Genomic DNA, 144,179 nt, shown 5'->3' with positions numbered 1-144,179 from the left:
TCTGTCTGAGCCTAGGGGCTGAGCCCAAGATGCTGCTCTATCAGTGTCTATAATGCTGGCCCACAGATGTTCCATAGTTCCTGCCCGTGTCATCTAAATGTGGGCTGAATTTATGATCTTGAAGTAGAAAAATGAAGCATTATGGTTTCTCCTTAGCTTTCCTGAAGACCTCTCATTGGGTCTGATCTTAGATCCTGGTGGGAGTCATTGTAGGGGGAGCTGGGCTGGAGAGTTTCCTCCTATTCTGCCAGCTCTGATGATCTTCTGAGCCCTCCCAACTGAGTACATACTTGACATGGGAATGGCAGTAAGGTCACTTAATAGTGGAATAGAGACAGACCAGCCTTCTCTACATCTCACCAGGATAACATAATGCCACTGCCAAAAGCTACCAGCAAGAGACCACCAAGTAAATTCTGCAGGGAGAAGGAAAGGAAGAAAAGAGAATAAACATTTATATAAGATATATTATATGCTAAGCACTGTTAAGTGCCTTTTAATAAATAACACCTTCTTTGGTCCTCACAACAGTTCTAAGAGGCAGATATTATTGTTCCCATTTTCCAGCTGAAAAAACTGAGCAAACAGAAGTTAAGTGATTTGCCCAAAATCACACAACTAATAAATGTGTAAATCCATATTTGACCACAGGTCTTATCGATTCTGCACTCTGCACTCTATCCACTGCACTACCAGAGGGGTCTTGGGATTGATCAAGGGTTCATTCAAGATCTATCACATCATACTAAAACACCATGGCCTTTTGCAATGGGTCATCACATAACTGAGAGCAGTCCAAAATTTCCATCCACATGGTCAACTAGAAGCAGTCATAAAATATCTGTGCATATCCTGTACAGCCCATCAGGAAGTATAAACCCAAGTATTCCTCAGGCTCTTGGCATAGGTTCACATAACAACACCTCAAAATTTCCTTGTTTATTTTCTAAATTGTAAAAATTAAAATTAATGTCATATTCTTTGGTAAAGCAGGCTAAGGCACCAGAGCTAAAAGCTTTTCTCTCCATCTAAGAGGAATATGGACATAAGGCACTGGAAATTATTAAAGAGAAAAGTTAGAACTGTTCTTAATGAAAAAGTCCAGCTATACAGAGGAGCTTCAGCAATTAATTTGATTCCTTGGAAAAGGAAGTAAGAGTATCTTACATTTGGGGTTTAACATTTTTTTAATAAGGAGAAAACAGGCAGATGATTCCATAAGATTTATCTCAATCTCAATCAATAAATCAATTAAATCAATAAACATTTATTAAGCACCAGACACCACTGTGCTAAGTGCTGGGGGTTTTTAAAGAAAAGATAGTTTAGACCCTCAAAGAGCTTACAATCTAATGGTGGAAGACAACACACACACACTGAAAAAATGGGAAGTGGGGAGAGTTGGTGGCTGAAGATGCTACCTGGAGTGTAAGCATGGTAGAAAAGTCAGAGACAGCCAAAGGTGGTACAGTCAGGAGTCTAATAATGAGGAGTAAGGATTATTTATGTAACAGTGATGACCCTGGCATCCACTGCCTGAAGGTCAGGCGTTACATTTCACCCTTACCCCAGAGCTCTCTTATACCCTTGCAGAGACCTTTGTGTCTAGTCTCTCTGCCATTGGATGGGGCCTCCACAGATTTTATGGACAAATTTATGGGTCCATTATAATCCAATTTCACTTAACCACTTAACAGATTAACTTTTATGAAGGAACATTTACTTCAAAGGTATAGTGAGAAGAAAAATACAGTTGTTCTCCCAACACCTGAGGGGCATAATCTTCCCCTTCCACCATTTCATTGTCCATGGAAGGGGAGGGGATTAGGTTCACAGTTTAACTCAATTCCTGTATAATAGCATGGTCTCACCGATTTCCAAGTCCAATTGGATTGGAATCCTGGTGTTCTGGCTTCTTAGGCTTTTCTTGCTGGACTGAAAGCAACACCTAGCCAGGAATCCAGTTTCTAAGATTGCCAAGTCTTGAGCTCCTGGGTCTGAGGTCTTCATTGCCTGCACCTATAAATGAAAAGAACAAACAAAGCAGACAAAAATATGAAATCTATTTCTCAAGGCCACAGGGATTAAGGGGTGGGTGTGGGTAAGGAGCACATTCCCCAAGCAGTTTAGTTCATGATTCTCCTGGTATGTGTGAAAAGGACCATCACCCTTTGGAAAATTCTGGAAGAGATCAATACTGCCCCACTCTGGTAGTTTGGTAGTTTTAAAGATGTAGCCTGCTCTGACTACACAGCAAATATTTATATATATATATATATATATATATATATATATATATATATATATATATATATATATATATATGTATGTATAGTATATTATTATCCTAAAAGTCTATGGTCTAAGATAATTTTAAAGCAATTTTAGGAAAAGATACCACAAATACCCTAGACCAGGAAGGCAGAACTCCTGGAGAAGATGTTGTAAGGACCATCATAATTCCAAATGGACTGCAAAGATGACATCAATAGAGGATATTTCGAGAAATCAAATACTACATTCACACTCTGTGTGAACCTTTGGATATAATGAACTGAACTGAGCAGGGTTGAGCCCTCCATCTACTTTTTTTTTTTTTAAACCCCTACCTTCTGTCTTGGAGTCAATACTGTGTATTGGTTCCAAGGCAGAAGAGCAGTAAGGGCTAGGCAATGGGGGTCAACTGATTTTCCCAGGGTCACACAGCTGGGAAGTATCTGAGTCCAGATTTGAACCTAGCACCTCCCATCTCTAGGCCTTGGCTTCCAATCCTCTGAGCAGCCAGCTTCCCCCCCTCCATCTACTTTTGTTCTTCCCATGCATTGTTATTTTATCTTGATTGTAAAATTCTTGTTCTAAAACAGGGAATATCCCCTCATGGCTCCTTGTCAATGTAACTATCAGTCATTTTTTTAATTACCCAAACTGTAGTTACTCTCCATGAAATGTGCAACATCTTTTCTGACCTTTATGCATCTAGTAAGACAATCCTAAATTGTATAGACACCATATATGGAATGATTCACTGGGGAGACTGGCATGTTAGTCTCCTGGAATCAAAAAGGGGAAACTTAACATGCTGACCTCCCAGAGAATCATAGGGGGGGATTGTGTGACAGTAACATAAAAATAGAACCCTTTACAGGCACATGTGCATTAAGCTAGGATGCCATTGATTGCCAGCATGGCAGAAATCTAGTACCAAACACCCAGAAGAGGCTGGTGGAAGCCCCTATGTGACTGGTGATATGGCAGGAGCACAGAACTCATGTCCCAGACTGTCCTATCAGAGAAGCTCAGTAAAAGTGACATCATTAGCCTTATAAGAGATGAGGGCTAGGAGGGAGCATCTCTCTTTTGATTCTGACCTCATCCTGAATGAGGACTTTCCCTGCTCTGCCCAGCAGTCTCTGATCTTATCTCTCTCGTGCTGGTACTTGTAAAATGGGCCAGTCAGCTGGGAATCTGGGAACTAAAGAATGTGGCTCAATCAGGAAACTTTGGTAATTAAGGTTGACCTGATGATAATTTTCTTTTTTTCTCTCTCAATTTTACTAATAAATAATTCAATATACAGCCCCAAGATTAATTTTAATTATAGCAATATGCACATGTACTCTTTTGTATCTTATATAAAATAAGATACATTTAAAACATTTAAAAATATTCTTCTGGGAAGGGTCCATAAGCTTCCCTAGATTGCCAAAGAGGGCAGTGATACAAAAAATAAAGGTTAAGAACTTCTTATTTTAGAACTCAGCACATGAGCATGAGGTAGCAGTATGGTATAAGAGAGAGCTGAATTTGTGTGTTTTCAGTAAGTCATCTAATCTCTCATTCCCCTCTACCATACCATGCTTTCCACCTTGAAGTCATGCCCAAGTTCCAGATCTGTTCATCCCTGGTTGTACAAATTATGATTAAAAATGTAATGGTATATTAGGATCAATAGAATTCAAAGGAAAGAGTGTTAAATTTGGAGTCACAATCATTTTCAACTACTGCGTTTTGGCCATTAGCTATATGTTCTGTTACATTGGCTTTATTTATACCATCCTATGCTTGGACTGGAGAAAATGCCATTTTAGAAGTCCATAAACTAGTTGGACAAAAGCTGTATTAGTAACCTTTGGGGAAGTTGATGGACTTGGGATTTTGGGAATTTTTGGTACTTCTTTGAATGTGCTTTGGCAGTACTACTGTTTTTAAAAGCCACCAATTGATGAAAATCATGTGCACTCACACTGTGGATCATGGCCAAGTTAAAAAGGAAATGTATTTCATTTTTGAATGAGAAACCTTTATATTGTACTTCTCCTTGACTAACAGTGTGTCACTGATTGTGAATTATATATATATGTATATATATATTTTAACTTTTATTGTTTTTCCTTGTTTGTGCAATAGATCATTTGAGTTTTCTTTTTTCCTCTCATTTTTGTACTTGCAGCACATGTTACCAATATTGATTTTTTTTTAATTTTGCACTAGGATAAGTTTAAAATGTCCATTAGCCCTAATGTAAATGCATTCCCCAAAGCTGTAGACTATGGAAACCTGCCATTGACTGTTAAATATTATGGGACTTTGATTCCAGGAGAAGGGATCACAAAAGAACCACTGCACAGTGCCAAGAAGAACAAAGTTAATCCTCACAGTGCCAAGGAGCACTAGGTCGAGGAGACCAAACAATCCTGGTGGGATTGATGAGATTCTGCACCAAGATAGGGGACTTGAACTTATTTTGGGGTTTGATGAAGTGGCTATTTGCAAAGTCAGCCTCAGTTTCATCAACTGGAAAATGAGATGGAAAAGAAATAATAAACTACACCAGTATCTTTGCCAAGAAAATCCCAAATGGAGTCACAGCCAGACATAACTGAAACAACTAGACAACAACATTTTCTCTGCAACATGCAATCTTACAGAGTTGCCTCTAAGTTGACATCAAAGTATAATAGCTCAAGAACTGATCTCAGAGTCCCATAACACTTGAGTTCAAGTCCTGTCTCTTATATATACCTTATGATTCAGGAAAGTCCCTTAATGTTCCAGTCCCTCAAGCAACTCTTAAATTGTACATAGATTATTTAGAGGATAAGAACTTCTAATTGTATCCATTGTATGTAAATCACTGTGATAAGTGTTTACCTGGAGGAGAGGTTACAAATAATAACTCACATTTATTTAGTACCTTATGGTTGCAAAATATTTCCCATTTGTCATCTCATATGAGTCTCACAACAATCTTGAGATATTTGTACTAGTAATATTAATATTCCTATTTTATAAACAAGAAAACTAAGACTTAGAAATACTAAGTAATTTATTAAAGATCATACAGTTAGTGACTGGTAGAACCAAGCCAGAAACTCATGAATTCAGTGTTCTTATGATAATACTAGACTTTATCTCAAAGGAAAGAGAAGATAGTTTTTCCCTGATCTTGGGAGATTAAAATATAAAAGAATAATTTACCATACTGTCTGTTAGTAGTAGTCTCTCAGAAGCCGAGAATGACGATTGTCTTTGTGCATTATCATCTATTCATGTATCCTCATGTGGCTTTGAAGTCCAAAGACTGAGGCACAGAGTTTGTGGCACATGGGGCATAGGACGCCAGTTGTTACGGGAGGTGCAGTTGTGGCCTGGTGTCGGCGTTCACGCGCATCGGCAAGATGTCGACATCGCTCATCTTCAAAGGTGGTGGTGGCATGACTGATGTAGATATGGCAGCTGCTTCTGTCAGAGGCAGCAGGTTCTAGTTGCTTTGGTGCCTTGTTTCCTGAGTCCAGATGACAGTTCACCATAGAATACCTGTCTTGGTATTCGCTGTGGGTCCATGCGGATGACGTGTCCAGACCATCGTAGCTGGGTTTTGAGGACCATTACTTCGATGCTGGTGGAGTTGGCTCTGTCGAGGACTTCCTGGTTGGTGATTCGGTCCTGCCATCGGATCCTCATGATTGACCGGAGAGAGTATTGGTGGAATTGCTCCAGCTGTTTCATGTGGTTTCGGTACAGTGTCCATGTCTCACAACTGTACAGGAGCGAGCTGAGGACCACTGCCCTTTGGTCGACTGAGGAGGGTAGGTTGAAGAGCTGGTTGAAGTGTTCTTTCCACCTGTTGCTAATGCCTTTTTTATCTTTTATGAGAGTGTCACCTTCAGAGGATAGTAAGGGGGCATTGGCGGATTTTAATGGCCCATAGACAGTCTTGAGAGCACTGAAAAATTGTTTATAGTTTTTCGAATCAGCAAAGCGCTGGATTTCTTCTGCCTTTTTTTCCCACCATCGGTTTTGCATTTTCCTGATCTCACACTGCACCGTGGCTTGGAGGGACTTGAATCTGTCCTTTTTAGGATCATAATTTGGGTTATTTTGCCACTCCATAAAGGCTTTGTTCTTTTTGTTCAACATGTCTTCAATAGCAGTGTTGTTCTCCTCAAACCAGACCTGGTGGTTGCATTGTTTGGAGCCTAGGACTGCCTTTGATGTTTCCATTACCACATCTCTGAACTGGTTGCATTTCTCGGTTGGGTTTGAAAGGATGTCTCGCCATTGTCATTTTCCTCAATGAAATTATTAATTGTTTCTATGATTTCTTCTCTAACTAACCGATTTTGGAGTATCATATTGTTTAGTTTCCAATTAGTTTTTGATTTGATTTTCCATGTACCATTACTGATTGTTATTTTTATTGCCTTGTGGTCTGAAAAGGCTGCATTTATTATTTCTGCTTTTCTGCATTTGTGTGCCATGTTTCTGTGACCTAATGTATGGTCAATCTTTGTGAATGTGCCTTGTGGTGCTGAGAAGAAGGTGTATTCCATTTTATCCCCATTTATTTTTCTCCATATGTCTATCAATTCTAATTTTTCTAAGATTTCATTCACTTCTTTTACCTCTTTCTTATTTATTTTTTGATTTGATTTATCTAAATTCGATAATGGTTGGTTCAAGTCTCCCACTGATATGGTTTTACTGTCTATTTCTTCCTTCAATTCTCCTAGTTTCTCCATTAGAAATTTGGGTGCTATATTATTTGGTGCATATATGTTGATTAGTGATATTTCCTCATTATCTAAAGTCCCTTTTAACAAAATATAATTACCTTCCCTATCCCTTTTGATCAGGTCTATTTTTGCTTTGGCTTTATCAGATATCATGATTGCCACTCCTGCCTTCTTTCTGTCAGTTGAGGCCCAGAAGGTCTTACTCCATCCTTTAATTCTGACCTTGTAGGTGTCTACCCACCTCATTTGTGTTTCTTGGAGACAACATATGGTAGGGTTTTGGATTCTAATCCATTCTGCTATTCGTCCACGTTTTATGGATGAGTTAATCCCATTCACGTTCAAAGTTATGACTGTCACTTGTGGATTCCCTGGCATTTTGATATCCTTCCCTAATTCTAACCTTTCTTCTTCAGCTCTACCTTTTAGTCCAGTGATTTACTTTAAATCAATCCCCCTTGTATTTCCCTTTCTACCCCCCTCCCTTCTTATTCCCTCCCTTATTTTCCCCTGTAGTCTTTTAAAAATTTCCCCCCACCCTCTCCCTCCCTTGTACTGCTTCCCTCCCCACAAGTCTGTTTTTTACCCTTCTACTCCCCTATAGGGCGCAAATCTATTCTCTTCCACAATGGATTGGATTGTTCTTCCCTCTTTGGGTCAGTTTCAAAGTACATAAGACTTGAGTATTTCCTATCTCCAACCTCTTTACCCTTCCAGTGTATCAATGTTCTCCCCACTCCCGCCATGAGCTTCTTTGTGACATATAAATTTACCCCCATTTATTTCTTTTCCCATTTCTTTTAGTCATAACCTCTTTTCTTTTTTAGCTTTAGTCATGTATATATATATATATACATACACATGTATATGTATTTATGCATGCATATATCTATATACCTATTTATGTCTTGTCCTTTCATCCTATACAGTTTGTCACTGTTCCCTCTGAGTGTAGTTCTTCTAGCTGCTTAGGTGAAAGCAACAGTTTTTAAGAGTTGCCAATGACCTCTTTTCTTATAGGGATACATATTATTTTAACTTATTGAGTCTCTTAAAAAAACTTTTTTGTTGTTGTTGTTGTTGTTTTCCCTCTTTTTTAATTACCTTTTGATGATTCTCTTGAGTTCTGTGGTTGGATTTCAAATTTTCCGTTCAGGTCTGGTCTTTTATTTATGAATGCTTGGAACTCCAGCCATAGTACTGCTGGGTCTGTACCCCAAAGAGATAAGGGACAAAAAGACTTGTACAAAAATATTCATAGCTGCGCTCTTTGTGGTGGCCAAAAATTGGAAAATGAGGGGATGCCCATCAATTGGGGAATGGCTGAACAAATTGTGGTATATGTTGATGATGGAATATTATTGTGCAAAAAGGAATAATAAAGTGGAGGAATTCCATGGAGACTGGAACGACCTCCAGGAAGTGATGCAGAGCGAGAGGAGCAGAACCAGGAGAACATTGTACACAGAGACAAACACACTGTGGTATAATCGAACGTAATGGACTTCTCCATTAGTGTCAATGCAATGTCCCTGAACAATCTGCAGGGATCTAGGAGAAAAAACACTATCCATAAGCAGAGGACAAACTGTGGGAGTAGAAACTCCGAGGAAAAGCAACTGCCTGACTACAACAGTTGAGGGGACATGACAGAGGAGAGACTCTAAATGGACACTCTAATGCAAATATTAACAACATGGCAATGGGTTCGAATCAAGAACAAGAATCAAGAACACATGTGATACTCAGTGGAATCACGCGTCGGCTACGGGGGTTGGGGGGGAGGAAAAGAAAATGATCTTTGTCTTTAATAAATAATGCATGGAAATGATCAAATAAAATACTATAAAAAAAATGGAAGTTCAAAAGGCAGAGCCAAAAACCTTTTCAATCAGCTTAAATCCTTCCTTGATCTCAGCCCAGGTGAGATTACAAAGCATTCTGGGGAAGTGGAGCAAAGGCTTGTGGGGATTGAAGTCCTGGATTCCAGTCCATTTTTATATTCCCCCCGTTTGATCCTCTGGGAAGAAGTCCTTCCCCAAAGGATCATAAAAACATAATCAATTTAAAGATTACAATAATTTGAGGATAAGAAAAAAAAAGAACAAAACCAATAATTATGGGATGCATTGACGGAAATCCAGTTAGGGGGCAGTCCCCTTTGGCATAAAAGTATACATACAAATGAATGTTCAATCAACCACACCCAAAGTTCAATTTTGTGCAACTTGTGGTCTGGAGGCATCTTCATTACCTAAAATTCTTCTCAAAAGGAATTTAAACTTTGTAATTTAAATAATGATATTTTTTACATTCCCCCCGTTAAGAGGGTGATTGGCAAATACAGAATCACTTAGGGATGCATGGCTGAGGTATGAGGTATATGAATCAATTGGTAAGAGATATTAAAAAGAAATCAGAAAAATCCAAAGGAAAAAAAAGAAAAAAAACTGGATGAAAATATAGACCATCAAAGTCTTATGTGTAAAAATTCCAAGTAAAAGAAAAATAAATCTATAACAGGTCCTTGAATCAGGGCCCAATTAAAATGATCTAAGCAATGATGCATTTACCCAGTCAGTAGCCAGGACTACAGAAAGTTACCACACTATGAGAGGCAGAAAAGGGGACCAGATTATAGGAACCAAGGTTTCCGGGATACTCATCTGTGAGTATTTTCAGAGTGAGTGTGGACACAAGGAAAGCCTATGTCTAACAATGTTAAACATAGTAACCTCGAGTCTTCACACTAGGTTCAAGACCTTTGTATTGGCCTAGAAGTGCATCAATCCATCCTGGATTGGCTTTTCTTTGGCTCTGTGCAATGGCTCTGTTGTGTATATCTTGTCCTGGAATCAGACAGAATCATTAAGCAAAGTCCCATAATTTATTTAAATAATTAGTGGCATCGTTTTTATAGTCACAAGCTTTTTGGGCATGCTCTGACAAATGTATTTCAAACTTATAGTACTGAAAAGTCAGAAAGTTAAAGAAAATCTTAATGTTGGTGACATGTGCTTCAAATATAAAAAGGAGAGAAAAAATAAAAAAATAGAATATTGCACATGCAAGAAAAATATAATAATAAAAGAGCTTTAAAAAAATTTTAAAATATAGCTTATAATCATTGACACTCTGTGTCAGCTAAGAAAATAAAGATTACAAGGCTTTATCACCAAAAAACGAGATCCATTTCCTCTTAATATCTGGCCATGATCACTGTGAGTATGAGGCAAATGAATTGAACAAGGTAACAATTTTTCATTTTTAAAAATACAGTAGTACAAATATGTAGGTATAGAAATCCCCAAAATTCTCAATAGCCCAATTAATTACAATAGCAAACAAACACATTATCGTGTTTCACATAAGTTGCTGTATGGCATTTTTTTAAAACCTATGAATTGGTGGATATTTGTCACAATTTTTACAATCATAGCAAATCTTTCAACCTTGGTATTTAAACATATTTTTAAACAAAGTAAAACTCATCTTGGGTTAAGAACATAATCAAGAAATCTATATATCATTCTGTTGGAAGTAAAGTAGTGAGCTGAAGAGTATAAATAAAAGATGCTCCTTTTTTTTGGAGGCTTATAGGGGTACAAATGCCCTGAGATTAACTACCCAACTTTCATTCACATATTTAGAAATGCCGGAAGGTTGGGGGTTATAAAATGTATTTCACTTCAGCTACTAGAATGGACCTTACCTCGTGGTAGGGGCAGGCAAAATAACCAGAGATTGTTAAAAAAAAATTCCAAAAATCATATTTAAAAAACCCTTAAAATCAGTTGAGATATTTAGCACATTAAAATTTCCAAAGTTGTTAATACAATTATAACCAGTTCTGAAGTCCATCTATCCTCGGCAAAATAGAAAAAGCTGTTTTTTCATATATGGGCTTATTCAATAATATTTTTTTTGCACAGTTATAGGGGAAAAAACAACAGAATTTTAAAACTCAGTACATTAAAAATAAATTCAATCAACATTCAGTGTAACAGAATAATATTCAATCCAGTAATATATGAATTTAACATCACAAAGTTAAACCTTAAACAAAAAAATGCAATAGAATACAGAGATTTTTATAAACCATTGGAGTTTGAAATGCCTCAAAATTTATCCTTTAGTCTCTTTGAAGTTCTTTAGGTGTGTGTTTTTTTTAATTAATTATCCATTTAAATGTCTATTGTCTGAAGGCAGAGTGGTAAGAGCTAGGCAATGGGGTCTGAGCGATCTGCTCCAGGCCACACGGCCATGAAGTGTCTCAGGCCAGATTTCAACTAGAGACCTCCCGTCTCTGGGCCTGGCTCCCAGTTCGCTGGGCCACCCATTTGCCCCTTCAAAGTTAAAGTTGAATCTTTGGGCTGAGTATGCTCCCTGACAGGAAAGTGAAGTCAATGAAATTACCAGAAGAGTCAAAAGGTATCCTTTTAAACAGCCCATTGCTATTAAGTTTCTGTTTGAAAAATCTGTTTCGTCTCCTTTGCTATGAACCCCCTGTGGTCAATACCCCCATCCACGTGGAGGCTTAGCCTAAGGGAAAATTACCCGTTCTCCTTTCCCTCTTGTCTCTCCCCTCCGCCCACATGGCCAATACTGTTACCAGCTGGTCTCAATGAGTCCTGAGCGATCTGCTCCAAGGATCTGGGTGATGAGCCGGCTGGGGTCACGCTCATGGCTCATGGGAACCCACATTCACCATGCCGCCATCACCTTTGAAGATGAGCAACGTCGACGTCTTGCCGCTGCATGTGAACGCCAACACCAGGCCACAACCGCACCTCCCGTAACAACTGGCATTCCATGCCCCATGTGCCACAAACTCTGCGCCTCAGCCTTTGGACTCCAAAGCCACATTAGGGTACATCAATAGATGATAATGTACAAAGACAATCGTCATTCTCGGTCACCGAGAGACTACCACTACTATTCTAATACAACAAACAGCATCCTTTCTAAAACTATGGTTAATATTCTATTATTATAATTGATATCTTATAAACAGTTTAGTAACTGGATCTAATTCTTTCTAAAATGATCATTGCAGTTACTTATCTAAAGATATGTAATCACTTAGTTCATGATCAATAATATAAAGGCAATAAAACAATTTTCTTTTCAGTCTCTATGACTCTTCCTGGAATTGACCTAAGGCTAGGGAATAATTTTCCTTTTACCACAGACATGTCCCTCTTTTTTCCTTTTGTAGCAGCTCTCTATAATCAAGGCAAGTGATCAGCAAAATACACAAACACTTTATTAAATCTTTATCTAAAAAACTAAGGCTGAAATGAATCTAAGCTACTATTTTTAAGATCTAAGCTATTCCATGTGAAATCATAATTCCTTAAATATTCCTAGACACAACTAAGTAAATGAGTATTTGGGCTTGCTCTCTGCCTTTTTGTTAATTATATATTTATGTATAAGGAGGTCCTTCAAATATTCCAGAATGGTATAGAAATACTTGGACAATTAGACAATGATGTGGGAATATATAAAAACAGGATATAATTGCACTATTTAATAAGGTTATATCAGAAATGTTTTCCATTCTGTGTTAAATAGATTTTTGTGTAATTATTTAGCTTTAAGAAAAATCATTTTTTTTGTCTTTTATTATCTCTAAGAGACATCTAATTCTACTTAATAATTGTGATTTGTTATAAAACAAGCATCTGTGTATAGGATATATTCTTTAATTCTAGCAAATTACACCAAGGTTTGGATAGGTTCTAAAAGCAATAGTCTTTGTAGGTGCAACATCTAGTTTACCTGAACAGGGTTAATAACTGAGTATATTTTACTACATATAACTTATATAATACAATATGGAATAATTACCTAGCCTTTTTATATATTCTACCCCAACTCTGTTACAATAAAAAGGTAAAACATCTTTTAGGTAAATTCATCTGTGTACCTAATAAACCTAGTCTTAGAATGGTACTTGTTTGCAAAAAGTGTTGTTATCTATGGCTACATATAGGACAAGTTCCTTAACAGAATATTATCCTTCTGGGGGCAGCTGGGTGGCTCAGTGGATTGAGAGCCAGGCCTAGAGACAGGAGATAATGGTTTCAAATCTGGCCTCAGACATTTCCCAGCTGAGTGACCCTGGGCAAGTCACTTGACCCCCATTGCCTAGCCCTTACCACTCTTCTGTCTTGGAACCAATATTCGTTCCAAGACAGAAAGTAAGGGCTAAAAAAGAAAAGAATCTTATCCTTCAGAGGAAGGGTTGAAAAGATAAAAATTAATAATTTAAGTAAAGAACTGGAATGAAAGACTTTTGAAAAATTAGAAAGATCAGATGATTACATGTCAAATATAATTGTTTCTAATGAGATATACAAGCAATGAGCACATTCTAATACTAAGCTGAAAAAATTAGGTATATATCAAAATTTTTAATTTAAAAAGCTAATTCCAATTGTTAAATCCTCATTGATCCTTTTGAATTTCCTTTCAATCAGTTATTGGCAGTTTCCAAAGTAAGCACTTGGTTCAGAAGAAGTAAAGAGCAACAAGAAGTTCAAGAAATACAAATTTGTAAGTACAGAGATTCATAATTGAACATCCTTCATATGAATAAGATTAGAACAATGGGGTTTGAAATAGCTTTCACTATATTGTAATGGTAATTGTAATAGAAGTGGATCTGACATTTTTCTAGGCTGCTTTAAGAAATTTTTATGGAATTTTGATGATGTCAGAGGAAGAGGAAGTTTTGAGTGTGCCTTAGGAGTGTCATTTGGAAAACAGATAACCATTTCTGCAAGAGAGACTCGGAGGTTGGTTGCTCTTGGTTTTGCTGCTGATCAGCCTTGGAACACTTGTGAAAGAGTTGAACATCCTGCTTGAAAAAATTGGATAGGTGAGGGCAGCTGGGTGCCTCAGAGGATTAAGGGCCAGGCCTAGAGACTGGAGGTCCTGGGTTCAAATCTGACCTCAGACACTTCCCAACTGTGTGACAATGGGCACATCATTTGACCCCCATTGCCTAACCCTTATCACTCTTCTGTCTTTGAACCAATTGGCTCCAAGACAGAAGGTAAGGGTTTAAAAAAAAAGTTGGAGAGGAGTCTGATCAATTAAGCAGAAGAGTTATTAAGCAGTTCTTCGGAATTCATCAGGTGGCACCAGAGGTAGCACTCTGACAGGCACAGTAAAATCTTCATCTGGGAGAAGGAAAGTTACAGATCTATGTAATTTTTGTTCATAATTTTTTAGAAATAGATTAGTAAGTTAAATTATAATTTAGTTAGTAAATGTAGTGTCTACCCTGGTAAACAAAGAAGACATCCTTTGCAGGATGGGGAGATTTGGTTGGGTTAGTTAGAGAACTTATTAGCTTTAGGGAATATTTCTTTTAACCAATTATCTTCCTTTTACTTTCCCTTTTCCTAAATTTTAATAGTTACAATAAATACTTTTTTTGATAACTGGCCTGAACAGAGATTTTTTTACAACTTTTTGGGTGGTCATATTTTTTAACAGTCAAACTTGAGAACCTGTCAATACCAGAGACAACTATTGGTAAAAATCCATATACCAATAATCAATAAGAGTTAGACCCTTTATAACAAAATGATATAGCTATTGGCAAAGAAAAATTTTAGTGACTATATTAAATTGTATTAAGATCTATTCCTATTTCAAAATTTCATTTATTTATTTAATTAATTTTGAACATTTTTCCCTGGTTACATGATTTGTATTCTTTTTCTCCCCCTTCCCATAGACAATGAGCAATTTAACTGGGTGTTACATGTATTGTTGAACAAAATCTATTCTTCAAGAAATTTTAGAGAAAATATGCACCAGTGACCTGGATCAGAAAAAACAAATCTGCCAAAGGAACTGCTCTAAAGACCAGTGTGATTCCAGAAAGCCTATAACAATGTACTCAGAAATCAGACAGCTGCATCATGAGACTCTGTGCCCTTGGATATAACAGTTGGGGTTGGATTACCCACTCCTTTCATGTCTTCCTCATGTGCCATATATTTTGTGTGTTTGTAAGGCCCATATGCCAGGAGAACTCTCTTAATGACTTTCTATCCATCTGTCTATTAATCACATTTTTAACATCATGTTAAGAAATACCCAAGCATCATAACTAAACCCTCCTTGGAATGTGTAGTACCTTCAGGAACTTATCTATCTTGGTGAATTAATCTTGAAATTTATAAATATTATATCTGGAATGATTCACTAGGGAGACTAGAAGATCTCCCAAAGAACCAGAGTAGGAATTGAGAGGATTTATTTTTGGTATATTAAATTATTTCTTTCACCGAGGCCTGAAATGAGACTTAAACTCATTCTTCAATCCTTCATTCCTTTATTTCTAGAAAATTCAGAGAATGGCACACCTTGGAAAATCTTCTATTATAGGTTAGGTAGAGACCTACTCTTTTGTCTGATATCAAGAACTGTAAACCTTAAAATTTCTTAGACTTATAAATGTTGGAAATTTCACCATTGGGAAATTTCATACTTGGAAAATTTCTTACTGATAGTCTATTGGAATGTGAACCCCATTGGCATGGGAGGTTCCTTCTCCTCCCTTCTTAAGATTACTTTAGGACAGAAACCTTTTGCTGAACAATGGAAAGGGCTTTGACCTATGCTTAAGCACAGAACAGGAATTTCTTTGAGTCATGATTGATTTTAGAATTGATACAATAGAGATACTTGGAATGACAGAATCAGGTCTTGGAAAACACAATTTCCACCCCACTCAGTCCTAACAGGATTTAGGAAGGGCTGCAGCATAGATCAAAATTTAATTATTTGAGAATATGACCTCCAACAGACATGTGCAAAGCCACAGACCTCTGGGCGGTCCTGGGTTAAGCTAGAGCCACCATTGGCACAGGGAAAATGATGGACAGTGATTGGTAGATGTGAGAATTGAGGGGAGGGAACTTGGATGGTTTCCTTAAAGATAGAGGGGTCTGAGGACTGAGGGGGGGTTGGAGAGTTTTGGCTCTGGGTGTTTGGAGAGGTGCTCTGAGAAGCTTGCCCTGAAGGAAGCTGAAGGTGGGGGCCTCTGAGACTGTTTCTCCATTTTGGTCACGTGAGTAATAGGGACTGATCTCTTTTCTTTGCCTCAGCTATCTAAGGGCTTGGGCCTTTTGGCCCAGCCTAAACAGAAGGGGTATTTAAGCCCTATCCCCTTCTCTCCCCTTTCTCTCTCCCTCTCTCTCTTTATCTCTAATTCCTTTCTTCCTCCTGTCTGTAATTAAACTCTATAAAAGGTTGACGGCTGACTTGAGTTTTCATTTAGGAATTACATAGCTGAATTCCTTGGCGACCTTAAATTAATATATATCAGTCTTTTAAAAGTGATTTCCTTGTCACAGAACCCTCTCCAAAACACTTACATAAAATGATACAGAGTGAAATAAGCAGAACCAGGAGAACATTGTACAGAATAACTAAAATATAGTGAAACAATAAAATGTAATTGACTACTACTAATAGCAATGAAATCCAAGACAAAATCCTGAGGGATTTTTGAAAAAGAATGCTGTCTACATCAAAAGAGAACACATAGGAGATCAATAGACCATATGTACCATAACAGCAATGTTGTGATGCTGATCAACTGTAAAAGACTTGGCTGCTCTGTCAATATAAAGATCCAAGACAGTTCCAAAGGACTCATGATGTAATACACTCCAGAGAGAAAACTGAGGTACTGAGTGTAAATTGAAGTGTTTTCTTTCCTTTCCTTTCCTTTCCTTTCCTTTCCTTTCCTTTCTTTTCTTTTCTTTTCTTTTCTTTTCTTTTCTTTTCTTTTCTTTCTTTCTTTCTTTCTTTCTCTTTCTCTCTTTCCTTCTTTCTTTTGTTCATTCACTCTTTCTTTTTTCATTCATTCATTCTTTCTTTCTTTCTTTCTTCTTCATTTGCCCTTCCTTTTTTATATGGAAATATATTTTGCATGATTTCACATATACAACTGATATTTTTCTTGGCATCTCAGTGGGTGCAGAAGGAATAGGAGATAAAGAATTTGGAATTCAATTACAAAAGACTGTTAAAAATAAACATATATATTTTTTTAGAAAATGCATCAAGAAACTATAATAAATTACTTCTCCTAATCCAGAACTGCACACAAAGTTAGTCAGAAGTCCACAGCCAATAGCAAAGGCACCCCTCCCACCCCTGCAGCAAAGCCAACATCAGCCCAGGATATGTTGAGCATATGTAGTCTGCAAGTCTCTGCTTCTAAAGGTAGCAAGATAGCAGTTAGTCTGAGAACACCTCAGGGAAGTCAGAAAGCTCCAGATGAGGAACTTGGAAGCCCAGGCGAGAAGGCAGCAGGGAACAGCCAGTGATCTATGTGATACTTCAGTGCTTAGAACCAGACACCTAAGTTCCATGGATTTTCAGAGCCCTACTAGTGTCCTGGGATGCTAAAGGGGAGCCTGATGATACCGTATTCTGAACCTGAAAGATCAGCTGACCGTAGGATATGAAAGTCAACATAAGAATCCAAGAGCCCCAAGAGTGAGACCAAACTAGGCTGACCACTAAAAAGCACAGCAGGGAACAGAGGCTGGCCTGGGCACAAAGTCTCAATTCAGGAACTAAAGCACTAGAGATCAGTGAATTAAAAAAAAAAACAAACAAAAAAAACCCCAACAACCAAAAAACTCCCCCAAAGAATACCCATAACAATTATTCTAAATCTACAGATCCCAGCCCCAAGAAAAAGCAAATACAGCAATTCCTTAACTACTAAAAGCATAAGCTTAAGCAAGAGGTGGGGGTGATGGATATCAATGTGAAAGAAGGTGTCTGTTAGAATTTTATAAGACGTAACTAAGTCTTTTGTCTAGTCATTTGTAAACTCATTCTTTTTCTCTTAATTTTTTTTTACCATTTTATGATGTAATAATATTTATAATCCACTATAGTCCTCCCTCCAAAAGATTTTCAAAATAAATTTGTATTCTGAATTGCCTCGCCCTAGGCTGACAAGTTTCTATGATTGGCAAGGAGATCAAATGTTTGTAGCCTAAGGTGGTTTCTTTATTGTGTTAATTGATTTACATTGATTAAAATTCCTGAGGAAATAGTGGTAATCTGTCAACCTCTGTTTTTTAATCATTTCCCATTTTATATAATCAATAGTTTTTAAAAATTTGAATGGTTGAATTACTTCATCAAATTTCCTCATTTTTAATCTTTCTTCTAATGAGATTGATTTTTATTTTGACTCAAAAGAAGTATTTGGTTGATTCTATGCAAATGGCTGATTTGAAAATAAGTCTCACATCCTTAGCTAGTCATTTCCTATCTACTAGAATATTATCAGGTTTATTATTTTCTTTTTATTTGGTTTTCATCATATGTGCTGCCTACTGATTTTTTTTAGAAAAAAATATTTTTATAGCACTTTTAGATTGATTTTTTAAATGTTTTGATACTTTCTGTTTTTATATCCCAAATCTTCTTAAAGCAGTCTTTCGTATTTATAATATGAGGGTTCTGTAAGAGCTACAAGTTTCCAGCTTTTTTCACTTTTTGCTTTTGAGCCATGTTTTCTAAAACATTCTAATAGTATGTTAATGTGAGCCAAAAAAGGGGAGGGGTATTATTTTTGTATCATCCAATAAACAAACATTTATTAAGTACCTTCTTTGTGAAAGAGATACCAAAAAAAAGAGTAAAAAAGGTACCTGCTCTTGAGGAGTTCACATTCTAAAGGGACAAAGGATCCCCCCCCCATTTTCATAGACTCTAATCTCTATATTAATCAAAAGTATGATAGGGCAACCAAATGAGGAAGGAGATACTCTTCTAGTCTTCTACCTGGATCAGAATACATTTAAACATTGCATTAAGTTCTAGGTGCCCCCCTTTAGAAAGAAAATTAGTAGTTCAGAACAGGTACAAAAAAAGAGTTCCTAAGATGGTGAGGAAAACATTGGAAATTAAGATGTATGAAAATAGATTGTGGGACCTGGGGACTGTTGGAACTTCAGAGTAAAGATGTAATGGGGAACATGATAACTATCTTAAATTAGTTGAAACTTTGTTTTATGAAAGAAGAATTATACTTATTTTATTTGGCTCTCAGAATTAGGACCAATACCAGCTGTTATGTTTGGCAGAAATTCCTAATGATTATAGCAATCTAACATGGGCTAATCAGTTCCCCATTGCAGAAGATCTTTAAGCAGAGACTGGTAGACTGGTAGTGTAAACTTTAAATTAATCCACCCTACATAAACCTTACTTTAGGAGAAGATAAAGTTGTAATCTCCTGATTGAACAATGAAGGTACTTAGTTCTCACCTTATAGTGAAGCTGGAACTTTAAGCTAAGTCTATTTTTAGATCTAATACAAAAAGGTGTTAACTATAAAGGTTAAATTAATCACAAAAAGGTCAAGTAACTCACAAAAGGTGAACTTAACAAAGAAGTGTTAAGTAACTCTAAAGATAGAATCAAATCAAAGAAGGTGAGGACTAAAAGTATGGGCAGTCCTGGAGAAAAAGTCTTTAATGTGATTGGTAGATGTGAAAATTTAGAGGAGGAGACACAAGGGTAAAAGGTCTATATATTTGGCTCCCTTGCTGTCTCTGAGAGAGTCCTTGATTGAAAACACTCTTTTTCCTTTATTGGCGGTGGAGAGTTAGCTGAGAGGAGCGTGCTGAGCCTTTCAGCCTCTTAGTGTGGCTACAAGCTATTGTCTGGTTCGGTGGTGAGTCTCTGGCTGAGTTTTCCTCCTTTACTTTCTAACTTTATCCTCTTATGTAAAAATGGAGATTTGAACCCCAGACTACAATCCCCAGAAGTCCTTGCTCTAGTTCCCAGGATGCCCTCTAATCTCACTGAGATCCTCACCTGGGTGAGATCAAAATTTCTATTTAACTGGCTGTAAAAGCCTACTGAACCCTCTTCCTACTTCCACTTCCAAGCAGGCGCATCTCTCATGATATAAGTGAAATTGAATGGCCTTTCAGCCCTCCTAGGCATGTGCTTTCTTACTTATATTTTCTTAAATTCTTAATCTTTAATAAACCTCATAAAATATGATACTTCTAGCAGAGAAACTAATTTTAACTGCTACACTTAGAAGCCTCTAATCTTCTTCAGAGACCTAGAGGCAAGGATTTTTAAATTCCCTCTGGCACAGGCCAGGAAGGAAAAATCCTATATCTATTCCCTTCTTTCCCTCTCCTTAATTCCTTCCCTCTATATTAATTAAATTACCATAAAATACCAGTCTGACTTGGGTATTTTATTTGGGATTTCCCCTGGTGACCAATTAAATCTAGATTTTAAGTCACAACTCTTAAATCATCTTAACAGTAGGAATTCATATTCACTGGATCATATATATACATATATTCAAGAGTTGGAAGGGACTTTAGAAGTCAGTTAGTCTGATTCCTTTGTTTTATAAATGAGGAAACTAAGGGCCAAGGAGGTTGAGTGAGTTGCCCTTGTTGACTGGGAAAAACCACAGAACTATTAAATAGTCAAAATTACTCTTTAATCAAGGGCAAAAGGGGTTCAGCACTAGTAGGCCTTGACACAGAGCTGCACCATACATGACAGCACAGAGTCTGAGGATTGAACTCTGGCTACTCTGGACACCCTGGCAGTGCCACCATGCTAGATGATGACTCCAGAGAATAAAAGAATTTGGAGAACCTATATACTATTTGGGGAATCCAGGGGCAGGGAAAGATGATTGATATTGCTATAGCCACAAGGAAAATGGGAGTGTTCAAACTACATTGACAGGATACTATCAAGCTTGGGAAAGGAATCATAGCTAGAGGGTAGGGTGTAAGAGAAGGGACTGCTTACAATGGATACCAAAGGATGGTTCCTGCCCAGGTGTGGATCTTCTTGGGAAAGGGTCTTCTACAAAAGGGGAGACTACTGTAAAAATGGAGATTTGAACCTAGGACTTCAATCCCCAGAAGTCCTTGCTCTGGTTCCCAGGATGCTTTATAACCTCACCTGAATTCTCACCTGGGCTGAGAAAAAATTATGATTTAAAGAGTCTCCGCCTACAGCTCTCACTCCTTCCTGTTTCCGCTTCCAAGCAAATGCGTCTCTCATGATGTAGGTGAAGTTGAATGGGCCTCTCGGCCTACCTAGGCACGTGCTTTCTTACTTGGATTTTCTTAAATTCTTAATCTTAAATAAACCTCATAAAAATATAATACTTCTAGCAAGAAACTAATTTTTACCTGCCACAGTTTGGCCTAAATTTTAATCTTAACAGTTTGGCATAACCACTTCAGGAAAACAAAATATCTCAATCTTCTGATTCTTTTCCAATTCTTTTCTGATTCTTTTCTCTACTAAGTTCAGCCTTTAATAGCTACTGCCTAGAAATTTTTTTTAAGCCACGTTTATCCAAGATGCTTTTTAGAAAACTATCTGGATCAGCTCTGGCCTTCCTGCTGGCCCGGCTTGACTTCAGCTACTGTTGCCTGTAATCTGGACTTGTTTTAATCGCTCCTGCTCTGCTGCCCCGCCCTCCCTGCTGCTGCCTGCCTGTTTCTGCGACCCAGACCCCACGGCTCTGGCTCCTGGTCTTTCTCTTGCTCACCTGGCCCAGCTGAGCCCCAGTAAACTCTAGCCTCGGAGCAGACCGCTCATCACCCCAGGCCCAGGACTCATTTCTACCAGCTTGTAAAGACGGGGAGGTAATTTTCGCTTAGCCTTCACGTGGACTGGGGGCAAGGTATCGTAGGAGGGGAGAAAGAAGAGGGAAAGAAGAAAGAGACTTTTCCAAACCAGAACTTAATAGCATGGCTATTTGACAAGGTTATCTTTTAATTGCATTGATCCTTTTATTGACTTCACCTGCATGTCAGGGGGAAAATTCAGCTCTGTACAACTCTTTAACCAACTTTGGGGAGGCAGCTGGGTGTCTCAGTGGACTGAGAGCCAGGCCTAGAGACAGGAGGTCCTCAGTTGAAATCTGGCCTCAGATACTTCCCAGCTGTGTAGCCCTGGATAGGTTGCCTAATCCCCATTGCTTAACCATTCTCCTGCCTTCCGACAATAGGCATCTAAATGGATAAAAACCCAAGGAACTTTAAAGAGACTGGAGGTTATATTTTAAGGCATTTCAGACTCTAATGAAAATCTCTGTATTCTATTGCATTTTTCTGTTTGTTTTGTTTAAGATTTAACTTTATGATTTTAAGTTCATATATTACTGCATTCAATATTATTCTGTTATACTGTTCATATTAATGTACTGAGTTTTAACTACTGTTAAGTTCTGTTGCTTTTCCCCTATAACCATACTGAACGAACAAACATTAAGCCCATATATAAAAACAGCTTTTCTATTTTTGACTTTGTACATTGTCACACAGAGGGTAGATGGACTTCATCTGTGCTAAATATCTCAATTGATTTTAAGGGTTTTCTAGACATGATTTTTAGAATTTTTTTTCTTAACAATCTCTGGTCATTTTTGCCTGCCCCTAACATGAGGTGTAAGGCCCATTCTAGTAGCTGAAGTGAAATAATTTTATAACCCCAACCTTCCTGCATTTCTAAATATGTGAATGGAAGTTGGGTAGTTAATTTCAGGGCATTTGTACCCCTAAAAAGTCTCCCAAAAAGGAGCATCTCACATTTATACTCTTCAGCTTACTACTTTACTTCCACCAGAATGATATCTAGATTTCTTGATGATGTTCTTAACCCAAAATAAGTTTTGCTTTGTTTAAATACCAAGGTTGAAAGATTTTCTACGTTTGTAAAAATTGTGACAAATATCCATCAATTCATAGGCTTTTTAAAAAATTCCATACAGCAACTTATGTGAAATATGATAGTGTGTTTGCTATTGTAATTCATTGGGCTATTGAGAATTTTGGGGATATTGATACTACATATTTGTACTACTGTTTAATTCATTTGCTTATACTCACAGTGGATCATGGCCAGATATGAAGAGGAAATGGATCCCATTTTTGGTGAGAAAGCCTTGTAATCTATATTGTCTTAGCTGACACAGACAGTCAATGATTATAAGCTATATTTTTGAATTTTTGAAAACTCTTTTATTATATTTTTCTTGCATGTGCAATATACTATTTCAGTTTTTTATTTTTTTTCTCTCCTTTTTTTAATATTTGAAGCACATGTCACCATCATTAAGATCTTCTTTAACTTTTTTGATTTTGCAGTAATATAAGTTTAAGATACATTTGCTAATGCATGCCTCTAAAGCTTGAGACTATAAAAATGATGCCACTAATTATTTTTAAAAAATTATGGGACTTTGCTTAATGATTCTGTCTGATTCCAGGACAAGATATACACAAAAGAGCCATTGCACAGGGCCAACGATAAGCCAATCCAGGATGGATTGATGCACTCCTAAGCCAATACAAAAGTCTTGAATCTAGTGTGAAGACTCCAGGTTACTATGTTTAACATTTGTTATGACATAGGCCTTCCTTGTGTCCACACTCACTCTGAAAATACTTACAGATGAGTATCCCAAACCTTGGCTCCTACCTGGCTCCTATAATCTGGTCCCTTGTCTGTCTTTCATAGAGTAGTACCTTTCTGTAGTCCTGGCTACTGACTGGGCAAATGCATCATTGCTTAGATCATTTTAATTGGGCCCTGATTCAAGGACCTGTTATAGATTTATTTTTCCTTTACTTAGAATTTCAACACATAAGACTTTGATAGTCTATATTTTCATCCAGTAATTTTTTTTTATTTGGATTTTTCTAATATCTTTTTAATTTCTCTTGCTAATTGATTCATATACCTCATACCTCAGCCATGCATCCCTAAGTGATCCTGTATTTTTTCAGTCACCCTCAAGATGAGGAAATGTAAAAAATATTATTATTTTAAATTGCAAAGTTTAAATTCTTTTTAAGAAAAAAATTTTAGGTAAAGAAAGATGCTACCTCTCTGAATCCAGAAACTGAACTGTTGGAGAAGACACCATGAAGAAGCCTCCAGACCACAAGCTGCACAAGAAGATCAAGAATGAACTTTGGGTGTGGTTGATTGAACATTTATTTGTATGTATACTTTCATGCCAAAGGGGACTGCCCCCTAACTGGCTTTTCGTCAATGCGTCAAGAAATTATTGGTTTTGTTTTTTTTTTTTAAAGCTTCCCGAGCCCGGGAGAAGCCATAAGGTAGGAAGATAGAAAAAAGGATAGAAGTTCTGGATGTCGCGAAGGGCGTGAGGGAGCCAAGTTCGGGATGTCACAAATGAGTCAGAGATCAGTTATTATCAATATCTTGGAGCCGCAGCCATGCTCCAATCAATGGACATCACTGGAAGGCTATATTCCGTCCAGAGATCCCAATTTAACACTTCACTGGTCAGAGGATGATATAGCTCAGCTGGGAGAATGAATAGAGAATGATAGGAAGAATTAGAGAATGCTAGGTATTAGCATTGGAAAAGAAAGAGACACCTGGCCGAAGGCCAAGCCTCAGGTAGAGTTAGAGAGGAGAGAGAAAGGTGGAAAGACAGTGTAGCAAATCTGTGAGATTATCCAAGAAGAAGAAGAGAAAAGAGATGACCACGGCCCCCTATTTAATCTCTTTGATACGCAAATATACTCAATACATATTGATAAGTTACACAGAGTCTCAATACATATTGATGAGTTACATAGTATATTGCCATTGGATAATTTCAAATTATGACAAGGTGAAGGTGGAGTTTTTATCCTCAGGTGAGTGAGACAAAGGGAAGCAGGGTTTTGCGCCCTAACTCCAGCCACGCTGGGGACAGAGTTCATTGCTGTGCACAGAATGGCCATGGGCCCACACACAATCCTTGCCTCTTAATTATACATATGGGCTGGACTGCTACATTTTTTCTCTTATCCTCAAATTATTGTAATCTTTAAATTGATTATGTTTTCATGATCCTTTGGGTAAGTTCTTCTTCCCAAACAATCAAACAAGGAAATGTAAAAATGGAGATTTGAACCTAGGACCTCAATCCCCAGAAGTCCTTGCTCTGGTTCCCAGGATGCTTTGTAACCTCACCTGAATTCTCACCTGGGCCGAGAAAAAATTATGATTTAAAGAGTCTCCGCCTACAGCTCTCACTCCTTCCTGTTTCCTCTTCCAAGCAAATGCGTCTCTCATGATGTAGGTGAAGTTGAATGGGCCTCTTGGCCCACCTAGGCACGTGCTTTCTTACTTGGATTTTCTTAAATTCTTAATCTTAAATAAACCTCATAAAAATATAATACTTCTAGCGAGAAACTAATTTTTACCTGCCACAGTTTGGCAAATTTTAATCTTAACACTACCTAAAACAAAGAGGGTCCTTAGCATATGCTTAGTCCCACCCAACTAGGATTGTCATTCACCCGAGGGTCCCCCACTCAGTCTGAAACTGCTAGCCTGGGATTCCCTTCAGGGTGGATTTCATGGGAACAGGGAACAAGTACAAGCTTTGGGGTCTCCAACCTATAAGCTAGTCCTGAAACTTGGGGTTCATCAGATCCCACTAGGCAACAAGTTTGGGATTCCTAGATTCCATGTTGACACCCTGGGTCACATAGGAAGTAAATTGCAGAACTGTAATGTCAGTGTAAGTCCTTTGTCTTTTAAGCAAACAGCTGATTTGAAAATGATTCTCATATCCTTATGTAAAGATAATTTTAGGGTTGTGACTTAAAATCTGAATTAATTGGTCTCCAGGGGGAAAATCCCAAATAAAATACCAATGTCAATCTGGAAAATTATCATAATTTTAATTAATATCGAGGGAAAGATTTCAAGGAGACAGAGGGAAGAGGGTATAGGATTTCTCCCACCTGGCCTGTGCCAGAGGGAGTTCAAGATCTCCGCCACTAGCTCACTGAAGAACATTAGAGACTTCTAGGAGGATAAAGTTGGAAAATAAAGAAGGAAAACTCAGCGAGAAATTCACCACTGAACCGGACAATAGCTATAGCCACGCCAAGATGCTAAAAGGCCCAGCACACTGCCACCAGCCACCTCTCCACCACCAAAAAGTACCAGAGAGAGGAAGTGACGCTAAATATATAGGCCTTTTACTCTTGTGTCCCCTCCTCTAAATTTTCATGTCTACCAATCACATCAGAGGCTTTTTTCCAGGACTGGTCATTCTTTAGTTCTCACCTTCTTTGATTAGATTACATCTTTAGAGTTACTTAACACTTCTTTGTTAAGTTCACCTTTTGTAAGTTACTTGACTTTTTTGTGATTAATTTAACCTCTATAGTTACTTAACACCTTTTTGTATTAAGATAGTAAAATAGACTTAGCTTAAAGTTCTAGCTTCACTATAAAGTAAGAGCTAAGTACCTTCATTGTTCAATCAGGAGATTACAACTTTATCTTCACCATAAAGTAAGATCTAAGTAGGTTGGATTAATTTAAAGTTCACACTTAGCTAGTCATTCACTGTCTATGGGATTATTATCAGGTTTTTTTTATCTCTGCTGTTTCTACTGAGTAAATTGATGCTTCAGGTAGGCTATGGACCTCTAGGGCAGTGGTTCTCAACCCTTCTAATGCCGTGACCCCACAATACAGTTCCTCATGTTGCAGTGACCCCAAACCAAAAAATTATTTTGTTGGCTACTTCAAAACTGTAATTTTGCTACAGTTATGATTCAGAATGTAAATACCTGATATGCATTATGTATTCTCATTGCTACAAATTGAGAGGTTGAGAACCACTTCTCTAGGGGATATTTCCCAGTCAAGAATTCTATCAATCTATAGTTCTACAGTATGGTGAGGACTTCTTATTATGGAATATAAGAAAGAAAGCACAAGACAGGCAGGCTTAAACTTCCAGCAATAACTTAGGAGAACGTCTAGTATATGCCTTCCAGGTATGCTTCTTCCTTAAAGCCTCATCATGGCATAGAAGATGAACTTGAGTTCTCTATGCCACTAGACTACAAGCTGTTTCCATTCTGGAAAGTCTTTGAAGATAGATCCAGCAATGAAATGTATGGCTGAGACCTAAAGCACCAAGATACTTCAGATTGAGAGAGGATTATTACCAGGTAGATGGAGGGGGGGGGGGATGGATTTTTTGGTCACAGAGACTCTGGAAGACCCTCTGCTTATAAAATAAAGAGGGATAATGATACACATGAGTGTATTAGGGGCTTCTGGGGTGTTCAGGGAGGTCCAGAGCCTCTGGTGTGAGGGCTTGCCAAGGGATGCTCATCCCCCTTTGGTGTTTACCTGATGCCCAACTCTCACCTGTGGCTCCAAGGAGTTAGAGCATGCCCAGCAACAAAACCCCTGTAAAACAGTCTTAGCAAATGAGCTAAATCAAGGTGAGTGGCCTCAAATATGTCACTGAGTTAGGGATTTCTACTCCCCAAGCATGTGAAGAATTCCCCTAGCAGAAGAAGGGGGTGACAACAAGATGTACCAATAGCTATGAAGGCAATTGAAGCTGGCACTGTGGATCAATTAGAGCTTGGTCATATATCAAAGATTCCATCATCTCCACTGTATCCTGGACCATTATCAGTCATTCTTTTATCCTGTCCTAGAGGTCAATGTTTCTGGAAGAAAGAGTGAGTCTGAGGACTTTGTGAAATTTTTTCTCACTTAAATCTAATTCACTCACTAGTCAAGACATCACCCTTGCGTAATTAGAGTTTTCTCCCCTGAAATCTCTTTCCCAGCTTCCCATTTTCCTTTTCATGTTATGTCTTTATGCTTTGAAGTTAAAGTTGTGAGTGTAGCTCCTCCTCTCTCTGATACAGGGAAGACTGTTGTGGAGATTGGGTGAGAGTCAGGCAGGAGAATTTTACCCACATGTTTTACCTGGGCTTTCTTTACCTTTGTCAACATGGAAACTAGGAACCCCAAACTTGTGGCCTAGTGGGATCTGGTGAACCCCAGGTTTCAGGACTAACTTGTAAGTTGGAAGCCTCAAAGTTTGTACTTATTCCCTGTTCCCATGGGAATCCACCCTGAAGGGAATCCCAGGCTAGCAGTTTCAGACTGAGTGGGGGACCCTCAGATGGATGACAATCCTAGTTGGGTGGGACTAAGCATATGGGGTCTTCCCTATTGTATCAGAGACCCTTTCACTAGAGGATCCACACCTGGGCAGGAACCATCCTTTGGTATCCATTGTAAGCAGTCCCTTCTCTTACACCCTAGCCTCTAGCTTTGATTCCTTTCCCAAGCTTGATTGTATCCTGTCAATGTAGTTTGAACACTCCCATTTTCTTTGTAGTTATAGTAATGTCAGTCATCTTTCCTTGTCCCTGCATCTCCCAAATGGTATATAGGTTCCCCAAATTCTTTTGTTCCTTGGAGTTGGTCATCTAGCTTGGTGCCACTCCCAGGGTGTCCAGAGTAGCCAGAGTTCAATCCTTGGACTCTATGCAGTCGTGTGTGGTGCGCAGCTCTGTGCCAAGGCCTACTATTGCATTGAACCCCTTGTTCCCTTGATTAAAGAGTGATTTTGACTATTTAATAGTTCTGTGTTTTTTCCCAGGCAACACTTTTATTCTTTTATTTCTTCTACTTCAAGTGATTATGAATACATTTTATAAAATATAATACTTGGAATTATTGGACATTAATTTAAATTTTAACACCCTATAATGCCATTGGTCCTCTTAAAAAAATAACAATACAGATTAGTGAAGGGATTATTCACTCTGGTGAGATTATTGGTTCACAGAGCCTTTAAAAAGACCTGTATGTGAAATAGTATCATAGGCACTGGGAGAATTTTTTTTTAATTATATAAAGGATAGTTCCATTTTCATGTAACTCATAGTCTAATGGGGAGGAGAGTATAATATATACAGAAATATCTATTCTATACAATGAGATATTTGTAAAGTGCTTTGCAAATCTTAAAGAGTTATATAGTTATGATAAATGCAATAAAATGGTAAATGAATAATCTAGGTGTAGACCAAGTGCTACAGGGGTTTAATTGGGAATGGATATGGCTGCCTGGGAGCAGGCTTTAAGGGACAGGAATTAGCATTTATACAGTACCTCAGGCACTGCGCTGTTTAAGAAAATATATTATCTCATTTGATCCTTAAAACAACTCTGGATCATTACCCCCTTTCTATAAAAGGGTAATAAGTGTCTGAGGCTGAATTTGAACTCATCTTTTAAACTCCAGTGATACTCTTGATATCCCCTGGACCACCTGCCTTATCACACTGAAAGGTCCAAAATATAAGAGTAGTTCAAAGGACTAAGCAAATTTTTACCTCAATTGACATACCTGATCCTTTTAGTTCAAAAAATGAGTAGTATTTCATTAAGAAGATTTTCAAATGGGGGAGAGCATTCTAGACATTGGTAATCATTTAAGTAAATTCTAGGAGGGCTGAAACTATGTATTTGTAAATATTGTTCCTGTGTGGCTCTCCCTACCATTTCCGTTGGAGAGAGAAAAGTCAAGGAAATAAAGCTTGGGAAGGACTTAACAGGAGAAGAATCATAGCTAGGACAACAGGAGAGAGAGAAGTAATATTTCCTGTTTAAAAAATATGTATATTTTTTAAGTGGGTGAAATTTACATATTGAACAAACATTTGTGTAAAGCAACACAGATAAAATATGAAAATAAAATAAAATACCACCCATGCCCTGAAGGAGCTTACAACCAGAGGAAAATAGTTTACCTACACAAATAATGAAACTACAAAAGACAAAAAAATATGCCATTGGATGGAGGAAGCATGGTTAGTAGACTTTTGACATTTAAACTTGCTCTTTTGTTCTTCCAGATTAACTTTGCTATATATATATTTTTTTCTAATTCAATGACACCTGACACTCAGCTCTCACTTGTGGCTCCTAGTAGCTGCTAGCATGCAGCAGCGGCCATACCCTGGGCAAAGGTTTCGACAGGCTGGCTAAACCTTGTGAGAGTAGTCATCATAGACCCCTGGTGAACCAGGGCTTTGCTCACCCAGCATGTGAAGACTGCTTCAGCTGAACAGATGGAAGAAATCAATAAGAAGGTTCAACGGCTGAGAGGGCGACGCAGCAAAGCACTGTGGAGTGCTTAGGGCGTGTTGGAGCACAAAAGACAACAAGGCCATCCAATGCAGCTGAGGAAGTCTCCAGGTGTAATGACTTTTCATGCCAATGGACCCAGGCTTCCAATGGCGAGAGAGTGGGACTGTCTCTGTGCATCGACTTTTCCACTTAAATCTCCTTCACACACAAGTGTCTTTGTGCACACTCATCTATCATAGATGAAAACGCACAGACAATCGTCATCCTCGGTTACACAGAGACTACTAACTAACTAAACTTGTAGCTGTCTGCAGCCACAAATTAATATATTCCTGGGTGGACACCTGAGAAGGAGATTGGAAACTGAGGGAAAATGGGTAAAGAAGAGAGAGAGAGACAAAGGAAGAAAAACTCAGAGACGAGGAGTTAAAAAACATGGGCTCCATGCATCGTGTGTGATCCTCTGATGGTATTGAGAGTGATCTGCACTTGTCCCCAAACTTTTATTGGGGAATTTAGGAATGTAGAGTGGGAGGTAGCTAATGAACATGTGACATGGTATAGGTTTTAACATTGGCTCAATTGACAATCATGTAATCAAAGAGGAGGAAGTTAATCAAACACATGACTTGGTAAGGAGTGTGGTCTAACAAAGAGGTAGCTAGTATCCTGTGGCAGCTAAGGACCTGCCCAGGAATTCTTTTGACCTTTGGACTGAAGATTTGGAAATACAATGATCAATAAGTAACCTGACCATGTGTCTGGTATATGAGCACTTAGGTTACAGTATCAATACATCAATAATACTTTCAACATGAGAATATATCTGGGATGTTAAAAAACTCAAGAAGAATGGGACATGTTTGGGGCATTCTTAATGGTATTTAGAACTTAGTCATAGCTAATAGTGAGTTAATTACCCTCTTGATATCATACAACAAAATAGAGAGGGTCAATTTCATGAATATTTAACTTAACATTCATTAAGGGCTACTAAGAACAAGACACCTTAAAAAAATATTTATTTCTTTATTGATAGCTTGTCCTGATGGGCAGTCATGGTTTCTCACACTTGATCACTCTGAGCACACAAAAGAAAGAATTGGAAAAAATATATACATTTGAAACAAAAAAACATATATACATATATATGCAGTATTGTGTTTATCAGTAGCTTTTTTCCAGTCACATATTAAATATTAAATAAAAAAAGATGAATTTGAAGCTTTTTTTTACCACAGAAAAAAATTTAAAAAATGAAGAAATAGTTGAACAAGTTGTAATTATTATTGATACAGGTTCTTACTCCACCTCTCTCAATACTTGCAAACCAAGAGGGATGAGAAGACACTGAGAGTCTAGTACACAAAGAATGCAGGATACCAAGGATGAGGATACCAAGTTAAAAAAACAAAACTTTTTTTTGTCTTCATGGAGTCTACATTTTGTGAAAGAAGACATGTATAAGCAAATATAAGGTATATTCAAAATAATTTTAAGAGGGATAAAGTGCTAATAACAACTGGAAGAATCAGGAAGAGACTGTATGGGATATGTCAGGGTAGCTGGTTTGTTTTTTTATTTTTTAGGGAAAGGAGGGATTTTATGAGGCAAAGATGAAGAGAGTGCATTCCAGATATGTCTCAGATAGAATGCTACTAGGATGTTTGACTAGAAGAGAAATTATGGAAAGGGTAGAAATATGAAACAAGCCTGGGAAGGTAGGTGAGACCCAAATTGTAGAAGACTTCAAATATCATATTGAAAAATTTGTATTTTATCCTAGAGGCCATAGGGAACTAAAGAAGATGGAGGGTTGTGTCTAACATTGCCAGCTATATATTTTTGAAATAACAATTTGGTAGCTGTGTGAAGAATGGATTACCGAAAGGGGAGATGAAAAAAGAAGACTGGCCAGGACACTGCAATAGTAGCAATGAGAGATAAGGCTATGAACTGAGAAAAGTTTTAGACGTATCATGAAATGATCTGAAGACTTAGATTTTGGATACGGGGAAGAGAAGTGACAAAGTAGGCAAAAGCTAAATAAAAATAAATGGCCCACACACAGGAGGTGGTGTTACATCAATACTGCTTGGAATATCCCTTTACCCTGTCATTGTATTATGATGTCATCTCAGTGTTCCCTAGAAACTTCTGTTTTGGTAACAGGAACAGCCTATTCTTCAAGACTTTCCAGCTCTAAAAAAATTTCGTCCTCCTTCCATGAAGGCTAACCTGCAAGATTCCAGCCACGTTTCCACCTCTAAATTACAATTTGACAAGAGTTTAAAATCTCTTATAGCCCTTCCCCCCCAAAAAATCCCATCCACAACTTTCTTCTATCCTTCCTGTCCCGATTTCGACTCCAAAGAAAAAAGGTCTTTTAAAACAATTGAATGAAATGAGATTTACCTCCTCGGGAGGTATTTGTGGTTTAAAGTGAAGATTCTCAGAGATCATAGGGTATGTGGGGGGTCCCTAAAAGATTAGCACCAATTCAATTCAACAAACTTTCATTGAGCACTTATTTGCAAGGCAACTGAACCAGGAACTGGAAAACTGGGGCGCCCAAGGAGAGGAATTCCACCGAAAGTCCGTACGGAGCGAGTCTCTCAAGGATTCAGATAGAGCGTGTTGTCCTTCCTCTGTAGGGTTTCCTCCCGGAGGCAGCCACCCTAATACCACAGCGCTCTCCGCTAGTCCCGCCCCTCAAGCCCCTCCCACGCTGTCCGGGGCCCCTCCCCTTTTCGTTTCCTTCCTTTCCCCTTCCCCCACCCTTCTCTCTCCCTCCCCTCCCACCCGAGGCCACCCGGGCCCAGCCTCGGCCCTAGCCCCACCCCCCTCTGCCGGCGCTGCGGGCGCGCAGACACACAGGAGCTTGCGGCCGCCAGGACTGGAATGGGGGGTGGGGGAGGGCGGGGTAAGAGGTCAGTGCGAGGAAGGGCCACGCTGTCGTCAAAGGTAGCCACGGAAGAAGAGGAGGAGGAGGAGAAGGAAGAAGAGGAAAAGGAAGAAAAGAAGGCGGAGAAGAAGGCGGGGAAGAAGGCGGAGAAGGAGGAGGGGATAAAGAAGGAGGAAGAAAAAGAAGAGAAAGGAGAAGGGTCTCTCTTCATCGAGTACCAGGAGTACCCAGCAGACCAGGAGGACCTCGAGGAGCAGCACCTAAAAGAGACATTCGACAAGAAGGAGCTGCACGCTACCCAGTTTGGGCGGCTACAGATTCGCATTTGGAGGTACCCCCACGATTGCCTGCCCCTCCAGCCCAATATGACGCCCGGGAGGGTATTACTCTGCTGCCAGAGGACCGCGGCCTGGGTGCCAGTAATCTTCATCGCTGTGGTCATCGGCTGGTCCTACTACACCTTTGTGGTAGAGCTCTGCATCTGTGAGTACCGGGGTCCGGGCCCCGGGGGTGGTGTGGGGGAACAGACCGGGAGGGGACCGGGGAAGAGAAGGAGGAGGGGGGGAGGAAAGAGAAGGAAGGCATGGTAAGGGAGACGACCCCCCCCCCCCCGAGGAAAGAAGAAACTCAGCCGGACCCCTTTTCCCCTCCCCCCCATTAGCCTGAACCTTTCAGGAATTAGAGATTGGTCTTCTCACCTAGGCTGGAATCTAGGGGCTGCTTCCGAGCCTTTTATGTCCGACTCGGGAACGCTGGGGAGGGGGGCAGGGCGGTGGGGGAAGAGATTCTCCCTTGGGCTTGTAATGGGGAATGGGTATTATTATCACAGTCTGCATCACCCTCATCACTGTGTTCCTCTTACCGAATCCGCTCCATCCCAGAGCTGGTCCGGGTTAGCTGGCTGGAGCTTTACTGCTAGGATACTGACACCGAGGATCTGTGCGGGAAGGGAGGGATGAAAGAATGAATGAATAAATGACACTAGTGGGGTCCTCCTCTAGAGCCCAAGGTTCGTATAGCGCATCTCCTCTCCGAGTTCCCCTCTCATCACCCTCCCCTTTCTGTTTTATTGCCTCCGGTTAATGTGTAAGCACCTAGAGACTGCCTTGTTTTACCACCAGTGCCTGGCACATTGCAAGGATTTAATAACTCCTCTTCCTCTTGATTTGCTTCCCCATCCCTCTACACAGTGACAGTGTATGGCATATAGTAAGTTAATAAAAAATCTCTTTCTCTCCTCCCTCTTCTCCTGCCCCTTCCCCCTCCCTCTCCCATTCCCCATTCCTCTCTCTTTGTATCCCCAGTGCTTATACAATCCCTTATACAAGTACATAAGTGGTTAATAAATTCTCTCCCTCTCCCTTCCTCCCCTTTTCCCTCTCCTTTGAAACCGCAGTGCTTAGCACAGTGCCTGGCATAGAGTTAAATGCTTGCTTGTTGGACTGACACCCTCCCCCCCCATGTGAAGAGTCATGTTATTTTCTTCCTAGGTTAGAGAACTGTTTATAGGAGATTTCTGAAGGAAAAAAAAAATCTCTACTGGCTTTTTTTTTTTTGAGATTGTGTAGGAAGTAGTTATGACTTGCAAAAAAATTGACAGATTTGTTATGCGAAGAAAAGGAACTCTTGATTTGGTGGAAATCTTGTATTAGGTAACTAAATTGGAGGTGACGCTTATACACTTTTCCTTCTGTGGAAGGCAGCTTAAGGTGTTAATAAAAGAGCTTCTAGATGTGATTTTTCTTACAAACTACATTTACTTGAAGCTTGAATTCAGTAACTATTCTGTAGAACTCTTTAGAAGTTTAAGAAATGCCAGCTAACCCTACCTCTCTTATGTTTGTTGGATGTTTATATTGTAATATAACATAATACAACATATAAAATAAAATATTTTATTTATACATTCTGATGGGTGGGAGGTAGCATGTCCTGTCCACGGTTTATATTTCCTTTTTTCAGAGAGATCTTGTGTGGCTGGATTATTTCTAAGACTTTTAAGGTAGTAGTTTTAATTTGGCTCTAATAAGCTTGGAGGGAATTTATCATTACTCAACAAATATTTATGCTGTGTGCAAGGCACTGTTAAAGAGCAGCTGACTGAAAATTATTATCTTTAAGGCCTTCAGAGATGTATAGGAGAAAATGTCATCTTCCAAACAATGAACTTACAAAAAAACTTCTGAAAGATTATCCTTCCTAAATTGGACAGTTATTTGTACTTTCAATACTAATTAACAATATTTTTTATTGTACTATTTGTTCCACAGTGTTAATGGGTTAAACATACTGAGATTTATAGGATGTTAGAGGTCATAGGATAATAGGATCATGGATTTAACGCTGGACTAGATATAGTCTGACCATATAATTTCACAGATTAAGTGATTTTCCCAAGGTCACATAGCTATTAAGTGGCAGAACTGAGATTTGAGCTCACATCCTCTAATGCCAGATCCAGGGTTCTCTTTGCTATGCCATATGCTCATTTAAAGGGACCTTAGAGATCATTTTGCCCAGTCGCCTAATTTTATAGCTGAGGCATTTGATGTCTAGAGGGGTTCTAACAATTGTGTCAAAGCTATCCTGAAAACTAGGCCTCCTAACTTCCAGATTGTTCATTTTCATTCCCCCACGCTTTTGTTGGGCTTTCTTTGGAGTACCTATAATATAAATATTTTAACCTAAATCCTAACTAGCAGAATCCGACCATCTGTGTGCAAACACCTTTGGAGAGACCAATTTAGAACATCAGGTACACATCACTTTCTCTTCACATTTCTTCTGTGCAGTGGAAGTGACAGCCTTTCCCTTCCCCCTCTTGTGCAGGACCACTACTGCTATAACAGCATCCCATTTCCAATGCTGCAGGAATAGGGGAAAAGGGAGGGAGCCAGCTGTTCCAGAAAGAGAAAACTTGAACAGTTATAAAGGATCTCTGAATAAAACAAATTTAGTTAAGAAATAGGTATCTCTAGACTAGGGATTGATTGGGACCAAAAGATCTATTTAATCCATTAAGGAACTAATTAGAAAAAGAGAAAGCCTGAATGTTTAACTTTAAACTGTATTTATGATCAGGGTACTGTCTGTAATGTGTTTTTGGACTCCTGGATTTCTCCCTTTTCCTCTGTACTTCAAAGAAACTCTTCATCAACACTGAGACCTATGACAAGGAGTAGCACTAAAAGTTATTGAAATTTTCCAGATTTTTAGAAGTAAACCACCACTTTAGAATAGCAGTTCCTCTTGGACCCCTAAGATGTAAGATTTGGGAGAGGAGTTTTACATTTTTGTTTGAGGTCCTAAAGTGAACTTATGTGACTGAGGTATTGAAGCCATTTCTGATTCTATGCTAAATACTGATATTAATTACATAGGCATGGCTTAGAAATTAGAATGCTAATCTTCCTACTTTGATTGGTAGTAGGGAAATCTTAAAGCTATGGATGTTATATAGTAAGCCAGGATTCATCATGTTTATTTTTTTTTAATTGTTTAATTTTTTTCTGCACTTAATTTGTTTATCCTCTCACATTGTTTTATAATGGTTTGAATTTAATATCTAATACTCTTTATTTTTTCATATGTTTTTATCAGAGATGCTGACTTTATTTTATTTTTTTCTTTTGGTAGTATTTTCTTTCCCAATTACACATAAAAACAATTTTTTGGCATGAATTTTCTAACATTTTGAGCCCCAAATTCTCTCCCTCTTCCTGTGACCACAAGCAATTTGATATTGGTTTTATATGTGTTGTCATTCAAAACATATTTGTCATGTTATGGAAGAAGACAAATATTTTTTTAAATCTTGAAGAAAATAAAGTGAAACATGGTATATTTTGACCTGCATTCAGGCTCTATCAGTTCATTCTCTGAAAGTGAATAGCATTTTTCATCATAAGCCCTTTAGGATTGACTTGGATCATTGTATTGCTGAGAAGCAGCTAAGTCATTACAGTTGTTCATTGTTGCTGATTCTGTATACCATGTTCTGGTTCTGCTCACTTCATATCTTTCCAGATTTCTGAAATCTTCATCATTCTTAGAGCACAATAGTATTCCTTTACCACAGTTTGTTCAGCCATTTTCCAGTTGATGGACATCCCCTTAATTTCCAGTTCTTTGCCATCACCAAAAGAGGTGCTATAAATGCTTTGGCACAAATAGCTCCTTTTTCTTTTTTCTTTTTATTTCTTTGGAATACAGACCTAGTAGTGGTAGTACTGGATTAAAGAGCATGCACAATTTTATAGCGCTTTGGGCATAATAACAAATTGCTCTCAAATGGTTGAATCACTGCACAACTCCACGAATTGTGCATTTAATATTCTTTTTGAAGCAGCTTAGTTTATATCTAGAATGTTATTTTCACAATTTGCCTTATTTCTCACCACTTAAACTAGTTTTAATCACTCTCCCAAAGTACAGTTTATAGATTCTTGCCTTTGAAGGATTTATTCATGTTTTCTCCTCACCCACCCTCATTTCCTTGTTCTTTTTCCACTTTACCTATCCTTCATAGCCTAGATAAAGTTTCATCTTTTCTATGGTGCCTTCAATGAATGAATGAAGCTTTTATTTTAAGTGCTTACTTTGTGCAAATAGAAAAATAAGAGCCCCTGCTCTCAGGGGGCTCATGATAGGACGACCTTTGAGGTCTCTTCCCATTCTAGAGTTATGATTCCATGATCTCCCCCTCTTCTGACATCATGTCCTATTTGACTGTACTGCTCCTTTGGCAGTTGTAAAATCACAGACTTTTTAGAGCTAGCTAGAAAGGAGCTGGAAATGATTTAGTACGTCTCCTTCACTTTATAGGTGAGAAAACTAAAGCCCAGCTAGACTTTATGTTCATTTGTAGACAGATTAATACAATAATAGGTAGTATCATATAGTGGATTGAGAACCAGCCTTCAAGCCAGGAAACCTGGGTTCTGGATGCTGTGTGACCCCTGAAAGGTCCCTTCTCAGTGTTGTAAGCCATCCTTTCAGACCTTAGCTAGCATTTCAATAGCGCTTAAGATTTGCAGTGTTATAATCCATATCTTATCTGTCATCTTATATGATCCTCATAGCACCTTTCTGAAATCACAGGTGCAGTAGTTAGCCTCTTGATTTAATAGTGTTGGACAGTAGTCTTTGTAGTTTGAATCCTAGTTCCACTTGTTAGTTTTATAACTTTGGGCAAGTCACTTGACTTCATTGAACCTCATTTTTAGGGTCTAAAAAATGGGTATAATTTAACATTTGCACTTCTTATTTCACATAGTTATTGGAAAAAACCATTTTGTTAACTTTAATATTTTCCCAATTAAATGCCAATATAATTTTCAATGTTTTCTGACATTTTGCAATCCATGTTCTCTCCCTCTCTTCCACTCCTTTCCAAGACAGCAGGTATTGTGATCTAAGTTGTACATGTATTATATAATACATATTTACATATTTGTTATGTTGTAAAAGAAGACAGATAATGCTTACATTAGAAAAATATTCATGGAGGAAATAAAGTGGAGAATAGTATGCTTTAATCTGCAGTCAAACTCCATCAGTTCCATCTGTGGCAGTGGATATCCTTGTCATGAATCTCTTGGAGCTATGCTAGATCTTTATATCATTCACAATTAATCATCATACATTTATTGTTACTGTACCACATTCTCATTGGGTTTGCTCACTTCACTTTGAATCACTTCATATAAGGCTTTCCAGATTTTTTTTATTACCTTGTTTGTCATTTCTTATGGCATAGTAGTCCCATTACATTCATATACCACAACTCATTCAGCCATTCCCCAACTTATGGATATTTCTTCAGTTTCCAGCTCTTTGCTACCACAAAAATAGCTGCTACAAATACTTTTGTATATATAGGTCCGTCCCCCCCCTTCCCCCTTTATTAAATCTCTTTGGGATACAGAGCTGTTAGTAGTGGTATTGCTGGGTCAAAGGATATGTGTGGTTTGATAGCCTTTGGGCATGGTTCCAAATTGCTCTCAGGAAGGTTTATATCAGTTCACAGCTCCATCAATAGCGTATTAATGGCCCAATTTTTTTACACTCCTTCCAACATTTATCATTTCCCTTTTTTGTCATATAAGCCAGTCAGATAGATGAGGTGTGTGATTAATTTACATTTCTTTGATTAATAATAATTTGGAGCATTTTTTCATGTGACTAAATATAGTTTTAATTTTTTCATCTGAGAATTGCCTATTTATATCCTTTGACCATTTGTCAGTTGGAGAATGCTTTATATCCTTATTACTTTGACTCAGCTTTTCTTTGTATTTGAGAAATTAGTCCTTTGTCAGAGACACTTGCTATAAAGATTTTTTCCCCCTAGTTTATTTGCCTTCTAATCTTGGCAGGATGATGTCTTGACTTGTGTATGAATTGGATTTAAGTGCCACAAAGTTTCACAAAGTCCTCAGCCTTGAAGTCCAGAGGCAGGACAAAAGTCATGTTGACTGGTGATGATTCAAGATGCAGTGAATGACCCTGATATCTTCAGTGTCTGACCAAGCTCAGGGTGTCGAGTGCTAGTTTTAGCTGCCTTTATAACTGTTAGAACAAAATGTTCTCATTAGCCCGTTCCTCTGGAAGAAATCTTTACCTGCTTGGGGCAGATAATTCCCTGTCATTAATGGGTTCAAGGCCTCTCAGTTACCCTCAGTGTGGTTTAGTCTTATCTGCTGAGGTGGTTTACCAGGGTATAGCTGCTGCACATGATGTAAACCAGAGGTGGATGAGCAGTCCAGAAAAGGCTTGGCAAGCCCTTACACCAGAGGGGCTGGGTCTTCTTAAGCACTGAAGCAGCCTTGATAGCATATAGATGAAGATCAAAAGAGGCTGAAACAGAAGCAATATTTTCCCTTAGAGAACACTGTAGACCACCTGGTCAGGAAGGGAGAATAGGGGAGGAGTTTAAGAAATATTGTTCTACTATTTGACAGGTATCAGCTGGAAATATCCCTCTCTACCACAATCGGATGAGCTAATAATTTCTTGACTTGCCTTAATGATAATTTCATCATTTAAATGGTAGAAGAACCTAAAAGGGGAAATGCACTTGGGAATTTGATTCTCATCAGAAAGAAAAATGTTGATGTAGATATATTAAAAATTTTAATGGAAGGTGATTACTGGAAGATAATAAATGTAACTTCTAAGAATTGTATCATTGTTAGGGCAGTTAAAAGGAGTTTACATAGAGGGACATGGACGTAAGTTGATTATATTGGAATGATCTCCAAAAAAATGAAACGGTGAGAAAAGAAGGATTCAATGGGAGAAAAAGGAAAAGATAGAATGAGGAAAATCTTATTACATAAAAGGCATGTCAAGAAGAGCTTTTATGGTGGAGAAGAGAATGGGGTAGGGTTGATGGCAGGCAATGCATGAACCTCACTCATCAAAATTGATTCAAAGAGAGAAAACTATATTTAAGACTATATATATATATATATGTACACACACACACACAGGAGAGAGACAGAGATAGAGGGAGGAAGGGAGGGGGAGAGAAGAAAAAAACAAGAGGGAAATACATAGTCATTCTAACTCTGAATGTGAATGAAATAAGCTTACACACATTAAAATAGTAGCAGATAGCAGAATGGATTAGAAACCAGAATCCAATGATATGTTTACAAGAGACACGTTTGAAACAAAAAGACACATACAGAATTAAAATTAAAGGCCTGGAGCAGATCCTAATATGCTTCAGCTGAACTTTAAAGAGAGAGAAAAAGAGAAGAGAAGAGAGAGGGAGGGAGGGAGAGAGTGAGTGAGAGAGAGAGAGAGAGAGAGAGAGAGAGAGAGAGAGAGAGAGAGACCTAAAAAAAAAAACCAGACTTAATTAAAATGGATAATCAGGGAAACTACACATTTTGTTTAAAAGTTAAATTTTTACAGCAAGTTTCTCTGATAAAGGCTTCATTTGTCAGATAAATAATAGCCATTCCTCAATTGATAAATGGTCAAAGGGTATAAATAGGCAGTTTTCTGGGGGGCGGGGGAAGAAATCAACATTATATATAATCATATGAAAAGAATCTCAAAATCACTATTAAAGGCAAATCAAAACAACTGAGGTTGTTACAACCCAACTGGGGGGGGAGGGGGTGGGGGGGTAGGGGGGGGCAGCTGGGTGGCTCAGTGGATTGAGAGCCAGGTCTAGAGATGGAGGTCCTAGGTTCAAATCTGACCTCAGACACTTCCCAGCTGTGTGACCCTGGGCAAGTCACTTGATCCCCATTGCCTAGCCCTTACCACTCTTCTGCCTTGGCTCCAAGACAGAAGGTAAGGGTTTAAAAAATAAATAAAAATTAAATTAAAAAAAAAAGAAATGGCAGTTCATCCACTCCAGAGAACAAGTTAGAACTATCCTCATAGGGCTATAAAACTGTGCATACACTTTGACCTAGCAATACTATTACCAGGTCTATATCCCAAATTTATCAAAAGAAAAGAAAAAAGACTTTTTGTGAAAGCAAAGAATTGGAAATTCTTATCAGTTGCAGAATGGAGGAACAAGTTGTGGCATATGATGATGGAGTACATTCTTACTCCCATCTCCTTCTCCCTTCTCAGCCCAACAGTGGCCTCTTTTAGAGCAGTTATACTCTAAACTCACTGCAGCAGCCCTGAGATTGACTTTAGGAACATTTTTCCACCTCTTATCCCTAGATACCTTGTGGCTGCAGCAGATACCATCCCAGAGGAAAAGCCCAATCTATCTCTTCCTTTCCTGTGAATCCCACATGGGTAGACTGTGGTCTGGATTTGGCATGTGTTTTTTATGTTATCTTTTCCCTCAAATCTACCCCTCTTCTAAACTGCCCCGAACCTGGTAGTTTTGATGGAATAAGGTTGGAAGGCAGATTGTAGAGAGTTAAATAGAGGAGATAAACTGGAGATGGTGGTTATAGGCGGCCTTCTCAGGAGGTTTGGCTGCAAAAGAGTAAAGACATATGGAATGATAGCTAGTGGGGATCGATGAATTAGTGGCAGGCTACCAAGTGGTGGATTGGAAATGGAAATCCAGGGCTATTAACTCCCAATTTAGTGTTTTTATCACTCTGTTTTTAGCCTATCATTGTAAAGAAAGATGGTTTGATTAAAGGATGTCAGCTCCAAGTCATGTTAGAATTTAGTGTTTAAGAAAATTAGTGCCAGGCAATATTCCTGTAAGCAAATAAATAACACCAAGTGAAGATTACAGAAATATGCAGCATATGCCCATGGATAGATTGACAACTATGTTTAATCAACAGAAAATAAAAGTACAAAATGAAGCACTCCATAGTAATGCAATCTGGTGGTTGCCTGAAGCTTTGTAGGAAAAGATTTCTTCAAATCAGTTATTCAGACCTCAGTAATGGTTAAATACAGTTCTCATTTAAGAAAGCATATTTTACAGCATTGTGTTATGTCTGGAATCATGGGACTGAAGTTTGAATTCTAACTCTGGTGCTTGATACCTATTTAACTTTGGCCAAGCCTCCTTGCCTTAGGGCTTTATTTTTCTCATCTATATATATAAAGTGGTTGGACCAACTCTGATATTCTGATCCTATATATCGTTCCAAATGTATAAGAGAACCAACGTTGAATTACCTAGGAGTTGAATAAAAGACTGGAGTTCCAATTATTGTCTTTAATTTCTCACTAGGATGTCCTGGACTTTTCCATCATTCCCTAAATACCTGTTCATCTTGGAAGATCATTTTTGCCCTGAAACTCATTCCTTGAAAGTGCTCTCTAGCCTAGGGTTCCTCTCTCTTATTCCTGGGTGAAGGGCTCCTTCTAGAACCTCCATTTAAGATGGGTACACAGACCAGCCATTTCTTTATTACCTACCAGGCTTCATTTCTTAGAATTTTGCTACCTTTCACATTCACCAACTCCCACTCATCTTTTTGGCTTATATTTGTGTTCACAATCCCTTTAACTCTGTGCCTGGAACATAATGTGACAAGACTAATTGTATATATATATGACTTGGATTTATTTTAGTTCCTGCTATCTTTTGCAACAATATTTCTCCGAATCACTGTCTACACCTCTAAATTATAGGGCTTGAGGTCTTATTTTGCTGTACCTTAGGATGAAAGGAAAGATTTCTATGTATTTTTGTCATCAGTGCCTAGCACATAGTAGGATCTTATTAAATTTTTATTAGCTCATTAATTAGTTCTGGGTTCTAAATAGCCAATTTTCAAATGAGCATTTGAAACAACCCATTCAAATGATAGGAATTACTTGTATTTATTTGTATGTGGAGGTAGGCAGCTCTGAGAATAGTTGGAATAAAAAGAAAAACTGCTTTGGATTCACCTGAATAGCAATGAAGTTGCCCAGAAGATGGTGATGATAATTAGATATAATTCTGGGACCATCTCGCTATTGCCAGGAGTTCCAAAGTATATGCAGACATATTATAGATTTAGGCAAAAATAATTAATTTGGTCCCCATTAATTTGCTTGTGACTTTTCCTACCCAATTATACCCACTCTTTTAAATACTTATTCTTCTTTTTGTCCCTTATTTCCTATTTAACATGGTTCTATCTTAATTAAGCTCTGTATGTAATATGTACTTTTAAACTTATAACCCAAGTTCATGATGATTGCTTTGACTTCCCCCACTGCCATATTTGTATAATCTTTTTGCCACACCCTAATTATGAAAAATAGCCAGTTTTTTTCCTCATTTCTCCTTTTTTCCCTTTACTGTCCTAAAACAAATGCCTCTCTTGTCTCCCCAACTCCATCAAAAAAAAAAAGGAGAAGCCTACCAAAACCACACCCAGGCACAGAATTTATCTTCCTTGGTTTCCTTTAAAACGCATCCTCTAATAACAGAATTAAAGGGCCAATCAGGATATAAGCACTGTCATCATTTAGCTCTTTGAAATTATTCAGAATAGAAACTTTTCTAGATTTCTGCTGTATTCTGAGTTTGTATTTCAAAAATTCTACATGTGATTTCTCTCAAGAATAATGATTAATTAAAAATTTTTTTAATGCTTACTGTTTTCCAAGTTTACTATAGTCTGAGGAATATGAATACAAAAGTGAGACAGTCTTAGTCTTCAAGAAATTTACAATCAAATGGGTAAGATACATACATTTTAGGCAATGGTAGCTTGGAAGGTTACTCTGATATGGGAAGTTAGAGAAATCAAAAGTAGAACCATAGGTTCTAGTTCAAGAAGTAGAAAACAAGGGAAGAGGGAAGAAGCAGGGTGTGAATGCAGTAGCAGTGCTGATGGCCAGGTGGATGGGATATGAAGTGGTCTAGAATGGACCCCTATAGATTCAGTGAGTTGCAAAGCTAAGTGGGTTGAGCCTCTTGATCCAGAAGGTACAATTGCAGTTCAGAAGTGTTGACTGGGAAGAAACACAGAACTATTAAATAGGCAGAAAAACCAATCTTTAATTAAGGAAAGGGGTTCAGTGCTAAATTAGACCTCCATGCCCGGTTGCATGCTGGTTGAGGAGTCTCAGACAGGAATAACAGTGAGGGGCTGATGCTTTACAATGAACACAAAAGGGAAAAGCTGGGCTAACAGCTACCTAGGTAAAGGACTTTGGCCTTGGGGGAGAAACCTTTGGGACAAAAGAGATACTTAACCCTTGATGGGATTAGCCACCCCCACTTAAACTACTTTAAGATCTATCGTTAGTCTGAGACTCCTGAAGTTGGATTTTTCCCTTGGGGAGAAACTCTTATGTGACAAGGTCAAACTTGGGGCTTTTCACCTTTAAGCTAACTAAATTGGGGTTATCAAATCTTACTAGACTACAAGTTTGGGGGCTTCTAGATTCCACGCTGACAGAAGGCACTCAAGAATGATTGAAATTTAAGTCACGTGTACTATATATAGTAAAAGGTAATTTCCCCCCTATATGATTGTACTCAATTTTATAAAATATAATTTTCTTCATTGTATCTTTTTTGCCTTTTGGGATATCATATTCCAAGTCTTCTTTCCTTTATGGTAATTGTGCATATCTTGTGTAATTCTTTTGTTCTTGATTGTTTCTTTTGTAGCTGCTTATAGTATAACTTCTTTGACCTAGAAACTAAAATTTGGCTGTAGCATTTCTGGGTGTGGAGCTTTTGAGACATTTGAATTTTCAGGCAGTGAGGGGTTCTTTGTATTTTTACTTTATTCTCTGGTTCTAATTCTGGACATTTCACTTAAGAGTTTTAGTAATATGCTATCCAGATATCAACACATCCATGTTTGGTCATGGTTTTCAGGCAGTCTTGTGTTTCTCCTTGTTCTGTTTTCCAAGGCATTGTTTTTGATAGTATAAACTGTACCTCATCTTTTTCTAATTTGTCAGTCTTTTCACATTGTTTTAATACTTCCTATTATGTCATTGAACAGTTTGATTCTGTATGCTCCATTCTGTTTTTCTTGGTATCTACCACTTAAGTTTCAAATGAGATAACAATTGTAGAGTGGCTCTGCACAGTGCCTAATACATAGTAAACACTATGTAAATGTTAACTATTATTAGCTATTCTTCTTCCATACTTGGAGTCCTTGTGGACAATCCTATCCTGTTTTCTGGCATTCCTGTTGTAATTATTTCTTCTACTAATTATTTGTAATTATTTTCCCTTGGGTTTATTCTTGAATTCATAGTTTGTGTTCAATGTAGTAGGAGTTTTCCTTTGCTTACTCATGTCTTCAGTGTTAGTTCCTGGATTTGGACTACAAAGTCAGGGCCAAGTACAGGGCCAAGCTGTGTTCGGCTAGGCCCAAGGCCTATTTATCCTCTGTGGCCTCCATAGTGGGATCCTTCCTGTTCCACTGGGAAATTTTATTAGCCTTAGCCCCATCTCCTTGTATTCTGGGAAGTCTAGCTTCAGACTTCCTTTTCAATTTCAGTTTCTTAATAGGAAGTTAATATTGGCTTTGGTCCATCTCCTGGACTTCACTAATTTGCAGTAATTCAAACTTTTTTTTTTTAATTTTTAAAGTTTAAAACAATATAAGACATACTGATGAAACTTGGAACCACATAACCTGTCAAATACTTGAGGAAAACATCATTTCCTCCCTAACTGCTTCTCATTTGATCCTCATGTGGCATGAATATAAAGCCCTTTGCTTTAAGTTTAGCTAAACCAGACAATTTGCCATACCTTGTACTTGTCTAGCTTCCTAATTGCCTTTTCTCATGTCATGTCCCATGTTTTGGGTATTGTCCTCACAGTTACCTTTATTTCTGCATAGAATATCTATTCTTCAAGAATAAGCCTGCTCTTATGCATTTATAAATTCTGCATTTTGATTATTGTCAAATTATTACATATTTGTGTTATACGTACAAAATATAGTTATGGACTATTTGTACGTATATTTTGTCTTCTGCTAGAAAATAAAGACTATGAGGTTTATATTCATTTTTTGTAGGATCATGGTGAGCATAAGCCAGGAAAATGATTTCAAATCCTACTTGAGATCTTCTTAGTTGTGTGATTCTGGGCAAGTCACTTAACAATCACTCTGCCTGTTTCCTCATTTGTAAAATAAAGGAGTTAATCTCATTGGCCTCTAAGATTTCTTCCAGCTATAAGTCTATGTTCCTGTTACTTTTATATTTAGTCCAATTTGACTTAAGAGTTTGAAGAATAAAAGCAAAGAATAGATGAAAAGTTACCAAAAAGAGATTATTTACATTCTATTAAGAGTAACACAGTAATATCTTATGAATTTTTACTAGCTGTAAGGGTTAGTTTCTTTTTGTCCTCAAGGAATTTATTGCTTAATTAAGTATAAGGAGAAGTTGATAAATCTGAGTTCATTCAGCAATAACTAAACTTGCTGCATACATTGTTCATTAGGCATTATGGATACACTTCATGGGGTTTGTGATCTGCAGATTACAATTTATCCACTCCTTCTCTTTAGTTCTTTTCTATGCCCTCTCGAGAGAATCTTATCTTCCATGGTTGGAAGTTTTATTATTACTATTTTAAAGCATTTTTGTTAGTACCAATTCTGTATTCAAGTTGTTCATATAATTCCTTTCAAAGCAAATGGCCAGCCCACCTTCTTTTCAGATAACATATTTCTTTAGTTGTATCGCTTATTCCATTTATTGAATATAGTTCATCCTAGAAAATGTATCAAGGATTTTTTGTCACAATACAATAAGAAGAAAGTTATAGTGTAGAATGCGATATAATCTTTCCAGATCATTTTTAACAAGGATGAATGTGAAGAAAAAAATGTTGCTCACCAGAATGCACTTCTTTGTTTCAGCTTTTTAAAAAATAAGAAATGAATATTTTTGGTATGGGGAAAAGGGCTTGATTTTGTGAAGTTTTAAATTATTGGCAACCTAGCTATGGAAAAAGATAGGGTAGTATCCAAATTTGAGAAGTTGGACATGGAGCATGTGTGCTTTCAGGGTGGCATCATTATCCATTAACTTTTATTGAAGATCATCTATCTTTGTGAAAGATGTGGAAACCATTTTTTCCCCACTTCCAACATTTTTATTGTGTCACAATTATTTCATCTTAAGTATAGGTGACCCTCCCCACTATAAAAACAAGGGGCCTCCCTCTTCTCAGAAATGTGGCCTCCACAGTACTTCTCAGAGGTGAAGGGAGGCCCAGGCTGGAGGTGGGGTTGGGGGACCTTGAAGACTGCTGAGAAAGACCAAAAAAGAAGAGAGGGTTGTCATCAACAGTCAGAGGTTTACACAGTTTTGCAGACAGCCCATTCACTTGGGCACATTCCTGTGGGCTGCTAAGTGATTCCCTAAGAATGGATATGTGGAAAACCCCCTACTTGAGAGCTCAGCTGGGGGTGAGGGGTGTTGGGGAACAGGAGATTGTAGGGGCCTGCAGTGGTTCAGGGAGTACTGTTGGATACTTGGAGCCCCACTCTCCCTGCACACTGCTGCAGGACACCCCAGCCCCATGGCCCCAAAGGGATAAGCTCGTAGGCTGTCACTGGCTTGAGTCCCTCCCACTGTGTGACTGAAGGTAGCCAGGAAGGTGGATGGGACGTGCCCAGTGATCTGTAACTGGAGAAACCAATGTGCTTTATTAAATTTTTGCATGGGAGGATGGATTATCATTCCTAAAGTCTCTATAGAGGCTTGTTTGCTTCTAGCCTTGCCTGAGTAGAAAGCTAGTGGTTTGGTGATGGTGGTAGACCTCACCCAGCATGTCCTTCATGCCTGATTGTAAACCCCTGCTAGGGAGAGGGGCAGAAGGAGGGAGTTGGGTAGCAGAGTGCTCAGTGTTTTATTAAATTGAGGAAAGATCCTTAGTTGAACCCAGGGAATGAGTTTCTGTTTTCTCATTTGTAAAACTGGAATAATGACACCTGTACCATATATATTACCAGGCTGTTATGGCAATTGAGAATATGTGTGAAAAGTGCACACGTGTCAGCTGTTGTTATGATCATAGCAATTCTGCTTTGACAGCAAAAGTCAGGGCCTGAAAGAATGCCAGCAAATCCTGATTCTCACAAGTTTTGTGTAGTTTAATTATGTTTTCCAGGGCTGTTGTACTCTTTAATGTTAATGAACAGACTTAGGTAGGCTTTCACTGCTTTTCAACATTTCTTTTTCAAACTGTGAATTTTGTTCTCTGGAAGTCAGTTGCTCTGTTAGATGATGTGTTGGTTGACTTTCTTTTGTTCCAGGAGAGGATTCTTTGGAGAAGGGGCTACTAGAAAGTTATTATGGTATAAATAAACCAAAAGGCACTAACAAAAAAATTTTTTTAAGTCAACTGTTTTAAGTCTTATTGTGTGATTCTTTTCCAGGTTCTCTTGTGGGTTCTCCACAAAGGAACAGCCAGTGTTCCTGATTACATTTCATTGATACCAATTAGCATAGCATTTGGTTGTTCAGTCTTTTCTGCTGTGTCCAACTTCTCATGGCCCAATTTGGGATTTTCTTGGTAAAGATACTGGAGTGTTTTGCCATTTCTTACTTCTCCAGTTCATTTTACAGATGAAGAAACTGAGGCAGACAGGGTTAAGAGATTTGCCAAGGGTCACACAGCTAGTAAGTGGCTAAGGCCAGATTTGAATGCAGGAAGATGAATCTTCTTGATTGCAAGTCCAGTATTCTATCCACTGAGCCACTTAGCTGTTCCATAGCATTTGGGCTAATATTCCTGTTTCTCACATCCTGACCATCCTACCTCCCTTTCGTAGCATGATGATACACCATGCACCATTTCTTGCTCATAGCAAACTTATTTGTGCCAATCCTCCTGTCTTTCTCCATTGCCTTCTGGATCGCTCATAATTTTGATGATTCCATGATTATAGTGTTCCCACCTTGTAACCAAAAAGCATCATTAAAAGAACATTTGTATGAAAGATAAAAGTTTTGGCACAGAGATTAGGCAGTTTCCCAAATGTACTCTAGCCTATTCTTTTTGTCTTATTTCCATTTTCATTCAATTTTTTGTTCCTGTAAAATGCTTGTCCCAAATAGATTTATGTACTAACTCATCAACTGGCCAATTACCTGTCACAACCTAGACAAAAGGTCTAGATTTCATCCATTAAGTTTTTCCTCTATGGATGACTAGATCTGCTGCTTTCAAGTAGCCATGAATTACATTAAGGGGACCCTCTAATATTTTCTGGGTTTTGATTCAGTCCACATAGCTATCATCTACAAATAGTATTGGAAAGACCACCCATTTACCTAGAACTGGGATTTTCACAGTATATCTTCCATGACAACTGTAAACACTTGGGGAGCATATCCATTTTATGTCTTTTTTGAGGTCAATAATTGGAGAGCCATTGAATAGAATTGTCTGTGGCTGCATTTATTAAGGAAACTTTTATGGTCTTAACTTAAGTCTGATGGACTATTGCAGCTTTTAAAACTTATGTTTTCTGTCCCGAGTCAAAAAATGCTTTTATAAAAAATGCTTTTAATAAAAAATGATAAAAACAATAGCATCTCATTCTCTGTATCCTTAAATCATTGTATGATTCCAAACATGTGGCATGCTTTCAGATCATTTGTAAAAATTCCATATATTCTTATTTTCATTGAGATAATGTGCAGATAATTAAATTCAAAAGATGAAAAAGACATCTAGAGAAGTAGTTATAATATTTTCTTGATTGTATTTTTTTTTAACCCTTACTTTCCGTCTTGGAGTCACACTGTGTTTTGGCTCCAAGGCAGAAGAGTGGTAAGGGCTAGGCAATGGGGGTTAAATGACTTGCCCAGGGTCACACAGCTGGGAAGTGTCTGAGGCCAAATTTGAACCCAGGACCTCCTATCTCTAGGCCTGTCTCTCAATCCACTGAGCTACCTAACTGCCCCCATTGATTGTCTTTTTATAGTAATGATATTGGGTTTTACCCCCTTTGGATTGATTCGCAAGCTTTAGAATTAAAATCTTTCTTCAGTTTTCACTTATAGTGAGAATGTCAAGATTTTAAAGTCCTTCACAACTGGAACTCAAACTAACTTCCTAGCTTTATTGTACCTTACTTCCCTTTCCTCACTATTCCTCACTAAACCAATCAAATTGATTTTCTGTCAGTCAGTGAACAAGCATTTATTTATGTGCACTGTGCAAGCTGAAAAGTAGTAGTGGCATTAGGGGAAGGTTCCTGAAGTGGGATGTATGATGGAGAAGTCTAGTGGGAAATTAACTGTTCTGGGAACCCTCTTTAAAAATACAGGTTTTAGGAGAAGCCCTGCTTTCCCTAATGGGAGGGATAGGCTCCAGGGGCAGAGGGTGCTTCTAAGGTATGTATGCCAAGGTTGAAATGATTTTCCAGGATGAAAAGATTACTGAAGTACATTTCATCTCTTGACTTTTTGCTTGGCATTAGCCATCCCCAATGGCTGGATTGGCCTTCTTTCTCACCCCCCCCCCCCTTTTTTTAAACATTATTTTATTTGGTCATTTCCAAACATTATTTATTGAAAACAAAGATCATTTCTTTTCCTCCCCACCCCCCACCTCTCCCATAGCCGATGCGCAATTCCACTGGGTATCACATGTGTTCTTGATTCAAACCTATTTCCATGTTGTTGGTATTTGCATTAGAGTGTTCATTCAGAGTCTCTTCTCAGTCATATCCCCTCCACCCCTGTAGTCAAGCAGTTGCTTCTCATCGATGTTTTTACTCCCACAGTTTATCCTCTGCTTGTGGATAGTGTTTTTTAGATCCCTGCAGTTTGTTCAGGGACATTGCATTGACACTAATGGAGAAGTCCATTACTTTCGATTGTACCACAGTGTATCAGTCTGTGTATAATGATTTCCTGGTTCTGCTCCTTTCGCTCTGCATCACTTCCTGGAGGTTGTTCCAGTCTCCATGGAATTCCTCTACTTTATTATTTCTTTTAGCACAATAGTATTCCATCACCAGCATATACCACAATTTGTTCAGCCATTCCCCAATTGAAGGGCATCCCCTCATTTTCCAATTTTTGGCCACCACAAAGAGTGCAGCTATGAATATTCTTGTACAAGTCTTTTTCCTTATTATCTCTTTGGGGTACAAACCCAGCAGTGCTATGGCTGGATCAAAGGGCAGACAGTCTTTTATCGCCCTTTGGGTATAGTTCCAAATTGCCCTCCAGAATGGTTGGATCAATTCACAACTCCACCAGCAATGCATTAATGTCCCAACTTTGCCACATCCCCTCCAGCATTCATTACTTTCCATAGCTGTCATGTTAGCCAATCTGCTAGGTGTGAGATGATACCTTAGAGTTCTTTTGATTTGCATCTCTCTGATTATAAGAGATTTAGAGCACTTTTTCATGTGCTTATTAATAGTTTTGATTTCTTTGGCTGAAAACTGCCTGTTCATGTTCCTTGCCCATTTATCAATTGGAGAATGGCTTGATTTTTTGTACAATTGATTTAGCTCTTTGTAAATTTGAGTAATTAAACCTTTGCCAGAGGTTTTTATGAAGATTGTTTCCCAATTTGTTGCTTCCCTTCTGATTTTAGTTACATTGGTTTTGTTTGTACAAAAACTTTTTAATTTGATGTAGTCAAAATTATTTATTTTACACTTTGTGACTCTTTCTAAATCTTTCCCTTCCCAAAGGTCTGACATGTATACTATTCTGTGTTCACCTAATTTACTTATAGTTTCCTTCTTTATGTTCAAGTCATTCACCCATTCTGAATTTTATCTTGGTGTAGGGTGTGAGGTGTTGATCCAAACCTAATCTCTCCCACACTGTCTTCCAATTTTCCCAGCAGTTTTTATCAAATAATGGATTTTTGTCCCATAAACTGTCTTGCTGAGATCATTTATGCCAAGTCTATTCCCCTGATCCTCCTTTCTGTCTCTTAACCAGTACCAAATTGTTTTGATGACTGCTGCTTTGTAATATAATTTGAGATCTGGGACTGCAAGTCCTCCTTCCTTTGCATTTTTTTTTCATGATTTCCCTGGATATCCTTGATCCTTTGTTCTTCCAAATGAACTTTGTTATGTTTTTTTCTAATTCAGTAAAGAAGTTTTTTGGTAATTCAATGGGTATGGCACTAAATAAGTAAATTAATTTGGGTAGGATTGTCATTTTTATTATGTTAGCTCATCCCACCCATGAGCAATCAATATTTTTCCAATTGTTTAGATCTAGTTTTAACTGTGTGGAAAGTGTTTTGTAGTTGTGTTCATATAGTTCCTGTGTTTGTCTCGGCAGATAGATTCCTAAGTATTTTGTACTGTCCAGGGTAATTTTAAATGGTATTTATCTTTCTAATTCTTGCTGCTGAAATGGGTTAGAGATATATAGAAATTTTGATGACTTATGTGTGTTTATTTTGTATCGTGCAACTTTGCTAAAGTTGTTGATTATTTTTTTTTTTAAACCCTTACCTTCCGTCTTGGAATCAATACTGTGTATTGGCTCCAAGGCAGAAGAGAGAAGAGTGGTAAGGGTTAGGCAATGGGGGTCAAGTGACTTGCCCAGGGTCACACAGCTAGGAAGTGGCTGAGGCCAGATTTGAACCTAGGACCTCCCGTCTCTAGGCCTGGTTCTCAATCCACTGAGCTACCCAGCTGCCCCCGTTGTTGATTATTTCGAGTAACTTTTTGGTTGATTCTCTAGGATTCCTTAAGTAAACCATCATGTCACCTGCAAAGAGTGATAACTTCGTTTCCTCATTGCCAATCTTAATACCTTCAATTTCTTTTTCTTCTCTAATTGCTACTGCTAGTGTTTCTAGTACAATGTTAAATAATAGAGGTGATAATGGGCATCCTTGTTTCACTCCTGATCTTATCGGGAAGGCTTCTAGTTTATCCCCATTGCAGATGATGTTTGCTGATGGTTTTAGATATATACTGTTTATTATTTTTAGGAAAGGCCCTTCTATTCCTCTACTTTCTAGTGTTTTAAATAGGAATGGGTGTTGTATTTTATCAAAGGCTTTTTTCTGCAACTATTGAGATAATCATGTGATTTTTGTCAGTTTGCTTGTTAATATGGTCAATTATGTGGATGGTTTTCCTAATATTGAACCATCTTTGCATTCCTGGTATGAATCCTGCCTGGTCATAGTGGATGACCCTTGTGATGACGTGCTGGAGTTTTTTTGCTAGTATCCTATTTAAGATTTTTGCATCTATATTCATTAGGGAGATTGGTCTATAGTTTTCTTTCTCTGTTTTTGACTTGCCTGGCTTTGGGATCAGTACCATGTTTGAGTTGTGAAATGAATTTGGTAGAACTCCTTCTTGGCTTATTCTGTCAAATAGTTTGTTTAATATTGCGATTAGTTGTTCTTTGAATGTTTGATAGGATTCATTTGTGAATCCATCTGTTCCTGGGGATTTTTTCTTGGAGTTCTTTGATGGCTTGTTCAATTTCTTTTTCTGATATGGGGTTGTTTAGGTAATTTATTTCTTCCTCTTTTAGTCTAGGCAATTTATATTTTTGTAAGTATTCATCCATATCACCTAGATTGCCATATTTGTTGCCATATAATTGGGCATAGTAATTTTTAATGATTGCCTTAATTTCCTCTTCATTAGAGGTGAGGTTTTCTTTTTCATCTTGGATAATGTCAATTTGGTTTATTTCTTTCCTTTTTTAAATTAGACTGACCAGTACTTTGTCTATTTTGTTTTTTCAAAGTACCAGCTTCTAGTCTTATTTATTAAATCAATAGTTCTTTGACTTTCAATTTTATTAATTTCTCCTTTGAGTTTTAGGATCTCTAATTTAGTCTTCATCTGAAGATTTTTAATTTGTTCGCTTTATAATTTTTTAATTTGCATGCCCAATTCATTGACCTCTGCCCTTCTTAATTTGTTAATATATGAACTCAAGGATATAAATTTCCCCCTGAGTACTGCTTTGGCTGCATCCCATAGGTTTTAAAAGGATGTCTCATCATTGTCATTTTCTTCAATGAAGTTATTAATTGTTTCTACTATTTGTTCCTTAACTGGTTTTGGAGAATCGTATTGTTTAATTTCCAATTAATTTTTTATTTACCTCTCCATGTTCCCTTACTAATTATTATTTTCATTGCATTGTGATCTGAGAAAGTTGCATTTATTATTCCTGCTCTTTTGCACTTGTTTGCAATGTTTTTATGCCCTAATACATGGTTAATTTTTGTGAATGTACCATGTGCTGCAGAAAAGAAGGTATATTCCTTTTTGACCCTATTTATTTTTCTCCACATGTCTACTAACTCTAATTTTTCTAAGATTTCATTCATTTCTCTTACCTCTTTCTTATTTATTTTTTGGTTTGATTTATCTAGTTCGGATAGAGGAAGGTCCAGGTCTCCCACTAGTATAGTTTTTCTATCTATTTTGTCCTTGAGCTCCTCTAGTTTCTCCTTTAGAAATTTGGATGCTATGCCATTTGGTGCATATGTTGCACAGTGCCTAACACATACTAGGCACCTAATAAAGCTTTTGTCTTAACTAACAACTATATGAAAGATGGCTTCAAACCCTTATAAGAGAAATGCAAACCAAAACGATTCTGAGGTTTTACCTCCTACACAACAAATTCACAAAGGTGACAATAGATGGAAATAGTTCTGGAAGGGCTATTTGTGTTTGGTTTTAATTTTTTTTACATGTTGATAGAATTTTTAATGATCATCTTGACATTTTGAAATCCATGTTGTTTCCCTTTCTGGCAGCCAATATAATATATGTGATATAGATGTTATCTTACAATACATATTTCTGTATTCATCAAAGAAGACACATCACTTACACTAGAGAAATATTCATGGAGGAAGTTTTACTAATACTGTTAATGGAGTTGTGAATTTGTCTTGCTAGACTAGGAAACATTTTGTAGTGATGCTAAAACCATGACTAAAATGATCAGTTTAAGAGATTCTACATCCCCAGACATATACCTCAATAAGGTCAAAGACAGAAAAAAAAGATCCCATAAACACTTAAATATTCCTTGTAGCCCTTTTCATAGAGGCATAGAACTGGAAATAAAGTAATTGCCAATTAGTTGAATAGACAAATTGTGGTAAATGAATAAAATGGCATTATTTCTGTTCCATAAGTCAATTAATATAGAATTCAGAGAATTACATATGAATTTTTATTAAGTGTTGAAACAGATGCAAGAAAATACAATCCATGATAACTGACATGTCAAGAAAAAAAAAAGAAATTTAAAACTCAATTTATAAGGGCCATCCTTGCCCCAAGAAAAGACTTGAAAAAACGTAACTTTCCCTTCCTCACAGAGGTGGGAAACTATTGGATTATGGAATATTACAGATGTGTTAATTAGTCAAAATCACTCTTTAATTAAAAAAAAGCAAAAGGGGTTCAACGCTAATTGGCCTCAGAGCTGGTTGGCTTCGACAACAGAGCTGCTCGCCACACATGACTCTACAGTAGAGTCCGAGGATTGAACTCTGCCTGGCTACTCTGGTCACTGACCCCTGGGAGTGCCACCACGCTAGATGATGACTCCAGGGAACAAAAGAATTTGGGGAACCTATATACCATTTGGGGAGTTCAGGGGCAGGGAAAGATGATTGACATCACTATAGCTACAAGGAAAATGGGAGTGTTCAAACTACACTGACAGGATACAATCAAGCTTGGGGAAGGAATCATAGATAGAGGCTGGGATGTAAGAGAAGGGGCTACTTACAATGGATATTGAAGGATGGTTTCTGCCCTGGTGTGGATCCTCTAGTGAAAGGGTCTCTGATACAATAGGGGAGACCACCTAAAACAAAGAAGGTCCTTAGCAAATGCTTAGTCTAACCCAACTAGGATTGTCATTTCCCTGAGGGTCTTCCACTCATTCTAAAACTGCTAGCCTGGGATTCCCTTCAGGGTGGATTCCCATGGGAACAGGGAACCAGTACAAGCTTTGGGGTCTCCAACCTATAATCTAATCTTGAAACCTGTGGTTCACCAGATCCCACTAGGCCACAAATTTGGGATTCCTAGATTCCATGTTGACAATGTATTAATTTGTATAGTTAAACTACTTCTCTGCACCCCCAGCCCCCCTTTTAAAGTCCTTGTTACAAAGGAAGGATCCCTGAATAGAAAAGGGATAAGGGAGAAATATTAAGAAAGTAAAAGGCATCATTATTTTTTAAAAGAGATCAGAGCTCGCATACCTTAGCAATTATCTAATCCATTTGTTCTCAGTGTGCACCAGAGATCTTGGGTATGGTCTTGAGAAGAAAGACAGATAGGAATGATGGAACAGTTATGCATATATAGAATCACCAAAAGCAAATTACCTTTTATGAACTGAATAGTCATACATACATACATACAAACATACATCACACCAATGTATGTATTGTTGTTTATCTGACTCTTCATGACTCCATTTTGGAGTTTTCTTAGCAAAAATACTTGAGTGGCTTGCCATGCATTTCTTTCTCTAGCTCATTTTACAAATGAGGAAACTGAGGTGAACAGGTTTAAATGCCCAGGGTCACATAGCTGCTAAGTGTCTGAGGTAGAATTTGAACTCATGTCTTCTTAAAATGTACCACCAAAGTCTTGGCCATAGACTTTTAAGATGTCAAATGACTCTTTGACTCCTGAAGCCTCTCCCAGTATATCACACCCTCCTTCCTGAATCAAAAGGGACCTTCAGCTTGGGAGACTGAGGTGCTAACCTACTGGGCCAAATCTTAAAAGTCTATTGTTAGTCTAAGCAGCAGTGAATTAGGACTTTCCCTCAGGGAGGAACTTTCATGTGACAAGGTCAAAACCTGGGGTTTCCTCATCCCATTAGGCCACAAGTTTGGGGGTTCTAGATTCCATGTTGACACTGCCAATTAATGTATTACTAGTTTTCAAATGTATATCAATGCTATTGTAAATAAAAAATAACAGTTTATTTAAAACCAAAAAGAGAGATTTAGTAAACTTGGAAACAGTTTTATGATGAGGCAGAAGCCATAGATAGCAAAGGGCTGATGAGAGCAGTGTAGACAACTTTCATACATGATTGCATATAAGAAAGATCTAAAAAAGTCCCAGCTGTAAATATTAGTATATCTCATGTTAACTGAAAAAAACAACTAATAAATAGTCAAAATCACTGTTTAATCAAGGGCAAAAGGGGTCCAGCCCTAATAGGCCTCAGCACTAATAGGCCTTGACAACAGAGCTGCTCACCACAGGGACTGCACAGAGTCTAAGGATTGAACTCTGGCTGCCCTGGTCACTGAGCTCAAGATGGACTCTGAGGAACAAAAGAATTTGGGGAACCTATATACCACTCTAGATACCTGGGGGCTGAGGAGGAGAGGGACAGTTGATTGACTTTACAATGGTAAGAAAGGAAAATGAGGAATTCCAGACTGGAATAACAGTGAGAGGCTGATGCTTTACCATGGACACAAGGGAAAGACTCAGCCCAGGGCTGGGCCACCTTGATAATGGACTTTAGCCTAGGGGGAGAAACCTTTGGGACAAAAGAGATACTTAACATCAGATGGGATTAGCTACTCTGATCCCTGGATGTCTATTGCCTGGTGAAGTAGGACCTTCCTTCAGGGGGAACTCTCCTGTGAGGAGGTCAAAACCTGGGGTTTCTACCTCCCAACTAAGTAAACTGGGGACTTCTAGATTTCCAGGTTGACAATCATATGAATAGGCCAATCTCTAATTAGGAAAAGCATGATGATTCCATCAAGCTCTTTATACTAGTAATCAAATTTAATTTCTCATTTAAAGAAAAAGATGGTAAAAATAAAAATAAAACTGCTTATTTTCTTGAATATTTAAATGTAGGTTTGTTTATGTTATTTTTTTTTATTCCAGTTACTATTGCTGCACAAGGAAAAGGAGGTAAGCAACTTTTTTTTTTTTGCTAATTGGTTATAAGTTTAAATTTGGAATGTTAAGGGCATTAATCTCCTTAATTCATGCTATAGCATACCAATGCATATATTTGTTTTAGAGGGGGAAAAGTGCATGTGTTTTCAAAGTTAAACATTAAAAAAGAAATTTGATTCTGTTGGAGTCTATTCCCATCTATTTAACATTTTTCCATTTATGTTTGTTTGGTTCTCTTATTAGAGGTTAGTAATGAAATTTTTAAAGGTCACTCTAATACAATCACCCCACATAAGTGGTATTTATATAAATTCTTAACCTATTTTTCTTTTCTTTGAATCTCTTACTATATATAGTGAGAATAGTATTCCTTTAGTTTTTAAAAAACTAAATAACAAGGTCACTATAAATCTAGCTATCATGATAGAATAATTAAGTGGTACATGGTTACATGGTTGAGAAAGAAGTTCATTGATTTTTTTGTTCATTCAATTGTTTTGTTATGAGGGCCGACCTATTTTTGGCAGGGAAACTATTGAGTGGAATATAAATATATTTGCCTTAGAATGTCTTTTAGATTGGCATAATTATAGGTGTTGATCTCTCATTTTTGGAAATACTCTGCTGTCAAACTTAGGTCTTTTCCACTTCAAAAATAAAAAGGTGATTACAGAACTAAAGAAGTTTAGATAGAAAATGGGATATTTGTTCATCATCATCAGTCCCCAATCCAGTGGTGGGATCACAGCCCTTCCTTTATGGCTCTTGCCCGTAACCTCTCATAAATCCTTTGTAGAAGGTCCTCCCAACATGGCGGAGACTTTCTATTAGTTGTCTTGAAATTGTGAATAATAATAATAATCCTTACCATTATAATTAACATTTATGTAGTATTTTGAGCATTATGGAACACTTTACAAGTAGTATCCTTACAACAACCCTGTGAGGTAGGTCCGCTTGTTATATTCATTTTACAGGAAAAAGTAGACAGATGAATGACTTGCCCAGTGTCACACGGCCCGTATCTGAGGCCAGATTTTTCAGCTTGGGTTTTCCTGCTTGCAAGTCTAGGACTCTATCCATCACGCCATCCAGCTGCCTCCAGTAGAACATGTAGACTGAACATCAGCCACAATGTGCCAACTTGTGTGCAGATACTGGGGATGAAAAGAAAGGCAGTCCCTGCTCTCAAGTAGCACCCAGTCTAACAGGGGAGACCACATGTATGTGCCTAGCACAGACAAGATGTATAAATGGCAAGTTGGTAGAGGGGAAATGCTCGTATTGAGGTTTGGGAAAGGCGGTGGGACTTTGACTGAGACTCTTCCACTTGCTCTGTGACTAACTCACTTCTTCTGATTATAACATAGCTTTCGTATTCTTTTTTTAAAAACCCTGAGCAAAACTGTATTGGTTCCAAGGTACAGGAGCCAAAAGGGCTAAGCAATGGGGGCTAAATGACTTGCCACGGTCACATAGGTAGGAAATGTTTGAGATCAGATTTGAACCCAGGACCTTCCATCTTTAGGCCTAACTCTCGATCACCGAGCCACCCAGCTGCCCCCATCTCATATTCTTAATGTCACATACTCCACATCCTGCCTTCCCATTGCTCTTTGGGTGACCCTTCAGAGACTGTCATGTTTCATGATGATTCACAGCTATATAGTGCCTCATGAAGAATGTTTTTATTTTTAAAATGAGCTTTTGAGGAAGAAATGACATCTTTAAAGCATAGTGTATTGCTCAAAGGCAGGCTGCACTATTTCTGGAGGCAGAAGGCCTAGGTCCAAATTTTGCTTCTGACCCTTCCTACCTGTATGACTGTGGATTAGTCCTTTCTGGGACTTCAGGTCCTTTCCCACTTTAAATCTATGACCCCGTGATCCTTCTCTGCTTTTGTTCAATTCCCTAATAAGGGAGCAATAATGCATAGCTTATGCCAGTGAACTACTATATTCAGCCAGGCAATCCCTTAGAAGCTTTAGAATGTGACAAATATAATTTTTGTATAAATATTATAGTACATTATTGTATACAGATATAAAAAATTTTGAATATGACATAATTCAGCAAAATCCCCCAGAAGCCTGAGTGTAAGATTGTTTATTGTTTTGGCTGGTATTTTTCTTGGTGTCATCCTGGAGTCCCATATCCCGTTATATAGTTTGGATTTAGAAAATTCCTTTTAACTCCCAGTCTTTCTCCAAACTCATTTTTGGAGACTCCACCCAACAGTATCCCCCAGGAGTTATATGTGGTCTGCGTCCACAAATTTGCTCCTCGATAAGCATGTAGATAAATCCAGATGCAAGAAATAAGGGCTCTGCAAGTTGTTTGGGGATTCACCTGAGTGCTATATTCCTGCCTTTATTTTATATATATATATATACATATACATATGTGTGTGTGTGTGTATATATATATATACAGGAACCAAAAGGGCTAAGCAAGATATAATATATATCTGCCAGGAAAAATTGCTGACTTTCAAGTGCAATCATGTGTTGGTCTCCCTAAAGAGCACTGAAAGAAATCTAGACCAGTCTGTATAATGTAGTATAGAGAAAAATCAGCAGAACCTCAACCGTACACATATTGACAATAGTTATATAAAAGAAAGGAAAGAAAACAGAGCCAAAAGTGTTTGAACTTCTACAAGCTGTAGAGGAGAGAATTTATAATGCATGCAAAGGACAGAAAGCTGAGGATGGATCATCTGTCAGTCAAATGAAAATTCCATTTGGAATGTTACCTGGAAAAGCATTTGGAGCCAAGCCAACTGTTGAACTGGGCTGAAGGGCTTTTGGCTTCTGACTGATATGGAGAAAGAAGCTAGTTGTATCTCTGGGACTTGAGTTAATCAATTTGGAGGTGGCTGATTGGCAGAAGGACAGTGGTCCTTATATCTCTTTCTGACTGACTGTATTTCATGCTTGTGACAGAATTGCCATTTTCCCTCAATATATTCCAATATAACACTCTCTATAGAGAATAGGGATATCCCACTCCTCTTACCGTATCCTCCATCCTTATCCTGTCTTCCCCAAATAAACCCCTTTTTTGACAAAGAAGATTAAGAACTATTTCATTGAAATCTCATAGCTCACTAAGTGATTTGAGATAAGAGACTGAAGAAAGGGGGGAGGAGAAGCTGAAAGGCTTCTGAAGAGGGAAGAAAACTAGGAGGAGGGTAGGCAAAACTTGATCCATTAGTTATCCAGTATCAATCAATATATACCCCCAAATTATCATCTATTACAAAAGGAGACTCAAAACAAAATGAATTTCTTTGCTTATTTAATTTTTTAAATACTGCCTTGTAAGGATTTGGGTTAAGATTTTAGCTCTCAATTTTGTCTGCTTATTTGATTATTTTTATTGATTGTTGCCAAGTTATTTTTTTTTTCTAACAGGCACATAATGGGCTAAGTTAGAAGTTCAGAAATGCATGACATTTTGGCTCAATTGCCTTCTGTCCTGGGCAGAATGCCTTACTTGAAATTTCTCTTGTAACAAACTTGGAAGAAGTAATTGACCATTACTTTCCAGGGTTTTTTGGTACTTATTTTTCAGCCCTTCGCTCTCCACTTTCTATAGGTCTGTTTTTCTTAATCCCCTTTTTTTCAGTCCTTCCCTCCAACTTCTGCTAGATCTCTCAACTCTCACCCCATTTAAAATGTAAAGATTGAGAATTCAACTGCTCTACTTGCATTTTCTGCTCTGAAAATTTGCACCCACACAGATCTAGAAATAATTGAGATCATAGATGCTCAAGTTTGATAAATGTTCCTTGAATTGAATCCCAAAGCAGTAAATATATAAATTCTATAAACCTAAAATAATGGCATTTTTGTTTTGATCAAATTTAAATTTTAAACAATTTCCTTGAAGTCTTCATGTATTCTTTCTACTAAAAGAAAATCTGACTTCAGCTAATTATTCTTGAGCAAAGAGATCTAAGATGGACTATTTGCTAGGTAGAAGTAGAAAAGACAAATGCTTCCTATATGAGAAGGGAAATTTTTAAAGTGATTTTTAGCATGCTTACTTTAATGGACTTTTGTTTTTCTTTGTCACCTTGTTTGGGTAAACTTTTCCTAATCCTTCTATGATGAAGCTTACTCAAAAACCAAATTTCTAATATTTTATGACTGAAAATTTTTCTTCCTATGTATATTTCCATTCAGGCTGAAATATTCTCCTTATGGTTCCCTAGCTATTCTCAGGAACTCTTAACTATAAGCCTTTTTTTTTTTAAAGCTTAAGGGGAAATTGAATCTTATTATCCAGGGAGTAGTTATTTATTTTTTTTAGGTAGAAGGCATTCACTCATTCATTGTAGGGGGCCTACCACCAATGCAAATCTTAAATTCTGTTTCACATTATCCACTATTTGAATTGCTCAATCCCCCAAACTGGAAATCTGCTTTCTTTCCACAGATGTGTTTGCATTTTGCATCTCTATACTATTATGTCCTAGTGTGTATCCTTATTTGTAGTTATATTTCTCACCAGGATTTAAGCTACATGAATGGCAGGGTCTATTTCTCATTTAATTTTTGTTTCTTTCCTAGCACCTAAAAAAGAAACTGTAGGTGGTATGTTGTTTTTAGAAGAGTGGAGAGACAACGTCCACTGAAATTACTATGGCAGAGTTAAGAAACATACTAAAGCTCTAGCTAGCCAGATGCTGGACTTAGGGCATCAGAATAGTAAACAACCCAATAGCAAACCAGACCAGAAAACTTCCTATAGCTGGAGGCCAGTGTGGAACCCAAAGGGAAGGATACAGTTGGTTCAGTTCAATTTAGAAATTCATTGAGCATTTAGTAGGAATATATAAATGTTGAATTGAGTTCAATTTACTTCTCTAGATTCTAGATTGGCATAAATTTCCAATTATCCCTTGGTTTTTAGGTGCTCCTAGCTGGAGAAACAATTTTCACATATGACTTGCTATGGGGTTGTTGAAAGTTTAGATACCTGAGTCAGTATCTTCGAGTTGAGATTTTTCATATTCTTATCAGTTGCACCATGATTATTTTTTTTTAATTAACACCTCACCCTCACTATTAAAAAATTGTTCTATTATCTAGAATGTCTATTTCTCCACTACTAGACTCCATATACTATAGGGGATTCTATATTTCAGGTTCTAAGTTAATTATAGGTCCAAATGATATTGCTGTCACTGTGTTCTGGGAGTGTACTCAGGCTCTCTTTCCCATTGTAAATGCCAAACTGTAAACAATAAAACTGTAAAGGATAATTTTTAGTGTTTTGACTTAAATTCTAAAAATAAGTGGTCAGCTGAGATTTATGGAGATTTTAATTAATATAAATGAAGGAATTAAGGGAAAGAAAGAGAGAGAATTAATTAATATTGCCCTGGCTCAGGCTGAGCCAAGTAGTAGAAAAAGGCCTAGGCCTGAGCCTAAGGAAGAGCAAGTCAGTATCACTCACCACAAGACCATCTCTAAGCTGGGTTTTTCCACTCCGAACTGAAATTACTCTCCCAAACTGAATTCAATTGTAACTGAATTCAATTGTCCCTGAACTGTTCCATCACCTCCTTTTAAAGAGATTTTTCTCTTATGTCACCTCCCCTAAATTTTCACGTCTACCAATCACAGTAGATGCTTTTTCCCAGGACTGCCCATTCTTAGTTTTCACCTTCTCTGCTTTGATTAAATCTTCTGAGTACTTCACATCTCTTTGTTAAGCTTGCCTTTTGTAAGTTACTTGACCTTTTTAGGTACTAATTTAACCTTTACAGGTACTTAATACCTTTTTGTATTAGATCTAAAAATAGACCTACCTTAAGGTTCTTAGCTTTACTATAAGGTATGAGTTGGGGACTTTCATTGTTCAATCAGGAGTTTATAACTTTATCTTCCCCTGAGGCATTGTCTGAGTAGGGTGGAGTAATTTTAAAAGTTCCCAATACATTCCTGATTCTTAAGTATCTCCATTGTTACAATAGGGAATAGCTAGACCAAATCTTCTAAGATATAGTCTGAGTAGTTTTAAGATTCACAACCCCCCTCCTCCCCCCCCCATCATTGGGAGACTAGTCTCCCCACTGATTATTTAACATAATCATCTTGTAGTCCTAAACACTTCTAACTACAGATATATACAATATTCAATTTTCTAAGAAGAAATTGCAATAGTTAGGGAGGAATAGAAAAGAAAGCAATACCAATGCTTTGCTAGGCACATTGCCAGAAAGCCAAATTAGGGGCAGTCCCTTTGGCATAAAAGTGTACATTTACAAATAAAGTTCTATCAAACTTCAGTTCAATCAACCACACCCAAAGTTCATTCTGGATCTTCTTGATGTAGTGTAGGTTTTCTGGCATCTTTCTGCAACAGTTCATTCTCTGAGCTTAGGAGTTAGCAAGCTTCTTCCTTGAAGATCTTTTCTCGAACAAAAAATCAAAATCTTGGATTTTTATTAAAATATACTATATGTGTTTAAACTTCAGGCATTTCTTACTCCTAGTACAACTACCTATACTCTTTATTTCTTTTTCCTTGCAGTTTTAAGGCTTTAGTCTGCCTATTCTTATCTAGGATATTCAAACTCATGTAGAAGATCTTAGTTTCCTTTTTAAGCTATTTCTCAGGATAGAGGGTCAGAACTCCTAAAAATCAAAATGAAAATTACTACCAAAAATAAAAATTCTTCACCTCTAACTTTTTTCCTTTCCAGCCACCATGAGATATTTTCCCACTTTAGTCTTTTGTTTCTCCTTTCTTATTCACTATTTAATTGCTTTAGTTTTCAGCTAGGTAGTATTTGATTTGTGTAAACTATTTCTTTTCTAACATTTTGTTGCTATAAGGAGCTTGAGTTTCCAGATGAATCTCTTTAAAAATCTAACAAAATAGAACCTTTAAAAATGATTTGACCAAAAATGTTAATGCAGTTCTAATTAAAAGTTTAAATATTGAAAGATAGGAGTCTTTATTTTGGAGAACTTAGAAGATATCATTTTATCACTGACTGATAAATTCATCAGCTAAAAAAAAGAACACAAATCTAACTCCTTTTGCTTTTTCTCCACTATAGACTATAGCAGATCTACTTTTTCTTTGCCTTAGCCTTGGGCAGGTGAATGATAAATTAGCAAATAAAGCACTCTTATTGTCTAAATCATGCTCCATCAATTACTGAGGTCTTGGGTATATATCATTGATACTTAAAATATTATAATAATAAAGCAATAGATCCTGAAGAATATTTCTTGTGTAAAGACAAAGTCAACCACTGGATATTTACTTCTGATGGAGGCTTGAGCTTCATTTTGGAGTACCAAAGTAAATATAAGTAGTTCATTGACCAACTTTTCATGGCCTATCAGATCCATACTCGGGTCCCTCCTTAGATATGCTCTTCTTCCTCTACCTCCATAGAGCATCTGTCAATAGAATGAATGTACAAGATGCAGGGGAAAACACTAACATTCCCTGGGAGCCCTTTGACTGCCTTTCCCAGAAGTATAGGGCAGAAGGACACAGCACAGCAATAGGAAGGTGCAAGTTGGATGACTTTATCTCTGCTCTTGCAGGTTTTTCAGAGCCCTGTGTATTTTGGCCTTTTGATAATGGGGCTGGGGGATAAACACGTTTTTCTTTTTTAAACCCTTACCTTCCATCTTGGAACCAATACTGTGTATTGGCTCCAAGGCAGAAGAGTGGTAAGGGCTAGGCAATGGGAGAGTCAAGTGACTTGCCCAGGGTCACACAGCTGGGAAGTGTCTGAGGTCAGATTTGAACTCAGGACCTCCTGTCTCTAGGCCTGGCTCTCAATCCACTCAGATGCCTAGGTGCTACCATGCCACCCCACCCCCCCATCTCCCCATACTCTTGATTTCCTCACTTTCCCACATTGTGGCCTTGTCTCAAGAATGGGTTGCTATAATAACCTGGATAAACCAGCAGTGAAGGCAATACAAAACTGCCTTAAATGTTAACCACTCTTTTCCTGTTAGGTTGGGTAGATGACTTGGGACTTACCTCTGATGTGGAACCACAGCCCAGCTGTATTGTTTCTAAGGCCAGTAGCTAACATGCCAGATGTACCTAAACAGCTATAATTGCCATAACCAAAATAGCAGCAAATATTGATATTTTGATCTCCTTGACATTTATAGCATGGCTTTGATTTGTTAAGAGTACATTTGGGTAATTGCAGAATGCTTTTAATGATTCCGAGTTACTCCCCAGTACAAAGACACATCTTTCAAATATTGATATTCTCTTAGTGATGCTTTATTGTTACAAGTCTGGGTACTAATAGACAGCTGTGCTGCCTGAGCAAAAGCTACAATAATGAAGACTAAGCAAATAGGAAGATGCAAGTGTTATGCTTGACCATGGGCAAAGTACTAAATTCTCTAAGCCTGAAGGCCTTATTTTCCTAACCTAGGAAATACTAATCCATCCTAAAATACCTTCACTAGGGTTGCCACTGGATTTTACTGGGGCCATGTGTAATTGGGAAATTAGGTGGACTGATACCCTCTAGTAAAAATGAGACATTTTATTGTATAGCCCAAGGAGTATATGTTGTTACACCCAAAAGGGGAAGGGGAAGTGAGGGCAATAAGCATTTACATAGTGCTTTACTACTATGTGAACAGACACTGGGCTAAGCTTTTTATAATAAATATATCTTATCTCCTTTACCCTAACTCTTTCTTTGTATTCCCAGAGCCTAGCGTGGTCCCTGGCACAGAGTATATATATTTAATAAATGCTAGTAGACTGACACTGTATTAGGTACTGATGATACAAAGAATGAAATAATTTCTGCTTGCTTAGAACTTACATTTTATTGGGAAAGACAAGTACTTATTTAAATATATGCACATATAAAGAGAATTAAATACAAAGTCATTAAATAGGAGATTATTTAGGACTGGGAGTGGTAGAATGAGAAAAGCCTTCATATGATGGTTCTTGAATTTGGAATCTTGAATTTTGAAGAGAGGTTTTATAAGAGGTAGGCAAGGGAGGACATTCCAGGCTTCAGTGAAGCACATGGTCAGAGCAAAATCACAAATGGGATTTTGTGTCAGAGTGTCCTGTGTGAGGAACTAAGAGGACAGTTTGGCTAGATTCCCTTCAATAAGAAAGAACGTACTTACCTAGAGATGTGCTGATCGGCATTGAAAAGGTTTTCTTGTTTAAAGGAGATCATTTCTTGGGGAACTGAGAGGAGCTAGAAGATATCCAATGTGGAAATTCATGACTTAAGTTGAGAAGCATCATAGTGGAGCAGTTGGAGAAGAATAAAAGGAAATAAATGAGGGAAATTTCAGTTTTGTGGCCACCCTTGCTTCAAAATACCCATCTCCTGAGAATCCAGAATCCATCCCTGTGGTGCCACATTTCCTTTCCAACTGAGGATTCCTTAGATGGTGGGGAGGCCTTTCTCCATATCTAGAACATACTTCTTCCTTATCTCTACCTAGGAAACTCCTTTTTCTTCCAGGCCTAGCTCAAGGGCCCACCTCTTCCAGGAAGCCTTTCTTGAATCCCTCAGCTATGCACATATATATATATATCACAGTCTATATAAGTACAGTATTATTTTTCATCTTTGTACCTAGTAGACATAAGGTAACTATCATTTGAATTAGATTTGTATGACCCTTTATGGTTTTCAAAGAAATTTCCTATACATTATTTCATTTGGTCATCATACCAGCCTTGTGAGCTAGGGAGTTTTGGGTATTATAACCAGTTTACAAATGAGAAAACTGAGGCTTATTTAGGTTAATTGATTTACCCCATGACCACATAACTAAGTAGGGAAGTTGGAATTTCATTCCAGGTTGTTTAACTTCTAGTCTAGTTTTCGCTCTACTTACTAAGATCTTGTCTTTTTCGGTAGATGAGACAATATGTGGCTAAATACATCTTTAAAAACTTGCTTTTCTTTGCACCATTTATATTCTTCTCACTTCATCCCTCCAGTTCCCTAGTCTTTTACTGTCTATACTTAGCTGCTATCTCTTCAAAGAGGAAAGAATGGGAAGTTTTTCTTTTCTTTTTGCTAGAGAGAGTATAGGAAGCTGGGTGGGTTTTTTGTTTGTTTGTTTTGGTTTTTAGAACTGGACTTAGGAGAGAAGACCAGTACCCCCCTGAAAAGGGAAAATGAATCCCCCTCCACTGGGCTAGGGTTTGAGGCAGGGAATTTAAAGCTTACCAGTAGCAGAAACAGCAAGCAACAGTGACAGCAGGAGTTAGCAGGAACAGCCTCTGTGAGGGAGAGATCCAGCTACCCAGCTCTCCTGGTGGGCACATATAGGCAATGAGCCTGAGAAGGCTTTGAAGGGTTTTCAGGAGGGAGAAAGTAGAAGGGAGAAAGAAGAGGGGAGAGAGAAAACCACAGCAGGAGAAGAAATCTGGTTCCTCTAGTTCTTAATCCCTAATAAGTGGCCAAAAATTTTTGTAGGAGTAAAAATAAATAAAAACTAATATTGAAAAATATATGGGAATCTTATATATATAAGGAATCTTCTTATATATAAGAGAAAAAAGGTTTAGACTCATACATGCAGCACTTAACCAAAAGCACAAGCTCAAAAAAAGAGCCCCGCAGGTGAGTTTCAGCCAACTTTATCTCCCAAGCCTCCTTATGTAAAATGAGGACATAACTTAAAAGGATGCTTGGAATGTAGCTCAGGTGTGGCAGATTTTCCACCTGCACAGTGCTGTTTCAGTTAATTCTATGCACTAATTGCTCTTAATTTCCCTCAAATCAAACTGACCCTGACCAGTTCTTTAGAGCTTCCAAAGATACTTTCCATACTCTTCCCAAACTGACAAAAGTATCCTCCCTTAATAGGGACTAGGCTTTAATTCTGAATATGTTTAAAATATTTTTTAAGAGTTTATAAACAAAACTGAGTACAGGCCCAATGTCTTAAGATTTCAGAAGCTTTAACACACACACACACACACACACACACACACACACACACACATCAATATAATTTTGAATTTAAGATTCACAAGTGAAGAGGATATTGAGTAATTGAGTCATAAAAATCACAGGATGATGTTCAGGTTGTTCAGTAAGGTTAAAAATTAATAATAGTAATAATAGTAGTAATAGTGAGTTTACTTGTTTGACTAATGTTGAAATTGGGGATAAAAACAGCTATTTTTTTTTTATCAGCCCTTCTTGCTATGTAAGGACTGAATTATTTTATGATGCTGCAACAAGACTACAATTGCTTCTTATTTATTTTTATTTTGTAATTCCATGAGTTGAATGTTTCAAAGTGCTGAATTATAAATTAAACCATTTTTACTCTTGATTTAGAATTTTGTTATTGTAACATAAGACAAATGCTTTATAAAATCAAAACCTAACTTATTTGTTACCTCTTTTAAACCAAGTTGTTATGCGGATAAATCTAAGAATACATATATGTTTGTTGTCCAGTAGAATTTCTAGCAAGTGTTAAGTGTGTATGTAGCACATATAAAAGAGTTTTATTGACATTTACAGTGACCTCCATTTAACATTTTAATCCATTTAGGGAAAATAGCCCAAGCCTTAGAAGTATATTAAACTTTTTTCACTTTTTACCTAAAGTTGTTGAAGTCTTATTTGTATTTATTTTTATTTACCAGGAAAGGCAGCTATCTACCTTGTGATTTTCCATCTGTCATTCATCTTGATTATGTGGGCCTATTTGAAGACAATTTTTACACCTCCCATTTGCCCCTCCAAAGAGGTAAATTTAATTAATGTTGGTTAAAATTATAAACTTTTCACAGTCTGAGGAATTATTGTTATTCCCTTTTGTGCAATTATTTAATGCACCTGGTTTCTGTTTAACCATATAATGAATTAACCAATATTATCAGTATAGGTTATGGGCCTCCTCTGAAACAGCCATATGATTTGGTTAAAGAAAATTTAATGTATATGGTATGTCTTTTAGCCTGTCTTATAGCAGTGTAATATTATTTAAAAGTTGATATAAAGGGCAGCTGGGTAGCTCAGTAGATTGAGAGCCAGTCCTAGAGATGGGAAGTCCTGGCTTCAAATCTGGGCTTAGATACTTCCTACCTCTGTGACCCTGTCAGTTAACCCCCATTGCCCAGCCCTTTTGCTCTTCTGCTTTGGAACCAATACACAATGTTGATTCTAAGACGGAAGGTAAGGGTTTAAAAAAAAGTTGATTTATGTGTGGACAGTATAGTATATATATTCTTAAACTTCAAATAGCCTTTGTTTATGAGATAATTTTTTTAAGAGTCAGGGATGAACATGAGGATTAGTTCTTTGCTCTCTAATCAATTAAGTTAATTTTCACTTAGAATCCCTCTGAAGTAAGTGCTATAGGTATTATTATCCCCATTTCATAGCCAAGGACACAAGGAAATTATTTGCTTATGGTTACGTAAATCAGTAAGTGTCAGAAGTAAGATTTGAGCTCAAGTTGACTAATCTGAGCCTCACCTTCCTGAGGTAAGTGCAATAATTATCTCCATTTTAAAGAGGTGGAAACTGAGGCAAAGGGGAAATGACTTAAGTCAGCCCAGGGTCACAGGCTGACCTGTGGCTAGATTTGAACTCACATCTTCTTGACTCTAAATAGACCCAGTGCTCCATCTGCTGTCTCTAGGATGATAGATTAGGTAACATTGAAAGTCCCTTTCACGTTTTAACCTATGATTATATTAAGCAGCAGAATCATAATAAATTGTGATCAAACTGTGGGGGAAAATGGGGATGCTATCATTAAATGACATCCCAGGGGATGTCTTCTCTATGGATTGATGTCGAAGATGCCCAGGGCAGGTAAACATGGACCCACCTGAGGGATAAGCCTTTCCACTGACTTTGGTCACATATCTGATAAGGACTATTTGTAGTTGAATGACTGTCCTGAGGTTCACCTCCCTCCATGCCCCCTGAAAAGATAATCCTCTTATCTGACTGTGATATTCAAATAAGAAAAGTTTTAATAACCAGTTCGGATTGGAGAGGTATCAGGGAAGAGGGATGAGGAATTTCTCTAGATAAGGTTTGAGTCTCTCTCAGCGTTGGAGCTGAGGCCAGGCATCACAGGCTGGTGGAGGGTTTCTCTTATTACTGTCTAAGCTATATCTGTGCTAGTTTTCTTAATTTCAAAATCTTAGTAGTAGACAGCAAGCCATAAGAAAAAAAAGTTCTGACTTTAAGAGCTGGTTGGGCCTGTCTCTTTGGGCTGAAGGAAATAGAGGCACTTTTTTTAAAAATTATTTTATTTGGTCATTTACAAACATTATTCATTGGAAACAATGATAATTTTCTTTTCCTTCCCCCCCCCCCCCATAGCCGATGCACAATTCCACTGGGTTTAGCATGTGTTCTTGGTTCGAACCCATTTCCATGTTGTTGGTATTTGCACTAGAGTGTTCATTTAGAGTCTCTCCTCAGTCATTTCCCCTCAGCCCCTGTAGTCAAGCAGTTGCTTTTCATTGGTGTTTTTACTCCCACAGTTTATCCTCTGCTTGTGGATAGTGTTTTTTAGATCCCTGCAAGTTGTTTTGGGACATTGCATTGACCCTAATGGAGAAGTCCATTACCTTCGATTGTACCACAGTGTATTAGTCTCTGTGTACAATGTTTTCCTGGTTCTGCTCCTTTTGCTCTGTATCACTTCCTGGAGGTTGTTCCAGTCTCCATGGAATTCCTCCACTTTATTATTCCTTTTAGCACAATAATATTCCATCACCAACATATACCACAATTTGTTCAGCCATTCCCCAATTGAAGGGCATTTCCAATTTTTGGCCACCACAAAGAGTGCAGCTATGAATATTCTTGTACCAGTCTTTTTCCTTATTATCTCTTTGGGGTACAAACCCAGCAGTGCTATGGCTGGATCAAAGGGCAGACAGTCTTTTATCGCCCTTTGGGCATAGTTCCAAATTGCCCTCCAGAATGGTTGGATCAATTCACAACTCCACCAACAATGAATTAGTGTCCCTACTTTGCCGCATCCCCTCCAGCATTCATTACTTTCCATAGCTGTCATGTTAGTCAATCTGCTAGGTGTGAGGTGATACCTCAGAGTTGTTTTGATTTGCATCACTGATTATAAGAGATTTAGAGCACTTTTTCATGTGCTTATTAATAGTTTTGATTTCTTTGGCTGAGAACTGCCTGTTCATGTCCCTTGCCCATTTAGCAGTTGGAGAATGGCTTGATTTTTTGTACAATTGATTTAGCTCTTTGTAAATTTGAGTAATTAAACCTTTGCCAGAGGTTTTTATGAAGATTGCTTCCCAATTTGTTGCTTTCCTTCTGATTTTAGTTATATTGGTTTTGTTTGTACAAAAGCTTTTTAATTTGATGTAGTCGAAATTATTTATTTTACATTTTGTGACTCTTTCTATATCTTGCTTGGTTTTAAAGTCTTTCCCTTCCCAAAGGTCTGACATGTATACTATTTTGTGTTTGCCTAATTTACTTATAGTTTCCTTCTTTATGTTCAAGTCATTCACCCATTTTGAATTTATCTTGGTGTAGGGTGTGAGGTGTTGATCCAAACCTAATCTCTCCCACACTGTCTTCCAATTTTCCCAGCAGTTTTTATTGAATAGTGGATTTTTGACCCCAAAGCTGGGATCTTTGGGTTTATCATATATTGTCTTGCTGAGGTCACTTGCCCCAAGTCTATTCCACTGATCCTCCTTTCTGTCTCTTAGCCAGTACCAAATTGTTTTGATGACTGCTGCTTTATAATATAGTTTGAGATCTGGGACTGCAAAGCCCCCTTCCTTTGTATTTTTTTTTCCATTATTTCCCTGGATATCCTTGATCCTTTGTTATTCCAAATGAACTTTGTTATGGTTATTTCTAAATCAGTAAAGAAATTTTTTGGAAGTTCCATGGGTATGGCACTAAATAGCTAGATAAGTTTGGGTAGGATGGTCATTTTTACTATATTGGCTCATCCTACCCATGAGCAGTTAATGTTTTTCCAATTGCTCAAGTCTATTTTAGTTGTGTGGAGAGTGTTTTGTAGTTGTGTTCATGTAGTTCCTGTGTTTGTCTCGGGAGATAGATTCCTAGGTATTTTATTTTGTCTAACGTGATTTTGAATGGGATTTCTCTTTCTAATTTTTGCTGATGACTTATGCGGGTTTATTTTGTATCCTGCAACTTTGCTAAAGTTGTTGATTATTTCAATTAGCTTTTTGGTTGAATCTCTAGGATTCTTTAAGTAGACCATCTGCAAAGATACAAAAAAGATGTCATCTGCAAAGAGCGATAACTTGGTCTCCTCCTTGCGTATTTTGATGCCTTCAATTTCTTTTTCTTCTCTAATTGCTACTGCTAGTGTTTCTAGTACAATGTCAAATAGTAGAGGTGATAATGGGCATCCTTGTTTCACTCCTGAACTCATTGGGAATGCATCTAGTTTATCCCCATTGCAGATGATATTAGTTGATGGTTTTAGATATATACTGTTTATCATTTTTAGGAACGACCCTTCTATTCCTATGCTTTCTGGTGTTTTTAATAGGAATGGATGTTGTATTTAATAGAGGCACTTGTATCCAGAGACTGGGAAGAAAAGCTCCATACACTTCCCACACAAGGAAAAGAACTTTATGCTAATTCTTATTTTTGAGAGAAAAGATTTCAAAGCATTCATAGAAAAGATAGGTCCCATGCCTCAGATTTCTATAGGGTAAGTCTGCCAGGTATACGTGGAAATCTCCTAGGAATGAAGATTTGACAACACAAAAGAGAAATTATGGTGAGAAAGGAAAAGAGGACATGTCTAAATGGAATCATGCATGAATGGGACTCAGACTGACCAATTTAGAATTTTTATAAAGCTTACAGAAGATGGAAACAAAGGCAAATAAATAATGGAAAACAAATAAAAATAATGTGGCAAAATCCTGTGAAAACAGTATTGAGAACATTAATGTTCAGAAAGAGTCAATAATAGTGGTGAATGCTAAGGACAAAAATAAGGTCTTTTTTTAAAAAAACTACATTGGAAGAGAAAAAATAGGAAGATAATAGTCATGAATTAAGGGCATGTAGGAATCTTAATCCAGCCCCCTTCTTTTTTAGGTAAGGAAACTGAAATCTAGAAAAATCCAGTGATTTGCCCAAAGTGAGAATCATCAGCATAGAGATGATAATTATAATTATGGAAGTTGATGAAGTCACCAAGTGACATAGTATTTAGGGAAAAGAGAAGAGGATAGGACCTAGGGGACACCCACAGTTAACAGACATGACCTGGATAAAGTTCCGGAAAAGGAGTCTGAGATGGAACAAGTAGCAAGAGAATCAGGATAGAGTATCTTAACCTAGAGAGAAGAGTGTTGGGGAAAAGAAAATGATCAGCAGTTGTCAAAGGTCAAGAAGGATGAGGATCAAGAAAAGTCCATTACAATTGGTAGTTAAGAGATCTTTGGTAATTTTGGAGAGAGCCATTTCAGTTGAATGATGAGGCTGAAGCCAGACTATGTAGAATTAAGAAAAGGATGAGAGGAAAGGAAGTGAGCACCTATTATAGACAGCCAGGAGATTAGCCAGATATGAGAGAAGAGCTATGTAAAATGATAGCTTAGCAGAGATGGATGGGTTAAAAACAATGGGTATCTCATATGGGTATTGTTAGATTTAAAATGGTTGAGGTCTTAAACTGTAGTGATTAAAATAGTGGAAGATTTAAATTGTGATAGATATAAGAGAGGGTGAGTAAATTTGACCGCAGAAATATGTTTCACTACATTTTCTTGATTTTTAAATCAAATATAAGGTGGTCGCCAGGGAAATATTCCCAATTATTCAAATACCCAAGTCAACTGGGTTTATAGAGATTTTAATTAATACAAATGTGGAATTAAAGAAAAGAGAGAAAGAGAAAAAGAGAGAAAAAGGAAATAAGTATGAAGGGCCTTAAGCCAACATGGCCTAGACCTGAGTCTTAAGAGAGAGAGATCAGTCAGTCAGTCTTTTAACACTCACCATAAGGTCTGTCTAAGCAAGGATTCTAGTGACACCAGGCCAGCTCCATCTCAGCTGACTACACCAGAGAGAGTTCCAAAGGGCCTCTCTCCAGAGCCTCCAGAGGGACAGAGTCCCCTCAGAGGAGCTCCAGCGAGACATCCTTAGAGATTGTCCTCCAAGAGCTTCCCTTCTCCAGAGCCTCTCTCAAGAGATTCTTCCCAACAGATCCTCATCAGAGATCCTCCAAAAGGATTTTTTCTCAAGAGATTCTGCTTTTTCTTATATAGGGGTTTTTCTCCTATGTCACCTCCCCTAAGTCCAAAGGACTGCCCATCTGAATTCCTGCTAAGTGGACAAATCTCCTCAGTGAGTCTGAACCAGAAAAAATGCTGCTGTGTCGACTAATCTCCTCAGTAAGTCTGAACCAGTAAAAACACAGCTGAGTCAACTAATCTCATTAAGAGAAAACTTGCCCGACCCTTTTAGGTACCTAGCATCTCATTGTATCAATTCTAAAAAACAGGCATGGCTCAAAGAACTCCTTGCCTTATTATAAGCATGGGTCCAAGTACTTTCATTGTTTAGCAAGGAGTTTTCTCCCCTAAAGTAGTCTTAAGTATGGGTGGAGTAGAGGTCCTCCCATAGCAAGGCGTTTTCTCATCAAAATGGGGAATGTTCCCAGTCCAGTGGGGAAATTTTTAACATTCACAAGTCTGAGAAATTTCAAGATTTACAGTATATAGGGGTTTGCCTTAGCAAAGAGAAAAGAACTCCCTCTTCATGGGAAACAGGGATGGAGGAGAAAATGGGAAAAGACATCTTTGTGTTTTGGGATACGTAGAAAAAGAAAAGAGGGGACTGTCAGTGAATGATTTGTTTGTTTGTTTCAGTGAAATAGGAGGTAAGGTTCTCAGCTTAAAGGGGAAAGAAGAGTCATGGGAGATTTGAAGGAAGATAAAAATATATATAATAATAAATATATATAAAAAGATAAAAAAGGTAAAAAAAAAAGGAAGAACCTTTGTAGTGAGTGGGATAGTAAGTAAATTAGGAAGATATACAAGGATTGCTCAGCAGTAGTAAGGGCCTAATTGAAAATTTACTTAACATGTTTGCAATGGATCTAATTAGCATAGTTTAGTGATTTTTCTCCAGTGTTAATGTATATAGTCTAGCAAAGGCCGCTGATAATGGGAGTAATTCAGGACAGTGGCTTGATGGGGCAAGATCCTCTCTAGGATAAAGAGAACAATGTAGAATTGCATTGGTCCACCAGTGGTTCAAGATGGGCAATTGAAAAGAAAAGTAAGCTGATGGCCTGAAAAAGAATTAAGTAGGGATATTAATTGTTCAGATCCATTCACCATTAATCAATTGGGTAATAGCCTTTATTCTTCTAAATCTGAATCTGTTCCTTTATTTATTGGGATATGAAAAACTTATCAGAAACTTTTTGTAAAAAATATTCACAGTTAACTTTCTTATTTAATTGTACTGCTTTTATTTGTTAAAAAAAATTTTAATTTTATGTAATCAAAGTTGTCCATTTTCTCTTCTATGATCCTTTCCACCTCTTGTTTGGTTATGAACTCTCCCTTTTCTAGTATTTTGGACTTAACTGGTACAGTGTCATCTGCAAATAGGAGCATTTAGACAAACTATCCAAATTCTAGACTGTAATGCCTCCCACAATTCTTAGTAAATCATTCAATAGTATTCTTCCTGTAGTCATATCTTATCTTTCTTGAGAAGAGCTTTTACAATTGAATTTTTTCCTACCAAGTCAAATATCATTTAAAAATCAACAAACAATAAACACAAGAACCTTATGTTCTCTGCTCCTTCTGTCAAAGATTTAATGCTATAGATAGTCACCAAAGGTAACCTCTCTGTGAAAATTGACCATTATCATAAAGTTATGAAACCGAAGTTGGTTGTTGCTGATGCTGGTCATCTTTTGGGTATAAAAGAATTATCTCCAATCTTTACCATTCTTTTGGATTTTCCCCTTTTTTAGATATTTTGAAAATTAGTCAAAATTGTATAGCTTTCAATACTGACTTCTGTGTGTTTCTTGTTTCTCATTGCTGGTTCTTCACATAGTAAATACATTGAGTACTGAAATGGGAGAGTCCACAAAGGTAGTATCTGTTTTTGTTCCTGAGTTGTCTCATGTTGGATCATCTGTTTCATTTTGAAACTAGTTTTTGCCTCCAAGTGCTTTTAGGACTCTCTGGTTTGGGTATATTCCATCTCAAACTCTTTGTAGGATTAATTTCTTTTTCTTTTTCTTTTTGGTACAGACCAGCACCACCCTCCATTGTCATCCCATTTCTCCATTTGTTTATAAGACTTAAGTTTGCTGCTTCTGTCCTTTTGAGAATTCCTTTGGCCTATAATTGTTTTGTATGCATTAAATTTCTCTAAGGAATGATGATAGAAGTCTTTTTATCTCCTCTTCTTTGGTAGCTTATTTAAACAGAGCAGATTGAAACTGCTTTAATTGCACACTGTCTTCTCATCTTTATCTCCCCCCACCCCCCATCCCACCTAAATTCCATAAGAGGTTTTTTGGTTCTACTTGTGTTCTAACCAGTTAATAATCTATAGATAGCTGAATCTGAAATGACCACTATTCCTGTAATTAATAATTTCCTTTCTTTTACTCAGTTTCCTTTTTTTGTAATGTGATTTGGCACTTAACATGTCTGTTGCATCCTGATTTTCTTAATGAAAGCAAAATATTCCCAGAGTTCAGGAATGGAGCTTTTGAGAAGTCCACATAAGCCTTTGGTTTATCTTGAATACAAACTACCCTGTCAACTGGGTTTTGGGGAACCTCCAAGTTTGCCCCTGTCCCTTGAAAATTTGCCGTGGGGGAAGTCCCAGACTAAGCTTGTCTCTGATGGAACAATAAACCTTAAAGTACTTTATGTTCCTAGTTTAGGTGGGATTAGTAGATAATCAAAAGTACCCTTTTTGTCTTAGAAGTCCTCTCTCTCCCAGGTAGCTCAGCCCCTGACTGGAATCTTCCATTTTTATCCTTTGTAAAGCATCAGCCTTTCCCTGATAATCCAGCTCTGGACTCCTCATTTCCTTGTGCCCATTGCAAAGTTAACCAATCATACTTCCCTGTCCTTAGTACCCCAAAAGGTATATAAGGTACCTATGTTCTGTTATTCTTTGGAAAATCATCTTTGGTGGTGGGTTTTCCCAGAGATACTATTGCCAGAGTCCTGTGTGGAATTAAGTATTTGACTCTGTGTGGCTGTTGAATACAGTGATCCCCCATCTATTGCGGGACTTACATTCCAGAGTCCCCCCATCCCCAAGTGAGAATCCATGAAGTAGCAGCATTATATTTATTTTATTATTTATACATATTTTAAGACTTTATAAACCCTTCCCACTCATCTATAAACCTTTTCCACACTCTTATTATTAACCCAGTCACTGAGCCAGTCAGCGCCCAGGATACAGAATACAGCACTATGGTTGATTGCCTTTCATTCCATCAGTCAATAGTGTGCTTTGATAAGTGTAATTCCTCGATACAGAATTAGATTTTTTTTTTAAACCCTTGATACAGTGAAGCCTGGGGTACGTGAATGGCGATATAGTGAGGGACGACTTTATTGAGTACTGTCTCTTGTCCTGATTAAAGATTTGATCTCTCTGACTACTTTAGTGGTTCTGTGTTTTTTTTCCCAAGTTGACAATCCAAGTGATGATGAGATAAATTGATTTTTTCTGTTTTCTCTAGATTTGTTTCCTTGCCTGTTGAAATGGATGATAATACATTAGAAATGGTAATGTTATAAAGAAAACACTTTGTAAGACTAGTAGCACTTTCCTGAGGCTCCCAAGTCCACACCATCCAGTATCTATATTAGGTCATGCCAGTTGGATTTCATTTGCTTCAGATCATACCAGTTAGTTTCTCAAGGGTCAAAAGTAGATTGAGTCCTTACATCAAGATGTACCAAAACCTGGCTAGACGCAGATCTCCTCAAGAATGTAGACTCTCTAATGTTGTACAGCCTACTCCCAGGGAATGGTTTAGAAGAGTATGGAGCAACTTCACTAGTTTGATTTTGACAAAAAGCATTCAATATGTTTGTATTGCCAGATCAAGCAAGAATTTGTTTTGTACCACCGTACTATACATTGAGGATACAAAAGTGACATTCCCTGCCCTCAAGTAGCTTATGCACAAATATAGATATATACAAAGCTGAATCAAGATAACCTTGGAGCGAAGAGTTATTATCCTTTGTGGGGAGATCAGGGAAGACTTTATACAGAAATCTGTCTTTTGAAGCGAATGTTGAAAACTTCAGGATTCCAAGAGGTGGAGGCGAGAAGGCAGAACATTTCAGTTATGAGGGGCAGCTGGTATAAAAGCAGATTTGTCACTAATGATATGTAGAAAAAGTGTTGTATGTGAGGAATGGCAAGAAGGCCAAAATAGAGTGTGTGTGAAGGAAATGATATTTAATAAAGTGTGGAAATTGGTAAGGAACCAGGTTAAAATCGTTAAATGCCAAACTGCATAGTTTTGCCTTTGGTCCTAAAGGCAATAGAGAGCCACTGCAGTTTATTGAGTATCATGGATGGTGTGATGTGGTAAGACCTGTGCTTATAAGGAAAATCATTTTGGCAGCTGCATAGAGAATAAAATGGAATAGGAAGAGATCTAAGGCAGAGAAACTCATTAAGAAGATTTTTTGAGAGATGACAAAGGCCCAAACCAGAGTAATGGGTAGTAAAAAGAACATGTGAAATTGTGTGAGACCGAGAATTCAACCTGATTAGAGTGGTCAATCCTTCCAAAAGTTGATTCCTCCTCCCTCCTTCCCCCAAAGTAGACATTATCTTGTCTCATCCTAATTTGAGGAGCTGATATTCTCTATCCCCATTTTTACTACTTTTGCTATAGAGAAATCTTTTTTAAGGGAAGTATCAAATATGTACAAACTATTCCTTTTAAAAGGCTATTAACAATGAATTAAAGGGTCTCTTTCCTTCAGTACAAAGGTTGGGGATTATGGGTATGAAATATTGCATATACTTTCTGACATAGTTGATGTGTTGGTTAGTTTTACTGAACTGATTTTTTTCTTATTAAATATTTGTTACTGGAGCAGGGAAAGAAAATCATCACTAAATTAAGACCATTTTAAAAGGCATATATCACTGAAAGGTAAAATAGGACGTTCTTTTATGGTGAGGGAAGGTTACTCACTCTCCTAGGCGGGATACCACAAGTCCATCTCCACCCTCTCCTCTTCGTACATCCCCATATCAGAGGTCTTTGAAAACTTCCAATAAGTTCAGGATTTTGTGTAAATCCTCCACCATGAACTAATTGTTTATGAAAGTGCTTAGGGTTTTCCATATGCTATCTGAGTTTGACTGTCCTGCCTTCAGAGATACAAAAGTGTTAGAGCATTAGCAGAGATCTGAGACACATTTCCTTCAGCTCCATGGACTTTAGAGTCCCCTGCTGGAGGTTATGTAGCATGGCAGTTGGTCTTGCCTGTCCCTGTTAGGAGTCCAAATCTGGATACAATGCAAGCAAGTGTAAACCAAAATCTGGACCAGTTTAATATCATGATGTCACCAAGGACTGAAAGCTAGAGACCAATGGAAAACCTAGCTAGGAAACGTTAGGCTTAAAACTTCATTCTAGGACAGATGGAAAGATGGATGCCTCAGTAGTTGACTATATGGATGCTGGTGGCTTTCTTCACCCTGCTTAGTGCTGACACACCAGAGAGGTTTGCCAGCCTTCCCCCTGACTCAGCTGCCTTTGTCAGGCCATAAGCTAAAAAAGGCTGGATGCCAGAGGAGCACTCTATGCTCAGCAGGCTTAGATGCAAAGTCTTTCCATTTTAGTAGAACCCGACGTAAAACCTGTGCTCTGCTAACATAGGCTTTGAGATCCAAGGTCACCTTCATGCCAGGAAACATCAGCGGAGTACCTTTCTAAATCTTTATATTATTTTATTCACAAATTTCTATATAAGTTTGGTTCCAAAGTTATGTCATTCATGTTGTCTCCCTCCCTTCTTCCTTCCTCCTTTCTGGAGTTGACAAGCAATTCAATCTGGGTTATACATGTATTCAGATGAGTACTTTTGAGATAGGGAAATACTAATAAAGATATTGAATTAATCAAACTTTCATATTGAAAGATAAATTTCCAAAACCAATTATATTTCTTCATATTAGTTATAAACAGCTTTAAAATTTTTAAATTATATTTTATACAGCTAAAAAAAATGAACATTTGGATAATAACATAATGTAGAACACTTTCCTCACCTAACGTTGTGACCTATCCATGTCTTAATGTAAAGTTTCTTCATTAAGTGCTATGGCCAGAGAATTTATCATCACCCTCCATAATAATTAGGCATTGGAATTAAACCTACATAAATGGAACTATAAAACATTAATGGCAGAAGTAATTGGTGAACAAATAAGATCTATTCCTTATTCTCAATTAAGAGTACATATGGTAAAGATGATAACACCAAGTTAATTTATTATATATAATACAAGATTGTTAGAAGTACTAATAGAATAACAAAGTAGCAGTGGCATTTATATGGAGAAAGCTGTCAAGATTCTAAAAAATAATATATTGAAAAAAAGCAGAAGAAAAGTGATTGGGGGTGGGAAAGGGTCAGAATTTCCCCTTCTATGTTTTAACACATATATTCAGAAGCAACATTTGTTAAAATTTCTTATTCTTGTATGTGCTTCTCTGTGTATTTTAGTCTGTTCCTGTGGAAACTCTATTAAGGCATTTTATTTCATCTAATATATAAATTCAGAGTCTCGGGAATTTATTTGAGACATAGAGATTAAATGACTCAAAAAATCCAGGTGTTTTTCAATTTGAGGCTGATTCTCTAGAAAAAGAGAGAAAGGAAGGAGGAAGGAAGGAAAGCAAAAAAGAGAGACAGAGAACTTTATTGTGTAGCACTGTGACACAATAGAGAATTCTAAATACCCTGATCTTGGTTTTACCATTTACTTCCTCTGTGGCCTTGAGCAAGGCACTTAGTTAGCTTCAGTTTCCTTACTTTTAAATGAGTAGGTTGTACTAGTAAATTAAGTCATCTACTATAGCAATAAATATAAGTTCTCTGAATTTCTAGAAGTTTAAAAAATGAGAATATTTTGTCAGTTTATCCTTTCCATTTTGAATTCTACATTGTTTAGTAAAGGTCTCCCTAAACATGTTTATTTGGTAATTTAGTATCTACCCTAGGAAAGAGAAAAGACAATTTAGACACAAGCCTTTTATGTCCAAATGAGAATTATTAAAGGATAATCTTTGCAACCAATTGAGACCTCAAAAGAGGAGGAGTGTTCTGGCTATTCAAGTTTGTACAGATTTTTGGGGTTGTAATGTGGCAGTTCCCTAGATGGCTTCCCTTTTGGACAGGAAGAAACCCATCTGTGATTTGTGATGTTCCTTTGCTTTTGGGGGGATCCGGAGTTGTGGTTGATGAGAAAACAAAGTGTGGTGTCTGTTCATCTCTCTTTTCAGATCCTCTCTTGGAAATTTTTTAACATTGTAATTGGTTGAGGGATCAAAGGACTGTTATAAAGGAAAGGTGGAAGAGTCCCTGACTCAATCTATAGCTAACTTTAGGCCTTTTCTTAAAGAGGTTTCTACTCCTCTGCCTATATGGTTATGAGCTCATAGAAAAAAGTGCCACAGTTTTCTCATGTATTGATTTAGGTCTTCACATCTCTTGAGCTTGCCTCTAGACAAAACAACATATAAGTTAACATTCATTTTTTTATTTTATTCAATACTTGATACATTAAAGTGTCCTATACCAGTGAGATAGACCAGTAGGCAATAACCTAGATTAAAGTAGGCCCTAGTGTGTCTAAATTATCTTTCAAGTCTCTTCCAGCTCTAAATCTGTGATCTTTGATCACATAAAGAACATATATGATAAAACTGGTGAAACTGAACAATGAGAAAGACAGTCATTTATTGAATGTTAGGAAATTATGTAACAATATAGAACATAATTCATACTATGAGAAGTTCTATTAATAAATGAATAATATACTTATTTAAAATCTGGAGAAATAAATTCTTGTAATCGAATTATTAAAAAATTATCAACATGACTGACATGTTTAGTTATCTAATTAGTTATCTAATGTATGCAACAAACATCAAAACTAAGAAAAATAAAAGCAACAGAATAGAGGAAAATTCATAATAAATACTATGGCTATAAAAGACTCCAGGATTTACATGAAATAGAAATAAATCTATATGAATATAGTATTCCTTCCTCCATGGACAGATGGTCAAAGAATATTAACAAACAGTTGAGCATGGTGTAGTAGAAAGAATATAGGCTTATAAGTCAAAGTACTCTGTTTCAAATCCTGCCACTGCCACTTTCTGTCTTTGTAACCACGACACCTATCCAGTTTGGCCCTCAGTTTCCTCATCTTTACAATGGTAGAAATTAATTTAGATGATTCTATGGGCTTTTCCACTTATAAATATATAATCCTATGAAGGAAGGAGAACATACTAAAGATTGGTAAAATGTTCAGTTGAAGCAGTGCTAATTAATTAAAACTAAGATGAATTTAAATGATAAAGTCCAGTGTTTACGGGCAACTATAGGAAAATGAGCATACTTACATTGCTGATAGCAGTACAGATTACAATCATGGTAATAGGGAGAATTTTAATGGCTATTCATATCTTTTCTTTTCATAATCCCAATATTTTGTATATTTTTCAGGATCATTTTTTTTTAAAAAAGCCCTGCTTTTACAAAGATACTTGTATTTATTTTAATCTATGAAAAAACAACATTTGGGGAATGGCTAAGCTGACTGATACACATTTTCAGATATACTGCCATAAAATGACAAATTTAACTATGCAAAATTTTTGAAATATCATGAATTCTGACTTGGTATGTTGATATTAAGTGTTGCAAATATACATTTTTTGTGAAAGAACATTTCATAATTGTCAATTAAGCATACTTGAAATAACCATGTTCAGTCTTTTTCTATATTTTTGTCATTCTTAATGCAAGTATCTTTTTTATGTTAGAAAGATTTATAGCTGATATAATTAGAGGATCAAAAATTAACAATTCTTTTCTCTCTTAGTTCTCTTTATCTCAGGCTGATGAAGAACATTTTGAAAAGGAAGAAAGACCTGACATTCAACAAGAAATTTTGAGAAGAGCAGCAAAAGATTTACCTGTCTATACTATGACATCAACAAGATGTAAGCAAAATAGGTCTTTAGCTTTCAAAGTATGTTTTCAGTTGTACTCAATAGTGAGATGTTGACATGTCTATGTTTAAATGAATGCCGAGGTATTCCCAATTAGTGTTCTATTGATCATTTATTTATAATGAATCACTGACAACTTTTCTTGCTGTTTCATTTTCTTTCTTTCCCCTCCCCCAATGCTGCTACTATTTTTTAATGTTTAAGTCAAAATATTGAAACTGTCGATTATGTAAATATACCTTTAAAAAGAAAACACTCCAATCTTAATAATAATAATAGCTATCATTCATAGAGCACTGCATATAATCTCATTTTTCCTCACAACAATCCTGGCTGGTAGGTGCTATTATGATCCCCATTTTAAAGATAAGGAAACTGAGGCACACAAAGGTTCACCCAAAGTGACTTGCCTGGGGTCATACAACTAACTAGTAAAATGTCTGAGGCCAGATTTGAGCTCAGGAAGATGAGTTTTCCTGATTCCAGATCTGGCACTTCATATACTACATCCCCTACTTGCCTCTTTCACTGTTTGGGAGGAATGCTTATTTAAGTATAGAGTAGTCTTTCTTTTGGTTCAGGACCAATGTTTACTCTTTGAGGTCAGGGACTCCTTCATTTTTCTTTCTTTTTTTTTTATCCCCATCACCACCCACCGGTAGAAGAAAGGAATGCCTCTAATGTTGTAGCTCTTCCCACTGCCAGGCTATTTAGAGTGGGTTCTGAGATGACCTAGGTTGGAGGAGAAAATAGAGTCAAAGAAAGTAGAAGACGAGGTGGTAATTTTTATTAGATCTTCCTTGAAATTGCTGTGTTCAGACATTTAATGCACCTTTGGAATGTAATGCTTTATCCTAGTATCATTCATTTATATTTTTTTAAACATATAAGTAGTTTAATCATAGGATCAAAAATTCTAACATAGTCCTGTTTGTCCATGTCCTGTTTCCTTTTATGGATTTTTAAGTGTTTCATTAACATTCTATTTTCTAATATTTTTGGTATAATTCTCTTATAACAAATGAATATGGTAAAGGAAAACAAATACATTGGCCATTCCGGAAATGTATATATCATTCTATACCTCTGAGCCTTGGAATCAACTTGTAGAGTACATTAAATACCAGAATAATAAATAGTTATTTACCAATAAATAAAGATGTTTAGTGAGCATTTGGAGATTGGTTCTCTTGACAAAATCAACCTGCATAATCCTCAGCTGTTAATAGAATTTCAGTAAATGAAACCCCTGTAGGAAGCAGATGGGCTATGTTGTGTACAGTTCAGATAAATTTTTTTTTGCCATTTCAAACATTTGTGGTCTAACAGAAAGAACACTTGCAATTCAAGAGAGCCAAAGTCTAGTCTCAGTTTTATCACCAACTGGTCATTGAACTTTCCTTATTCAGTATTCTTATTAACTGTAAAATCTACAAGTGAATTTGAGTGATCATTAAGACTCCTTCCAACTGTTAACATCCTTTTGTTCCTTTGTGTTATTTTAAAGTTTTTAGTTAAAAGTAATTCATCTTATAAATGTTATAAGTTTGGAAAGTTAAACTCAGGTTTATTTGTAGAAGTTTAATTAAGCAATATTTTTTCTAACAACAAGTTTCTTTTTTATTCTTGAATTTAGTAATCAGATATTGTAAAAAATGTCAGTTGATTAAACCTGATCGATGTCACCACTGCTCTGTGTGTAACAAGTAAGTAATTTTTACCAACAATTTTCATTCTCATTGGAGGTTTTATCAAAGGGAAATAGTTAATATAACAAATATACAGTGTTTCACATTTTAGATCCTAATTCTAAATTAAGTCACTTCTCAAGAAATAAATATTACAGATGTTTACTCTGAAGATAAAGGTTCTTACATGAGCTACATCACTCATATTGCCTAAGAGACCTGGACTTAAATCTAAGCTCAGTGCTTTAATCAGATTAGCTTGATCTTCCAAGCTGTGCCCAGAAAAGCCCTGATGAGCATGCTATAACAATCTTATCTTTGAGAAAGCTTCCTGGCCTTCTCAGTAAAAAGAGTTCGTAGTAAACAAGTTGATGCCTCATACTTAAAACATTTGAGGTTAAGATATAATAGGTAATATTCCGATTAATTTAAACATTTTCCTCAACTTACTTTATTATTATTTATGACAGTTTTACTTTGGAAATCTTTAAAAAGGAAATTTACTGCTTGCATATAGTTTGTGAGAAGCAACATAGTGTAATGTAAAGAGCCTAGACAAGGAATAAGAAGAGGGTTGTTTCCTACCACTGCCAATATATATGACCTTGGGTAAGTCACTGAACTACTCATGAGTCTTGTTATTCTCATCTGTAAAATGAAAAGATTGGACTAATTGATATACCAGGTTTATTCTGACCCTGAAATTCTATGTTCCTATGTGTATAGACACATGCATGCACGCACAGACAGAAGGGACCTGTGATTTTGTCAGTGTGGATTCTCTTCCCAGATTGTAGCTGGTCCATGCCACCTTCTCAACCTCTACCCTGTCCTCCAGTGAATGTTCCATAGCCTGCCCACCCCCCATGTGGAGGCCTATCTCTAGATCTTTTGGTGTGGCATGGATGGATTCTGGTGGTCCTCCGAAGTTGTGCCTTGATGATCTCTCTTACTGTCCCACTATCCCACCTACTTTTCTGGCCATGCACTTTTCTGATGACATCTTTTACAGCCCTTATTTACAGTTCTTTGTTGCTAATTGGTTTAACTTTTGCCACCATTCACCCCTCCATTGCCCATTAGGTAAAATGTACCTTGAACTCTTCAGAACCCTGTATTATTCCACATAAAAGGAGGAATGTTCAAGAACCAAAGGTCTGTTTTTAAGTGAATAGAAGAAAAGTTCTGCCTTGTTCTTCCATTAGTTTGTAAACAGTTCTACCTTATGCTCCTGGTGGTTTTTACTGTGTTTTTTATTGTTCATCTTAACTACCTCTAACCTGGCCTGATGTTCAGAACTTAGCCTCAAGATCAATGCTCATTAAATATTTTCTTTTAGCTTCCTTAAGAGAAATTCCAAATTTCTTAGAACAACAACCCTAAGACAGAAGGCAGGAGGTAGGCAAAGGGGTTAAGTGACTTACATGGGGTCACACAGTTAGGATGTATCTTGAGGCCAAATTTGAACCTAGATCTTCCTAACTGCAGGCCTGGCACTTTATCACCTAGCCACCTAGCTTATTTGGACTATGGCTATTTTTTAAAATGTTGAACTTATATAAATATGAAGAAGCATAGTACAACTTGATTTGTTCAAAGAAATTAAATCTCACTAAATTTATAGTCTTTAAAAAAAATTCTGCCCCACATATAGATACAACAAAATATGTCTAAAGCAAATAAATCCACTCTATTAAGCTAGGCAGATTAGTTTTCCAAACAATAAAGTAAATGTACAAAATCTATCTTGTCAGTGAAGCTTATATCATTAAAGATAAATTTATAAATTTTAAGACCTGTTGGGTTTCAAATAAGTGACTAAAAACTCATATTTTATATAGTTTTGATTCTTCATAATTTCATAGAAAAATGTTTTAAAATAAATTTTATGCCTTTATAGTGGTTTTACTCATGGCTTTTTAAAGTTAAATGCTGAAACAATACAGAATCTCTAACCTACTGATCTCCCTGTCACGGGTCTCTCCCCACTCTGTTCCATCTTCTATTAACCTTCCAAAATGATTTTTTTAAAGCATAGGCCTATTGCTCTGCCATCCCCATTCCCCATTCATTGATTCCCAGTGGCTTCCTATTGCTTCCAAGATCAAATGTAAACACTCCCACATTTGTTATTTAAAAGCTTTTCATAAGGTACCTTTATACATTTCTAGTCTCACCTTACTCCCCTTATACTTGATGATGCAGCTACACTGATCTCCTTTCAATTCCTTGAGCATGACACTCTTTCCTATCTTTATGTCTAGCAGGTTGCTAGTGCTTTCCCATCTTAGATTCATTTATATTGAATATCTGTATGTACCTAGTCATTCACATGTTGTTTCTTCCATTAGAATCTAAGTTCCTTGAAGGCTGGGATTTAATTTCATCCCTTCAGGATATGCCAGTTGATTGAATTATTGGTTTGCTTTATGTCATATATACAGTTATAACCAAACATGAAATGATAGGATCATAGATCTAGAACTAGAAGCAACTTCAAAGGCAATAATAGTCCAACATCTTCATTTTATAGATGAGGAAACCAAGGCCCAGTGAGGTGAAATGATTTGCCAAAGGTGTCGTATACATAGTAATCATCAGAAGTGCAATTTTAACCCACATCCTCTGACCCCAGAGCCAGAGCTTCTTCCTCTGTGCCATTCTGAGTTCTTCAAAGGGATAGATGATTTTGTATGCCTAGAGCCTTCATATAGTAAGTGTTTGCTGAATATTAATCACCTGAGAAAGTGATATATATCCCATTGCAATAAAATTGCTAATTATAATGCTCTTCTAAGATAAAATTCTAAAAAAAATTTCAAGTGTATGAGAATTTATAAGCAGAAATTTAAATGTGGAATTTTATTGTATTTTTCTTTCTTAGATGTGTTCTTAAGATGGATCATCATTGTCCTTGGTGAGTATGAAAAATAAAAAACATTTCTGGTGGCAAAAGAGGAAGGTTAATTTGAGTACTACATTTTGAAAGTTAATTCCTTTTCCCCAATTAAGATAAATTATCCAATAATTTCTCTAAATGATCAATAGTATATTCTGAAATGGTAATGATAACTAGATTATTTAAGAATTGAGATGTGGTACTGTTATTCTATGTAGAAAGGTTTATTTACTAGCCCAATCTAATTTTCTGTTTTTTTTTTCTCCCAACTGTGCCCATTTTAAAAATTAGTTTAATACGATTTTATTGTGTAATATTTTCTCTTTTTTCTTTAAAAAAATTTTTTGGTAAAATTTGCTCTTTATATTACAACAATTTATCTCCTTTACTTTTCCAGGGTGAATAACTGTGTGGGATTTTCTAACTACAAATACTTCCTGCTGTTTTTATTTTATTCCCTTCTGTACTGTATTCTGGTGACCACAACAGTTTTAGAATATTTTATAAAATTTTGGACGGTAAGTTTGGAGTTTTCATTAAGCTATTATATTTAAGGATTAAACATTTGATTTAGTGCAAATGCAAGACCTTATTAATCAGTTTCTACAATTTGAAATTTGTAGTCAGCCAGATGGAAGAGCCAGGGAGAATTGAAGTACTCCTTGCTCTTCCATCTATAAAACGATGAAGTTGGACTATTATTACCTTCCAGTTCTAGATCAGTGATTCTCTCATTTCATGCTCTCCATTGCCACTTCTAAGCTCTTCTCCTAACTCTCACACTTGGTCTCCTTCTTTGAGGTTCATGAAGTCATTTTCTTAACCCCCACCCACCCACCCCCAATCAAAATCTTGGTAGCTTTGTTTGTAGATCTCCAGGTCACTCCTCTTCCTCAGCAAGTTCAGTACCTGATTCACAGTTTTTCTCTCCTCCTTCACTCTTATACTCCCCCATCCTCGAAAAAGGCATTGGATCTTTCCATCCCTGCTAACATATCTGTATCTCTTCTGCCCTTTGCAACTAAACTGGAGAGGACCATTTGCAATCATGACCTTCATTTCCTCTCCATTCACTCTCTTAACTTCCTACAGTCTGGCTTCCAGCCCCATCATTATACTGAAACTTCTCTAATATTTCTAGTGCAGTTGTGAGAGAGCTCCTTTCCCAAGCCCCAAAATGGCAGAGCACCGGACTGCTTCCCCTGCCCAGACCAGACTCTTCTCCCAAGATCCTCCAGTTGGCCAGGGTTTCCCCCGAGTCTCCACTCGTCACACCCTGACTTTGGGCAGTCAGGAATCTTGCTGCCACACTGGCATATGAAGGCACGTGACTGACCCTGTTATGTGAGGCTTGTGGGATCTGATCGTCTCCTGCATAAGTTCATTCACACAGCCTGTTTCCTCTCAGTCTCCTTTTCTGAATCCTTGTCCACATGGTGCCCTCTAAGTGGGGAGTCTGTCAGGGCTCTGCTTTGGGCTTTCTCTCTTTTCCCTCTCCATCTCCTGAGCCAGTGGGATATTAGCACCCAGCCTCAGTCACTTGTTCACTGTGTGAACCTGAGCGAGCCACTTCCTTTTTGTCTGCCTCAGTGTCCTCCCCTAGAAAAGGCAGAATCCTAGCACCTGCCCCAGTGGCCTGGGAGGCTTAGGTGTGAAAAGTGCACCGGACTATGGCTGTCCCATCGGAGGTGCTACACAGGTCCTCTCTTTTTCCTTCCCCTCCATTTGCGCCTGTGGCTTTCAGTATATCTCTGTGCTGAGGGTTCTCAGCATGGCCCGGCCTGCAGCTCTCTGCTGACCTCTGCTCTCACATCTCCAATTATCTTTCAGCTTCGAACTGGACTTCCAGTAGATATCCTAAACTCAACATGTCTCTTTTTCCCTGAACCTCTCTCTGCCGCCAAGCTTTCTTGTTATTAGAGCTACTGACAAATGGGGTCACAGAGCTGCAAATGGGATTAATGGCATTTTTATGTTTTCACTATCTAGTCACTGATTCACATTATTTTCCCACTTGATAATTAGAAATTAGAAAATGGAGGGCAGCAGCAGATGAATTTGTTCCCACTTTCCCTGGGTCCTCATTTGATAGTTGTGTCCCCTCTGAGCTAATTCTGTCCCTTTCCCTTCCCTCCACCCTGGTCTTGAAGATGTGACCGGTTTACCTCGCAAGTTTCCCTCTTATTCCCAGAAGAATGGAGCAGATTAAGAGAGCAAGAATTTTCTGGAGTAACAACCAAGCCTCCAGTCCTTTTATCAATTACAAATGCTATGTTAACCTATATGTTACAGATTCAGAATACTGGAAAGAACACCAGATTTGTTATCAAAGTACTTTGATTCAGATTCTGGCTCTTCTGTTTACCTTTGGAGTGTTGCCCAAGTCATTTTCCCTCTTTGGGCCTTAAGCCTTCTCATCTTCAAAATGAAGAGATTTGATCCAAAGACCTCTAAGCTGCCCTTACAGCTCTCACTGCTATGATACTATGCGAATAATAATAACACCTACCTCCCATTGTTGTGGGGCAAAAATGAGACATTTGTAAAGCATTTTACAAACCTTAAAGCATTATATAAATGCTATTATTATTAAAATGCAGTCAGTGACAAAGCGTCCAAAATACTTTCTGTACTTATTCCTACTTATTTCACCCTCATCCTTTTGGTATAACCCACATCCTTATTGATTCTATTCTTATGCTTTCTCTTCATTTAGTTTCTAGATGCTGTATTTCCCCAGGCACAATGATCAATTGTCAAAACAATTTCTGGCTATTATAATAACCCTTTGGAATTTGAGATGAACATTATGTTTAAAATAATATTTACTTATTTTTGTTGGTTACCAGCATTTTAATGAATTCTAATTAACTACAGAAGAAATACATATATTGATATATAGAGACAGTAATTAAATGCATAATAACATTCGTTGTCCTAATTGCAATAGCATATTTTTCTCCTGGCATTGTTGTGGAATCAATAATTCTAAATCATAGTGTTTTATAGATAATTGATCCACCAGAACTTTTTTTTTTTAATTCTAAACATTTTCTCTTGATGGAAATCTTTCAGAAAGATATTCTACACTTTATTTCTCTGAGCCTCAGTTTCCTCATTTGTCAAATGAGAAATTGAGCTAGGTGTTCTTTAAGGTACTTTCTGTCTCTGAAATTCATTGATTCTAATAGCAAACCTTAATATTTGTTCTCAGAAGTTTGAGAGTGTAAGAGGTAAAAGGGACCTTTGTCTTCGGGTGTTTGACTCTTGTCCAACCAAGAACCACATCTAGTCTTTGCTTAAAGATACCTACTGTTTCTGGAGCTGGCACATTTTATTTGGATACCTCTTATTTTTTAGGAAGTTTTCCCTTTTGTGAAGCTGCATTCTGTTCTCTATTCCATATATATATATATATATATGCTGTAGTTCTACTTGAATATATATAGCTCTCCTATCCCACCTTCCTCACCCCATGAATCTCTTTTGACAATTGGTCTACTTCAGGGTAAGATGAATGTCTTCATTTGCAGCTGATTCTAGATTCATGCAAAACAGTTGGTTGAGTTTCCTTTTATTTCTGGAGTTCCTACCAATTATTTGTTATCTTTCAAATGCCTTACACCAGAATGTTATGAAGGAAGACCAATCCTTGTCATTCTCCTATAGGAAAAATAGTTATAGGTACTGGGAAAGTCTTTCAATTTTGAAATGTGGAGATCCTGTCAAGACACTCACAACTAATACATTTCTGTTGAGTACAACATTGGAAAAACTTCTGTTAGCTCTTGTCTTTTGGAAGGATTTTTTCCCAAGTTCACATGATTTCATATTCATATCCTTTCATTTCATAGATACCTAGTTAATTTTTACTAAATTGAATACATATGCATATGTATTTGAGAACACAATAGATAATTTCAGAAGTCCCCCTGAAATACCTGATAAGAAAGAAACATACACATAGTAGGACTTTCTGACCAGCCACTGAGAAGATGCCATTAGAGAAGGAAAGGAAAGATGAGGAATGAGTAAAGAATTGTGAAATTGCATAAACATAGAGAAGAGAGGGAAGGAAAGGAGTGGCTGGCTTTCTTCTTCTTCATTGCTACTAGTAGGAGGACAACCATAGTAAGACTTAGTAGGGTATGGAGTAGGGCCTGGGGGTCAATATAAGAGACAAGGAAGCTAAGAAGAATTTGGTGGGGGTAGTCATATAGCTAGCAAGACCTTAGAAATTAATTGAGTCCAATATTATGTTCTAAAACTGAAGAAACTGGAAAACAAGGCAGTGAAACGGTTTGTCCAGTGAATTCATTTCAGAGCCAGGTCTAAAGGAATTCCTCATACACCAACTGCTAGTTGACCCAGAATCAGCTAAACTGGAGTGAGATTTTCTTTAGGCCAGTCCCCAAAGCCTCTGGGTTCTAGAACCACATCACTCCTGTCCCAACTTTCCAGCGTAAGCCAAATACATGTGTAAATTGACTAGAAGTCTTTTGGGGGCACATGAAGTCTTTCTTCCTTACTCAGTGGGGCATTGCAGCTGCTACAGGTTGTACAATCCCATTCTTTGAATTTTAGCTCCAGAGCTGCCTTCATTCCTATCTTTTGCTTTAGCAAGGCTATGTGAGGCTACAGGCCAATGAAAGTAGTGGGGCAGATGGTTATATAAGGGATTCATATTCCATGTTCCATAGCCTGGAACTCTAAATTAACAGATATTTCAGCATTTTTCTCTCCAGTACCTCCATGAAGTCCTATTCTGCTGCTTCATTGGGACATGGAAAGAGCAAAATTAGGAGGATATCCCACCAAAGCTCCTTTGTCCTCCCAAGCTAAAAAGCCAAATTGTTTAATAGCCTTGATTTAAGAAAAGTATAGAATGTATCTTATAAAGATGTTCATAAAAAATATCAGTATGTAAATAATCTGTGATTTTTATTAGCATGGGAACTCTCCCTCCCAGGGCAGAGAATGTCCCCTTAGGGCATACAAGCTTCAGAAGAGTCCCGAGGCTCAGAACTGTAAAGGGAGTTGCCCATGTCACAGAGCTCTTAAGGATCACAGTTGGGATTTGAATCTAAGTCTTCCTGACTCCAAGTTCAGTGCTTTATCCACTGCTACAATGTCATCAAAAATACCTAAAATAGTATACATTTTAGTATTTAAAGGAGTATTTCTCATACCTGAGTAGTTCACTTAGATGAGACTTCAGACCCCAGTAATACCAGATAAAACATCTTTCTAGCTGATTTCCAGTAATGTGCCAGCCATATTAGAGTAGCACCCCAGATCTGCAGGGGTTACATTCCAAGACCTACTGTGGATGGCTAAAACCACAGATATAAGCAAACATCTGTCGACCTCAGTATGTGTGCTCTCTCTCCCTGCTCCTACCTGAGCTCCCTTCCCTGGCCTCCCACCTTGCTTCCACAAAATATAATGAAAGCAGAACTGACCCCTGAGAAAGACCTCTAGGGCTTTGGGCACTTTGTGGTTGACCATGAGTAACTGAAAACATAGAAAGTGAAGCAACAGATTTGGCCCTACTACATTAGATTTTTTAAAATTTTTGTTTTTATTTTTTTCTAGTTGTAAAAAGTGTTAGAGAATGTGAACCCTTTCTTCCTATCTCAGGTTTTTTGAAAACAACTAATCATGAGAATAAAAGGATAGCTCTTATTTAGAAAATTGCCTAGACTTAATATTCTGTATCTATATATTTAAGACATTATTTCTTATACATGTCTCTGTTTTTAAAAATCAAGTAGATAACCTTTAAAGAGCCCCACTAGAGCTAACAGTATACTACCACGCATTCGTCTATATTTCTTTTATTTGGAGGATGCTTGCTATATTTCTATTACAGAGAAGGTGATCTAGTAATCCTTGACAATAAACCATTCTTAAAATAATGTTTTCAGTTATTTTTGGTTGTTATTGGTATCTTAATATGTTATCTTTATTTGTACAAGCTTTGCCGTAGGAAATCTGCAGAGAATTGTCCAAAGGTAAAATCCATTGTCGATGTAATTTTTAAGTTGAAATTATTCATTTTCATGATTTCTTTTATCACAGTTACTGTGTTGTATATTATAATGTCTTAAGCAAAATAGACCTTACATATAGATAGAATCAGTCGTTTCCTAATTTGTATAATTTGAAGGTTCCCAATGAAAGGCCCCTAGGGCTCAAAGATATTTTCCTCGGATTCTTCCATTATGTTAATACTTTACTTTCCTCAAAATGTAAACATTTTCATTCACTAGCTATGGGTTATTTTGTTAGATTCTCTAGCCACCTCAAAGTAACAGGAAGTTGAGTGTGGGATTAAAAGGACCAGTTACCCCATGAAAACAAAAGGTGAGGATACTTGCCAACCAGGGAGCAGTATGATATTAAAATCACCTCTAAAGCCTGATATATATTAATTTAGGGTCGCCAAGGGATTCACTTATGAAATTCCTTAAATGAAACACTCAAGTCAGAATGGAGTTTTATGGTGGTTTAATTACAATGGGAGCAAGAAAGAAGGAGAGGGAGAGAAGGAAAGAAGGGGAAAGGGATAAAGGTTAACTCAACCCTCTGGCTCTGGAGTTTAGGCCTGGAAGGCCAAGGTAGAGAAGAGAATTAGTCCCTTGACTCACGTGACCGATCTGAAGGAAAGCTGCCTGCGGACCTCCTCCTTGCTCGAGCTCCTAGAACAAACTGGCGCCTAGCCCTGTCCACAGGAAGTGAGTGAACTCCAGAGGCTGTTCTCTACTTCACTTCCTGTGCCTCACAATTGCCAATGGTGGCTCAAGCTTGGCTTAGGACAGCCCAGGTGGGCAGTTAGTTATTTCTGATTTGCCATTGACTAGCACATGCCCATATAGTGTGGGTGTGCATAAATTTTTTTTTTTTTGGTACTAGACCAAGCAAGATGGAGATTTAAAAATCACAGCAGCTTGAGGTCAGTGGATGCCTGGTAGAGAGAGAGAGCTTGCCAAAAGGGAGGAGAGAGATACAGAGAAGGTAGCTCAAAGATAAACTTCAAGGTTTTGCTTAGGGCAGGCACTGGGTAGCAGCATAGATGGAATTTTTTTATAATTAAAAAAACTTCTTTATACCTGATGTCAACTTAAGTTGGAATTTCTGTTGAAGGCATGGATGAATTCTATACCATTTTATAGTTAATTCTATTCTGTAATTGATCCTATTCTTACTATCCCATTTTGTATGATCACTCAAACCACATCTCTTTGTCTCTTTGCCTATAAGCTAAATTCTCCTGCTAATCACTGTTCTACTCTTGCCTCAAGGAAATCTGTTATCCTTGAAGAATGCAGGTGGACACCAGGGAGTCTGGTCCTCTGTCTCTAACCTTGTGATTCAAACAGTTAACACTTCCTAGTCAAAGGAGTTCAAGTTTACTTCTTAGTTAAAAGAAAACTGGTTACCCCTCATGCTTTCAGCTTCTGGGATAATACCAAGACATCAGGTCTAATCTTTAAGTCCTGAATCTAGCTCTAAGGGTTATACATTGCCCCTGAACTATCCTTGTACCATTCAAGAAAATCTTATCTAGGGACCAGGGAGTCTGCTAACTCAGGTCCACTAACAAGGTGAGCAACCTGTAGATGGTTCCCGTGAATCAAACAAGCAGTCCAATATAACAGAGAAGGATGGTCCTGTGGGGTTGCTAGTTAACTTCTTGATTTAACCTCCATGATGCTGTCTACTCTGTAATGTCACATTGGCTTCTCAACCTGCCCAACTCTATGATCCCCAAAACTATATTAAGGCTAAGGAGCCCTACTTTGGGGTGTTTGGTCATTGAGAGAGGCCATAGACCCAGTTTATTGGTTAATGCTTGCCTAACTAATAAATTGATCATGCTTAGACAACTTCTCTCAGTTTACCATAATTTTCTAACAACACTATGTAGTATACCAAATAAATTACTGAGTTCATCCACTTGGAATGATCCTTAGTGGTATGAGATTGTGAATTCTTTCATGGGCCAGTGATTGGATTTGGACAAACTCATCTCCTTTTGTGCTTTTTTTATATTCAGTATTTGTCTTGTTCAAGTAGTCTGTTATTATTTGTATCTGGAAATTTTTTTGAAATATTTAAGTTAAGAAAACTATACCTAAGAGTAGCATAAAAGGTACAAAAATATCAGTGAGCTTTGATCTAATTTTTTTTTTCTCTCTCCTCAGACCAACCAAAAAACCACCCGTGCACAATTCCATGTCCTTTTTCTTTTTTTTGTGGCTTCTATGTTCTTCATTAGTGTCCTGTCACTTTTCTGTTACCACATGTGGCTAGTTGGAAAAAATAGAACCACAATAGGTAAGTTGTTTAAAGTAAAACGAATAATTGTCCAGGTAAATGTCTGTTATCAATTATGTGATCAAGAGAAGTCATAATAGGATCATGGAAAAATCAGTATAATTTCCAATTTGTTTTAGATAGAACCATTAACCAACTAAAGTACTAGATGAAGAGACTGGAATTATGCATAATAAGCCATAGAGGGGGTGTTGGAAATAATTTTCTCTGAAACAGGTTAAGAAAAGGAAATTCATCCTAAGACTTTTTTTTAATAAAAGGTTAAAAATGGCTTTTTCTTCATTTAGAAACTCAACTATTAGAAATAACACTCAACATTTTTACAAGTAGGACATTTTCTTATGATGTTTCTTGAATGGTATAGTCTCTAATTTGAGAAAATCGAAGAAAAGTAGAGTATTTCTAAAGGAGGTTTCCACTTTAAGACCTCTACCATTAGAAGTTATTTCCATTAAAGAAGTGGGAGATGGAAAGAAAGGATGGAAAAAAAAGAAATATTGACACTAAGAGAAAAAAATTAAAACTAGATGAAACTCTTTGGAAAATGTTCTTGCATGGTGTTAACAGGTTAACTGATGTTAGTAAGTGGTTGATATTTATTATGAATTTTTAGAATGCTCCTTATACCTCCTTCCTCACCATGATAGCTCATAGCAGCACTTTGTCAACTTTTAAATATTATTGAAATATTAATTGCTACTTACTTTAGTTCAGCCCATGAAAATTTATATGGCCCATTAGCTTAGGGCCTATAATATGTTTTACATAATGGAGAATTTTAATAAGATCTGAAAATACAAATCATAGCAGAGATATGTATGTAAAGCACTTTGTAAGCTTATACTATACTTTAATTGTTCCAGGATCTCATCATTGTGGGCACTCCCTCCAGTGTTGTAGATGACAACTCATTCATACTTCATTCTTCTTTTTGAATTCTCCTCCATGACTTTTTTTTAACCTTTAATTTCTGTTCTAGTAATAGTTCTGATAGGCAAGGGCTAGGCAAATAGGATTAAGTGATTTGCCCAGCATCAGATAGCTAGGAAGTTTCTGAGGCCAGATTTGAACCCAGGTTTTCCCAACTCCTGGCCTGGTGCTCTATCCACTGTGCCACCTAGCTTCTCCATCCATGCCTTTCATAAACTCTCCATAAAGATTATCTGTGTAAATGTGCAGGAGATGACCCATGAATATATATCTTTATAATACTGTAGAAAGATGAGCTATTCTACTGTGCCTTCTTGCATGGATAACTTGATGGAGAAGCCTAAAAAACATTTTTCATTTAAAAAACTCCTCCATATCTAATTATATTTTTAGTCTATTTCTTTCCTAAACAGATCTTTTCCCAGTGATATGCTTTGTCTAAAACATTTTTCTTCTATTGTTGTTCTATTGACAACCTCCTTAGAAGCAGTATATTGTTTAGTTTGTTGGTTTTATTTTTAACAGAGGCATTCCGTTCACCTGTATTTATAAATGGCCCTGACAAAAATGGTTTCTCTCTTGGATTGAGTAAAAATTGGAGACAAGTTTTTGGAGATGAAAAAAAATATTGGTTATTTCCTGTCTTTACAAGGTAAATTACTCATCCTGAATTCTAGTCACATAGGTGGTAGATTTGCTGAAATTCTTTGTCTTATTTGCTGAAGGATTATGATTGATGAGTATTGGAATTTAGGATGGGAGAAGGGAAGTAAATATAGTCCTTGCATTCAAAAACTTAATATACTTGGCTTTTCCATTATCTGTTGCTTTGCATCCTACATGCCACTGGTAATAATATCAAATAGTGTTGAATGTTGTATCTAGGCAATATAGCATAATATCAATAGCACTAGAAACACTGGGTTTAAGTCCTAGCTCTAATATTTACTGGCATTGTACCCTTAGACAAGTTATGTACTTTGCCTTCCTTGTTAAATGGGGACAATAATATTTGTACTACCTACTTTACAAGGTAGTTTTATAAAGTTTACAGTACTTCATAAAGGTGAATTAATTGCTACTTGATCTTAAATGTACTCATAAAAGAGAAATGTTTGTTAAATTCCTTGTTATCCAATATGTTTAATAAATGGGATGTTCTAATTAATCAAATAATCTAGTTAATAGGGAATTGCTACATATTGCACATGACTTAAATTTTTATAGATAACTAAAATACAATAAAATACATTTGCCAGAAGACAACACTTCAGATTCTTTATACTATTTTGTGGTCATCATTATAAAAATCAGTTAATTTCCCTATTATCATCATAGAGAATTCAGGTTGAGATGAGTCTGTATGACAGTTTTTTGTAATGATAGAAAACTGGACTTTAGAGTCAGGAAAATGAGTTCAAACCTTGCCTCAGACAATGTTGGTTATATGCCTCTGGGCAAGTTGTTTAATTTCTGACTACATTTTTCTCATCTGTGAAATGGAAATAATACTAGTAACCTACCTCTTGGGTTGTTGCAAGGTTAAAATGTGGGGTCATGTAAAATACTTTGTAAACTTTAAAATGCCATATAAATGCTAGCTATTAATACTGCCCTTTCATTCTTACCTGTAACCAGTGTTTCACATAAGCTTTAAAAAGTATCTTGGACAATGAAGAATTAAGGAATTGGGTAGGTAATGGTACAGATTTTGTCTATAACTTCAAATCTCTTAATTTTCAAAGTGGCTCCCTAAAGTTTTAATTATTTCAATACTTAATCTCTAAAATAGTGAATTGACTTCTCACAATTGTGATCCTTGTTAAAATTTGAAACAAGAAAAGACACAGCTCAATGTCCTTCTAATATGAGAAGGATTAACATTACACATACATATAGTTATAGTATTTTATACAAAAAAATTACTTAAAATATAGAACATATTAATATATGAATATAATCAAAATCCTCCAAACCAGTCCTGGTTAAAAAATAGAAAAATCAGTGGAACTGTCTAGATAAGCATTCAGTCATATATAGCCATTCTTTATTTAAAAATCTAGCAAATCCAAAAATCATGGGAAGAAAGACTATCAAAGCGTGTTCAGAAAATTCTGAGATAATTTGGCAAAAATTACATCTAGAGTAGCATCTTACACTATAACACAATAAACATCAAATTGATAAATGACCCTAAAATGTGATAGGTCACTTCATTGTTAGAGTAGGGAAAAGGTATCTTTAGTTAATGGGGAGAATTATTAACTAAGCAAGGAATAAAGGAGTTCATAATAGAAACTAGTATAATCTTGATTATGTAAAATATTTTTACATAATAAATTCAGGGTAGCTAGGAGAAGAGAAGCTAAAAATTGAGAGAAAACATATTATGTCTGATAAGATCAAACTATGACCCTGTTTCTACTGTATTGATTCTACCCAATGTAATTTATTTTATGCTATATTGATTTTTATAATTGAGCCTGCATCTTCCTCAAGTCACCTTATTATATATACTTTAGTTGGGCTTTGGAATTCAAATTTCTCTCTGAATGAGTTTAAAGGTATAGTTAAAATAAGAACCATTATCTGCCATACCTTATCTTTAAAGGCCTACAAGCTGACTTGATATATTTCCCCAAGACATATTATCTCCCTTTGCTTGTCTTTGTACAATTAAGGAGAGTCATATCTCCCTAACAAACCCTCCTTGGAGCTATTCCCCAACCAGTGAGCATCTACTTTGGTTCCAATTCTTTGCTATCACCAAATAAATAAATAAATAAATTCTGTGCTTTAAATTTTGATATAATAGGGACTGGCCTCCTTGAGGTATAAGCCTCCTTGTGGAATCTTTGGGTTAAAGGGTATGCACAGTATGGTGATTTTATTTGTATAATTACAAATTGCTTTCTAAAATGGTTATATGATATGTGACTCACCAACAGTTGTGCTCCACTAACAATGAACTAGTGTACATATCTTATCAGCCCAACATCTACCATTCCCATCTTTTGTCGTCTTTGTCAAATTGCAGGTGAGGTGAGGCCTAGAGTTGTTTTGATTTTTATTTCTTTCCTTATTAGTGATCTTGAGCATTCTTTCATATTTTTGTTAATAGTTTGCAATTCTTTTGAAAACTGCTCCTATTTTTTGATCACTTATCTATTGAGTAATGGCTTTTGATTATATGTTTTACTCTCTTTTTATCCTCTCTAAAGCAGATAACAAGCCTGATTGCTTTAATTTAAGGAGCCTAGGAATACTTAAAATAATGAGTAATATTTTTAATCATGCAGTTTAGGTGATGGTGTCAATTTCCCAACTCGCCTCATGATGGATACAGAACAAGTTACTGTCACAAACTACCATGAACAACATTCCCGGAGGTGAGTGAGCCTTCCATCTGCTTTGTACTGTAATGTCAGAAAAGAGATCCTGCTGTTGAATGATGAACAGCTAGCCTGAGAAGGAGGGGAGAGTGAGCAAGGAGAATTCTGGGAATAGGAACTGGGGGCTGAAAGAATTCTGGAGCAACTGACTTCACTTCCAGCCTACAAGGAAGACTGCCAGGAGTGCTTACTGAGGGTCTGAGAGAGATTCCTGAGGCCAGGACAAAGATCCTGATTTTCCACCTTGCTATATACCTATCTCCTGCTAGAAAATCCTCCATATCCCCTCACCATTAGACTCCTGCTACTCAAGACTGACCAAGAGTCAGTTGGACTCTGAGGCAGGGGCCAATCTGCCCTCTCATTTGGGTCTTTTCCCTTTTCACCATTCCCTGGTTAAATAATGAAGATATTAGCTTAAGTTAGTGTAAAGTTAGGAGATAAGAAACAGGGTGTTTGGCCAAAAGGCTTTGGGACCCCAAACCTCTGGCCAAGGACCTTGGATTTCAAACATCTGTTGAATTTAATTATTAGGGTTCTCCTGATCCCTCCATCCTGCTTCCTGATCAACACTGCCTTCATTCCCCATCCCTTTCAAAATAAATTTCAGTTACTGTCAGTTAGAAATTGGTTAGTTTCTTGAAAGATAGAGGTTGGGTCTGTGGGCACAAGATCAAAAAGTGAAACCTTTGTTTCATCTGGGACAAGCAAAGAGCCAACTTGTCACTGGGGTTATAGGGAAATGACTCACAACAAAGACCCTTACCCCTGAAAGGGGCTGTCTGGGATATCCTCCCAGCAGTTTGAGCACACATTCAAGGAAAGAGAAGTAGACAGATTCCTTCTCTTTCTCTCTGTGTGATCCTTAGCTCTGAGGTCAGCTAACCTTGGGAAAGGAGAGACACAACCATCTCTCCACTGACTTTCAGCTTTCCTCACATCCAGTTGCCTCCATATTTCCCTTCAACCCCTCCCTGGAGAAACACCTCCATCCAGTGAGTTAAACCCTGTTTACCCCTCTCCATCAGTAAGAGAAGAGAGAAACCCCTCTCCATTTTCCCTCTCAATTTGCTTCCTCTTTTACAGTACATATAAATAATGGGCTGCTTTTCATCTGTGATACATTCAGTTCCTTAAGTTATGTTGGTAAGAATATACATACATTGTTATCTTGTTGGCATAGTTGAGGAAAGAGTTCTAGTTGGCTTAAGTTTTCCTGCTATAACTGTATTGCCATCTGTGAATAGTGTATGTGTAGCCTTGCACAGATGGTCAAGAATGGCACTCAGGAACTTTTTCCGATATTCATGGTTGTACTAGTTAGTTAGCCTTTTATTATATAGAAATGTTATATTTTATTAAACTCATATCTTAAGTCTAAAACAAACTACCCACAATGCTTTCAACATTCTTCATAAAAATACACAATTTATCTAAGCATAAGTCAAGGGAGACCACCCAGCATAGTGGATAAAGGAGTCAGAAGACCTGAGCTGAGTCATGTCCCTGAGCCTCTTCGTGTCCCCGACGGTTCCCTGAGACTAAGTTGCCCTTGTAGAAGGAATTTCCTCTGTGGGAGTTCCTATACCAATGAAATCACAAGTCCAGTCCAAATAATAATACTCCAGTGGATATTCTTATCAGTATGAAGTTCCCTCCAATGATGAAAAATCACAATCTACCCATGCCCGTCTGTTTTCTGCAGCTCTTCTCCGTGTTTTCCTATAGGTTGGTTCAGTTTCCCCTAAGATGGTAGAGCCACTCCTCACTTTGTGAAGTTACTATTTTAACACTTTGGCTGTCCACCTGTCACTCCCATTTCCTTGAGCCCATAACCAGCCCATCTTCTCTTAGCACCCCTTTCCTTAAGGACTTCTTTAGTTGCTATCTTATTTAGTTAGATTTTGTAGCCTGCAAATAGATGAGTAGTTGTGGATATTTTCCATCATTATCATTTTATGGTATTAATAAGGCTCAAATTTTTTCCATGCCTTTCATACCTTCTCTTTCAGATACTTTGCCTATTCAAAACCCAATACCCCCACAGTTGTGTCTTTTCAGTAGGGATATATTCCATATACATCTAGTACAGAACATCTGTTTTTCTCATTTTAGTTTCCTTTGGAACCATTTCTTCCTCCATGTTAGCAAACCTGGCACTGTGAAGTTAGGGTCCAAGTATGATGATTCTGCCATTTTTTATGGTAAACCCAGTTTGTTAGAATAGAAGTGCCTTGAAGATGACAACTTTTTTTCTTTGTTTACTTAGCATAGTTTCTGACACATACTAAATTTTTAATAAATGTTTGACAGATAGTCATCTTTACATCTAGTTTGCATTTTTCTTCTATTTTTTTTTTGTCCTTCTATTTTCATGTTTAGATGCCCAGGGATGCCTTTGCTTAATTGGATCTCTGGGCAAATTTTCATTAAACCAGTCTTTACTTTCTCCTGCTTTTTTTTCCTGAAGATTTTACAAAATGAGTTTCTAATGTATTATTATTTTCCTCAGGAGGGACTGTGTTATTGTTGTGAACTTTGACTTGAATTTGAGCCTAATTTAGAACAAAGAGACTACCTCCCAGAATCTAGACGGCGCCGTGAAGATGCCTGCAACATGTGGTCTCTGTAGGCATCTTCATGGAGGAAAATAATAATACACTATTTTACATTACTGTGGACTTTACCTACCTTCTCTTCTTGTCAAGTAAGGCAGATGTTTGCTGACTTAAGACACCCTGTGGGTTCTTTTGGTCTTGTTCTCGTGGCAGTTCATTTGCAGCCTTTATAAGATTCTATAGAAATTATTGCACTCCATGTCAGTAAATGTTTCTTAATATTCATTTCCCATTTCTCAGTACTAATTACTTGCTTAAAAAGTTGAGGATTGAGTTGCTTCAGTTATATGCCTTAATCTTGTTTATGTTATTAATCTTCTTGCTTTTTACCAATTCTGATTTTTGACTTTTACGTTGGAATACAGAACTTGCACTGACAGCAAATTTAAGAATAACTCCCTCATCAGTAACATGTTGTTTTATGTCTTTGTAAATATCCGTTTTATTTGTGCCCAACATCTACCAATTCTTTTCTCAAAGACTTATATCCACTAAACATGTAAGCCTTCTTTGTGATCTTTATTTCGATTCACTTTTGCTGAATTCCACTTTCTCATATACTTCTTGGTTTTCAGCTTTTCTCACCTTGGCTTTGAAATCATCAGCTGTGATAGTGTTTATTGATAGAATTTGGATAATCTTATCAAGTTATTTATAGAATTGCTCTTCCTCTTCATTTTAAGTAAAAGATGTTAGTAATTAGATGTAAATTTTTTTCTGGATGGTCTTTTTTACAAATACTTAAAATTAGTACTATAATATGAGATGTCTAGATGTCCCTTACAATATCATTTCTTGTACATCCTCTGGATATATAGTATAACCAACTTTTGCTCTCCTTGCCTCTCCAAGGAGTATCTGACCCATTCTTCAATTAGCTTCAGCTTCTTTTCTATGGATGTTTTTTTGACCCTTACCTTCCGTCTTAGAATCAATACTAAGTATTGGTTCCAAGGCAGGAAAAGCAGTAAGGGCTAGGCAGTGGGGGTTAAGTGACTTGTCCAGGGTCACACAGCTAGGAGTTCTCTGAGGCCAGATTCCTCTGGATTCTTTGAGAGCAAGAAGTTCAACCTTGATTTGATTAATTTTTCCAGCAATATGTACTCATTAATCAGTCACTGGGGAAGGAGCTCACCATGACCAACCATCAAGGTAAAGTTAATTGAATATAGTCTAATAGCTCTGTCTCATCGCCCTTTTCTGCCACTTGGCCATATCACTGCAAAAACAAAGGAGGTCTCAAAGGTCTGATGACCACTTTGAAATTTTTACTGGTTTCATGTTGAAATTCTTCGTAATGCAGTGAAAATGATGGCTGGCTTTACAATCAGTCAGAAGTCCTAAGTTCAAATTCTGGCTTTGCTACTTATTCCCCATGTGATCTTAGACAAGTTGTCTAACTTTTCTGGGCCTCGGTTTCTCATCTGTGAAGTGAGGGGGTGGGGTTGCATGGCTCTCAGCACCTGCTACTTCTAAATGTATGAACCTATGGCACTGTGATTCGACATGGCTTAATAGTTCATTACCATATCACCAGCCTTCTTGTAATGAGCCTTCACTGCACTCACCTGGATGGAGTCAAGGGACCAGACTTGGCTGTGACTAAGACCATGCTCAAAGAGCTCAGTGGAAGTCAGTGGAAGGACCAAGTCTTGAACCTACGTCCTCTGAGTACTGCACTACGTCCTGCACCATCTAGTTAGGTGACTTGCCCAAGGTCACACAGCGATTGCATGGCAGAACTTGGCAACTCTCAAGTTCAGTATTCTTTCCACTCTATGTTGAACACTTTGTTCCATTGAACTATGGAATATGTCCATTTCAATTGACAGTGAGGTGAGATTTTGTTTAAATGTAATTTAGATAATGAATGATCTTATATAATTAGGGTTTTCCACTTATACCACTAGTGATTCACAAGTCACACACTATCAATAGCCCCTGTAATGCATCACCTTATCTGTATTACAAATAAGGTCGAATCACTTCCCAGGTAGTACCCAAGTATAGGAAGACTTCTTCCTCCAGAAACAGCTGAGAACAGTTTGTTGCAGTGGCCATGAAGTGACTGAAGCAGGCGCTGTGGAGCGCATGGACCTTGGTCTAGAACGGAAGATGCTGAGGTCATCCAGGATCAGCAGTCCTCCTGACTTTTGTCTTGCCCGTGGACTTGATGACCCTGGAAGAGAGTGAGGCTGACAGGTTTGGGTAACTGCTTCACTTCAATCCAGTTTGCAGACAAGTCAAGACATCACCCAGTGACGTCATTGGAGCTCTTCACAAACCTTGGGTGACCAACAACGATGGGAGAGTCGGCCTCCCTCAGAGGACTATGTTGTGGAAGCCCATGGGCCTCTTGTTCTTAGCATAACTCACAAAACCAGATTTCTGGCTTTAATGTTGCCAGGTGCATTTGGGAACATTTCACTGCACACTGCTTGACTGTTGTTAATTAGCTGCACATTAGCTGGGGAAACCCCCTTTCCCTATTTACTCAAATACAGACTTATGGGCTTTTCCAGTAATCACTCTCAAAAGATTAGAAAATGTTGGCTCTTCCTATGGATAACAGATCTCCTAAAGCCAGAGTACTATGAGCTTATCTGGTACCTCCTCTCAGCTTAGCCCAGCTCAGTGTTCAGAACCAACCACACAGCTCCAGGACACCAGAGCAGGACATCGCTTGAACCAGAGATGGCGACCAAGCAGCAGTTTCAGGAGTAGTTTCATCTTTCTCAGCTCTTGACCAGTAAAGTCAACTCTCTGTCTAGTCAAGAATCATTTGCCAGAAGCCTTTTGTCTGATTGCCTCTCATGGCTGCTCTGCTCTGTAAAGATAATTTTAGGGTCACCAACATATACCACAATTTGTTCAGCCATTCCCCAATTGAAGGGCATCCCCTCATTTTCCAATTTTTTGCCACCACAAAGAGCGCAGCTATGGATGCAAGTCTTTTTCCTTATTATCTCTTTGGGGTACAAACCCAGCAGTGCTATGGCTGGATCAAAGGGCAGACAGTCTTTTATCACCCTTTGGGCATAGTTCCAAATTGCCCTCCAGAATGGTTGGATCAATTCACAACTCCACCAATAATGCATTATGTCTCAATTTTTGCCACATCCCCTCCAGCATTCATTACTTTCCATTGCTGTCATATTGACTAGTCTGCTAGGTGTAAGATGATACCTCGGATTTGTTTTAATTTGCATTTCTCTATTTAGGAGGGATTTAGAACACTTTTTCATGTGCTTATTGATAGTTTTGATTTCTCTTTGTGAAAACTACCTATTCATGTTCCTTAACCATTTGTCAGTTGGGGAATGGCTTGATTTTTTTTTGTAAGTTTGACTTAGTTCCTTACGTATTTGGGAAATTAAACCTTTGTCAGAAGGTTTTGTTATGAAAAAAATTTTCCCAGCTTGTTGTTTTCCTTCTAAATTTGGTTGCGTTGGTTTTGTTTGTATAAAACCTTTTTAATTTGATATAATGAAAGTCATTTATTTTATATTTTGTACTCACTTTTTTTAATAGTTCTTTCTTTAAATGATGCCTCAGTCTCCAAGTGCTTATATGATTTCTCATTTCCTTATTTTACTAACTTTGTTAGTCATAAACCATGTGGTACAAATTAGCCTATCATGAGCTCTGAAGTCTCTAAACTGGAACACTGGTTTTTTATATTCACATTTCTCTAGTTTTTAATAAATAAAAAAACATTTTTCTGCCTCTTTCCAACATTGAATTGTTAATATACAAGCAGAGCATCATTCCACTTTATTAACAGAGATCTGAGTCTTCAAATTTATACTGGCGATCATTTCCTCTCCAAAATCTCCCAATCCCATCTCAAAGCTGTTTTTTCATAGAGATACTTTAGCAATTTATATTAAAATGAAAAATTGTGTCCTTCTAAGTATCAGAAATGTTCATCCATAATATTGGCAATATCATCCTTTGACAGTTAATATAAGTCACTGTTTTCACACAAGGAAATAACTTCCTTTTTATCATTACAAAAAAGGCCTTAAAGAGACTATATATATAAAGAGACATACATAAATAGACTATATACATGTGTGTATGCACATATCCTGTGTGTATGCACATATCCTATGTGTAAGGTATAAAAAATAGAAACATTATCAACATAGAAATTTCATGATATAAATTTTTATATTCTATACTATTCTTTATTTTATAGTATATATTCTGTACCTTATGTATAGAACTATATTTCCCCATTGACTTTTGGATTGGAAACATTTTTTTTTAACATGGAATTTTTGCATCCAAGCTTTGGGTCCATAAAGGTTCCCTCAGATTGGTAAATCAGGAAATCAACTCTTCCATATTTCCATCAATACAAATTATCCACTATTGTGAATTTAATTTATACCCTTATTCTTCTATATATTTGGGCATTGTGTTTGCATATAAAATTACTAATAACCAGAATGTTTTTTTCCCCAAAAAATCTTTTCAAGAAAGCATTTCACATCTAATTATGGCTATTTCAAGTGTTCTAAATTATCATTACTCTGTGCTCTCATCAATATGATTGTTCTCTAATAATGCAGACAGGACCTATCCCTGCCTGCCCAGCCTATCCATCAACCATCATTTACTAAGTTTTTACTATGTGCCAGGCACTGTGCTAAATACTCAGAATACAAAATACAAGCAAAAACAAAGGCCTTGCCCTCTAGGAGTTTACATTCTAATAGGGAAAACAACATACAAAAAGGATCTGCCAAAAGGGGATGGATGGGATACCTGGCAGGGGGGTGTGATGGAGAAATCCAGGATACAACCTAGAAAAACAGAAATGACTGGCCCAGGTGCTATGTTCTTAATGGGAGATTCTAGGAGGAGCCAACCAGGCTAAGGAAGGGGCCACAGGGATGAAGCCTATTTCCAAGGTCTGAGTGGCCTTTCTGGGACACTTGTCCAAGTTCTTCCAGAAGACAAGAATCAATGGGGGCACAGAACTTCCTTACTTTGGCTTAATATTTAGAGGATGACAGTGGAGCCTGTGGCTCACTCTATCCTTATTACCAGCCAATTTTCTTTTTTGATTTTACATTAATCTCTTCTTTTGTTTTTCCTTTCTAATTTCTTTTAAATCTTTTAGCGATATTCATTTTATTTATTCTTTGGAGAATATAGTATTCCATGACTCATATCCATACCATACTAGCATAATATTGGTATTAAAAAGATGAGCCTCTGGGGAAAGTATGGGGTCTTTAAAAAAGCTTTGCAATTTCCCAAAGGCAATCCAACCAGCTCTCCTATTTTAATCCTAGACTGTATTCATTGTCCGTTCGTACCATCTATCCGAAGCATAGACACAAATTCTACAAGTTGTCCATCTAACTGCGTATCATAATCTGGGCAGTCCAAGGACAATCCATCAGCTATAGGATTTAAATGTTTACAGAGTTAAGACAATTTTTTTGAGTAGTTATGGTGCTATGATTAAAATTAGTTTCTCTGCTAAAGGTATTATATTTTTATGAGGTTTATTAAAGATTAAGCAATAAAGAAAATACAAAATAAGATAGCACGTGCCTAGGAGGCCGAAAGGCCCATTCTATTTCACTTACTACATCTTGAGAGACTCCTGTCCCTAGAAGCGGAAGCCAAGAGACCTGAAGTAAGCGGAGTCAGTTTAAATACATTTTTGTCCTCAGCCCAGGTGAGACTGTCAGGTGAGGTTACAAAGCATTCTGGGAAGTGGCCAAGGACTTCTGGGAATTGAAGTCTGGGGTTCAAATCTCCATTTTTACAATGGCTCTTTGAAGAGACCAGAAGAAGCTAGACAAAATCATGAAACTGCCGACTAGACCCACTCCATATTTATGCTGTGTGACTTCAACTGGGTCTTTAGTGCTGCGAGGCAGTTCTTTTACACCTCCCTGACTTACTCGCTGTTCCATTCAGCATAGCAACTCTTCCAAACCTTTTCATCCCTCTTCAAAACTCCCAGGACTTCTCCTTCCAACTCAGAGCAGTTCCAAATATTTTACAAAAGAAACCAAATGTATTCACCAAGTGTTCCCTCTTTCCCTCTCCTCCTCATCAGATGCCTTCTTCCACATCTCCTTCAGCCCTGTCTCACATGATAATGTTTTCCCTCCTTGCTGTGTTACAGAATATATTCACGAATCAACACAAGAATTTATGCTAGTGGAAAAGTCTTTAAAACATTTGTAACCTGACTTAGTGACTCACTCCCATCCCCCATTTCCATCAGGGGTCTACCCATTAGATTGTTAGCTCCTTTAGGGCAGGACCGGTCTTTCTCCTTTTTGTGTTAACCCAGCACTCTTCCTAGTTCCTGGTACATAGTCAGTGCTTAATAAATGTTTATTAACTTACTACTTTATTAGCCCAGAGTTGAAAAGGACACCTCTGCTAGTGGTGTCAAGTCTTCCAATATCAACTGTTCTAGACATCATCTGACTTGCTACTGATATAAAGTACCATTGTTTTGATTAAATACATTATTGTTTTTCAGTACTGGATCAACTGAAAACTTTCCTGTTGCACCACTGAGTGAATCAAAAAATTTCTTGTTGGCCACTGATTCAGATAAAGATGTCAGATCAGGTAATACATATCTATTATAGCTTTTCTGTTATTTAAACTATAAGGTGTTAAGCTTAAAATTTTTCCAAGATTGTGGGACACCCTGTATAGATACTTCCTTTTTTAATTTTATTATCCAAGTGTAAATATATGTATATATAAATACACATATTATTTCCTTGAATTAGGTATAATTTTAATAATCAGGTGTAATAATAGATAAAATATAATTGTTCCTAAATGGGCACAAAAATTGATATTGTTGATGACCCACTATCATAATTTGAATGAAATGATTATTGAAAATCCTGAGCTAGGTGGGGCGGCACACATCTAAAGTTGGCTATGGGGAGGCTGAGACATGGTAGTTTGCTTGAGTTTAGAGGTTCTGAGCTCTAAAGGACTGAAGCTGTCCCCACCAAGTGAGGTCCTCACATGATGAGCTCCTGGGAGCCAGAGACCACCAGACTGCTTAAAGAGGGTTAAACCAGCCCCTCTTGGGGGGTGGGGGGGAATGGAGCAGGTTAAAGCTGCTGATCAGAAGGGCTTTGGCCTCACAGCGGCAGCTCTTTTTCCAGCCTGGGCAAGTAGGGAGAGAATAGGTCAGGAAAAGGAAAGAAAAGGAAAGACAGAAGCATCTGAAGCTGCTTTCCAAATGATTATTTTCCTTTCATTTGTGTATATACTAGAGGATGGGGGTTGGAGACTGAAGGCAGTCTAACCCCAGCCCCTGCACAGGAGGAATCCCCATTGAGAGAAGCCAGCGGGGTGTGCCCAGATGGGCAGGCTGTGGGGGGCTCTGAGCAGGGTGCAGGACTAGAGAAACGTCAGGAATAGGACAAGGAGGCATGAAGGCAAACCAGCCTGGCACCCTCCACAGAAGGGAGACTGACAGGAATTCACCCGTGGGAGAGTGGGACAAGCAGTGTTGGCGGACGAGGGTGTTTCCCAGGTGCTGCGCAAAGACTAGAATGAGCCAGCAGCAGAGGAAGCCTGATTGTAAGGCCAGAGAGCGTGTGGAACAGGGCTGGGAGGAGAAGGATATGCCGTGGTTCAGGTTCAGACTGTACCAACCTCGGGATGTATCTTGAATTTACTTTCTTTTTATCTTGCTGCTTTCCCATAAAATTGGAATGTTTCTTGGGCAGCCTTCTTCTGAGGTTTTTTGTCTTCAGTTAAATCTTTTTCATGGACTCTGGAACATTTTAGCAGCATTACAAAGATTCTCCTTCCTTAATAGCATTAATAATTTTAATTTTCTAGTCAGCTTCACCCTGCCCTCTACATCATTTGTTTTAAAATTCTGGGGAAATATCACTATCTTATGGATTCGATGGTCTTTGATGGCATTATCCTAAAATGTTGCATGTATTTTCATAGCCATTAGCGTAAATATGACTTCCTTCGGCCATCTCTTATCTCAGGATTCATCAGCTTCCTGATGGCAGAGGATGCTAGACCTTTGAGTGCCATGTGGTCAGGGTATTATTGTATTGATTTATTAAAAATCTGTCTTTCAGTTTCAAAATGGACTAACTTTTTTTTTGTCATTTTGATTTGTGTCAATCTGCTTTTAGGGATAAAGAACCATGTTACAGTTTCAATAGACAGTTGATGGTCTGTTATCATTTGAATGAGAGTAAGGTAAGATGAACATAAGGGTAATTTCTTTATTATAGAAATGAAATTATATGCTTACTTTGCAATCACAAATTATAGTTGATTTTTAAATAATTATGAAAACATTTGCTTCTATTAGCATTACCAATGTTGCTCTCTGTAAACATATTTTTAACTGATTAGTTAATAAAATTGATAAGAATAATTTAGTTTTGTATAGACAGAATTAAGGTTTTTAATTTGTTTTTTTAAAATTAACTATTCAAGTTAAAAATTAAATAATTTTTACCCTTGTTCAGCATACTCATGATTAGAGAAAAAAACAGGAGCCAAAGAGTTACTAAAATAATTACAAGCCTAAGCAATGTGATCAATAAAGGGTGGTTATTGTTCATGTGGAAAATACATAAGTCTCTAGGGCACCTATATAAAGGGCACTACTGACCAACTGTCTATCATGCTCCCAGAGGAAAGAATTTGAGGAAATTAGTATTAATTGCAGCCAAAAACATGTCAGACATTAGTAATTTCTTGACAATGAAATTTGTTTAGCACTCAACTAAGAGAGGCAATAGGGTCTCTTTCTTTTTCTCTTTGTATCCAATGAATGGGAGTCCCTATTTTTAAGAAGGAGGTGATTGTCTAGCAAGTGTGATTCAGGTGTGATAGAGTGGAGAGAGCACCAGAGGTAAAGTCAGAAGACCTAGCTTCAGGCCCATCTGCAGAACCTGATTAACTCATATAGTTTTAATAAAATATAAAATCAAGTTTTTAATTAAATACTAATCTTTTGTGTTTTAATAGGTTTATGCAACATATTCTCCTTGAATTCTTTTTTATTTTATTCAGAAGAACTGATCAGTGGAATGAAACAAATCAAATATTACATAAGATGTATGAAAATGAAATCTCTGTACAGATAAGTTGATGCTCATAAACATTACTGCTGAGCAGGAAATAAGACAGATGCCTTAAGAACCTTAAATGTGTGTTTATGCAACACTGGCTTATCCTGTTCCTAAAGTGACTTGATTTTTTTTTAAATAATTCCTAAAATGCAATAGTATGTTTTATCACACCAGATGCTTAGGGTATAATTTTTTAAAAGCATGAATAATATGATTGTGGTTATTTCCTAGCATATGTAAAAATTAGCATTCCAGAAAAACAAGTGAATAGAATTCTGATATAGGATGTAGGTGCAGGTATAGGCAGCTCTATATACGGCTGAAATTCTTTAGTAAGAATAGCATTCCTCTCAAGGGATTTGTACTGTATAAGGAACATGATTACAGAGAATTCTTGCTTTTTATTCTGAGCATTTGCAAGTTTTAAATAGTTTTATATTGTTATTATTTTTAATAAAGGCCTTTTTTTATTGGTGGTTGTGAAGTACCACTCAGAAGGAATTAAAATACCTGATACAATCATTAAATTTATCTAATGTTCCTAAGTCCTAGTCACATGCCATGCAGAGTAGCATGTGAGTGGGGTGTCATGAAATCTGGCAGTGAGGAGCTTAAAGGATGCTTTTGCCTCATTCTGCTTTCTGGAGATATTCAGGGGATTTTGTGCAAGCCAGAAAACTGGTGTATGTTTGCTGTGTAAAGATGTTCTTATAGCAATATGAGAAAGAGACCAAGGCACAAGTAAATTTGAGCAGGGCAGAGCAATGATTTCCTAAAATTTTTTAGAATGTAATACATTGAAAGTGTTTTAGTATTATTTAAATTCTATTTAAATTAGAAAATTATTAAGGGATGGAGTGGAAACTGGCCAACCTCAGGAAATGAAAAAACCTAAATTGTGTAGTCCATTACACTTCAGCACAATATTCCCCACTTCCTAAAAAAAAGAAATCCAGCTTTGAAGTTGGTTAGGCAAAATCTTTTTTGGGGTATGGGAGGTGTTTCTTCTAAAATCTAAGGAACACAGTTTACAGGTTCATCTTCATTAATATACAGTGTGCATTCATTCAATGGAAACATCATGGAAAGTTTCTGCTATTTTTTAGAGTTTGGCATCTGAGATACACCTCCTCTTCCTACCCAAACCTTTGTCCTTGAGTCAAAACTACTCATTGTTTCTGGTGATGATTTTTTTTTTAAGATTAAACTTATAGGGGCAGCTAGGTAGCACAGTGGATAGAGCAGCAGACCTAGAGTCAGGAGGACCTGAGTTCAAATGTGGCCCGATACACATTTGAGTTGTGTAATCCTTGGCAAGTCACTTAACCTTGTTTGCCTAACCCTTGCCAACTCTTATACGTTAGAATTGATACTAAGACAGAAGGTAAGGTTTAAAAAAAATAATAATAATTAAGCCTATTCATTTTTACCATAGGTGTTCCAATGTCATCTTGCATACCATTACCACTTCAACAAAAGGGCCTACCAATATTGCTTTGTAAATGCTTCCAAAATGACTTAACCAGCTTACATGTTATTAAATTACGTATTTTAGCTCTTAATTAAAATTGAACATTCTGACCTTAGTTAATGACTTAATTTTTTTAATCATTCAACTAAGAGCAGCTTTCAAAATATCTACTTCCTTGAGAACAAAAAGAATAGATAAGCTTTAAAAATTCAGTTTGTAAACTCTGGAGTATTCATTTGCATCCTATTTTATTCTTCAGTCTAATTAGGTTTTGCTCAAATTTGCATCATTTTTAAATAAGACGTGAAAGGAACTTCTTCATTACCATCAAATGTACCAGCCGGTTTTATCTGACAGCATTCACTTCATATAGATAAAGTATATGTTCAGATGACTTGATTGTAATCAGAAATATTCTATTGGTGCTTCTGTCCATTGTTTGGCCTTTCATATTTAGGAAGACATATCTTTGATCTGCATGTTGGTACCAAAATAATTTTTCATCATCAGACTTGTGCAGGTACTTTTATGGTGCTTGGTATCTCTTTCAAATCATATTACTTCAATTATTTATTTTTTGAAATACTAGCACATTAAGTTTTCTTCACCCCCAACACTTCCCCCATACCCTCTTGTTAGCTTGTAAAGTTTGGATTTGACTATCAGCATGTATTATGATCTGATCTTAGTGTATACTAGTCTGTTACCAACACATTAGCACCATTCTGGAGTAGTATTTGACTAAATATAGTACATGCCTGTTTCCTAATGACCCAGGACTGAAGAAATTTGGGGCAGTGAGTGCACTAGTTTGGGGAAGGCTGCTCCGTTTGTATTTGTTCTGGCATTAACTAATACTGTATTTCAAGAAGACAGATAAAAAATGAATCTCTTTACAAATCAAAAGTATGACTCTTTTTCCTTTGAACTCTTCAAAAGTTTAGGAAAATTGAAGAAAGTGAAATTGAATTCTAAGTGATATCGTTTTTATTTTCAGTTGACAAATTAGAAGAGTCTCAGTTCACCAATATAGCTTAAATTTAGCTAGACATTCAGCGCCTACAGCATCTACACCTATCAGTATCAGTACATGAAACCAAAGAGCAGCTGAACACGTTTACAAAAGTCCAGGTTTATCTTTATGTGGGTTCTGCTTGTAATGTATCTTTACAAACGTAGTGGTCATAGTAGCTTAAATGATCGTTGTCATTTTAAATCCAATATGCAATGGTTACTTGAATTTTGTTTCCACTGGGTAGCTGATTTTGACCATGTTTACAGTATCACTGATTAGACCATCAAACATTTGAGATTTCTACACACCAATTTCTAAAGCAGATGTGTAAAGTGCTTAATGTTAGGGTTTCTAAATTGCCAGGACCTGAGAATTGACAGTGTCCTGCAGATTTCTACTGTTTACATTTTTGCCTAAGTCACAGAATCAAGTTCTACAGATTAGAATCCATGTAGAGCATAAAACCTATTATTCCACTCTAAATGTAGTGTTAATTTCATGACATTTTAACCAAGACCATATCCAATACTTCATTATTATTTTTAAATAGTATTTAAAATCCTTGTGTTCCATAATACCTAGACTATGTATTTTTCAACCAGAATTCTAAATAAGCTTTTAAAAGTCCATATTTTTCTAGTGACTTCATCTTACATTATTATATTGTGTTGCATAAAGAGGAAAGAACTGTATTTAAGTCCTGTATGAATCATACAGAGCCATGAACTGTCAAGTTTATTATGTTTGTATATGATTATAGATGAGACTGTTACTACATAAGGGAAAATACGGCCACTTGTAATATTTTGACAGGATTTTTTTAAGGAAATGCTTTTATATAAACAGATTTTAGATGCATTTGCCTTGTATTTCTTCATGTTTTTACTTGTATCATAAGTCATGTATATAGTTTTTCATAAATGTAACATTGGACCATTATGCAATGTCAATATTTACATTAAGCTTCTTGAGCTGTTTAGATATTAACATGATAATAAAATATTAAATTCCTTTTTTCCCCTCAAAAAAATGATGTTCAATTCAAACTGATTAAATAAAGATGAAATCCTGAAAATTAAGTATTGTCTTTGTCAAAAAATCATACTTATCAAATGTTTCAAGGATCCATGATTTTATTAATATGGAGGATTTTCTCCATCAATGTATATCAGTATACTTCTAGAAATGAATAATTAAGTTTCTGTACTATGAAGGTTTCGGTGGCTGAAAATTCATCAACCAGAGGCCAAACTTGAGGTGACAGACATGTGGTCCATGAGAGAACCTGTACTCAAAACCTTCCCAGCACTCATTTGCCTGAGCTGGTACTCTGCTTATTTAAGATTTCCACCAAGTGATGTAAACTAAATATTATTTTAAATTCTAAATACTTGTCTTTGATCAACTTGAAAATAGAGTTGATTCATTTTAACAAACAAACATTAACTTTATTGAATGCAAGGCACTATGAAAGATTTGAGGGTGACATACTTGTGCTAAAGGAACTGTGTCCAGACCTTAGCCCCTGACATTTTTTAACAATATATAAACCAGAGAACTTTAAAAGAGTTCTGTTGATCACTATTGTAAATCCTAAGATGTAGACTCACTAACTTTAGAGGGAAGGTAATAGAAAGTTTCAACAGTAATTTTTCTTTTTCCTCCTGTGACTAATGAATAGAGAAAAATTACAAGACCTTATTCTCTGATCATCTCTTAAATTTGGCCCATGTTTTGTTTGGTGTTTTATGATTTTTTAAAGCACTAAACTTATAATTAGAAAATCTGAATCCAGGTCCTAACACTGAAACTGGTTACGTGACCGTGAAAGGTTCTGGGAGCTTCAGTCTGCAAATAGGATGATACTGTACTTGCACTATCTATGTAAGAGGAATGCCTTCCATAAACTACACATGCAAAATCAGCTGTAATTCTTTTCAGTGCTTAGATCTCATCAAACATGTGGCTATAGGCAAGTCATAACCTCCATAGACTTCAGTTTCCTCTTCTGTAAGATGAGGTTAAATAGAAAATCCAGCTATAAGGGCCCTTCCCATCTATGAAACTTGATTACAGTTGAAATTTCCTTAAATTAGGAAGTCATAAATGAATGTTCATGGCGGGGTGTTGGAATAAAACAGGATGGCAAGAAATGACTGTTGAGAGTTTTAAGGTCCTTCTCCTCCTAGACCTTCATCGTGTTCCTCCTTTCTTCTAAACTTAATTTAATTCAACAAACAAGCTCCTCATTGTGAGGCATAAAGGGATGACCTCAGAATCTGAAAGGCTTGTGTTCAAATCTACCTTTGACACTACCTTGTTTGTGAAAAAGTCATTTAACTTCCATGAACCTCGCGGGGGAGTGGACCAGATGGCCTTTGAGGCCTATTCCAACATAGATCTATGAACTTAGGACCTTAAGCAAGTCACAATCTCTGAGGACCCCAGACAACAATATAAGAATCCAAGGTACAGGGCAGTTGCTGATGTTTATTACTGATGAAATTAGGTCTAATTTAAAGGGGGGGGGGGGGAGATATATACACCAAAGGTGCTTCTAAAAAAATGAAAAACAATTCCTGCCCACAAGGAACATACATTCTACTGAAAGAAAGCAGTAAATATTAAATTTAGTATAATTTGAGGTGGGAAATAGCCCCTAAAGCTAGGTTGACCAGGAAAAGCTTCCAATAAGAGATGGGCACTGGAGAAGAGCCTTGGACAAGGAGGCTTAGGATTCTAAGGCAAAGGTAAGGCAGTACATAAGAGGCATGGGGAAAGGAAGGTAGGAAATGAATGCCAAATTCAAAGAACAGCAAGCAGGCCAGTTTGGCTTAGGACAGGGGCAATGAAGTGGATTAATGTGAAGTAAGTCTAGAAGGGCAGCATGGAGCCAAATTGCGGGGACCTGGATTAGAATGCCTTATTCAAAAGAAAGAGGTTGAATAAGCACAGGGAGAAAAACATTTTAAGAAAATATACTCAACTAAGGAATGCTTCAGCTTCCTCATCTGTAAAATGGGGAAACCACCTACCTCAGCGTTGTGAAGACTACATGAGATAATACATGTAAAGGACTTTGTAAACCTTCCAGTATTCTTAAAAATGCTAAAATCTTATCTCATACCAACATTGGTGTTTATCTCAAATCTCACAAAAACTCTGATAATGGTTTACATTTATTTACATATTTTCAAGTTTACACCAATTCTGTAACCTCAATGAAAAACAAGTATTATCCCCAATTAACAGATTAGGAAGCAGGCTCAGGGAGCTTAAGTGACTTGACATGACTGTTTCATGACTCAACTAAATGATATTGCTAGATCTTCTGATTGTAAATCAAGTGGTTTTCCCTTTAAACACATTACAGATTTAAGTGTTTTTTTTTTTATTTAACCCTTACACCCTCCGTCTTAGAATCAATACTGTGTTTTGTTTCTAAGGCAGAAGAGTATTAAGGGCTGGGCAATGGGGGTTAAATGACTTGCCCAGGGTCACACAGGAAGTGTCTGGGGTCAGATTTGAACCCAGGACCTCCCATCTCTAGGCCTCCTCCTTAATCCACTGAGTCACCCAACTATCCCCAATTTAAGTGTTTTTTCAATGGTGATGAAAGAATTTGTGTAAGAAAAAGTAAATTGGAAAGTAAAATAAGAATGAATGTATTCACTTGTACAATCCTAGTTCCTAATTTTCACCAGATGTACCTGCTTTTACTGATAACCTACTCAATCCCTAACCTTTTGATTGTCTCACTTTATAGATGTCATTTACACAAAAGACACCAATACTCAGTTTCCACATTTTTAACCTTGACCTTCCTATTGTTGGAAGGGAATTTATTTCTCTCCATTATGTCGCTATGCTTAACGTCACCCCTCAGTGACCTGGTGGTCAAAGACTACCGAGAGGTGGAAGTATAGACAGGCCCTCAGAGAAAGGAAGTTAGAGAACCCAAGAACCAATGAAACGGGAAGCTGACTCCATAGGCACTGCTCCCCTGGGTGGCCCAGGCAAATTAAGAAACTATGGTTGGTTCCTGAGATGTGATGTGTGAGATCTACTAGGTGGAGAAAATAGCATATTAAGTGGAGACCAAGAGTTCTTTGGAGTCTTCTGGCTGGAGCATGGAACCTGAAGGAATCCTTGTCAGAGATGAGCTTCAACCCATCATGGCAGCCAATAAGAGTAGAAAGCTAAGAAACTGCCTCTTTCCTACCTTTTCTTCTCTTTACTTATACTATTTTGATTTAATAAAGTTATTAAAGTTACTAATAGCCTCATAATTTATTTTTAATTATTATACTATTAGCATTTGATATTGATGACCATTCCTTTTCTTGTGGAATTCCTCCCTTTGCTCCTATATCCCATTCTCCTACTTGGTAGGATCAAGATACTTATGCAGAAATACCAAATAATACCAAAAAGGTACAGTCAGGACAAAGTAGATACATCTATTTTTGTAGGCTGAGTTAATCCTTTGAGTGCCTATTGAAAGTTATGATGGTTGAGTGATCCATAGTTCCCAGACCTGCTTTAAAGAACTGAGATGCAATAATGGTACATTCCTTTTAACTGGCATGGACCTATTTCAATTTCATTACAAAAGTTATCAATAAAACATGGCCCTAATCTTGAAGCTTCAACATATTGCTACCTTGATATACTTTTTTCTTTTTAGCATGCCCTAGAACAGTGATGGTGAACCTATGGCATGGGTACAAAAAATGGTTCACAGAGTGCTCTCTATAGGCATGCGACTACCCCCAACCCCCAGTTTGTTACTAGAAAGGTAAAAAGCAGGGCTTCTCCCCTTCTCCGCCATGCCTAAGGGCATTTTTTCACATCACCCACCCCTCTGATCAGCAGCCCAATGGGAGTTTTCTCCCTTCCTTGTGTGGGATAAGGGGGAGGAGGGCACAGCACAGTCTGTGGTAGTGGGGGGGGGGGGAAGCATGAGGTCTCTAAAAGGTTCATCATCACTGCTCTAAAAGGATGGAATAGGCTGCCTCAAAGGTAGCACTAGTCATAGCAACTGGTTTTGAATTACCACTCTTTCTGATGCACTGTTCTCCAATCATTTTTATAAATGAGGAGCCAGAGGCTTGAGACAAATAACTTTCATATATGTTGTAAAAGTAGTAGTGGCAACATTAAACCCAGGAACACCAGTTGGTGGTATAGTAAGACAATAAAAGCAGGCTGGTTGGGGAATGGCTGAACAAATTATGTTGGTGATGGAATATTATTGTGCAAAAAGGAATAATAAAGTGGAGGAATTCCATGGAGACTGGAACGACCTCCAGGAAGTGATGCAGAGCGAGAGGAGCAGAACCAGGAGAACATTATACACAGAGACAAACAAACTGTGGTATAATCGAACGTAATGGACTTCTCCATTAGTGGCGGTGTAATGTCCCTGAACAATCTGCAGGGATCTAGGAGAAAAAACACTATCCATAAGCAGAGGACAAACTGAGGGAGTAGAAACTCTGAGGAAAAGCAACTGCCTGACTACAATGGCTGAGGGGACATGACAGAGGAGACTCTAAACGAACACTCTAATGCAAATACTAACAACATGGCAATGGGTTCGAATCAAGAACACGTGATACCCAGTGGAATCACGTGTCGGCTATGGGGGGTGAGGGGGGAGGAAAAGAAAATGATCTTTGTCTTTAATGAATAATGCTTGGAAATGATCAAATAAAATACTATGAAATTAAAAAAATAAAAAAATAAAAGCAGGCTGGTACCAGGTTGTAAAGATCTTTAAATGCCAGAGATTAAATTATACATGATTCTAGAGAAACCTTATAGATCCTAAGATGTAGTCACTGGAATTTATTGAGGTAGCCTAGCCAGACCTGTGCATTTGGAAAATCACTTCATACTGAAGGCAGGAAGCCCAATTAGGAGGCTATAGCAATAGTCAAGCCAAGAGGATATACTGTGTAAGGTGTTTATTTTAATTCTATTTTTACGACAATCAAGCTGTTGCTGTTATTCAATCATGTCATGATACCATTTGGGGTTTTCCTAACAAAGATACTGGCAGCTGTTTGCTATTTTCTTTTCATTTTACAGATGAGGAAACTCAGATGAACAGACTTAAGTGATTTGCCCACAGACACAGCTATCAAGTATCTGAAGCCAGATTTAAATTAAAGAAAATGAGTTTTCCTGCCTCTAAGCCTGGCACTCCATCCACTATGTCACATGGCTACCAATTCTTGGTAATTGAGAGCCTGTCAATCCTCACTTGGGGTATTTGGGCATTAACCCAATTTACTGGTTACTGTTAGCCTAACTAAAAAATTGATCATAGGCTGAAAGAACTTTAATCTCTGAATTTCTACTGTAACAATAGAGAGGAGACAGTTGGGGAAAATGTGGAGGGTAGGAAAAACACTATACAACTGACTAGAAATACAGGTGAGGGAGAGTGAGGAATTGAGAATGACACCAAAGGAACTTTCTTGATTAAAGATGAACACTCCAAAGAAAAAGGGAAATTTGGAAGAAGGGTAGATTTGAAGGCAATGATAAACTGGGACAAACTGAATTTTGAGATGCCTAAAGGAATGTCCAGTTGGGCACCTGATGTTCAAGAAAGAGACTAGGAGAAAGTTAAGTCACCTGTCAATAGACAACCCCAATGGAATTAAAGAGGTTACTATAATAGTGTATATCACAGATGCCCCTGGGCCACTCAATTCCATCTTTTTTTTTTTTAAACCCTTACCTTCTGTCTTGGAGTCAATACTGTGTATTGGCTCCAAGGCAGAAGAGTGGTACGGGCTAGGCAATGGGGGTCAAGTGACTTGCCCAGGGTCACACAGCTAGGAAGTGGCTGAGGCCACATTTGAACCTAGGACCTCCCATCTCTAGGCCTGGCTCTCAATCCACTGAGCTACCCAGCTGCCCCCCCCCCCATCTTATTTTTTTAATATCCAAATCTAAGAAATGTAATTATCTAGTTCCATCAAAATATAACCCCAATGGAACTAAAGAAGTTACCAAAATATTCAACTACAGATGCCCCATGGTCACTCCACTCCAATTTGCCCTATTTTACATACAGATCTAAGAAACTTTTGTTAACCTAGTTCCAGCACAAAGGGAGTAAAATTAAAGTAACTCTCACAGCACTGAGACTAAATGAAAACAGGGGAAAAAATCTAAAATAAAATTTGGGGTTGACTACTGTGCTGCTGTGGTTCATTTAGCATAGGTGTGAAGTCATAGATATTTCCATAACCTGAGGTTATCCATTGTTAAATCATATAGTACAACAGACAACCCGAATGGGGAGCCCCAGCCTTTCATCCAAATAAATCAGAACATTTGATAGACTAATCATCCTCCTATCCATGTTTGTTTTTATTACATTTCAATTTTTCACCTAGATTGACCCATTTTCATAAGTCAAACTTTCAGTTAAAAACATGTCTAAAAACAATTCTACTCAAAAATTCAATTTTTTTTCTTCTTAAACTAGAGGTTCTTAAATTTGGGGGCCTTTAACTTTTTAAAATTGTGGTAACTGCATTTCAATTAGCTTCCTTGGTAAAACTAGGTGTTTATTTAAAAACTTAATTTTAAAACATTCTGAGGAATCCACAAGTTTCACCAGACTACCAAAAAGATCCATTACCAAAAAAAATGTTAAGAAACCTTGGCTTATTAAAATAATTTTTAAAATTATTCCACCATCCCTTATAAATCTTATAAAAACTAATGTTACCACTTATGACACTCTTCTCTCTCCCCCTTTCCCCCTCCTTAACTATCTACAACACAGAACGACAAAAAAAGAATATTTGGTAGCTTTATTGAATCTTCCCTCAAGAATATTTCATTTTTAGCCTCTCTGAGATGAGGGTTATCTTCCTAGCAGCCTCTTCTCCTTGGCTTATAGACTGGAGTCACCGGAATCGGAGGTCCTAAGTTTGTTCCAAGCCTCCCCTCAACTTCTACCCACCTAGTAAAAGAGGGCTGTGAGCATTACACGAGGCTTACGGAGAGGAGGCTGAGGGCTCCCAGTATCCAGGAGACAGTTCTAGGTCCTTGGAGCCTGGGGCGGGAGGCGGGGGGCGGCGGCTCAGGACCACTTCTTGGAGATGTTGAGATGGTTGAGCTGGTCCTCGAAGAGCTTGTGCGGAGGGAACTTGGCTGCCCTCGCCAGCTTTATGGCCTCAAAGTTCTCTCGCCTGCGGGCGGCGGAATGGTTGAACTCTTGCTCCCGGGTCATATACGGCATGCTCAGCCAGTACTCATTCTCTGCCTCGATCTCCAGCCTACGAATCATACCCTGCTTCATCCCCCAGGTCACTTTTCGTGGCCTTCGGTGTTTCCCGATCCATTGCTTCCCGGGAATCCGGCTGCCTCGGAGTAGAGCAGTCAGAAACATGGTACCTGTAGGGAAAGATAGAGCGGTCGAAGGGCGCAGTGTCCCCTCACAAGGGCTAATTCGCCGCGCACGCCGCCCTCCCCCTTCTTCGACCACTACCGGCAGCCAAACCACGGGGCAAAGCGCCTGAATGGGTCCAAAATTACCTAGGGTTGGAGTAATCTGATTTTTCAATCCACATATAACTCCCACAGCGATCAGACGCAGTACTTGAGCCAACTAGACGCAGTACCGGAGCCGGCCGAAATCAGCCGCCTCCGCGGCCAATCACTTTCCTGCTTCGCTCGCGCGAGAGTTTCGGTCTCGCGAGGGAAAGGAACGAGAAGAGCCTCTTAAAGCCAATACTGATAGGGGCGTGCTGGGTTTCAAACTAGCTGTAGAGCGCGTATCCTGTTGGAAGAACGGTCTGGTTGGTTATCCTTACAACTCTTTCTTCTCTATTCCTAGCTGCGTGCTGGCTGTTGGGCCTGGGACTCCCCTATTTTCCAATGGATCCCGTCGGGAAGTTCTTTGGAAAGCTGCACAACTTGGCTGTGACCTTGGAGAGAGAGACGGCTCAACTGGAGCGGGGGCTGAACGGAGAGGAGGCGGGTGAGGGATGCGGAACGCCAGGAACTAGGGCTAGATCAGGGGGACCTGACATTTGCCCTGTTGCGGCGTTCTGTGTATGAAAGTAGAACTGGAAGGGATCTCAGAAGTCCGCCAACCAGTCAACAAGCATTTATATCAGATGCCTATGTGCTAGGCATTATGCGAAGGGTTGGGTGTACAAAAAGCAAAAACCAGATTCCCTCCCCTCAAGGAGCTCACAGTCTGATGGAGGTATGGAGCTGGGAACAATAGGCAATGCTCGTACAAGGTGCAGGGTAAATGGAAGTAATTCTAGTGCCTTCTCCCTGTCGATTATTTCTAGTTTGATTGTACATAGCTAGAAAAAGATATTTGTACATTGTAAAAAGTTATTCGCTTGCCCCCCCTCATCCCCCATTAGATTGTGAGCTCTAGGATAGGGATTGTCCATTTCTTTGTATCCCCAGTTAGGTGGCACATAGTAGGTGCTTAATAAATGTTGACTGATTTGGGGGAAAAAAACAAAACACCCCAGAAGTGAGAGCCCTAGAAAGGCCCTCCCTCTCATGTAGAAGATGGGATTTGAGAGAATGAAAGGAATAGAAGATAGCCTGGGCAAAGGCATGAAGGCAGAAGATGAACTGTGCTGTGAGAGTATGAGCAAGAAAGGAACAGTCTCTTATGTGGAGAAGAGTAAAGTATAAGAAGACCAGAAAGGAGGTCAGGAGGGGACCCTTCATAAAAGACTTTTAAATCATTATATTCAACTGCCCTCCTTTTACTGATGATGAAACTGGGACCCAGAGAAGTTAGTGTTGCACAAGGTCAGACAGGTGGTGACACTAGTGGGATTTGAATTCATATCTTCTGGCTTCAGAACTAGTGATCTTTTCATATATTGGTGCAGTAGAAAGATTCCTGGATTTGAAACCAGAGGAACTGAATTAAAATTTTGACACTGTGAATCTTTGTGACTTTGGGCAAGTCAATTTTTCTCCTCTTTAAAATGAGGGAACTGGATCAAATGAACTAGGATCTGGTCCATCTCCAAATGTATAATTCTCTGTAGATTGTGATGATTAATTGGGAATAGGTAGGGAATGGGGAAGGGGCAAGTTGTGTTTTAAAGAGAAAGTAAGTGTTTAAAATATGTTTAAAAATATTTGTAAGAATACAAGGTTAGAATAATATGCTATTATGGTATCCCATCTTCCTTCTGACTCCATTGGATGTTTCTCCTTCCTCACTATTTGTATTGAAGATTTTGAAGACTCTCCAATGAGAATTTTGCATGACTTGCACTTGGAGGTGAAGACTCTAAAGGTATCACCTAGACAACATTAATTTTGTTTTGTTTCAGAGTTTTGAAACTCCACTTATTTTAATGGCATATCTCACCAAAAGTTGATTGTATTTATTTTTCCTTTTAAAAGGATGATGTTAAAATTCGTCTTGATAAAAGTCATTGGGAGAGACAAGAAAGCAACAATTTTATAAAGAACACCAAATTGCTGATGGAAAGAAATACAATGAATATCACAAAAATAAGAGACTTATTCCTGAAATATGGATACAAGCCAACTGCTGTGGGAGACCCAGGTTTGAATAGTTTTTATTTCATAATGAATTATTTTAGTATAGGGTCATAGAGTATTAAAAGTTGGAAGGAACTGAAGAAGTTACCTCATTTTACAGATGAAGAAATTTTTCAAAGAGCCTACAGTAGCATGGAAGACAGTATTGTAAAATGGGAAAAGTTCAAGAAAAACTTTCTGGCCCCACTTTGTGACTTTAGCCATATTATTTCTGATCTCTGTTACCTAAATTCATTAAAATGGGAGTCTTTAAGCTTGTCCCTATAACCTCATAGGACACTATAGGGACAAAACAAAATGATAGATATGAAGATCTAGTGCGTTCTTTTGAAAAAAGAGTATATGAAAAATCAAATAGGAAAATGTAATTTGACCTGAAGTCAACCCGTTTGGGATTTAGACCTAACTTGGTATGCTTAAACAAATTAATTAAACATGTTAATTACTAGTTTTCTGTATGCTCTAGTTTTATCATTTGTATATAATGATTTCCTTTTTATTCTTTCACAAGAATTAAAAACTTCTCCAAGTATGAGGTCCCATAGTCCAAGATATTTTAAAGTATAAACACACATTTTTGTGTATCATATTTGTTTGCATGTAGAGTTGTGATTTCATCTACATAGAAAATTTCACCTACCACTTCAGATGAGGAACTTAATCTTTAAAGTCTTAGAGACAACTGAATACATACCTAATAGATGCCCAAAAAAGAATTTGTATGCAGGTTTCCGACTCCAAGTCCAGATCCCTAAATATTATATCATATTGCATCTTATTATATAGCACACCAATAAGTAGATAAAAGTGTTCAATTAGTATCCAAGAGAATATAGCAAATAATATGTTCAATTACAGTAAGTAAGGAAAAATGACTTGAACTCTGTTTCTTTTCATTTATCTTTTCTGCTTGTGCTTCTAAAATGAGATGTAGGGACACCAACATAACATAGTGGATAGAGTGCCAGGTCTGGAGTTGGGTTCAAATTTGGCCTCAGCGACTTCTAGTTATGTGATCCTAGGCAAGTCACTTAACTCCAGTTGCCTAGTCCTTGCCATCTTTTTTTGCCTTAGAATGAAAACTTAATATTCTAAGACCGAAGGTAAGTATCTCTAAAAAAATGAAGAAGAGATGTGGGAAAGCTGGGATTGAAACCAGCAGGAGTTAGACTAATCTAAGTAATTCTAAATAGAACCTTTTTATTTGGAGCATATAAGATTTTATATATTAATGTTTGATGACAGTTGAATCTATTTGATGTTGAATGTTTTACAGTGAAAAAGGAAGATATTGATAATGTGAAATCAGAGGAGGCTAAATGCAAAAACTCTCAGATGTCTGAGGCAAACACAGAAGATATGTCTGGTGGTTCTGTTCAAAGTAACCATGTTCCTCAGAGCCCTCCACATAGTCCACAGCTTTCAGATTTTGGACTGGAAAAGTATATGTTTTCCAGAAATTTGAATATTCATCCACCAGCAATGAATATTCATAAACAAGAGCAAGTAACTATGAATACACCTTTTAAACAAACTTCCCCCAAAATGCTGAAAACTCCGAAATGCACCTTAAAGATGGATGAGTATGTAGTAGAAACTCCTAAGTTGGAACACTTTGGTATTTCGGAACATACCATGTGTTTAAATAACGATTACACAATGCTGCTTAAAAATGCCCAGAAAAATAAAAGGTAAGATCTGTTAAGTAATCATTTTTAAGATGTAATTATTTTTGCACTGCTTGTCTTCTCCTGTAATTCATATGTAATTTTTATTTAATGTCTCTATATTTTATATTTAATGTAATTATCTAAGGGGTAAATGGCATGATTTAAAAAAAAATTATGTAGAATATTTTTCCATGGTTACATGATCCATGATTTTTCTCAGCCCTCTTCCCTCCCCCCCCTCCTGAAGCTGACAAGCAGTTCTACTGGATTATACATGTATCATTGTTCAAGACTTATTTCCGTTTTGTTTTTTCAGCAATATTGAGGATTTGAATTTTATTTTTATTGTTTTAACATAAAAAAGGGTTTACTTATCTTTGAAGAACCCCACATGGTTTATGAAAAAAATGTTTCATTAGATACATTAATTTATATATTTCACTTATTCTACGAAATTCTTTCTAGCCTATAAACTCAAGATTTGAAGAATCCTTATCCCTTTATAACCATAACCACCCACTACCTCTACTTGAGTGGTGTACATTCCAGGCATATAACATAGCAAGTGAAAAGGCTCAAGAGATGAAGTTTTGATTTGAAAGCAGAAGTAAAGGTTAAAAAATAAATAAAGGTTTTAAAAAAAGGTAAAATATTCTAGGTGTGTTAGGTGAATGATGTGATATAAAGCTGGAAAAGTGAGTTGTTGTCAGGTGTAATAGTTAAAGGAATTGAGGTACAGGGGATAAGGAAGGTTTTATAACAAGGAATGGAGGAGTTGAAGGGATAGAGGGAATATGGATGCTGATGAGGTAAAAGGAGAGAGGTACCCTCTGCTGAGAGGCTGTCTTTGAAAAATGGGGTTCCTCAAGAAGTAGGCCAACTATGATAGCTTGAGGGGATGTTTTCTCTATTCATTGTTGTTGAAGATACCCCTGAATAGGTAAGAACAGACTCCCCCTGAGGGACAAGCCTCCCCCCCAGACCAAGATCACCTGGCAGGGGTCTGATAAGGACCTTTTATGGTTGAATGGTTGTCCTTAGGTTCAGCTCTCTCTGTGCCCCCCCTGAAATAATAGTCCTCTTATCTGACTGTGGGTTATTTAACTCAAGATGAATTTATTAACAAGTTTAGATTGGGAAGGTATCAGGGTAGAGGGAATAGGGATATCTCTATACTTTTCCCCAGATTAGGTTTGAGTCTCAGCTTTTGAGCTGAAGCCAGGCTTTTCAGGCTGGTGAAGGGTTTCTTTTATTCCTGTCTATGATAATCTGTGATAGCTTTCTTAAATTCAAAGTCTTTAGCAGTAGACAGCAAGAAGAAGAAAAGGTTCTGACCTTCAGAGCTGGTTGGGCCTATCTGTTCAGGCTAGTGCCCTGCAAGACCAGCCTTAAGTTCAAACTGCTCCCCATAAATATTTTTGTTCGATGGCATGATCACAGGAATCCAGGTAGAACACATGGTTGGAAAAAGTGGTACTTCTATCCAGAGACAGGGAGAGAGTGCTCCTTCCAGTCTGAGGGCCAGGAAAGAGTCCTGGAGAGAAACTGTCACTCTCCAAGTCACCCTTCCCCCCAACTGTCATTGCTGTCCATCAATTTCACTCTAACCTTCGAAGTGCTATTTGCTCCAACTCAGTGGCAGAAAGTCCAGAGCTTGATTCAGTTTTCCTTTCCACACAGGTTGTAGTGGGCCACAAGTACTAAGCTAACAACTTTGAATTTTATTCTAAAGATAATAAGGAATTATTGAGAGGTTTTAAAGAGAAGGGCTGACATAGTAAGGCATGCCTTGGGAAAGTCATTGGCAGCTTTATGGAGTATGAATTAGAAAAGAAATAGCAAAAGCAGAAGTTTCAATAATTTAGGCAAGAGGAGATAAAACCCTGAACTATAGTGTTTACTCTAGGAGTAGAAGGGATAAAATGGATGCAAGACATGTTTTGGAGAGATTGTATAGGATTTGGCATGTGAATGAAAATGTAGGAAGAGTCGAAGATGAGACAGGTGACAATCTTCTATTACTGGGAAATTGTGGTCCCCAAAATATGAGTATACAAACTTTGAGTAGGGAGAGAGAGGAATACTTTTAGTTTTAAACACTGCATTTAAAGTTCAAGGAAACATCGAGGTAGGTGACATCCAGTAGCTTTGAAAGAAAATTAGGGGTACAAGGATAGACATAGATGCCATTCGCATAGAGATGGTGATTGAAACCATGGGAGTAAATGAGAAAACCAAAGTGAGAAATAGAAAAAGAGGACCAAAGGAATGAACCTTAGGGAGATCACTATGAATAGGGGCAGCTAGGTGGTACAGTGGATAGGATTTTTGGCCAAGAGTCAGGAAGGCCTCAGTTCAAACCCTCAGTAATTAACCCTGGGTGGCCCTGGGTAAGTCATTTAACCCTGTTTGCCCCCATTTCTTATCTGTAAAATGAGCTAGAGAAGGAAAAGGCAAACCTCTCCAATATTTTCACCAAGAAAACCTCAAATGAGGTCACAGAGACAGATATAATTGAAACGACTGAACAACAACAGCAGCATATATGAAGAATGACAATAGGATGAGATACCAGCAGAGGAGAAAATGAGTGACAAACATTTCTGATGTTCCCCTGTACCAGGTATTAGGGATCAAAAAAAAAAAAAGCATAAATGTCATAGAGATAAGAAAAAGAATCTAGGTACCTGTAATAACCTTAGAGATTGAGAAAAAGGAGAGGAAAAGATTGAAGATATTTGAGAGAGAAAGGATAACTGGTAAAACAAGGTCACCTAAGAGAAATTTGAAGGTGCAGGTAAATGATGTAGCTTTAGGCACCTTTTTGAAAGAAAGAGAAGAAAAGATTTAGGAAATAGAAGCCTGATGTTATATGACTCCAGTTTTCTCAGTATTATATGAAGGGTTATGTGGTAAGAGCAAGAGACAGGTGTATTAGTCTTGTAGAAGAGAACTGAAACGATTGCTATAGAGAATGTGATAGGAAATCACCAAGAATTGAATAAGTTGATTGTTAGGCAGCTATAAAAGTCCATATGAGTTAAAGAGTATAAATTTGTAGACCCAATAATAACTTCTTCTTTTAATGCTGCCTCCCCCATTCCCATTGTCCTCAATCGTGCATTCTCATAGTGTATTATTCAATATCTGAAGTAGTTGTAGGTCAAAGTTAAAAGTTATCAAGGCAAAGAATTCCATGGCATTGGAGGAAACATTAAAATGGCTGACCATAGGGTCAAGACTTAAGTAAGAAAGGAAATAAAAGCAGAACAGAATTGATAATAATTGATAATTGAACCTTCCAAAATAGAGTAAAGAACAAATATGGTAGAAGGAAAAGGGAAATGGGTGATACACCCATATTAACAATATAAAATACGGATGATAATCCAAAAAAATAATTTTCTTTGACAAAGTTGTATTTGTACCAGGGCCATGAGGTTCTGTACTGGGAAAATAGTATAATTATATATATGTATATATATATTTGGGCAACTAATATATATATATATATGTATATATATATATATATATGTATACGTATTTATGTGGGCAACTAAATATGTCAGCAGATGTGGAGGGTAGGGAACCATTGACAAAGTATAGCATTCATTTATGCTAAAATCCCCCTAAAACATGGGCATATTAAAAAGGTCACTTTTAATTGCAAGTTTAAATTTAAAACCCAAAGCTAGCACTATTTGCAATAGTAAAATACTAGAAGCTTTCACAGGAATACAGAAATTAAACAGGGATACTCTCATTTCCTATTAACTGACATAGTTCTAGAAATATTAGTGATAGCAATAAAACAAGAAAGAAATTAAAGTCATAAAATTGGTTTCTGATAAAATTGGAACTGCTACCCCTTTTTTCAGATGACATGGTTTAATTTTTAATTCCAGGGCATCAGAAAAGTAATTGAAACAATAGTTTCAATAGTACTGGTAGGATACAAAAAGAATGTATGAATCAAAATTTCTGTGTACTAATAACTTTATTCTAGACAAAATGATAAAAAGTTTCATTCTATTCAGAACCCCTGGGAGTCAGTCTACCAAGACATACTCCATATACAAACAATTACTTTGAAAGGAAGAATGAATTATAATAATGGGGGGATTAAGAAGAAATAATCATCAAAATAATATGGTACTGGTAAAAAAAAAATAGAAAAGTACTTTAATGTAATGGATTTCTGTGAGTTTGTTTCTGATTCTTGCTTAATAATCCAGTGTTTCCTGAAACCTGACAACATAAACTACCTGGAGAAGAACTAGGAAAAGTTGAAAACAGTTTAGCAAACGATAGGTTGAGACCAGCAATTGAAACCTTATGCCAAAATGTTCTAATTGAATGCATAAGTATAAAAGGTAGCAAACAAATTGAAAGGATAGATGATGGATTAGATTTTTTTCTTTTTTTATAATGATGTATGGGGAGAGTAGTAACAAAAAAACTAAATAATTTTGATTAAATTAGATTTTGCACATTCTATCTAGGATAGGAAAACTCAATTGAAAAAAAAAACCCTTTGCATTTAATATCTCTTATAAGGATATGATATCTAAGATAAATAAGAAATGAATATAATTCTATATGGACAGCTGCCATACCCCAAGAGATACATGACCAAGGATATGAGCAAATAATTCTCAAATGTTAAATTTATGGTTGGACTGAATAATATTTTAGTTGGTTTCCAGGGATTTATTTCCAAATCCCAAATGAATTATTAAAGTCAGAATGGAATTTATGGTAGTTTATTTTACAATAAAGACCGAAGATATTAAGGAAGAGAGAAAGAGAAGAAAAAGGAGAGAGATAGTTGCTCTAGCCTCCTCTGAGCCAGGCAGGAGTTCAGAGGCCCCAGCCAAGGGAAAAGAGTCTCAAGATGATGGGCCTCTCCAGAGACTGGTGCCTCCAGAAAGGCCAAGGGAAAGAGAGTCAGCCTTTACACTCACCACATGTCAGTTCAAAGGAACAGGGCCACAAGGAAAAACAGGTCCAGTCAGCATTCTAATGAATGAAGAATTATTCTTCACTCCAGTAGAACTCCAACAGAAGTGGAAGTCCAAGTTGAACTTCCAGAAGAAGTCCCTTCAGGCCCTTGTCACTCTCTTTTAAAGACCTTTTTTCTTGCATCGTTTCCCTTAATCTTTACACCTGATGCTCTGCTCTAGGACCACCCATAAGGCAGTCAGTTGATTCTGATTAGTCACCCACTCTTTCACATGTGGGTCACAGACCTCCCATTCAGTGTGTGAGATGGGTGTTCATATCTTTTTAATTGAATCCAAAATGGGCAGATCTCCATATTCAACTTTAAGTACTGTGCTTGCGCATTTTTGGAGATTAAAATCTAAAAATAGACATATCTCTATACTCAATTTTAAGTACCAGATTTACACTTTGGGGATTAAATCCAAAAGCAGTCAGAGAATTACAATTTAATCTTCACAATCAAGGAGAGCTAAGTCCCTTCATTGTTACAATCAGGGGAGAGCCTAATCCAATCTTCACACAAACCATTTGCCACATAAAAAGATTAAACAACTAAAGAAACTCAAAGCAACTCTTGGGTTTCACTTCACATGCCCAGCAAAATATCAAAAATAATGAATGTTGGGAAAAGTTTAAATGTTAGAAAGACTCCAGTAAGACATGCACATGAACACTGCTTGCCTGATCTATGAATCCATTCATCTATCTTGGAAAGTAATTTAGAAAGATGCTTGAGAAAATCTGTACCATTTGACTCTGTTCTCACTATTATTTATTAAGAGCATATACCTTAAGGAAGTCAAAGACAGAAAGATCTCTTTTATACCAAAAGTCATTACCATCCTATAGTAGGAAAGACCTGGAAACAGAATTGGGAAATGACTAAACAAATTTTGGTGCCTGAACATAATGTAGAATGATTAAACAAATGTTCGTGCTTGAAAATAATGTAATATTACACAGCCTTATAAGAAATCACAAATGTGAAGTGTTCAGAGAAACACTAGAAAATTGTTATGAACAAAAGCAAAGGAAAGGAAATAAATCCAGGGAAAATAGTATATATATGATGACTATAACAACATAAAGAGAATAATAAAATTAAACTAAAGCAGTGTAATAGTGAATGAGCTAGCCTCAGCAAAAAGTTGTGAAAATATACCTCATATTTAATTGATGAAGTCAAGAACTATGGGTTATAGAATATTGCGCTTATTGTCAAATATTAATATATTCATTGGGTTTTTTTCCCCTTTTTAATCATCATTATAGAAAGCTAGCTGGAGAGGGAAAGATAAGAATGTATTGATGTAAAAAGACAATTGGGGGGTGGGGAGGGGCAGCTGAATTGAGTGGATTAAGAGCCAGGCCTAGAGACAAGAGATCCTGGGTTCAAATATAGCTTCAGACACTTCCTAGCTGTGCCATCCTAAACAAGTCATTTAACCCCCATTGCCTTACCCTTGCTGATCTTATCCCTTGGAACCAATTCACAGTATTGACTCTAAGATGGAAGGTAAGAGTTTTAAAAAGAAAAATACAATGGAAAATAAAAATATAGGTAATTTAAGTTCAAGATTTCTGTGATAATATAGTTAAATTTAATTACTAAAGAGTCATATATATTTTCCCTTTTTTAGTTTACCTAAGAATAATGCTATGGAAATAAATGTAGAAGCAAAATCAGGAGGCAACAACAATATCCCAAGTTCTGGTTCCATACTAGAACAATCAAAAGAAAATCGTAAGTACAGACTTGGATCAAATTTCTTTTCTACCATCTTTGCTAAATACTGTTGAAAGGCATTCTATGATAGTATATAGAACACTGAACTTGGAGTCAGGAAGGTACTAGATTTGAATCCTCTTTAGATACCTATTAGTAAGTAGTTTGACCCTGGTCAAATGATTTAACCTCTTTCTTTGCTGCTGTTTCCTAACCTGAACTGTTTAGTTTCTTAAACTGTTTTCTCATAAAAATAGCTTAGGGAAAAGGTTCTTTGTGATCTTGATAACTGTCTCTCTAGTTTACATACCCTTTTTAAGGAGGAGTTTAAACATAATAAATTCTAAAAAAATATGTATGCATTATAGGGAAATTAACAGAAAAGAGAAAAAAAGACAAAATGAGGCTAAATTTACAAGCTTACCAAAGGTCTTAATGTCTTTGTTCTACATGGCCTTATTTTACTTGTTTCCTTTTTCTTTCTTGACTGGCCCTTTTCTACCAGATTTTATCCTAAGATTATTTCTTTCTTTACTGTGATTCTTTCTTTTAGTCAACTAGGTGATTGGTGTGTCAACTTTCCTATATCTGTTTTTCCTTAGCCCTCAGCTCTAAGTGGAAGACCCTTAGGGTAATCTCCTTTCTCCAATAGTTTTTGTTTTTTAACTCCAATTTGTAAGCTTCTGATATATGCCTCACCTCCCTCACTTAGACTTTCTGTAGATATAGAGAAGTCTCCTTTCCTCCCTTCCTTCCCTTTGGTTCTCTAAAGCTTTCCCTTTCCTCATTCACCTTCCTTTTAAGAGATCTCTGAACTCTAGCTTTGGAAAGAAAGAACATGTTAACAGAACATTCTTCTCATCTGTGGGGCAGAGCCCAGAATGAAAACAACAGTTTCCATTTCCTTTCTGATTAGCAGTGGCTATCATTTTATGGGCTTTTCTGATGAGAGCTGGGAACTGTCTGCACCGACTTGTGGAGTAATTGATAACTGGAGGGCATGATTCTGTAATTGTACATAAAAAGCTTGAATTATTTTCCTCTAAATGTATAACCCTTTACCTGCTTTTCTTCCCATTCAGTGAAAGACCCTCACCAGATTTTCTCATAATTTATATCAATATTGGCACAGCATTGTATTGCCCTGAGGAACTCAGGGTGGTCTATGTATTTGGAGACTTCATTGTCCACTACCCCCCCTAATCTTCATCTTTTTTTTTTTAAACCCTTACCTTCCGTCTTGGAGTCAATACTGTATATTAGCTCCAAGGCAGAAGAGTGGTAAGGGCTAGGCAATGGAGGTCAAGTGACTTGCCCAGGGTCACACAGCTGGGAAGTGTCTGAGGCCAGATTTGAACCTAGGACCTCCAGTCTCTAGGCCTGGTTCTCAATCCACTGAACTACCCAGCTGCCCCCCCCCCCTTTTTTTTAATAAAAAATTCAAGTCCTAGCATTAGTCTCCAAGGATTCTATTATTATTAAAAGTTTGAATATTTTATCATTTGACCAAATAAAATACCTTTGTGGGCACATAAAAAGTTGGCTATCACCAAATCCTTAGTTAGAAATACAACTCCATATTATAACAATTCTTAGATATAGTGTCATCTTGAATTGCATCACGTTTTCAAATAATGTAATTAGGAGGATTTTGTCTTCTAAAACTAGTAAGCCACTTAACTATGTTTGTGTTTTTATTGCCCTCTAAATTCAAACATTTCTTGAGCCTCTTTTTTTTTTTAAAGGGCAAGATTGGAGATATAAAGATATATTGTCATAGAGAAATTCCATTGTATAAATTGTATACTAAAGAAAGATCAACAATTAAGACATTAAACAATTTGATTATACAGCACAGGATGTGTCAGACACAGGATTTGACACACATCTTTCTAATTCTAAGACCAGCCCTATATTTATTACAGCACACTGAGTTATCCAGAATATCTACTCCCTATAAAATGCTCTGTGAGCATGGATAGAGTGCTCAGCCTGGAGTTAGGAAGACCTGTGTTCAAATCCAGCCTCAGACTTTTATTACTTGTATGACCCTAGGCAAGCCATTTAACCCTATTTGCCTCTGGTTTTTAATCTATTAAAACTAGAGCTGGAAAACAAAACGGCAAGCCACTTCAGTTTCTTTATTGAGAAAATCTCAAATGGGGTCATGAAGAGTTGGATATGACTAAAATGGCTTAATACCAACAAAACAAAAGGCTATGGGGATAGAAAGAAGTATAAGATTTTTATTTGTCTCTGATCTTCTCTCTGACTAATTAGTTTATGAGATCTGTTAAGAAAAAGATTTATTTCTCTTATATGTTCACCTAGGTATATATTGTAATAAGTATTTATGTATTTGGCTGATTTATTAAGGAATGGTTCATTCTAGCTATCCTAACCATAAATACCTATTTAGTCTTTACTGTAGCTGTCCACAGAGCTTCATCATCTGATTTAACATTGTCAGTGTTTCCAAAAATAAAGGGATGAGTGGAGGGAGGGGTTAGAAAAGAGTGCTTAAAATGCATTTCCTAATTAGCTGTGCTAGTATATCAGAGCATAGAACAACCTCAAAGTTAAAATCTTTGTAACTTTCTTCTCTTATTATATATGTCTATTCTAGATGCTTATTATGCCAATTCCCCTTTGGAGCCTGTATTCTTCACTCCTGGCTTGAAAATCCCATTGAAAAATAGCAATCCAGTTTTAAATGAAACAAAACAAAACAAAACAAAAGTAAGTTTGAAAGTTAGAAAAAAGTAAGGTGTTGGGTATCACCTATGATGCTATGTAGCTTAGTAAGGAAGCATATGCTGTATTTACTGATAGTAATTAATATGAATTGTTTGTGTTCTTCCTAAACAATGTTGTATTTAGCTATTTGGGATTTTTTTGGATTTATTATCTTTGTATTTGTAATAGATAGATAGATATTCATGTATTATGCATGTGTATAAATACATAGCTATATATACAAGAATTTATTTATTTATATATATATATATATATATGCTCATGCACACATATATGTGTATATATTTGTGTCCCTAGTAGCTAAAACAGTAAAGTCACATAGTAGATGCTTGATAAATGCTTGTTGATTGATATAATTCTATTCACTAAGTAAGTTTTACTATTATATAAAGGTATTGGTCACTTTTATACAGCAGGATATAATTCCACCAATATCAGGCTCAAGCAATTTGGATTCAGAAGTTTATACTTCATTGGTTTTAAAATCTGACAAGTGGTTTGAACATCATGAAGAACTCTCTCCTCCTAAGATTTCTCCTAGTGAAAACTTGCTGAAAACACCCTCACCTCCAGAAGTAACTACAATTCCAGATGATATCTTCCAGGTTATTTTTTTTAAGTACATGCATTATATTTGATGTTTCTATTTTGTTCAGATTTTTTAAAACCCACTATATTATTTGGATATCATTTTTGTAGACTCATAATTCCATTCCCATAGTAACTATTTCACACTTTGTTCCTTCTTTTATCACCCTTGCTTTTTATAGATGACCGTATTTCCCTATATATCAACCTACTCTTCTTTTTCACTGCTTTCCCAACAGGAATAATCTCTTTCTCCTAATCAGGTTTTAAACCTTTTTTGTCAGTTTGGTGTATTATCTTATGGACCTCTTCTCAGAATAATATTTTCAAATGTTATAAAGTACATAAGATTACAAAGGAAACCAATTACATCAATATATACATAATATATATTTTAAACAAGTTCACTGACCCCAGGTTAAGAACTACCCTCCATCCTCACACAAAAACCAATCCAGAAAGTGTTTTTAATAATACTACTTCCTAATTCCTCCAAATCCTTGTTTTATCAGTCATTCCTTCTCCCTCTCATACGTCTTCAGACTTTTCTTTTCCACTAGTTTCTTGTCTCACTGATCACCTTTCATTTGCCCTGTTTTACTCCCTCAAGCTACATTTCTCCAAGTAGTCTGCATTCATTGTTTCTCTTTCTTCATTATCCAGTCACTCCTTTATTCCTTATAATCTTCCTTACTATTTCTTACAATTTAAGCTTCCTTACAATTTCATCTGCTTCTTTATTGAAATTACTTTTTTCTGACTTCTCTGTAGCATGCTATTGAGTAGATTCTCTTTTAGTTTTTGTGACATTGTACTGTTCTCCAAAATCACTTCAGTCCTGGAACTTACACCTCTATTCCTGGATCGACCCCTGCCCCCTTCCCTTCCTCTCTTTGGAGGGTGGAGACTACTCCTCCCAGAACTTACATTTAAGAAGGGTACCCAGGTCAGCCATCTCTTCATTTCTTACCTGGTGACACTCTGGATTTCTCTGATCCTGTGCCAGGTACTGTCCCCATTGCCCCTCATTTTTCTGCTTCCATTTGTACATTAGATTATAAACTCGCTTATTTGCCTTTCCTCCTATCCCCAATGTTTAGCATAGTTCCTAACCAATGTTATCAATAAATGTTCGTTGACTAACACAACTGTCTCCTTTTCCTTCTCCTGATCCTTAAATCTAGGCATTCTCCAGAACTGTTTTTGGCCTTCTTCTATTTGCTCTTACTCTCCCTTGGTAAGCTTATCTACTCATGACTTGAATCACTTCCACCCATGACCTTTCTTGAATTTCATCTCTCCATTTCCATAACTACCTACTTGACATCTCTGATTATTATCCCACCTTCATAATGTCCAAAAATACACTCATAGTCTTCTTCAAAACATATTCTTCCTAATTTGTTTAGCTGTTTTAGTTCCCCAGACATAGAACTTCTGTATATTTATATTTTTTTATAGGACCCTTGTGCTCTCAACTCCACACATTCAACCATTTTTACCAATTCAGTAAACTTTAATTCCATACCTAATATGTACTACTGTGCTAGACACTGAAGAGACAACAATAAGATAAGAGAAAGTCCTTGCCCTCTAGGAACTTACATGTAATAAGGAATATAAGGCATACCCAAATAACTAATATATTTAAAAGTGTTTAGTGCATAGAATATTTATAAAATTGGTATGCCAGTTCTGAAAAGGAAGAGAGTACTATCTGCATAGGGACATTATGGAAAGCTTCATAGAGAGGAGACTTATGTCATAGTGAATTCAATACCTCACCAATTTTGGGATAGCTTGGATTGTTAGAAATTACTTTTCTTATACCAAGCTGAAATTTTCTTCTCTGTAACTGTGTTCCGTTCTGGTTTTTCAGAACTACGTGGAATAAATCTTAATTCTTCTTTCTGCCCATAATTACAGGTGTTATATCTCATCCTCATCTCCAGTTCCCAAATAAAATTTTTACTTTCTCCACCTTATTGTTAATTTTTCCAAAGGGCATATATATTGTAAACAATACACATGTACATATTTGTGTACATAGACACATACACTAGAATTTTTTTCCAAAAATGTTCTAAAAACAATGTTGTTACTCTTCCTAAGCATGTGTTTTATTTTACATCGCCTTCCAAAGGTACTTTCTTCAAATAACATAACAAAAATGTTTTGTTTTCCAATTTTTAGATGTTATCAAGGTATAATTCAAAATTAGCCACACCAGTAGCCTTTAAACCAAGACCCAGCAAAGCACTTTTTTCTGATTTTAAATGAAAATTACTTGAGGGATACAACAGAATGAACCAAGAAGAGTAAGTAATTTTTATTATATTCTTAAGAAGTTATTGTCTTGTTTGGAAAGTGTTTAAATTTTTTTCTTTTTTTTTACCGTTGAATAATTTGTCATAGCTGTTTTGCTCATCCATTTTCTTATTTTTAATAAATCACGATATTAAATGGCACTAAAGTAAACAAAGATGGAAAGAGAAGCTTAGTGGAGTTTCCATGTAGGAGACAAAATAAAGTTTGCTTTGGGTGGAGCAAAACACTACCTGTAAATACTTATTTCTGTTTAAACAGTGAAAATCATATTAGAATCCTTGAAAATTCAAGAGACTTCTGACTTCCTGATTATACATATAAAAGCGGGAGGACAGAGGCATACCAATAATATTTATCACTTTTGTGATTGATATTCAGTACAAAGGCTAAATATAGAAGGATTCCCTATAGATAGTGAGATCCTCCAGATATTCCTGTTTTCATATGACAATTGTGTTGATCATAAAAGAGATTATCCTACCTCTTCTAACAGGAAAAAACAAATGGATAACGGATATCCATTTTTCAGAATATGGATGGATAGCACATAGAGCTGGTTTGTTAATATGTCTTACACAAACCTGTAGTTAGATAATGAACTGGGGCTAAATTTAAAGAGGAAGAGAATGGAGTAAGTTGCTTTAGGGAAAATGTAGTGCTTTTATGACTTAAAGATTATCTGAAACAAAAGATCACTTTTTTAAAAAAATCATTTTTTTCTGTTGATGCTATACAGTTGCAAATAGTGGAATAGCAGTCCCTAAAGAAGACTGAAAGTTGTTAGCCAACTAAAGGGCATTTGATGCACAAGCTGGCATTTATAAAGGGCTTTTAATATTAAGCTCATTGGATCCCTAAAGTAATTCTGTGAGATACATACTGTTATTGTGCCTATTTTGCAAATGAGGAACCTGAGTTTCACAAAGGGTAAGATAGCCAATTTCATCTAGTAAGCATCCAAAGTAGAATTTAATCTAGGTCTTCCTGACTATAGGTCCATTGCACTAGCCACTCTGCTGCAATGCTTCTCTAATGAAGAATTATATAGGAAAGTAGTATAAAATCCAAATGCCATTAAATCAGAAAAGGAGCTGGACCAGTCATGAAATAAGAGATTAATTACTGATTGGTGGCCTACTTGGTCCATTGGTATCCACAAAGTGTTGAGAGAAACAGAAAAACGAAAAGAGAAAGGGAGAAATAGCATTTATTAAGTGCTTAATGTGTATTCCATAAACTCTGCTAAGCCCTGGACAAACAAAAACAGGAAAAAAAGATCATCACTCTTCTTAAGGAATTCAATTTCCAAAGGACAAAGAAACAAATATAAGTAGAAGCCTAAAAAGACAGGAGGCAGAATGATAAGTGTCCATGGTGGAAGCACAGCTGTGCTAGTGAGGAAATGGAGCAGACTAGAGAATAAATTGAGCTTGGGGGTAAAGTGAGTATGACTGCAGGGCCCATCAGGTATTTTCAGTTGTTTTGCCTAGAAATAGTAAAGTTTCTCATGGTGATAGACAGTTTATCATAGCCCTTCAGGTTAGCAGCACCTAACCTATCCATCCCTGTGTAGTAATATCAAGCTCTTGTAATTAATAAAGACAGGCTTAAAGTCCCATTGCCAAATTACTCCCGTTTTTTGTTTAGAGCACAAGGGCCATCCTAAAATTTAGGACTTTTTTCATGGCCAATGAATGTGAGGCATATTAAAATTGAGAGAGAGAGAGAGAGAGAACAGACACTTTTCTCCAGGACTGTCCACTATTTAGTTCTCACCTTCTCTGGTTAGATTTTCTCCAGGATTATATCTTTCTGGGCTACTTAACACCTCTTTTATTAAGTTCACCTTTTATAGTTACTTAACACCTTTTTGTAGTTAAAATCTAAAAATAGATTGTAGCTTACAAAAGGAAGAGCTAAGTATCTTCATTGTTATAATCAGGATAATATAATCAGGATAATAATAGCTAAATCCAATCTTCACAGGCAACAGCCATCATCATTTCCAAATAGAGATCAAGGACCATTAGGTGAACCTGTTTCCTTTGGGAGAAATTTAAGTGGTAGCAGAAAGCTTTTGAGAGGCAGCAATGGTCAAGCATAACATGAAGGGCTAGGATAATAATACACATGTAAGAGACAAGGTGCTTCTTGTAACTCAACTTTTAAGCTTCCAAGGACAACCCATTATGAATTAGCTGAGTATATCATCTTTTTGTTTAGGGTCTTTATGAAACATTTTAATTGCATTACTCTGCCCCTAATACTGTGTAAGTTTGTCAGGGATATCAGTATAATATTGCTGTCCTATTACAGCACGAACCTTTCTTTGTTACCCAAGTAGTTTGTCTAATCTGTGTAACATTCAAGGAATTGGAGCAGAATGGAATCAATATAGAGGTTCGTTCCCATAGACATAGCTGTTGGCTTTGCTGCAGGGTGGCAAGTCCTCTTCCCCAGTAGATGATCTGTCCAACACTGATCTTATATGGCCCTCCCAATGAGCATATGGCTTGTCATCAGTTGTCAGGGGTGTTCATAGTGAGACAGAAGCTGTTGGAGCCAGCAACGACAGTTTACTTAGGTGTGTGAGTGGTGAAGAAAATTTGGTATAAGTCCTAAAACAGTAGACTCTACCAAGAACAAAATCACCAGATTAGATAGGAGAGCAGAGGTTCCTCTGGTTTTTCAGCTAGGATAGCTTGAGTAGGCATGTGGAAGGTCACCCCTCTAAAGAATTGACATTAATACTTTTTTCTCTTTTTTCTTTTTTTCCCTTGCTGTGGTGTTCTTTATTTCATACAGTTGCAAGAGAAGAGACATTGATATCCTGACACAGCTTTAGTACCATGAAGATGCTTTTCACACCTGAGCAAGATGGATTGTGTTTATGATCTTAGGGAAACAGGCATCATACTTAATGATGTCACTTTAAATCACTTTCCTCTGAAAGCAGTAGAACCCCCTTTCTAATTCTAGGGCTAAGCCCAAAAATCATCTCTGTCCCACAAGAGAGAAAAGAAGACAGTCCAGGATTTGGGGGAACTCATACCAGTCTTCCTTTTATAAAAAATGTAAAAATATAACTCTGATTGCAAATGTTCATGTTTACCAATTTGCATTTTAAAAATTCCTAGTAAACCCAGAGAAACTTCATTTTGCAATCCTGTATAAATTGAATTTGGGTCCCCTTGTAATTTACCTTTTCCTTCCCTAGAATCATGCTATGCTTGAAAATGCATTTTTTTCTTTTCTAAAACTGATAGGTCCTAAAACAATACAGGATATACAGACAGCAAGGCAGCATTCCTTCATAATTCCTTCAGAAAAGGCAGGTGTACCTTAGAGCACACCACTCCACCTTCTGCCAGATCATACTCATATAATTCTTTAGCAAGTGGCTAGAGTAAAAAGGACCAGCAGTTATAGATAATTATAGACTCGTTAATAGGGAAAGCCAACCACTAAGACCTGGAAAA

The 144,179-nt window shown here is 37.1% G+C and overlaps 3 protein-coding genes across 4 annotated transcripts in view; 2 read left to right on the top strand and 1 right to left on the bottom strand.

The window, feature by feature from the left end:
- The first annotated feature begins 32,206 nt into the window (after positions 1-32,206).
- Positions 32,207-117,122, top strand: ZDHHC20 (zinc finger DHHC-type palmitoyltransferase 20). The gene is made up of 13 exons (XM_016421849.2): positions 32,207-33,417; positions 58,248-58,274; positions 69,921-70,024; positions 84,442-84,562; positions 86,208-86,277; positions 89,144-89,176; positions 89,556-89,676; positions 97,366-97,498; positions 98,954-99,080; positions 101,728-101,817; positions 110,959-111,050; positions 112,607-112,673; positions 113,454-117,122. The coding sequence occupies exons 1-12, from the start codon at positions 32,931-32,933 to the stop codon at positions 112,642-112,644; spliced, it is 1,443 nt and encodes a 480-aa protein (XP_016277335.1). The 5' UTR covers positions 32,207-32,930; the 3' UTR covers positions 112,645-112,673; positions 113,454-117,122.
- A 6,745-nt stretch (positions 117,123-123,867) lies between these two features.
- On the bottom strand, positions 123,868-124,749 carry MRPL57 (mitochondrial ribosomal protein L57). Its single transcript, XM_007495210.3, has 2 exons — positions 124,609-124,749; positions 123,868-124,467 (listed from the first exon to the last, which is right to left on the bottom strand). The coding sequence occupies exon 2, from the start codon at positions 124,460-124,462 to the stop codon at positions 124,154-124,156; it is 309 nt and encodes a 102-aa protein (XP_007495272.1). The 5' UTR covers positions 124,463-124,467; positions 124,609-124,749; the 3' UTR covers positions 123,868-124,153.
- A 33-nt stretch (positions 124,750-124,782) lies between these two features.
- Positions 124,783-144,179, top strand: part of SKA3 (spindle and kinetochore associated complex subunit 3) — a 19,788-nt gene continuing 391 nt past the window's right edge. Inside the window, exons 1-9 of one of the 2 annotated variants that reach the window (XM_007495207.2) lie at positions 124,783-125,053; positions 126,294-126,355; positions 126,466-126,631; positions 127,904-128,318; positions 134,942-135,045; positions 137,654-137,766; positions 138,198-138,389; positions 140,566-140,690; positions 143,506-144,179. The exon at positions 143,506-144,179 is cut by the window's right edge and continues 391 nt beyond it. In XM_007495207.2, the coding sequence (XP_007495269.1) occupies positions 124,951-125,053; positions 126,294-126,355; positions 126,466-126,631; positions 127,904-128,318; positions 134,942-135,045; positions 137,654-137,766; positions 138,198-138,389; positions 140,566-140,652 (1,242 nt within the window). In that variant the 5' untranslated portion in view covers positions 124,783-124,950 and the 3' untranslated portion in view covers positions 140,653-140,690; positions 143,506-144,179. The remainder of the gene's footprint in view (positions 125,054-126,293; positions 126,356-126,465; positions 126,632-127,903; positions 128,319-134,941; positions 135,046-137,653; positions 137,767-138,197; positions 138,390-140,565; positions 140,691-143,505) is intronic. The other variant, XM_007495208.2, reaches the window with a different exon arrangement.

This window comes from Monodelphis domestica, chromosome 4, assembly GCF_027887165.1.
Source record: "Monodelphis domestica isolate mMonDom1 chromosome 4, mMonDom1.pri, whole genome shotgun sequence".
In the NCBI taxonomy this organism is placed as follows: Eukaryota; Metazoa; Chordata; class Mammalia; order Didelphimorphia; family Didelphidae; genus Monodelphis; species Monodelphis domestica.
This window is presented reverse-complemented; position numbering and strand designations above follow the sequence as displayed.

What these genes read in the sequence shown, in the direction of transcription:
- MRPL57 (XM_007495210.3), bottom strand. Translation starts at nt 124,462, where the DNA reads ATGTTTCTGACTGCTCTACTCCGAGGCAGCCGGATTCCCGGGAAGCAA.
- ZDHHC20 (XM_016421849.2), top strand. Translation starts at nt 32,931, where the DNA reads ATGGGGGGTGGGGGAGGGCGGGGTAAGAGGTCAGTGCGAGGAAGGGCC. An exon ending in CACTGCTCTGTGTGTAACAA is followed by an intron (nt 86,278 to 89,143) that starts GTAAGTAATTTT and finishes TTTCTTTCTTAG; the next exon opens with ATGTGTTCTTAAGATGGATC. An exon ending in TTATTTCCTGTCTTTACAAG is followed by an intron (nt 99,081 to 101,727) that starts GTAAATTACTCA and finishes TTAATCATGCAG; the next exon opens with TTTAGGTGATGGTGTCAATT.